The sequence below is a fragment of the Cololabis saira genome, chromosome 19 (assembly GCF_033807715.1).
Source record: "Cololabis saira isolate AMF1-May2022 chromosome 19, fColSai1.1, whole genome shotgun sequence".
Lineage (NCBI taxonomy): Eukaryota > Metazoa > Chordata > Actinopteri > Beloniformes > Belonidae > Cololabis > Cololabis saira.
The window spans coordinates 37,428,698-37,564,702 of record NC_084605.1 but is presented as its reverse complement, the minus strand read 5'-3'; the positions used below and the strand labels follow the sequence as shown (position 1 = coordinate 37,564,702).

The window sequence follows — 136,005 nt, the reverse complement described above, 5'->3', positions numbered from 1 at the left end:
TGAACTTATCATCTGAGAGAAGTAATGTATTGAACCTCCAAGATGTTGAGTAGCGTGGCTGTGAAGAGAACTGAATATCCAAAGAAAGAGGAGCGTGGTCGGAGATCACAATAGGATGATAATCAACAGACAGTACTTTGGGAATTAGTTTAGCATCAATAAAATAATAATCAATCCGAGAGAAAGATTGATGCATCTGAGAAAAGAAGGAATATTTTTTGGTACAAGGGTTATAAAATCTCCAAGGATCGGTGCAACCGTTCTTGGACACAAAATCTGAAAGAGACCTCGACATTGAAGAAGGAGTCAGATTTCGTGGGCTGGAGCGGTCTAGTTTGGGGTCGATTACGCAGTTCATATCCCCGCCAATTATAAGAAGACTGTCGTTCAATGAGGGGAGACATTCAAAAAGCTTGTTCATAAAGTGTGGGTTGTCAAAATTGGGGGCATATATATTAACTAATAATATGGGAATATGAAATAGCGTACCCGCCACAATTAAGTATCTGCCGTTTTTGTCTGAAATCACCTTAGATGCTGAAAACTGCATTGACTTACCAATTAATATAGCAACCCCCCTGGCCTTAGAGTTGAAATCAGAGTGAAACACCTCAGAAACCCAGGGACATTTAAGTCTGACCTGGTCTTTGGTGCGCATGTGGGTTTCCTGAAGGAACACTAAGTCAGCTTTAAGACGTCTCAGGTGAGCAAATATTCTCGATCTCTTAATTGGACTCCCCATGCCTTTAATATTCCAGCTCAACAACCTCACAGAAGTACCAGTATTAGTGGCCATATGTTAAATTCCTAAAGATAGAGATGTACCGAATGCGGATCCCCAAGGAAGGAAAGGAAAGAAAGGGATGGAGGGAGGAAAGAAAGAAAGAAAGAAAGAAAGAAAGAGGAAAGAAGAAGAAAAAAAAAAAAAAAAAAAAAAAAAAAAAGGGGGAGAAAAAAAATAAATAAATAAATAAATAAAAAAAAAGGGGGAAAATTGAAAACAACAACAAACTTAACCTACTGAACCCCCCACCCCCCACCCCCCACCCCCCAATTGCACTTACAACGACCCCATCCCCAAACGATGGAGAACCCAGTGCAAACTCCAGAAGGAGTCAGATCCCTGAAAAGAACACTTACGGCTTTAAGCATAACTAACAAGATAATAACTAACAAGCTTCGTGTTGAGCTCCTGCAAGCCCAGCAACATTAACAGAGAGGTACAACCAATCACGACCAAGTTAAACTGAAAACCACATACCGTGTATATATGGGAGAGAAAAAAAAAAAAAAAAAAACCGACACTGATGAACTGAAAAAAGTTCAACTAGACTTTGAGCGACGTGATGAAAGCGCTGGCCTCCTCTGCCGACCTGAACTCCCTTTCTGCGCCGTTGTGAGTGATGCGGAGGCGGGCGGGGTACAGCAGACCGTAGCGGATCCCCGGGATCTCGCGGAGCCGGCGGCGGACGTCATTAAAGGCGGCTCGGGCACGGGCCGTCTTCTGGGTGTGGTCGGGAAAGACAGAAAAAGTCAACTCTCCACACGTAATCCGTTGCTGAGCCCTGGCTCGGCGCAATATATCCACACAGTCTGTATGATAGTGCAGACGGGCGATGATGGGACGAGGGCGCTCTCCGGGCTTCGGCTTCGGCTGGAGGGTGCGGTGCGCCCGGTCCAGGAGAGGCTCCTTCTCCAGGCTGAAAGCCTCCTTGAGCAGAGAGGGAATATCCGTAACAGCAGAAGAGGTGGAAAAATCTTCAGGAATTCCCACGATCCGTATGTTATTGCGCCGGGATCTCGCCTCCAGATCCTCGCATTTACCATCCAGCCTCATCAGTTCAGCTGACAGATGCTCCACTTTAGCCTGTAAGGTTGTGACGTCATCGGTGCAGGATGAAAGAGATGTTTCCATTTCAACCACAGTGTTCTTCAGAGCGCGCACATCAGACTGGATGTTTGTAATGCTTTTTGATAATTCCGACTTCACCGCTTGCAGTTCAGTCTTGATGCTCGACAGGTTTTCATTTAAAGCAGTCTGAAGCTCCGATTTAAAAACAGCCGCCATCTCAACGCGGAGTGATGCGAGCAGCTCGGCCTTAAAGTCGTGTGAAGGAGCGGCCCCGGCGGCCTCGGCCAGGCTGGACGGGGGGTCACCACGAGGCGGGGATGCTGCGTGCGGAGAGGGCCGCGGGGGTGGTGCGGATGGTTTGAGTTTTGGAGGCATTTTGGTCTGCAAAAATACGGGGCCAAAGTAGAATAATGAAGGTCGGGAAAAATAAACCGAAGGAAGATGAAAAAGCTGTACCAAAAATAGATATTTTTAAAGGTTGTTGCAGGAGCTCAAAAAAACACGTCCTAGTCCATTAGTCGCTACACCGGAAGAAGAAATTTACTTTTAAGGAATACTTTAAAAGACTTTTAGTTTAAGGAAAACAAAAGTTTCCTTTGATGACCACAGCGTGGTTTACTGATTATCCAATATGCGTTCCATGATGTCACACAGACTCTCACAATGCTTCTCTAAATCAATCATTTGAATAATAAGATAATAGAATTAGGATCCAAACTGAAGGGGAGCAAAGGTTTTGCTGAAAAGCTTACAGCTTTTTTTTAATGCTTATGACCTGTGTTGCCTCATATGTGTGGGCGCAGAGACACAATTGTGCAGAAACTGGACAGAAATTTAACCACAATCACAGCGAAACACTTTAACACAGAAAGAAAAGTCCTCAAAACAGGCAAATGAAATGATAAAATACATTTTAGCTTTATTTATTTTGTGGAATGGATGCTACATTTTTAGAAATGCACTAGGCCTGTGCAGAAAACTGAACTACAAGTTTCTGAGCTCAAACACTCACACTCTCCAACTCTCTCCGACTCTCTCTGAGACTCCTTGTGGCAGTAAGTTGTCAAAAACAGTGACAGCTTCATTCGATGGACATAAAATCCACCTTCTTACACTGGCGTTGTTGACAGACATTTTCATTAAACCTCCTCCAGAGACCAACAGCACAGAGAAACGTTTTCAACGCACATCAACTCCATGGCTCCTGACACAGTGGACCCCTACAAGTTGGCCCACCGCACCAACAGATCAGTGGACGACGCAATGGCTGCAGCACTTCACTTCACCTTCCAACACCTGGACAGTAAGAACACCGACGCACGGCTTCTGTTCCTGGATTACAGTCCCGCCTTCATCAGGCTGTTGAAGCTAACAGCCAAACCGGCCGACCCATGAGTACCAACACCCACCCGTTACTGGATACGGGACTTCCTCACAGACAGACTACAGGTGGTGATGATGGTGAAAGACCTGAAGTTCTTTAATCTGGGGCACCATAAGAAAAAACAGAGAAAACGACCAAGGGACAAATCAAACTTTATTATATCATGCACACTATTTTCCTATTTGAAACCACAGAGGTAGGAGAGAAACGCACACTCAGCACTACAGTCTTTTATCAGGAGGAGTTGTTGTTTTTCTATGAGTGGGGGTCTCCAGCCCCATCTGTCTGAGCCAGACACCAAGAAAGACACCTACACATGTCAGCTTTAAGTTATCTCTTCCTGTTGAATAAATAATGCTTAAATAATGCTCAACTCTCATTCTGATATGTGTATTTTAATGTACAGTGATGATGCGATGCTGACATCTAGTGTTTCATGTGTACATAACTGATGATTAAAAAAAAATGATAGCAGATATATTACTAATGTATGGTATTATTAGTGCTATTATAGTGTATTAGTATAATGATAGTGTTATTATATTATGATATCATGCATATATAACTGATGTACGTGTGTGTGTGTGTGTGTGTGTGTGTGTGTGTGTGTGTGTGTGTGTGTGTGTGTGTGTGTGTGTGTGTGTGTGTGTGTGTGTGTGTGTGTGTGTGTGTGTGTGTGTGTGTGTGTGTGTGTGTGTGTGTGTGTGTGTGTGTGTGTGTGTGTGTGTGTGTGTGTGTGTGTGTGTGTGTGTGTGTGTATACATGTATGTGTATTATTGTTGTTGTTATTGTTTTTTTTATCATAAGTGTAGTTATGCTAGTAATGTATGACTGTAGCCTATGTATTTATGTCTTAGATGTTATCATTTATGTAATATTTGATGTAGTTTATGGACCCCAGGAAGATTAGTGGTCGCCAAGGCGGTAGCTAAAACTCTAATGGGGATCGAGACCCTTCTTCTCTGTTTCATTGTTCCAAGTTTTGTTCCACTTCTGTTCCAAGTTCCACCAGCCAATCACAGGCCCGTGTTGTTCCAACACCTTGCCTCAATCATGTGGTGAAATTAAACAAACCTGACGTCACATACAGTTGTTACCGGCCAGCCCTGTCCCGTTAAGGCGGTGTGTGTGTGTGTGTGTGTGTGTGTGTGTGTGTGTGTGTGTGTGTGTGTGTGTGTGTGTGTGTGTGTGTGTGTGCAGCGCAGGTATGAGAGAGACGAGAGGGTCTTAACGATTTAACGCAGGACCATAAATCAGCCTTTAGGCTACGCCGTAGGCTCTGCGTCGATTTCACCGGCCCAAACTCGGTCATTTTACAATATAACGTTGGAAAAACACCACGGTTACTGAGGTCATGTTCCACCTGGTTTAACTAGTTATTGGAAAACATTGTATATGTCCTTACTTACCGAATGTGAGACGAGAATGTCGAGACGGGGAAACCCTACAAAAAGTGAACCCAGAAATTCGGGCTCTGATTGGTCGACAAATTGGAACAAATTCGGGCTCTGATTGTGATTGGCTGGTGGAAATTGGAACAAGAAATGGAACAAATGGAACAATTGGAACAAATGGAACAGAGAAGAAGGGTGTCCAGGGGGCGCGATGCCCAATCTTGTAACCTGCTCATCCTGCCATCACTGTCTGATCACTGTACTGATCACTGCACTGATCACTGATCAATACCTGACTGTGACATCACTGTCGTCTGCTCCTTTCCAGTCCAAACTGTATAATGGCAGCAAGAATGATCAGAAGTTGTGTTTTATTGCAGTCATCATTCTCTCTCTCCTTCATTCTTATGTGATTTAAAGGCACCCAGGTCTGAGCCATCGGGTCCAGCCGCCCCTGACTCTCCCAGAGACTCTGGAAACCTCTGGAAACCTCTGGAAACCTCTGGAACCCTCTGGAAACCTCTGGAAACCTCTGGAACCCTCTGGAAACCTCTGGAAACCTCTGGAAACCGGTCTCCTGCTCCGCAGCATCCTCAGATTCTGAGGTAACCACCACACTCACAGCTGACTTAACAGACAAAAAACATTGTACAGTGGTGCAGAAGATCTACACCATTGAGGCAAGGCAAGTTTATTTCAACACAAGGTCATTCAAAGAGCTTTAAAAGCCGCAAGACACAATTAAACAGTAAATAATAAAATGAAATAACATGATAAGAAAAGAGGTAAAATAATAGAAAGCACAAGTTGTTAAGAAGTAAGGACAGTAGAGTACAGCAGGTACATCTCTTTCTCACAATGGCAAGAATTACCTTTTCTATACGGTCAAAAGGTACAAAGACCAGGTCAAATATAGCATCACGAGAAGCAAACAGCATTCTTAATATCGTGTGATTTGTGGCTGCTTCCGCTTTTATTTGTTCACAACCGTCTTTTTCTCATTAATTTCCTCCTCAGGAGGAGGTCCAGCGTCCTGACGTCCAGCCGGGATTTCATCATGTCCTGGTGGAGGCCGTTTGCAGCAGCTCTGCCGTCTCCATCCTGCTGCCACACGCGTGGGAGGATCACGAGGACCCGCTGGTCCCTCATCCAGAGGATCACGAAGACCCGCTGGTCCCTCATCCACGGAGACTACGTGGCCATCGGGGAGACGGTGCTGGCGGCCCGAGGCTGATGCTCAGACCGAGGACTCTGTGGTGAGAGCTGCCGTTGGTGGCGAGTCTGGCCGACTGGAAGGACATGAAAAGACAAAAAAAAACATGAGGTTTTGTATATAAATGTATAGTTTTTTATCATTTGTATATAACGTGTGTGTATTGGTTTTCTTTTTTGTATTAATAAATGTGCCTTGTTTCACTTTCAACCTTGAATCTTTGTCTCATTCCTTGTTAAATTATACATAAATATAGTTTGATTATCCACTTGAAATGATTGTTAATTACATGACTGGAACAGATGAGATCCCATTGGAAAAGAAAACCTCAGGGAATAGAATAGAATAGAATAGAAAGCCTTTATTATCATTGTACAGGTACAGTGAAATTAGGCAGCAGCTCCGTCAAAGTGCACACATGCAAAGACTATGTAAACAAGGAAACATAAGTATATACATATATACACTATAAACAAGAGTGAATGGGAGGATCAAAATGTACATGAATGGGTGGGGGGATATTGCACTTAAATGGATGGAAAAATAATAATATTGCCCTCGAAAGGATGGGAGTATTGCACATAGATAGTAGAATATTGGCATATTGTGGATAGAAGGTAGAAAATATTGCACAGAAAAATATGAGGTAGCTTATAGGTTGAGAAAGAATACCTTTAATTGTTCTTGTTATAAATAACAAACTGGAGTAAGTAGCCAAAACAGGATCTGGTTTATTTATATTATATATATATATATATATATGTATGTATGTATGTATGTATGTATGTATGTATGTATGTATGTATGTATGTATGTATGTATGTATGTATGTATGTATGTATGTATGTATGTATGTATATATATATATATATATATATATATATATATATATATATATATATATACACATACCGGTAGTTTATTTTAGCTTTACTATCCAGAGAGGACAGGTTCTTGGCAGGTACGTCGTCTGGTTGTTCTCCGGGCCCACGGATCTGAAAGAGAAACACATTTAATATCACATATTAACACATAACATGGTTTATATTAACAACGTTATGGTTTTATCCTTATCCTCGGGGCAGGCAGGGCCTTCCCCGCCACCCCCCACAGAGAACATTGGCCAGGGTCCTCTGCGCAGGGGCCAATCAATAAATATATATATCAACAAAGCATATTTTACATAAACATATTTCAAGTAACAAAATAACATATTTGAACCATTTTTCAGATTTTTTCAGTTATTTTATTGTCTGAAAAATGGTTCAAATATGTTATTTTGTTACTTGAAAAAAATAATATTTGTTTTGTTGATGAGAAAATATGTTTCTCTATTTTTCTTATTTTTGTGAGGGGGATATATATTGTTTTTCGGCACTACCTTGTTCTCTATAGCTGATATAACATGAATTACTCCTATGTGGGATCAATAAAGTTCTTATTTTTGCCATCTGAGAAAATTAAATATATTATATTTGGTGCCTAACTGTTTCCCAAGTATATTAGTGCGTGTGTGAATGAATAAATGAGACGTAAAATGTCAGTCTTGAACATCCAATATGGCGGCGACGTTGACGTATGGCAGCAGCTCGATGGGGCATCTACATAGTTTCACCCATAGACATATATATGTATGCGTATACGAATATATGTCTATGGTTTCACCTGCTTGGATAGTACGCTGAGCACGGTTGGTTTACATCGCACACATGTGCAGTGCAACCAGCAAATTATCATAACATTGTTGAAGGAGTGAAGGTAGAGGGAGTGTAGCTCTGGATGAAGGAGTGAAGGTAGAGGGAGTGTAGCTCTGGATGAAGGAGTGAAGGTAGAGGGAGTGTAGCTCTGGATGAAGGAGTGAAGGTAGAGGGAGTGTAGCTCTGGATGAAGGAGTGAAGGTAGAGGGAGTGTAGCTCTGGATGAAGGAGTGAAGGTAGAGGGAGTGTAGCTCTGGATGAAGGAGTGAAGGTAGAGGGAGAGTAGCTCTGGATGAAGGAGTGAAGGTAGAGGGAGTGTAGCTCTGAATGAAGGAGTGAAGGTAGAGGGAGAGTAGCTCTGGATGAAGGAGTGAAGGTAGAGGGGATGTAGCTCTGGATGAAGGAGTGAAGGTAGGGAGGAGCCGTTTGGGTAATTGTTTGGTAAGCCGGAGCTTTGAACTTGGTGCTGCGACTGGAAGCCAGAGCAGGGAGATTAGCAGCGGGTTGGTTGAAGACCAGACGTGCGTCTGCATTCTGGAGGAGGTCCAGGGTCCTGATGGCCAGTCAGGATTTCAGCATGTCCTGAAACTGGCCAGGGCAGATGGAAGATGGTGGAAGCCAGGAGTCTCCAGGGGCTTGGAGAGAGAAGGGTAGACAGACTCATCGTGTCGACAGAGAGTCGTCTACCCATTGATGACTGTATGTGACGTGAGATTTGTTTAATTTCACTGTGATCACATGATTGTAACATGCTCATCCTGCCGTTATTGTCTGATCACTGATAAATACTTGATTGTGACATCACTGTTTTCTGCTCGTTTCCAGTCTAAACTGTATGATGGCAGCCAAAATGATCATAAGTTGTGTGGGCTCAGTGAGATGGCGACAAGCAGCGAGTCGTCTACCCGTCCAGACACCAGAACAGACGATACAGGGTTCAAGGCAGCAAAGGGGAAGAACACTTCCTGTCCTGGGAAGGACAGTCTCCAGCGGTGAGTTTCATTTCAAACAGATCGGTCCTACTTTTGCCCTCTGCGGTATTTTAACAGCATCTCACCTCCACTGTCTTCCAGCTGCCTACTCGGACTCAACTCCTGCAGACGGGCCAGATGCGTAAAGGCTGAAATATGGTTCTGGGTCAAAACGACGCCATGCCTACGGCGTGTGGTTTGGGTCGACGCAGACCACACGCCGTCACCTGCACCATCGGGGCACAGCAGCTCCTCAGCCGGCTCAACCTGCGCTGTCTTCCCGGGGGAGGAGACTGCAGCTTTGTTGGATCTCTGGAAAGCGTCTAGAGACAACATCTGTTGTATTAGACGCTATATAAATAAAATTGAATTGAATTGAATTGAAGACCAGGGCCCCGGCCCCACCCCCACCCATGCAGCCGTTGGACTGGCCATCACAGCCCTGGGAGCACCTGCAGCTTGAAATCTGTGGTGAGCTGCATGGGGTGCCGCATCACCAGAGGTTCCTCGTCGTGGTCTACGACCTCCACTCCAAGTGGCCGGAGGTGGCGCCCGTGGGCTCCGTCACGGCCAAGGTGCTCATTGACATCCTGGAGTCTCTGTTCGCACGTTGGGGTTTGCCAAGGAGGATCACGACTGACAATGGACCCCAAATGATCTCCCATGAACTGGCCTCATACCTGGCGGATTCGCCACATTCGCACGGCGTTCTACAACCCGGCAGCGAACGGGGGGGTGGAACGTTTGAATCAAACGCTGAAAAACGGGATCAGGGCTCACTTGGCACAAGGGTGCACACTCACCACTAGTCTCCTACAGACGCTGCTGCACTATCGGGCCACCCGTCACGCCACCACAGGAGTCTCCCCAGCCTCCCTCATGCTGGGACGGGAGCTCCAGCTACCTCTGGATAGGCTCCGCCCCACACTGGCTCAGGTCCCAGTCCACCCGGTTCAAGCCGCAGTCACTGCCCGTCAACGCCAGATGAAGGACCGCTTCGACAGGGCACGACGGGTTAGACCACCTGCCATCGCTGTCTCGGATTGGGTCAGGATCCGACGACCTCATCGTGGCGACAAGCTCCAGTCGTTCTGGTCAGACCCCGTCCAGGTTACCAAACGGCTTGGCCCAGCTTCCTTCAGGTTAGCCGACGGCACTCCCTGGCATGCTAACCGCCTGCGTAAGGTGCAGGCCCCACCCGGGTCTGGACTGGGTGTGCCAGCCGTTACAGCCCTGCCGGCTGCACAGTTTGATGTGGCAGCCGCCCCAGCTGTCCAAGCACAGGCCGCAGGCGAAGAGCGGCCACCGGACATTGCTGCTGCACCCGAGGGTCGCCCAGCTCGGGCTCGCACCAGGCCTAGACACCTGGGGGACTTTGAGACTGAGTATCACACCTAGGTTGTGTGAAGGGGGGGGAAATGTTATGTCTGGTAGTTCACAGACATACACTGTCACCTTAAGAACTGTTTTCTGTTTACGACACTGCCCGTTCCGGTTGACGGCAGTCAGTGGTTTTTTCATGCATTCATGTTTTGGGTTTGCAAATAAATGGAGTCAAGTCAGCTCCGACTTGAGTTAAGTGTCACGTTATCTTTTTCCACAACGTAACACTGCCCTCATCTGTTAACATGTGATAAGAATGTGACAACCAGCAGTCAGCTTCTCTGAGCTGACCTGATTCTGTTACTTTCATAATGACAACTTAATTCAAAACTTTGATTATTCTCACACTCTCCTGCTCCTAACTTCAAAGAAAAAGTGAACAGTGGCTGGAGCAGCCTCAACAGCTGCCTCGCTGCGCACGGGGAGCCGGTTCCTTCTCTCGGAGCGTCGGCTCGTCCCGTGTGTGTGTCGCCGGGCTACAGGGAGGGCCTCGCGGTCCAAGGCTGGAGCTTTTGGCGGGTTCTGGCTCCCGGAGCGGTCGTCCTGAGTATAGGACAGGGCTCGGAGAAAAAAGAAAGGAGTTAGACAGGGAGAGAGAGTCCAGAGCGCAGCGCTCTGGTATCGGATCTTACGCCCGGCTCTTAGTGCGGGCCCCCGACGGCTCCTCCAACCCCCCACAGCTCTTAAGAAGCTGCTGGACCGCAAAACGTGCCCGTCCCGGCTCGCTGGCTGAAAGAAGAGAGGGTCCTTTTTGGGCGGAGCCAGATTCGCACTCCGCGGGTTGGGTGATGTCATCAGCCCCTGGCCCGTGATTGGGTGCGCACCGCTTTTAGGCGCCGCCCCCCCACGCAAAGCACGCTGGGCCTTGTAGTTTTCAACAAGGCGGCCATTTTAGGAGGCTGGTTCAAGCTGATTTCAGCCTCAGAGTTTCAAAGTTTGAATATACATTCACAAAATGTTCATAAACATTTATAACAGTCAACCTGATCACTGGATGTGGTCCAACATTTGTAAAAATAAATAGTCTTACACTTATGGGTTGTAATGTTAAACTCAATCAATGTCCTGCATGTTTTGTTTTTCTGTTTCAACACACCCGATTCTAATGAATGGATCTAGGGCTAGGCCTGGGTCTTGGCGTGGGGCTTGGCAGGCTTGGCAGGCGTGACGGGGACTCTTGGCGTGACGGGGACTCTTGGTTTGGCTCGGGGACTTGACTTGGCTCGGGGACTTGACTTGGCTCGGGAACTTGACTTGGCTGCTTGTCCGGGGCGCTGGCTGCGGGGGTACCCAGGTCCGTAGCGCTGGCTGCGGGGGATCCGGGACCATCACCGGAGCAGGGGCTGATGAGTCCGGGACCACCACCGACGACGCGCCCGAGCCGGAACAGCGGCTAGCTGGGGCTAACGTCGACGCCGTCGCTCCAGAGCCTGGATAGCCTTGCCATTGGCCTCCAGCAACCTCCTGTTGCCCCAGAGGGAAGTCCAGAGGGACACCCACTCTCTCGCTGGTTCCATATTTGGGTCGGACTGTTCTGTCACGTCTTGGGGTAAGGTGTGGACCCAAACGCAAGAGAGCAGGAGGCGGGAGGCAGGAGTCGGCAAAAAAGGGTTTATTTAACAAAAAGACCAAACTAAAAGCGTTGCATGGCAGGATAAAAACAAACTAAACAAGGATCAAAAAACTTGAATCCTGATTGATACTGCAATACCCCTAGCACCCAATAATTTAATAATTTTCAAGAAAATGTAATACTGTGTGAAAATGTAATTTTGAATCTCAAGAATTTAGTAGTTTTATATACATTGGATTTGCAAGGAAACAATGACCAATAGCTTAAATTGCAGACTTTCAGCAGCACACTGCCACACACATTAAGAGAAACTCAGGGACGTAATTATAAGTTAAGTTGCATGTCCCCCAAGTTTCTGTCCACGTACATATAGCTGTATGGCGCTTAGTCAGCAATTTAACCCAATAGTTATTCTTTCATATCAAATGAAAAGTATACACCATTAAATTCTCAAAACAGTAAACATTACATTCTCAGGAAATTGTTAAAATCTTGAGCTACAGGTATTACATTATTAGTAAAATTAAATCAAAGATGTTATCTTAGTGGGCAGCACGGTGGCTTAGTGGTTAGCACTGTTGCCTCACAGCAAGAAGGTCCCCCGGTTCGACTCCCAGTTCGACTTCTGTGTGGAGTTTGCATGTTCTCCCCGTGCTTGCATGGGTTTTCTCCGGTTACTCCGGCTTCCTCCCACAGTCCAAAAACATGCATGCTAGGTTAATTGGTGATTCTAAATTGCCCGTAGGCGTGAGTGTGGTTGTGAGCATGGTTTGTGTGTTTATATGTGACCTATCCAGGGTGTAACCCCTGCCTCTCACCTGAAATGAGCTGGGATAGGGTCCAGCAGACCCCCATGACTCCGCAAGGGATAAAGCGGGTATAGATGATGGATGTTATCTTAGTGCACACTATTCTACTATTCGCCTGAACTCTGCACGTAGCTGAAACAGATGACAAAATAGCAGAAATGGAGCACCTCAGAAATGGAGAAGAATTGCCTTAGTTTGTGCCTTAAGGCTGAAATATGCTTCTGTGTCACACCAACGCAGTGCACACGCCGCAGCCGTGACGCCGTGCTGAACCCTTCAGACTTCTCCGTCTCTTCATTTGGTCGCGGTGCAGTACCCCCCGCGGCCACTAGTTAGCGATCTTTTTCTGAATGGTTTATCCGACTTTTTCCGGTCACAGTAAATCAAAGAGATAAGGACAACTATTGTGCAAAAAACAAAAACAAAAAAAATCACATATAAACGAAGAAAAGAGCCCTGGAAGTTCACTACTGATTCAAACCGGAAACCGGAAATGCTTCGCTTTCAAACGAACCAATCACAGCCCTCTCGGTCTGCGTGTGGACGGCGTCTCCTCAACGCGTAGTTACAATTTTCGGGAGGTACACGTCAGAGACGGCGCAGGTGACGGCGTGTCCTCTGCGTCGATCCAAACCACACGCCGTAGGCACGGCGCCATTTTGACGCAGAAGCATAATTCAGCCTTTAGGCAGTTACCATCTACCTCCTCAGGAATAAAAATTGTTCAATTTGATACCTTATCGAAAAGGAGGCTAGAAAATAGTGGATTTTTGGTAACGATTTTTTGTAACAATTTTTTCTAATCACTGGAAAATAATTGTTTAAAAAAATCGTGAAAAATTGTAATTGTGAACTAAAAAACGTGAATCGAATCGTGACCTGAGTGAATTGGTACATCCGCAATGACAACTATAAGATGGCTGAATTAGTTTCATTACAGACACAATTCCATGAATTTTCCAAAGCTTTTGATTTTACATAACTTTTTAAGGCCTGGAACATCTCCAGGTTTCCATGACCATTGAAACACTGATCATGTTCAAACACAAAATACAGGATTGCTATATTGTAGTCTTGGTAAAGGATTTACCTCTCTCTCAATAAACAACGCAGGCCATCTGTCCATGACTGCCGAGATGAGGGGCTCATCACCAACCATCTCTTGTCTTCGCTGTGAGAATGTTGCAGCCATCAAATCACCCAGGAGCTGTAAATCTGGATCTCTCTTCTGCACTTCTAGAAGCATGGTCTCACGACCCTTGTCTGATTTAAAAGCAGTTTGTCCTTCAGGTGGCCCTGGAAAATAGTGGATCTCCCCCTTTCTTGACTTCTTTATTGGCAAGCTATGTCTCTTTCCTGTTTTTCTTTTGTTTACAACAACTTCAGGACATCCAGCTGCTATCATCCTCCGACGATAATTGCCCATCTTGAATATCAAGCTGAATTTCCAGCAATACCATCCTTCACCAGAACCTGGCTCCCTGAGGCAAGGGTGTTGGGCAACAAGAGCTTTGGCTACATTTTCTAAGTTGTCTTTAGTTGGATAGTGATTGATTTTGCTTATGCGATCAGCCAGTCTGTCCAGTATTTCAATCTTCAAGCTCTTTGAGACCATCATCAAAGCTCCATCTTTGGCATGGGCATCATTTGCTACCCTCAGCTCAAACTCAACATCGTGGGAGAAATCTGGAATAACAAATGGATTGGGCCATTCTTTTGAATCACCACTGCTGGAGGAACCAGGGCTAATAGTACTCTCTGAACTAAGGCTAGCAGTATCTAATGTCGAGTCAGAAAGTGGTTCAGAGAAGGTGAAGAAAACTTTCAGTGTGGCTCGTTCAGTCGGTAGATCCTTGATGTCTGTCAAATTGCACAGTTCATTCCCAAAGTCTGGATCTTCAAACTGTAAGACAAAGTTCCCTCGGAGGCCCAGAGTGTCACGCAGTACTGTACATAGTTCATCAAGTGATGGGGAACATTCTGTAGGGTGACGCGTCTTATTTCCTGAGGTGAGACCAGGGGCGCCATAGGCCCTTTTTGGGGGGGCTTGAGCCCCCCCCAAAAGAAGTCTCAGCCCCCCCCCCAACAATTTTTTTTTTTTTTTTTCCCCCTCTGGTGGTCATTACTAGCAGTTTCTGATTACACTCAATGCGCTGTGTGTGAGTTCCCCCCTCTATGTTCTTAGGGTGTGCTGACAAACATTTAGGGGGGTTAAGCCCACCAAGGGGGCCCTGACTCAGCCCACCCGAAAAGTTTCTAGAACCGCTACTGCCAGGCGCTCCCTCCTCCATCTATGTGCCTAATCCCTTCACTTCACACAAGTCACACACAAACACACTGCAGCAACGAAGTAGCCCTTCACAGTCAACAATCGTTCTCCCCAGTCCCCACTCATGATGAAACTGTGAGGTGAGTATTGAGCAGTCAGAGTCGTTAGTTACTCAATTAGCGCATATTGATATGCAAATTAGCGCATACCGTTGTAGTAGCTAAACAAAATAACTTGTCACTGTGCCTGCCAGACAGGCAAGGCTACCATGACACACCCAGCCAGCCAGCCATCATGCTAGCTCGCAGTAAAGCGGGTCTAAATGGATGCAATGTCTTTTGAGAAACAATATGGGCATAAGTGAAGAACATATTTTCAAACGGGTCTCTTGTTTTCTGAATGAAATTAAGCCCTTCAGAATCGCAAGTGGCTGCTTTTCAACTAGTTGACTGCAAACTCCTGCTTTAGCTTACAGTATATTATTATCTTGCCGGAATATTATTCCAGACAATAAGTTAGGAAGTTCCATTTGATTTGATTTAATTTTACTTTTGTTTTGCCTACAAAGCAAAATGTTACTTTACTTGAGTCTCCCCTGAAGTGATTTTGGTATTACTTATGCAAGCCCCTGGGTGAGACAACGACTCGGAGAAGCATCATTGATGAGGCGCCAGTGCCTGAAATACAGTGAACAAACAATAAAACACTCCCAGGTAAAAAAGTAATATACTTTAATGTACTAAAAATGTATTTAATTTTCTGAAAGTACATTTCCAGCACATTTGGACTTTATGTGTTAAAATAAAGTAAACCAAAAATATATTATAAATGTATTAATTACAAATGTATTATTCCCTCAGTAGTACTTCAGTTTACTTAGATAAAGTACACTACTTTGTACTAATACTTAAATTCATATTAAGTATATTCATATAAAATATACTAACACTGAAATATATATAAGTGTTTGATTAGTATATTCATTTATTATGTACTTTGAATGCTTTAAATATAAGTAAAATTTTAGTGTATTTGCATCTACTTTTATTAAGTGCACTTTTAGCACCGTATTTATGAGTTTACTTTTATAACACTTTTTCATATCATTGTTAGCATAGCAGTGTTAAGGTGCACTTAAAATAAGTGTATTAATAATTAAAAACTACTTCAGTGGTAAATTAGTGTATTTTTCATAAGTACACTATAAACCAGAACAAATTCATCAGTATTTAGCCATTTCTTTTAGTGTGCTTAGATCAGTTTAAAAGCATGTACAATAACAGTTAATTTCTTTAGCTGACCCTTTCTCTTCAACCTTTTAAAATATTGTATTTTACTAGCAATATGCAACATTGCTGTTATGAAAAAATATCCTTACATTTCTATTTCAATTTTAAAATGTTAGCAATTAGTGTTACAAAGTACATTTGGATTACTTCAACACCAATTGTTTTTATGCAATACTTAAAAATCCATCCATCCATTCTCCAAATGTAATGGTGAATTATGAATAAACATGAACAGCAACAACATAGAGCACCTTTCAATTGACCATATGCTTTTATATAATGCAGTAGTCACCAGTATTTCTAAAAAAAAACCTAAAAAAAACAGTACAACCTTGTGTATTTCTTATCATCACATGGAAAGTACATATTCCAAAGCTTGGATTGTTTCACTTACATTTGACAGCAAACACATAACACTTCGGAACATATTAAACTGTGTAGATAACAGGAAATTTGCTTTGCTGCTTGACTGAAAAATGAATCTTTTGAAAGTCTTTGATTTTGCATGAAAACAGTTTGTTAAAGTTCAACATTTTCAGGTCAGGTACAGTGCCTTGCAAAAGTATTCACCCTTATGATTTTGTTTGTATTTTGTTATACCACAACTGTTAGACTATTACTGTTTAACAGCACTGTCTTTGTGTGTGCTTGTCCATGTATGCTTTATCATTTTTACAGGAGATTTAATACTCTCAAGTTGCCATTTTTGGACGTTGTCCCCTAGTTTTAAGGCACACCAAGAATACACACTGATATGTAATCCCTATTTCTTACAATTTGGCAGTGGTTTTAGCCATTTTTCTCAAACCTCCCCAGTAACAATTTAATCTCTCTCTACATTATTCGGTAGAGGAATAACATACATCTTTGTTTCTTGATTGGATCAAAACACATTTCCTGTGGAACAGTATATGAACACATGAGGGTGATGATGAGCAGGTGAACACAATCAGGAATCAGGAAAGACCGGTGACGCATGGGGAAGGGCAAGTGACCTGAAACGAGAGGAGAGTTACTTCTTTCAAAATAAAACAGGAAATGACAAGACAAAAAAAGCCCAGGAAAAGACAACCCCACCATGGTGTGACAGTACCTAGTGGAAACTACAGAGTGGAAAGAACCGATCCAACACAACGCTCCGGTGGAGCACCGTGATCAGTTCTGGTTTATTCTTAATTATATGAAAACACTGGAATATATCTGATGAATATGATTGACACACACAGACAGATGTGTTGCTAGCTGTCCATTAAAGAAAGAAAAACTCACAATGGTTGCTTACATAACTTGAAACTGACAAAATGAATAATAAATTGTGATTAATGGAAAATGACTTCTGAAAATGAGACATTGCTTTTGAATTGTGGTTCCATTATAAGAAACAAAACACAAAAAAATGAACTAAAGAAAGTGGCATGGAAGAAACTAAAGGGACCCTGAGATGAATGTGTAGTTGTAACTCTCAACGACTCTAGAGTGACGACTTCTCACCCTTTCAACAGGCTGACTGCAAGATTGAAGTGTGATCTTTTTTTCAAACACTCTTTTTATTAGATTTTTGGCACTAATTCAACAAAAGTTTTTCCACTTGTCTGTGTACGGAGGCCCAGAGATGACATGGGGGAAAAATATTTATAATTAATTCCCACAAAATACTAATTTGTGGCCACGAAATACTAATACGGGATTTCCAAGGCCCAGTTCCAATCCCCCCCTAGTCCTACTTTTCAGCACTACCCCTAAATTTTGCGCGTTCCCGTGAGGGTAGTGGTGTCCCAATTCCTCTTTGCATCTAGGGCTAGTGGGGAAAACGAGGGTTAGTGTGTATGAATCTAGCCCTTCACAGAGAGGGTTTTCAGATGCTGACTCGCTGACCTAGGGCTAGAGAAAATTTCCCAGAATGCTTTACGTCATCATTTGCAGACTGAATCAAACGAAAAAACATGGCGGACATTTCTTATTTTTTAGTGAATAAAATCAATATTTTGAGTTCGTTTCTGCATAAAAATGAGTTTTGATTACATTTCTAGCGAGAAATATATATTTTACTTTCATAATATTCACTCAGTGAATGTACATAATCACTACTCAATGAATGTACATAATCACTCGCTTGCCCGTTGTTGCGAAGTCTTTTTCAAATCTCGCCAGAATAAAGGCTGATTTATGGTTCCGCGTTACACAAACGCAGAGCCTAAGGTGTAACCTACGCCGTAGGCTCTGCGTCGATTTAACGCGGAACCATAAATCAGCTCCCGAGTTCTCATCCCGAAAACATCGGATCAAATTTCTTAACAGGCGTTATTTGGATAAACTGAGCCCAGGTTGGGGATCTTAACGGTTACTTTTACGCCTGAAAAAATATTCAAACTTAATAAAGTGGCATATTAACAGCGCTACAGCTGAAATTAAAACAGCTTTTATCTCTGGGCTTCCTGATATGGTGTGACGTATGTGCAAACGTGACCACGCAGTCGCTTAAGTACCCGAACGTAAACCACACAGTGATGTAGCAAGTGGTGCCCAATCCCTAGGGAACATTACAAGGGCCCTACTCATTTTTAGGGCTAGTGGTAGTGAGTGACGGCTAGTGGTAGAAAGTAGGGGGTGTATTGGGATTGGCCCTAAATATGGGGACTTCTAATGAGAAGGTTAACATCAGGGAATAAATGACTGCAGCTAGGGAGGATGGCAGAGTGGAGGCTCCAATAGCTCCACACCAGTACTGGAATATACGGATATTGGCTGCCGAGTAATAAAAAACCAAATTGGGTGGGGCCGACAACTGTGATGTAAACGACATGACACACTTTAGTCCAACATTTCATTGCGGTCAGATTTAAAATCTTTTCTAGGGGTACCAAACAATTTCTCCATGTCAGTTTCGTTAGTTTGCTTCTCTCAATAAGCCTGTTGAAACCGCTGTTCAAATGCAAAGTCTGATTTTCATTTGTCCATTTTCAATAAACTATTGTTAACTATTGTTAAAGTTATTTTAGGGATAATTGTTTTTTTGTTTTTTTTTCTGGACAAATTTGTCCACATTTTATATGGAGCCCATCTGACTAAATTGCATCTGGAAAAAAATACTATCAATATACTGTATACTGAAAAAGCATTTATTTGTTGTCTTTTTGTTTCTTTTTTTCTGCAGTGATGTCATAGGAACATACAGGACTGTCTCAGAAAATTAGATTATTGTGTAAAGGTTCTTTATTTTCTGTAATGCAATTAAAAAAACTAAAATGTCATACATTCTGGATTCATTACAAATCAACTGAAATATTGCAAGCCTTTTATTATTTTAATATTGCTGATCATGGCTTACAGTTTAAGATTAAGATTCCCAGAATATTCAATTTTTTTTAGATAGGATATTTGAGTTTCCTTAAACTGTAAGCCATGATCAGCAATATTAAAATAATAAAAGGCTTGCAATATTTCAGTTGATTTGTAATGAATCCAGAATGTATGACATTTTTGTATTACAGAAAATAAAGGACTTTATCACAATATTCTCATTTTCTGAGACAGTCCTGTACAAAATGAGAATGCCACAATTCACCGCAATCTGATTATGAAATATCAGTTCAGGACGCTTGAACAACTCTAAAATAATCATCAGTGTTTGTAGTTTCATTAGACACCCAGTAAACTCATCACATGATGTTCCCATGGAGGAGAGATACTTATCCAAATGTGATTTTCCACAAAATCCGTTCAGCATGAAACTTCAGCATGTAAGCAGCTGCAGGGCTATTTCTGCCATATTTTATTACAATGCTTTCTGAAGAATTGAGGATTAACGATCATGACTCATTCACTGACTCTTGAAGAAGCTGTTTCTTCACACGGGTCCTCCTCCTCAGGGCCAACCCTCTACCAGCACAGTAGACAACACAACAGAGCTGAAAGTTTCTCCTACACTCCTCTGCAAGTACGCTCATGCCGTCTGGCAGGATTTCACTCTGCAGTGTTAAACATGACCAGGATGAGAAGCTGTATTATTTTTATGTGCATACTGTCAGCCCTGTCAGTAACTAAGGTAGTATGAAGGTTTTTATTCTATCTGTGCTGAAATTTGCCATTTGCTTTTCTTCACAGGTTTTTATTTTTTTGTTTTTTTTTAAAAATATTTTCAGGTCCTGTGTAAGCGCAAAAAAAGACAAGGATTTTCTACTTTGTATTCCTTCTTTGGAGTTTCAGGTAAACAAATCTGCAATCATTTGTTTGTTTGTTTGTTTGTTTGTTTGTTCGTTCGTTCGTTCGTTCGTGCGTGCGTGCGTGCGTGCGTGCGTGCGTGCGTGCGTGCGTGCGTTCGTTCGTTCGTTCGTTCGTTCGTTCGTTCGTTCGTTCGTTCGTTCGTTCGTTCGTTCGTTCGTTCGTTCGTTCGTTCGTTCGTTCGTTCGTTCGTTCGTTCGTTCGTTCGTTCGTTCGTTCGTTCATTCATTTTTATTTATTTCGAGCATGTATAAAAAAAAAAACAAGAAAAAAAGATAAGAGAAACAAATCCAGGTGGGCATTCCACCACATAAAGAAAAAAAAACCCCATCAATCAAAACACATATTTCAGTTACATGTTCGAAAAGGAGTGGGAGGAAGTATAAACTTATTTAATCCCACCTCCTTTCCACAACTAAACATAAATTATATGCCTGTATTTACGTTTTATACTATACACTAATTTGTATAAATAAATATATATAATTTTTTACAAAAATAACCTGTTTAATACCAAATGTAAGCTCTATCATAAATATAATATAACTATGATATAAATATAATATGACTATGATATAAATATAATACGTATATCTATACAAACATAAAAAGACAACATGACAGAATAGCAGAACACACACAGCTGCTGATCGTTAAACACAGTCTTCACTTTCATACCTCAAATAAACTATGTCTTTATATTTCTTCTTAAATTGTTTTATGTTTGAACCATTGTATCATTGAAGTTCCAGAGGGCAAACCCAGCATGACATGGTGTTATTTCCTCTTGCAGATGAGCTCTGTCTCAACGGAGGAACCTCCATCCCTTCACTGTTCACTGGTAATCACATGTTCTGTCTTTGTCCCGGAGGATTCAGCGGGACACACTGTGAAACGGGTGAGAAGCTCATCCCAAACCAAACTTCATTTCTGTTTTTCCTATTCTGACTGGCTGTCTGGGTTTGTGCGGTGTGTTTAGTGAACAGGGAGAGATGCTACGAGGGCGTTGGACTGTACTACAGAGGCACGGTGTCTAAATCCATCAGTCAAAGAACATGTGAGAGCTGGGATCCAGACACCCGGACGCGTTTCCTGTCTGCAGACCTCTACTCAGGACGGCACAACTACTGCAGGTAAGCTGCACTCAATCTGATTTGATTTGAAGATTTGATTTCGAACATGCATGATAAAAAAGCGTACAAAAAAGTGAAAAAACAGAATACAAATATATATATATATATATATATATATATATATATATATATATATATATATATATATATATATATATATATATATATATATGTACAGCATTTCATATAATAATAGTTCACGGATCCACCAACATGTTCCAAACGGAGTAGGAATGAAGTAACCACTTATCCAGTCCTACCCCTGAATCTGACATACATTCTTACATATAACATTCTTACATATAAAAAGACGAGTTTCAATAACTATTCAATACTGTGATATTATATGCAATTATATGTATATATAAATATAGTCAAAATCAAAGCAAATCAAGGCAAACAAAAGAAAGCAAAACAAATGGCCAATATTTAGTTGTGCTACTATGTATGTATGTACTAATAAAATATATTATAATGCATAGTATTACATTATCATTACTTTACTATAATACTACAATATAATAGATAGCAATAGACAGCAATGGTATAACAATATAGTTGAATAACTGTCTAGTCTATCTAGTCAATACAAGGAGGTTGTGTTAAATCTAAATAAAAGGAACGGTGCAAAACAATGAAAAGATGTGAATGAAAAGGTCTGTGCTGGTCCAGCACTGACACACTTTAGTCTGCTCATAGTCATCATGACATCCTGGCCTGCAGTCCTCAACGTTTCCTCCCTCCTAAAGGGGACTTTTTACCTGCCACTGTTTACGTAATAATTGCTCAGGGGTCATGGTCTATCCTAGAGACAACTTCTGTTGTAATAGACGCCATATAAATAAAACTGAATTGAAAATTGAATTGAATTGAATAGTCAAGTACTTGGAGGCATAAACTCATTAAAGTTATTTCAATTAATATTTTGACTATTTGCTTGCTATGTTTCTATTCAAGAGCATCAAAATAAGTTATCATCCCCCTAGAAATGGCAGTATAAAGACTTTAAGCACTATGAGCCACAAACAAGATGCTAAAGGTCATATGGTTATACAGGACCGTCTCAGAAAATTAGAATATTGTGATAAAGTTCTTTATTTCCTGTAATGCAATTAAAAAAACAAAAATGTCATACATTTTGGATTCATTACAAATCAACTGAAATATTGCAAGCCTTTTATTATTTTAATATTGCTGATTATGGCTTGCAGTTTAAGATTAAGATTCCCAGAATATACAAATTTTTTGAGATAGGATATTTGAGTTTTCTTAAGCTGTAAGCCATGATCAGCAATATTAAAATAATAAAAGGCTTGCAATATTTCAGTTGATTTGTAATGAATCCAGAATGTATGACATTTTTGTTTTTGTAATTGCATTACAGAAAATCACAATATTCTAATTTTCTGAGACAGTACTGTAATGTTTTTAACTGCGGTTTTTAACAGCCTCATCCAGCAGTGGCACTGTTGCTAGGCTTTGATTGAATGATCATTTTTTGGGCATTAGTTAGTGAGAAATTGATTTTACTTTCATTTGGACTGTTGTGCAAACATTTGACTTATTCTGTGTGTTGATTTTACAACTAAATGCCTTTAATAAGAAACTGATGGACCCAAATAGGTTTTCAGGGCATTTACAGCAAACCTCTTTCATTTATAGTACAATAGTTTTGAAACTATTTTATTTGAATCCCAATTCGTTGGAATGCAATATAGTTTACGGATGTCGTACTGTTTTCCTTCAGAAACCTTGACTACAAACTGCAACCATGGTGTTATGTTTGGAAAGACCAGCAGCTGGTGTGGGAATACTGTGATATTCCTCACTGCGGCTTTGTGTCCTGTAAGTAGTTTTTTTTAAATCCTCATTCTATTTGGGATTAAAACGTGTTAAAAGGGTGCGGCTTTGTTTCTGTTGCGTCAGATATATGTGGAATTTCTGCTGAGAAAGAACAAGTTCAATCAGAACTCACCAGGAGCTCAGACAAGTATTTATCTTTACTCTCAAACTTTACAGAGAACTGAGGTTGCTCAGTTTTGTTTGTCAGTTGAGCTGTTCTTTACTGAATTTTGGGATGCTTTTTCAAAGGTGGATGTCAATGATATCTACTCACTTTAAGGTTTAAATGCTCCAAGAGATATAAGTCCAAGGTGCATGTTTCATCAGGGTAAATAAATCAACTTTCATCTTGCAGTTCCAGCTGCGCCTTCACCTGCACCTACCCAACCCCAAACAGGTAACTCCATATTGAATGTTTTATTTCCCACATTCATCTTTTGTCATTGCCATTGCCACAATTTGTATTCACTTCCTGTTTGCAGAGCTGACATGTGGCCAGCGGACCAGAAGAGAGCAGATGAGGATTGTGGGGGGAACGGTGGCCACCGTGGAATCCCACCCGTGGGTTGCTGCCATATTCCAGCGTGGCAGATCCAGGGAGAAGGTTTTCCAGTGCGGGGGCAGTCTGATCTCCCCCTGCTGGGTCCTCACCGCCGCCCACTGCTTCCCTTCCGGGTAGGACATCAGATCACTGAGATAGAGCTTACATATGCCTTTATAAGTGCCTCTTACTAGGGGTGTAACAATACACTGATCTCATGATACGGTACGATACACGATATTGAGGTCACGATAACGATACGATATTATAGCAGTATTTTTTTAACAACCTTGAATGAGGAACATATGACTGGAAAAAAATGTCTTTTATTTGAAAGACACAAAATACAAAACAATGCTGTGCGTTTGCCCTATTGTTACAGTTTGTAATGCTTTATAACTGTTTAAGTTTTAAAGAGAAAGCCAGGCCAACCATTTTCCACAAACTGAACTAAAAGTAAATGTCAGGTTTGCATTATGCATCTTCAGTTTCATACAAGTACAAATATTTAGCCACAAACTGAATAGTTTCTCTCATGTATGATATGACTTTTTTCTTTTCCAGAAATGTAACACCTAAAATTAAATAAATAAATAAAAGTAAATAAATAAACTATGAAAAGTCCCAAACTCCAAATACAACATGACTGTTATTGATCTTGTACCGGAGCTCAGAGCTTCACCTGCTCCAGCCTGAGGCCGTAAGGGGAACCTGGTATCGTTTCATCCTCCCACCTTTGGGAACGACACAATCTTTACATCATAAAAAACATTAATTCATGCTCACCTTATGAGTAAAAGTTCAGAGCTCAAAACCCTGCAAGAGTCCCGTGATCGGGACCAAAACGGTACTAGTTTCTTCTGAGCGGAGGAAGATTTTGGTCCGCGGGTCGAGATCGTCACGTGATCCCGCTGCACCAATAGGATGTTACTAGTAAACACGATATATTAATGTTAATAACCCAATATCGCGATACAGTTTGTCACCTCCACGACACGTATCGTGACGTTTTTGTATCGGGAAATTTCGTGGCACGATATATTGTTACACCCCTACCTCTTACATACAGGAACTGTGACTGGCAAATGTTCCACAAAGAAATGCCATATGTATGCGGCCTATGTAAGAGCCGCTTACTGGAAACGCTTAAATTCTGATTCTTTTGACAGTCTGCCATATTTTATTGATCCCGAGAAAAAAAGAAAAAGAATAAAAAATTCTTGCGAAAGAGATCACCGAAGGTGGAATGTGAAAAAGCAGGAAAGAAAACACAAGACAGTGATGGGTGCAGTTTGGTTGTGTGATGTTTTGTAGTGTGTGTGTGTGTGTGTGTGAATGAGTTGCTTGTTGTGTTGGAATAAAAGGAAGCCTTTAAAGGACAACCAGCTATTTACAAAAAGAAAAGGACAGGGAGAAGGGGAGGAGCATTCCCTTTTCACTTGTTTAATTTTAATGTGTGGTGTTTGTGTGTAGATGTGTGGAATGTGTTTGGGAAAGCTGTAGGCCTGTGATTACATTTAATTATACTGTACTGATTTTGTACATGCAGCTGGAATGCCGGTTTTGTGTATGTACTGTAAGGACACACGGTTGCTGGATTCTCCTCTCTTCCTTGGGCCAGTATGTAAAGGCCAATGTAGTGAAATTAGTGGCCCACTTTTACAGAAATGTTACAGAACACCAGTATGCAAGGCAAGGCAAGGCAAGTTTATTTATATAGCACAATTCAACACAAGGTGATTCATGGTGCTTTACATCGACATTAAAAGCGGCAAGACAGTAATGTTTTTAGTCCTAATTTAAAGGATCTACAGTTGCAGCAGATCTCAGGTCTACAGGAAGTTTGTTCCACCGGTGAGGAGCAGAATAACTGAACGCTGATGAACCTTGCTTGGTTCTGGTTCTGGAACCACAACAAACCAGATCCAGATGAACCTCAGGGGTCTGGGAGCTTCATAGGAACTAACAGATCCACATGAACCTCAGGGGTCTGGGAGCTTCATAGGAACTAACAGATCCAGATGAACCTCAGGGGTCTGAGAGCTTCATAGGAACTAACAGATCCAGATGAACCTCAGGGGTCTGAGAGCTTCATAGGAACTAACAGATCCAGATGAAGCTCAGGGGTCTGGGAGCTTCATAGGAACTAACAGATCAACCATGTATTTTGGTCCAAGACCATTCAGGTCTTTGTAGACCAGCAGGAATATTTTAAACTCTGGAAGCCAGTGTAGTGATTTCATGACCGGTGTAACGTGGTCCAGTTTCCTGACGTAACGTGGTCCAGTTTCCTGGTGTAATATGGTCCAGTTTCCTGGTGTAATATGGTCCAGTTTCCTGGTGTAATGTGGTCCAGTTTCCTGGTGTAATGTGGTCCAGTTTCCTGGTGTAACATGGTCCAGTTTCCTGGTGTAATATGGTCCAGTTTCCTGGTGTAATGTGGTCCAGTTTCCTGGTGTAATGTGGTCCAGTTTCCTGGTGTAATATGGTCCAGTTTCCTGGTGTAATATGGTCCAGTTTCCTGGTGTAATGTGGTCCAGTTTCCTGGTGTAATATGGTCCAGTTTCCTGGTGTAATGTGGTCCAGTTTCCTGGTGTAACGTGGTCCAGTTTCCTGGTGTAATATGGTCCAGTTTCCTGGTGTAATATGGTCCAGTTTCCTGGTGTAATGTGGTCCAGTTTCCTGGTGTAATATGGTCCAGTTTCCTGGTGTAATATGGTCCAGTTTCCTGGTGTAATATGGTCCAGTTTCCTGGTGTAATGTGGTCCAGTTTCCTGGTGTAATATGGTCCAGTTTCCTGGTGTAATGTGGTCCAGTTTCCTGGTGTAATATGGTCCAGTTTCCTGGTGTAATGTGGTCCAGTTTCCTGGTGTAATATATTCCAGTTTCCTGGTGTAATATGGTCCAGTTTCCTGGTGTAATGTGGTCCAGTTTCCTGGTGTAATATGGTCCAGTTTCCTGGTGTAATGTGGTCCAGTTTCCTGGTGTAATATGGTCCAGTTTCCTGGTGTAATATGGTCCAGTTTCCTGGTGTAATGTGGTCCAGTTTCCTGGTGTAATATGGTCCAGTTTCCTGGTGTAACGTGGTCCAGTTTCCTGGTGTAATATGGTCCAGTTTCCTGGTGTAACGTGGTCCAGTTTCCTGGTGTAATGTGGTCCAGTTTCCTGGTGTAATGTGGTCCAGTTTCCTGGTGTAATGTGGTCCAGTTTCCTGGTGTAACGTGGTCCAGTTTCCTGGTGTAATATGGTCCAGTTTCCTGGTGTAATATGGTCCAGTTTCCTGGTGTAATGTGGTCCAGTTTCCTGGTGTAATATGGTCCAGTTTCCTGGTGTAACATGGTCCAGTTTCCTGGTGTAATATGGTCCAGTTTCCTGGTGTAATGTGGTCCAGTTTCCTGGTGTAATGTGGTCCAGTTTCCTGGTGTAATGTGGTCCAGTTTCCTGGTGTAATATGGTCCAGTTTCCTGGTGTAATATGGTCCAGTTTCCTGGTGTAATATGGTCCAGTTTCCTGGTGTAATATGGTCCAGTTTCCTGGTGTAATGTGGTCCAGTTTCCTGGTGTAATATGGTCCAGTTTCCTGGTGTAATGTGGTCCAGTTTCCTGGTGTAATATGGTCCAGTTTCCTGGTGTAATGTGGTCCAGTTTCCTGGTGTAATATGGTCCAGTTTCCTGGTGTAATGTGGTCCAGTTTCCTGGTGTAATATATTCCAGTTTCCTGGTGTAATATGGTCCAGTTTCCTGGTGTAATATGGTCCAGTTTCCTGGTGTAATGTGGTCCAGTTTCCTGGTGTAATATGGTCCAGTTTCCTGGTGTAATATGGTCCCGTTTCCTGGTGTAATATGGTCCAGTTTCCTGGTGTAATATGGTCCAGTTTCCTGGTGTAATGTGGTCCAGTTTCCTGGTGTAATATGGTCCAGTTTCCTGGTGTAACGTGGTCCAGTTTCCTGGTGTAATATGGTCCAGTTTCCTGGTGTAATATGGTCCAGTTTCCTGGTGTAATGTGGTCCAGTTTCCTGGTGTAACGTGGTCCAGTTTCCTGGTGTAATGTGGTCCAGTTTCCTGGTGTAATGTGGTCCAGTTTCCTGGTGTAATGTGGTCCAGTTTCCTGGTGTAACGTGGTCCAGTTTCCTGGTGTAATATGGTCCAGTTTCCTGGTGTAATATGGTCCAGTTTCCTGGTGTAATGTGGTCCAGTTTCCTGGTGTAATATGGTCCAGTTTCCTGGTGTAACGTGGTCCAGTTTCCTGGTGTAATATGGTCCAGTTTCCTGGTGTAATATGGTCCAGTTTCCTGGTGTAATGTGGTCCAGTTTCCTGGTGTAATATGGTCCAGTTTCCTGGTGTAATGTGGTCCAGTTTCCTGGTGTAATGTGGTCCAGTTTCCTGGTGTAATATGGTCCAGTTTCCTGGTGTAATGTGGTCCAGTTTCCTGGTGTAATATGGTCCAGTTTCCTGGTGTAATATGGTCCAGTTTCCTGGTGTAATATGGTCCAGTTTCCTGGTGTAATATGGTCCAGTTTCCTGGTGTAATATGGTCCAGTTTCCTGGTGTAATATGGTCCAGTTTCCTGGTGTAATGTGGTCCAGTTTCCTGGTGTAATATGGTCCAGTTTCCTGGTGTAATGTGGTCCAGTTTCCTGGTGTAATGTGGTCCAGTTTCCTGGTGTAATATGGTCCAGTTTCCTGGTGTAATGTGGTCCAGTTTCCTGGTGTAACGTGGTCCAGTTTCCTGGTGTAATGTGGTCCAGTTTCCTGGTGTAATGTGGTCCAGTTTCCTGGTGTAATGTGGTCCAGTTTCCTGGTGTAACGTGGTCCAGTTTCCTGGTGTAATATGGTCCAGTTTCCTGGTGTAATATGGTCCAGTTTCCTGGTGTAATGTGGTCCAGTTTCCTGGTGTAATATGGTCCAGTTTCCTGGTGTAACGTGGTCCAGTTTCCTGGTGTAATATGGTCCAGTTTCCTGGTGTAATATGGTCCAGTTTCCTGGTGTAATGTGGTCCAGTTTCCTGGTGTAATATGGTCCAGTTTCCTGGTGTAATGTGGTCCAGTTTCCTGGTGTAATGTGGTCCAGTTTCCTGGTGTAATATGGTCCAGTTTCCTGGTGTAATGTGGTCCAGTTTCCTGGTGTAATATGGTCCAGTTTCCTGGTGTAATATGGTCCAGTTTCCTGGTGTAATATGGTCCAGTTTCCTGGTGTAATATGGTCCAGTTTCCTGGTGTAATATGGTCCAGTTTCCTGGTGTAATATGGTCCAGTTTCCTGGTGTAATGTGGTCCAGTTTCCTGGTGTAATATGGTCCAGTTTCCTGGTGTAATGTGGTCCAGTTTCCTGGTGTAATGTGGTCCAGTTTCCTGGTGTAATGTGGTCCAGTTTCCTGGTGTAATATGGTCCAGTTTCCTGGTGTAACGTGGTCCAGTTTCCTGGTGTAATATGGTCCAGTTTCCTGGTGTAATATGGTCCAGTTTCCTGGTGTAATGTGGTCCAGTTTCCTGGTGTAATATGGTCCAGTTTCCTGGTGTAATATGGTCCAGTTTCCTGGTGTAATGTGGTCCAGTTTCCTGGTGTAATGTGGTCCAGTTTCCTAGTGTAACGTGGTCCAGTTTCCTGGTGTAATATGGTCCAGTTTCCTGGTGTAATGTGGTCCAGTTTCCTGGTGTAATATGGTCCAGTTTCCTGGTGTAATATGGTCCAGTTTCCTGGTGTAATATGGTCCAGTTTCCTGGTGTAACGTGGTCCAGTTTCCTGGTGTAATATGGTCCAGTTTCCTGGTGTAATGTGGTCCAGTTTCCTGGTGTAATATGGTCCAGTTTCCTGGTGTAACGGGGTCCAGTTTCCTGGTGTAATATGGTCCAGTTTCCTGGTGTAACATGGCCCAGTTTCCTGGTGTAATATGGTCCAGTTTCCTGGTGTAATATGGTCCAGTTTCCTGGTGTAATGTGGTCCAGTTTCCTGGTGTAATATGGTCCAGTTTCCTGGTGTAATGTGGTCCAGTTTCCTTGTGTAATGTGGTCCAGTTTCCTGGTGTAATGTGGTCCAGTTTCCTGGTGTAATTTGGTCCAGTTTCCTGGTGTAATGTGGTCCAGTTTCCTGGTGTAATATGGTCCAGTTTCCTGGTGTAATGTGGTCCAGTTTCCTTGTGTAATGTGGTCCAGTTTCCTGGTGTAATGTGGTCCAGTTTCCTGGTGTAATATGGTCCAGTTTCCTGGTGTAATGTGGTCCAGTTTCCTTGTGTAATGTGGTCCAGTTTCCTGGTGTAATTTGGTCCAGTTTCCTGGTGTAATATGGTCCAGTTTCCTGGTGTAATATGCTCCAGTTTCCTGGTGTAATATGGTCCAGTTTCCTGGTGTAATGTGGTCCAGTTTCCTTGTGTAATGTGGTCCAGTTTCCTGGTGTAATTTGGTCCAGTTTCCTGGTGTAATGTGGTCCAGTTTCCTGGTGTAATTTGGTCCAGTGTCCTGGTGTAATATGCTCCAGTTTCCTGGTGTAATATGGTCCAGTTTCCTGGTGTAATGTGGTCCAGTTTCCTGGTGTAATACGGTCCAGTTTCCTGGTGTAATGTGGTCCAGTTTCCTGGTGTATTATGGTCCAGTTTCCTGGTGTAATGTGGTCCAGTTTCCTGGTGTAATACGGTCCAGTTTCCTGGTGGAATGTGGTCCAGTTTCCTGGTGTAATATGGTCCAGTTTCCTGGTGTAATGTGGTCCAGTTTCCTGGTGTATTATGGTCCAGTTTCCTGGTGTAATGTGGTCCAGTTTCCTGGTGTAATGTGGTCCAGTTTCCTGGTGTAATGTGGTCCAGTTTCCTGGTGTAATGTGGTCCAGTTTCCTGGTGTAATGTGGTCCAGTTTCCTGGTGTATTATGGTCCAGTTTCCTGGTGTAATATGGTCCAGTTTCCTGGTGTAATATGGTCCAGTTTCCTGGTGTAATATGGTCCAGTTTCCTGGTGTAATATGGTCCAGTTTCCTGGTGTAATGTGGTCCAGTTTCCTGGTGTAATATGGTCCAGTTTCCTGGTGTAATGTGGTCCAGTTTCCTGGTGTAATATGGTCCAGTTTCCTGGTGTAATATGGTCCAGTTTCCTGGTGTAATATGGTCCAGTTTCCTGGTGTAATGTGGTCCAGTTTCCTGGTGTAATATGGTCCAGTTTCCTGGTGTAATGTGGTCCACTTTCCTGGTGTAATGTGGTCCAGTTTCCTGGTGTAATATGGTCCAGTTTCCTGGTGTAACGTGGTCCAGTTTCCTGTTGTAATATGGTCCAGTTTCCTGGTGTAATGTGGTCCAGTTTCCTGGTGTAATATGGTCCAGTTTCCTGGTGTAATATGATCCAGTTTCCTGGTGTAATGTGGTCCAGTTTCCTGGTGTAATATGGTCCAGTTTCCTGGTGTAATATGGTCCAGTTTCCTGGTGTAATGTGGTCCAGTTTCCTGTTGTAATATGGTCCAGTTTCCTGGTGTAATGTGGTCCAGTTTCCTGGTGTAATATGGTCCAGTTTCCTGGTGTAATATGATCCAGTTTCCTGGTGTAATGTGGTCCAGTTTCCTGGTGTAATATGGTCCAGTTTCCTGGTGTAATATGGTCCAGTTTCCTGGTGTAATGTGGTCCAGTTTCCTGGTGTAATATGGTCCAGTTTCCTGGTGTAATATGGTCCAGTTTCCTGGTGTAATGTGGTCCAGTTTCCTGGTGTAATGTGGTCCAGTTTCCTGGTGTAATATGGTCCAGTTTCCTGGTGTAATGTGGTCCAGTTTCCTGGTGTAATACGGTCCAGTTTCCTGGTGTAATGTGGTCCAGTTTCCTGGTGTAATATGGTCCAGTTTCCTGGTGTAATATGGTCCAGTTTCCTGGTGTAATATGGTCCAGTTTCCTGGTGTAATATGGTCCAGTTTCCTGGTGTAATGTGGTCCAGTTTCCTGGTGTAATACGGTCCAGTTTCCTGGTGTAATGTGGTCCAGTTTCCTGGTGTAATATGGTCCAGTTTCCTGGTGTAATGTGGTCCAGTTTCCTGGTGTAATATGGTCCAGTTTCCTGGTGTAATGTGGTCCAGTTTCCTGGTGTAATATGGTCCAGTTTCCTGGTGTAATGTGGTCCAGTTTCCTGGTGTATTATGGTCCAGTTTCCTGGTGTAATGTGGTCCAGTTTCCTGGTGTAATGTGGTCCAGTTTCCTGGTGTAATATGGTCCAGTTTCCTGGTGTAATATGGTCCAGTTTCCTGGTGTAATATGGTCCAGTTACCTGGTGTAATGTGGTCCAGTTTCCTGGTGTAATATGGTCCAGTTTCCTGGTGTAACGTGGTCCAGTTTCCTGTTGTAATATGGTCCAGTTTCCTGGTGTAATGTGGTCCAGTTTCCTGGTGTAATATGGTCCAGTTTCCTGGTGTAATATGATCCAGTTTCCTGGTGTAATGTGGTCCAGTTTCCTGGTGTAATATGGTCCAGTTTCCTGGTGTAATATGGTCCAGTTTCCTGGTGTAATGTGGTCCAGTTTCCTGTTGTAATATGGTCCAGTTTCCTGGTGTAATATGGTCCAGTTTCCTGGTGTAATATGATCCAGTTTCCTGGTGTAATGTGGTCCAGTTTCCTGGTGTAATATGGTCCAGTTTCCTGGTGTAATATGGTCCAGTTTCCTGGTGTAATGTGGTCCAGTTTCCTGGTGTAATACGGTCCAGTTTCCTGGTGTAATGTGGTCCAGTTTCCTGGTGTAATATGGTCCAGTTTCCTGGTGTAATATGGTCCAGTTTCCTGGTGTAATATGGTCCAGTTTCCTGGTGTAATATGGTCCAGTTTCCTGGTGTAATGTGGTCCAGTTTCCTGGTGTAATACGGTCCAGTTTCCTGGTGTAATGTGGTCCAGTTTCCTGGTGTAATATGGTCCAGTTTCCTGGTGTAATGTGGTCCAGTTTCCTGGTGTATTATGGTCCAGTTTCCTGGTGTAATGTGGTCCAGTTTCCTGGTGTAATGTGGTCCAGTTTCCTGGTGTAATATGGTCCAGTTTCCTGGTGTAATATGGTCCAGTTTCCTGGTGTAATATGGTCCAGTTACCTGGTGTAATGTGGTCCAGTTTCCTGGTGTAATATGGTCCAGTTTCCTGGTGTAACGTGGTCCAGTTTCCTGTTGTAATATGGTCCAGTTTCCTGGTGTAATGTGGTCCAGTTTCCTGGTGTAATATGGTCCAGTTTCCTGGTGTAATATGGTCCAGTTTCCTGGTGTAATGTGGTCCAGTTTCCTGGTGTAATGTGGTCCAGTTTCCTGGTGTAATGTGGTCCAGTTTCCTGGTGTAATGTGGTCCAGTTTCCTGGTGTAATATGGTCCAGTTTCCTGGTGTAATATGGTCCAGTTTCCTGGTGTAATGTGGTCCAGTTTCCTGGTGTAATATGGTCTAGTTTCCTGGTGTAATATGGTCCAGTTTCCTGGTGTAATATGGTCCAGTTTCCTGGTGTAATATGGTCCAGTTTCCTGGTGTAATGTGGTCCAGTTTCCTGGTGTAATATGCTCCAGTTTCCTGGTGTAATATGGTCCAGTTTCCTGGTGTAATATGGTCCAGTTTCCTGGTGTAACATGGTCCAGTTTCCTGGTGTAATATGGTCCAGTTTCCTGGTGTAATATGGTCCAGTTTCCTGGTGTAATATGGTCCAGTTTCCTGGTGTAATATGCTCCAGTTTCCTGGTGTAATATGGTCCAGTTTCCTGGTGTAATGTGGTCCAGTTTCCTGGTGTAATGTGGTCCAGTTTCCTGGTGTAATATGGTCCAGTTTCCTGGTGTAATGTGGTCCAGTTTCCTGGTGTAATGTGGTCCAGTTTCCTGGTGTTTGTAAGGACTCTGGCGGCAGCGTTCTGGATCAGCTGCAGCTGCCTGATAGATTTCTTGGTAAGGCCTGTAAAGATGCCATTGCAATAATCCAACCTACTGAAAATGAATGCATGAATAAGTTTTTCCATGTCTTGTTTAGACAGAATTTAGCTGGAGAAAATTCTGGCAGATCCACTCATTGATTTGGTGAATACAGTTACTCAATGAGAGTAGGGGACTGTAGCCATGTGGTGACACTGAAATATAGAGTAAGGACCTAATGATTGAACTTTTTGTTGTGAATTTATGTTCCAGGTCTCAGAGCAAACCGCGGCGCTTCTCAGTCACCCTGGGAAAAAACGCTCTGAATGACAGCAACCCATCTGTGGAGCAAACGTTCAGGGTGGAGAGAATCTTCATCCATGAGAGCTTTGACAACAGCGAAGGAAACTTCAAGAATGACATTGGTGCGAATACAAAGTACATCTACAGCACACAAGACAACACAAAGTACAACGTTACCTCGTGACATTTTAAGCACAAGATTTTCTCAAAAGTATAAAATAAAAAACTTTTATAGATCTGTCAGAGTTAGTATAATGAAGACTAAAACTGAAACTAACAGTCCAAAAATAATCCCCTTAACTGAAATAAAACTAAAAACAAAAGTTTTTTTATGAAACTAAAACTAAATAAAAAACTGAAATTTACAATGCAACTTCTCTTTCATTTTTGTCTCGTGCCTTGATTTATTTTTAATGTTTTCAGATGCATTTTTCTAATTAATTCTTTTTTTCTATTTTCTAATTATTCAAAATAAAGAATAAAAGATTTTTGTACTGCACGGCACTGATGAAAGGATTCCTTCATCCTAGATCTTTTAGACCTCAAAACTAAAAATAAGAATAAAACTAACCTTTTTTTTTTTCAAACTAAAACTTAACTTAAACTACAGATGTGCGTGTTAAACTAATTAAAACTAAACTGAAATAATCAAACAAACTGAAAAATGAAATAAAAATTCAAAACTATTAAACAATTCAAAACTATTATAACTCTGATCTCAGTCTGCTTATGCCTATTCAGGATTATTTCTGACACTTGTGGCTCAATTGCTGCACTAGCAATTATTACGTGGGTTAGATGTGCCCAAAAGTCAAACCACTCCTGTAAAATTTGCATCATTTTGCATAAAACGCCTATCGAAGGCATAGCCAAAGTAAATTGAAAGCTGTTCTTGAACCGTTTGAAGTAGATGGATGGTTTTGGTCTCGTTTGAAAGGTAACACTCTGATGTTCCTCCTCCAACTGTAAGAATCACTGTAAGTGGTAAAATTGATTAATCTAAGTTTGAACACAATGAAATAGAAGGTTTTTTGTCCGTCGGAAATTTGTTTGTAATCAGATGTCTGCAGATGAGTGTGACTTATTATTATTACTTATCTAGTGCAAGTTCAAATTTGATAACAATATCACAAAAAAACGAGTATTTTACACATGTTTTTGTAAGATTGTGTCCAAAAATGGCCATTTGGAGATGCCAAAAAGACACTTGGATAACCATGGGCATGACTCTTGAACCTTTCAACGTACATATACATATCATACTTTTGGCCTCTAATGAAATCTGGCACTTAGAGGAATCCTATCCCATATCCAGATTCACTATAAATATTGCTGAAAAAAAGTTACTGAAAACTTTGCATATAAAAGAGTCAAAACACGGACGCACGTTTCATTTGCTGGAAGTGATTTCACTTTACGCATGGACTTCCTGGTTGTGGGTTTTATTCCCACCCCCTGAAGCGGCACATTGTTGTTTTCAGAATTTCATTGGCTATACAATGTGCCAGTCATCACCACGATTGGTTCCAATTGGCTTATTTTTTTTCATGACAATAGGGGGATATGCGCTTCATTTGCATTCAGGCGCTCATCGGCTATTGTAGTTGGTGAGAAAAAAGTCGAAAAGTCGAAAAAAAAGTCAGAAAGTTGAGATTAATTTTGAAGTAGAATTTCGAGAAAAAAGTCGAAATGTCGAGAAAAAAGTCGAAAAGTCGAGATTAATCAATTTCGAGAATAAAGTCGAAATGTCGAGAAAAAAGTTGAAATGTCGAGAATATTGTTGAAGTATAATTTCTAGAAAAAAGTCGAAATGTCGAGAAAAAAGTCGAAATGTTGAGAAAGAAGGCAAGTATTCGACTTTATTCACGAAATTTCGACTTTTTCTCGAAATTGTATTTCAACATTAATCTCGACATTTCGACTTTTTTCTCAAAGTGCACAATAAAAAAAATCTTCCTCTCTCAAATGTTTTTTCTCTTGCATGGCCCTAATACTCTTCCGTATTACTGTGATCCAGAAAAATTTGTAATTTATGTAATATTTTCTTGCAGCGCTGTTGAAACTGAGGGCCAGAGAAGGGAGATGTGCGGAGGAGAGCAGCTCGGTGAAGACGGTGTGCCTGCCGCCGCCGCAGCACAACCTCCACCCGGGATTCACCTGCGAGATCGCCGGCTATGGGAAAGAGAAACAGGGTGAAGAAGAGAGTCCTCTGACTAGCGCTGTTAGTGTGAAGTAGACGTGAGCCGTGTAATATGCAATACCATAAGTTGTGCAATAATATAAGATGTGCAATATCTGCCAATCTGCCAGTCTACCTCACAACACTCCACCTGCTTTTTTGCACCGTTTCTTTCTTTCAACCAACTGTATATACTGTTCATATTTCTGTGATTATACATATTTTATATATATTTTTTGTATTTTTTATATATTTTTTTTTCTGACTTTTTAGTCTTTTTACCCCTCCCCTGCATGTGTGTGCTAAGTGTACTGCTGACAACAAAAATAAGTTTCCCCACTGAGGGAGAAAATAAAGGATATCTTATCTTATCTTATCTTAAATGTAGAAATGTGACAGATGGGCAAAAACTGTGAGCATTTAGGAGACTTAAATGAAATTGTCCCCCTAAAGTATAGCCCCAGTTTAAAAAAAAAAGTTGGAAGACTGTAAAATGTAAATAAAAACAGAATCCAATGATATACAAATGTCATGAAATTATATCTTATTCCCAATAGAACAAAAACAGTGTAACATCAGATGTTGAAATTAAGATATATTTTGACATTTTATGGAACATTTTGGCTTGTTTTGAATTTGATTGACATTGAACACAACTCAGAGTCTGAACAGGATCTTGGATCATTGGACTGCGTCCACTCTTCTAACAGCTGTCTGGAAACATCTGGGTTTTAGGAGAGACATTTCCCATTCTTGTCTGACGCAGGACTCTAGGTGCTTGGTGTTGAATCCCCGTTTCATGATTCATTAAAGGGGACCTATTATGAAAAACAGGTTTTTTCTTGCTTTAACATATATAAAGTGGTCTCCCCTCAGCCTGCCAACTCAGAGAAGGAGGAAAGAAACCAAATTCTGCAGTGTCTGTACAGCCGCCCGGATGATCCGTCCAGTGTGATGTGACTTGTACAATCCGTTCAGATTTGCGCATTTTCGTTACGTAACCAAAATGCAAACCACGCCCACAACTATAAAACCGTGTAACTGCATGAGCGTCCGACTATCGTAGCACTGCGTGACATCGTCTCTCTGTCCATCTCCCTCCAGCAGCTGCCACTTTATTGAGGTTTTTGTAGTGAAATGAGGAGGAATCATAGAGATAACTTCTCATTTCAACTAACTGGATCAGCCGTTCCTCATCCGTGACTGTTTCCTACAGCGCTTTCAACCGGCTTTCAACGCGAGCGGCAGGAAGTGAATAGAAGCAGGGCATCCGACAAATGTTCAGCTCAAAACGGCGCGCCGTGCAGCGCTGCGTCGCTGCGTCCAGTTAGGACAGTCCAATAGAAAATAAAGCAATGGAATTGATTTTGTCGCTGACTCTCACTCGCATCGCATGCAGTTATGACACGGTGTAAAGGCTGATTTAAATGATTTAAATATGAACCGTAATTCAGGTTTAACTCCGCCGGCCGGAGCTTCCGCCATTTTCGTAGCGGTGTATCGCGTCATTCAGGCAGCCAATCAGCACAGAGCCTCATTATCATAGCCCCGCCCACTCAGAATCCTGCATAGATAATGAGGTTAGAGAATGGGAAGATAAAGACGTGGCTCAGAGGCTGAATTTCTAATTTATTCAGCAAAAACAATCAAAAGCTTGTTTTTAAGACATTCAAGTCCTGTTTACAATAGGGATTAGATTCCATAATAGGTCCCCTTTAAATGATTTCTATTGGTGAAAATGTTGGACTGCAGGCAGGTCAGTTCAGCACCAGTGCTCTTCTTCTGCAAAGCCTTGCTGTTGTGATGGATGTAGCATGTGGTTTAGCATTGGTTTTTGTGTTGTTGTTTTTAAAAAATATATTTTTTATCCTGATTTTTTTCCACCCATGTAATCAGCCAGTGCTCCTACCAGTCAGTCCGGTCATTGCTCTCCCAGATGTTGCTGTAAAACCTCTACGTGCTTTTCAGCGTTGATGGAGCCTTTCCAGATGTGTATAAGCTCGTCTGCATAGGCACTAATGCAGCCTTAGAACATCAGATGCAGACTTTTGAACTAAACGCTGATAAAAAGAAGGATGGCTCCTCTCTGCTGTTGTCTGCAGGACACAGACTACGTTTACATGCAGTCAGTCAAAATTGGGGTTATTGCTAATATTCCGGTTACTGAAACATTGGGAATATTCCGTTTACATGGTAATTAATCATTTGGGATATCTGGATCAAACCAGCGATGCACGGAGAACATCATGACGCAATTCCCATCATTTCTGCTTCTTCTTCCTGTATCCAAATTCAAAACAAATGCTGCTTCGTGCAACTTTCCTCTCACCTTCTTGTAAATCTTCTATCCCGGTACTTTCTACCGTCTACAAATGCAGAAATGTTCATATCCTTCATTACATTTATGAAGTGATTAGTCTCCTCCTGGTCTTGGTTTCTCCGTGTTTATAAGAACTTCCTGGACTCAAAAGACCAGGATTCCTTGTGAACAGAGCATGAGCAGAAAACAACTTCCTGTTCCGTTTGATGGGGATATTCCGTTAGGCGTTTACATGACCCAATATTCAGGTTTTAAAAGGAGTAACCCAGGGGTCATATTCAGGTTTTTAAAAACCTGATTATGAGCAAATTCTGGTTATTCAAAGGGGTTATTGGTGTTTACATGGCCGTGCAAATTCAGGTTATTGCCAATATTCAGGTTTTAAAAGGGTTATTGATGCATGGAAACGTAGTCACAGTGTCCATGGTTTTCCAAAAAGAATTTCAAATGTTTCCATTTAGCCTCATACATTTAGCCTCATAAATGATCTTTGACACTGTGTTTTTGGATGGTGTTCACATTTGGCTTCTTCTTTGCTACATAGAGTCATAAGCTGCATCTTGATAGCACAGCAAGGTTTGTTCACAGACCATGCAGTGATTTCCTGTAGAGAATCTCACCTATTTTTAATGCAGTGCCACCTGATGATCCAATGATCACAATAGTCCAGACCTTCTGCATTGTCCCTTTGCCACTGTGCTTAGAGATTTCTCCTGAAACTCAGAATTTTTGATGATATTATACAGGACTGTCTGAGAAAATTAGAATATTGTGATAAAGTTCTTTATTTTCTGTAATGCAATTAAAAAAACTAAAATGTCATACATTCTGGATTCATTACAAATCAACTGAAATATTACAAGCCTTTTATTATTTTAATATTGCTGATTATGGCTTACAGTTTAAGATTAAGATTCCCAGAATATTCTAATTTTTTGAGATAGGATATTTTGAGTTTTCTTAAGCTGTAAACCATAATCAGCAATATTAAAATAATAAAAGGCTTGCAATATTTCAGTTGATTTGTAATGAATCCAGAATGGATGATATTTTTGCATTACAGAAAATAAAGGACTTTATCACAATATTCTAATTTTCTGAGACAGTCCTGTACAGTGTAGATGATGGGATCTTCAAAGTCTTCACTATTTTTACATTGAACAACATTTTTCTGAAATTGTTAAACAATTCTTTGACCCAGATTGTTGCACCTCTGAGTATTTTTACATCTGTACAGTATTTGAACCATTCCTCTTCTCACCAGGTCTGTGGTATAAGTCTCAATACCTGAGAGAGGCTCAGGTGAACCTCATCGCTGATGAAGTGTGTCGACAAAAGGATCATTATGGAAATATGATCACTGAAAACATGTTCTGTGCTGGCCGTCCAGACTGGAGCCAAGATGCCTGTGAGGTATTTGCACACGCCTGGACTTGACTTCAGATTTGCTCCTGCGTATCAGATGCTAGTTTCATGTTTTCTTCCACAGGGGGACTCGGGAGGTCCGCTGGTGTGCGAGGTGAGCGGAAGGCTCTTCCTGTTCGGCGTCATCAGCTGGGGAGACGGCTGCGCCAGGGAATTGCGCCCTGGTGTTTACACCAGAGTTACAAATTACAACAAATGGATAGAGGAGAAGACGGAGCTGTCCTCCATCGCTGCTGGAGACATGTTTCCTCAGAAATGATTCTGAGCTGAGAGAATTCACTTTTAAAGGAGCTTGAGGCCGGATTGAGGCAGGATTTATGAAAAAAATGTGTATACGTTTTAAGTTTTCTAGTAATAATGTCAGATGAAGCGTTCCAAACCCAAAAGAATGTTTCCTCTAGTGTATCTCTCCGTTGCCTTGAACAGGCTGTGTGCTGCAAAATGTGCTGCAATTCCGGGCCGAAATTTCCCGCGCTGGGCTGTGGATGTGACGTCACATGACGCTGCATGCACGTTCTCCCCGTTCTCCCGTGCCGGCTTCACTGTTGGCTGCAGTACCCCCAACGGCCATCGTGGTGAAGGGTGGCGCTAGAGAGTCTCATTTCTTAAAAGGAGCCTCAAGCTCCTTTAACAGATAAACACTGTCAAAACAAAAAAACAAAAAAACAAAAGGCTAACAGCTGAGAGTAAACCCTGGAATGCTGCAAAGACTTTCATCTTCTATGTCAGTGCCTCCCAACATGGAGTCCTCCATGTTGGGAGGCGCCCCCTGGGGGGGCGCCAGAGATCTCTGGGGGGGCGCGAAACTCTGTCTGCTTTGAAATTATGCAGTTGTAAAAATTATATTTGCAAATGAATCATTCATAAGACATTGTTACTGGTGACAAACACAGGAAATGATTTAATTCCTTATTATTATATCATTACTCAACATTTAATCTACTCCGACAGGTTGTTAAAGGAAACATGTTGGTCTCATATTAAAAGAGACATTTTTCAGAAATATTTTTATGTCCTTTTGTGCGTATTTTATACATTGGTGACATTGGAGAAAAACAAAGTCATATGTATACAGAGTAAACCAAAGAGAAATGTATCAAAAAAACATAATTAATGTTAATTTTTTCAATTAAAGACTATTTTGGTGCTAGTACGTACAGGTCGGGGGGCCCGGCTGGTCTTAGACACAAGTAGGGGGGACAAGGAAAAAAGGTTGGGAACCACTGGTCTATGTAACGGACCTTTATGGATTGATGGACACTAGCGGCGCGTCTGAAATGCCATACTAAACAGTATATACTCAAAAAGTATTCTTAAAAGGGACCTATTATGGCATCTAATACCTATTTTAAACAGGCCTTGAATGTCTTAAATACAAGCTTTTGATTTTTTTTGCTAAATAAATTAGAAATTCAGCCTCTAAAGTCTAAACCATGGGCCTTTCTCAATACAAAGAACGCAAAGTATAGAGTTGTGTTCTTGGGGAGTACGTTCTTGTAAAATGGTTGGTTTTGCGATATGTACACATTAATATACATATACACACACACACACACACATATATTGTGGCAGCCTACATCAGCTGAGCTTAGAGTATTGTATATTGACTGATATATATATATATATATATATATATATATATATATATATATATATATATATATATATATATATATATATATATATATATATATATATATATATATTATATATTATATATATTATATATATATATATATTATATTATATATTATATATATATATATAATATAATATATATAATATATAATATACATATATATATATATATATATATATTTTTTTTTTTTTTTATATATATTATATATATCAGTCAATATACAATACTCTAAGCTCAGCTGATGTAGGCTGCCACAAGTGTATACTAACAATGTAATGCCTATTTTCAATAAAGCAGCAACAATATCATTTCATAGTACATGTTATTTATTGTATTTGGTTTGTTTTGTTTAAGTGCTTTTAAGTCTCACGAGACTTTTCTCTACGTCACGAACCAACGGCGGGAAACAAATGCCCGGGAAAGGCTATTGTTTGTGGATCCCGTTGATTCAGACAGCATATTGAGAGAGGATATTTAGAGACCATAGAGAACTGAATTGTTGGTAAATATGGAGCGGCCAACCGTTGCAGCTATCGTCGCCGTCGGCAGCTTTACTGGCAGGAAGAGGAGGCTGCTGAGCTGAGGAGGAAGAGGAGGAGGAGGAGGAAGAGCCAGGAGGAGGAGGAGGAGGAGGAGGAGGAGGGCGGAGAGACGTCGCGCTTTCCTAGCGTTTTTCTTTGGCCTTGTAAGTTTTCTCACAAAGTTTCCCTAAAGCAGCACTCGGTTTTCCATGATTATTAAAGTTAACGAAATGATTATGATACGGTTTACAAATATTAAGGTATGAAAGGTATGAATTAAGGCGTGATTAACAGGATACTCCCTGATCCCCTTTCATTCATTCATTTCAACCCTCAATCCAACTTGACATGTGACATTAATATGTGATAGTGTTGATGCCCCAGCACCACCTTGTGGTGAAATCGTGGAGGAGACCCTGAATGAATAGGATAAATGACTATAGTTACAGGTAAATACAAGAGCATGGGATTAACAAAGACACAGCTACATAAAATCAGATTGGTTTTATCTGCAAATGTTTTCTGGACTGAAATATTTGTCTTTATACATCTGTACATATTTTTAAAATGAAACATAAATAACCATAGCAGTTGGAACAGACATTTTTATAATAGAAGCAATAGGAATAAATGATACATAACGTTTAATGAGACATCCACATTACATAATATTAAATACATCTAGGTGAAATAATCATGAACACAGTAAACAGTTAGAGACCAATAAATAAATAAATATTGGGATGTTAATTGATAATGAATCAATTAATAAATAAGTGGAATAGATATTAAATATATACATTTCTCTTTTTTTTTTAAACAGGATCATAATCCTCGGAGGTACGTGCAAATTAACAACCATGTGCCGATCCTCTGCACGTTCTTCTCTGAGGCCGAGCTGAGACCAGCCTTCAGGCTCCAGAGACACCAACGTGCTGCTCCAGATGTTGCCTCGGCAACAGCCACACGGATGGAGCCATGACATGGAGGTGGCTGTGTCTCTGTACTGGCTGGAAGGTGGCACATCATACAGAGTGTCAGCAGACGTATTTGCAATACCCAGAGCCACAGTTGGCAGGATAGTCCACAATGTAGTGGAGGAGATGATGGCCATCCTTCACCGCGTCATCCATTTCCCCAAACCAGAAGAGATGGAGGAGGTGGGGGCAGGAGAGATGGAGGAGGTGGGGGCAGGAGAGATGGAGGAGGAGAGATGGAGGAGGTGGGGGCAGGAGAGATGGAGGAGGAGAGATGGAGGAGGTGGGGGCAGGAGAGATGGAGGAGGTGGGGCAGGAGAGATGGAGGAGGTGGGGCAGGAGAGATGGAGGAAGTGGGGGCAGGAGAGATGGAGGAGGTGGGGGCAGGAGAGATGGAGGAGGTGGGGGCAGGAGAGATGGAGGAGGTGGGGGAGGAGAGATGGAGGAGGTGGGGGCAGGAGAGATGGAGGAGGTGGGGCAGGAGAGATGGAGGAGGTGGGGCAGGAGAGATGGAGGAGGTGGGGGCAGGAGAGATGGAGGAGGTGGGGGCAGGAGAGATGGAGGAGGTGGGGGAGGAGAGATGGAGGAGGTGGAGGAGGAGAGATGGAGGAGGTGGGGCAGGAGAGATGGAGGAGGTGGGGGAGGAGAGATGGAGGAGGTGGGGGCAGGAGAGATGGAGGAGGTGGGGGCAGGAGAGATGGAGGAGGAGAGATGGAGGAGGAGAGATGGAGGAGGTGGGGCAGGAGAGATGGAGGAGGTGGGGGAGGAGAGATGGAGGAGGTGGGGGCAGGAGAGATGGAGGAGGTGGGGGCAGGAGAGATGGAGGAGGAGAGATGGAGGAGGTGGGGGCAGGAGAGATGGAGGAGGAGAGATGGAGGAGGTGGGGCAGGAGAGATGGAGGAGGTGGGGGAGGAGAGATGGAGGAGGTGGGGGAGGAGAGATGGAGGAGGTGGGGGCAGGAGAGATGGAGGAGGTGGGGGCAGGAGAGATGGAGGAGGAGAGATGGAGGAGGTGGGGGCAGGAGAGATGGAGGAGGAGAGATGGAGGAAGTGGGGGCAGGAGAGATGGAGGAGGTGGGGGCAGGAGAGATGGAGGAGGTGGGGGAGGAGAGATGGAGGAGGTGGGGGCAGGAGAGATGGAGGAGGTGGGGGCAGGAGAGATGGAGGAGGTGGGGGCAGGAGAGATGGAGGAGGTGGGGGCAGGAGAGATGGAGGAGGTGGGGGCAGGAGAGATGGAGGAGGTGGGGGCAGGAGAGATGGAGGAGGTGGGGGAGGAGAGATGGAGGAGGTGGGGGCAGGAGAGATGGAGGAGGTGGGGGCAGGAGAGATGGAGGAGGTGGGGGCAGGAGAGATGGAGGAGGTGGGGGAGGAGAGATGGAGGAGGTGGGGGAGGAGAGATGGAGGAGGTGGGGCAGGAGAGATGGAGGAGGTGGGGCAGGAGAGATGGAGGAGGTGGGGCAGGCTTTGCTCCCATGGCCGGCCATGAGGCTCCACTGTGCGGCTGGTTCCATAGATGGTGCCATATCCGAATCGTGCCACCTGCCTAACCACAGAAGAAGAGCTACATTAACCACAAGCTCTTCCCATCAGTGTTACTCCAGGGTGTGTGTGACAGCAGGGGTAGATTCTTGGATACTTATATTGGGAACACAGGGTCTGTCCATGATGCCCTTGTCCTCAGGAGATCTCCTATGTACATAAGGAGTCCCTCTACCCACCAGCTGGCTGCTTCCTCCCCCTTGCCTGCAGCACCCTGTGACCCTCATGACCCCATACCGCCTTCCTGTAGCAAGTAAGAAGACACAGAGTAAATAGTTTATTACAGTTGTTACTTTGCATTTGCATTCCTGGATTTCCCTCGGGATCACTGACGTTTCTATCTATCCATTTGAAACACTACATGTATTTTATGTGACCTGTATTTTAATCAACAGGCCAAGTTGAAGCGAGATTCAACAGGCACCATGCCAAGGCCAGGAAGGTGATTGAGCGAACCTTCGGGTGCTCAAAACCCGCTGGAAAGCCGTCTTCCTCCAGGCCTTGGAGATCCGGCCTCTATTTGCCCCTAAGGTGGTTGCTGCATGCTGCATCCTGCATAATCAGTGTCTGCTGACCGGAGACATCGAGGAAGAGGAGGGGGAGCATCATGAGGAGGAGGGTGAGGAAGATAGGGGGAACGTTCCTGGGGCTGCTGAACAGGAGCGGTCAGGGAATAATCTCCGTGCCAGACTTGCCGCGCAGGTTCTGCCCCTGGAGAGCTACCACCATTCTTGAGGGAGCATGACTATTGAAGGTTATAAACCCCATAGTTAGTCTAGTGAACACTGAAATAGTTATTGTTACAATTGTTATTATAATCATTATATTAGTTGAATTGTTATCTGTGATGTTAAATTGTTATAAATATTGGTTTGTTGATTAATTAATAATTATTGTGTATATAGTTACATTTCCAATGAACACTGTTAAATTAGTTATTACAATCATTATTATAATCATTAGCTGAATTATCTGTGATAAAAAGTAATCAATTTGTTGTCTAGTAATTAAAAATTATTATTATATGTCTACTAACTGTTTTATTTTATTCATTTTTTTACACATCTCATACAATGGCAATGAAAATTGAAAAAATGCCTCTATTAATCACCAGCTATTTTAGTTATCAAGAATCATGCCAAATTTAATGTCTGTCTCCAAGTTAAGTCAAAAAGTGTTCTATGTAACAGATGTCATTTTCAGAACAATTCTTTGCTCTGACCACCATTATAAGCTTATGTGCCTCACCTGAAGTCTACATAACATATGCCTTACCTGCATGTTACCACTTCATGCACAACTGTTTAAATACCATACAGACTGACAATCAATTTCTACAATATTTAATTAAAAGAGCAACAACAACCAACAACAAACAACTATAATTAAGCAAATGATATTTTTTACATATAATTCTATATACAGATTATAATAGTACCCAGTAGACATTTTTGTTTTTGTAATTGCATTACAGAAAATCACAATATTCTAATTTTCTGAGACAGTCCTGTATCTGTGCCCTCTGCTCTTTCTGTTATTCATTGTGTCTTTCCTACTTTGATGCTGAAAACCTCAATGTTACAGTAAAAATAAAAAAACAGGACAATGAATATTAAAAATCTTTTAAATGAAATTCCAGACATCAGAACATTTATAAATACAATTGTGTGAGAGCTATTGGAGCACTATTATCCTAAGGAGCTAATTACTTGATTTTGTACCTTTACGTAATGGGCATGATCTTTTAAGCTCTAGTGGATGGACAGGCGAGCCGTCCAATCAAATGCTTTCATGTCCACACGTTTACAGTCCATCCAATCGATGAAGCCCTAAGAGGACCGGTGGAGGGTTGAGGGACGCTGAACACCTCAGGCAAACATGAATACAGGTACTCCGCCAGCCAAAGCTACTTTTATGGGAGTTTGTTCATAATGTCGGATACAGTTCAAATATACACTCGACACTTTTGGATGTCGGGTCGGATTCAGGCAGAAAACTTGAGAAGAAGTGTTTCGCTGTCTGCAGTGTTCAGCCCTTAAACGCAAAATGTGTGGTAAGTTTGTATCTTTAACGGCATTACGTAGACTGCTCAAGACTACCTTAATTCCGTAAGTTTAAGATATTTTAGCTTCATAAATGTCCGTTTTGTTCTTGACAATTTGTTTTTTCATAGTTTATCTATTTATTTTTATTGTTTAATCTTTTGTATGAATAGAAGGGTAACACTCCTCTTGTTCTTTGGTGTCGCTGTCCAGGGTGCTGAGGGAACCCCGGTGTTCTGACAATTTCTGCACCCTGCCGAGAAATGCTACTTTGTGGTTCTGCGCATGCGCACAGTCGATTTTCAAAGTTTGATTGCCACGCTAAATTGATAATATGGGATGTTGAGTATTTGATCCTTCAGAATACACTACCCATGGCATGAATTGCATTACACTTTGTGAACATTATACGATAAAGAGAAAAAAAAAACAACAATTATATGGCTTTATTTGATAGTCATTCAGTCATTGGCTTTTATTTAACCAGGCAGGTCATTAATAACACTTTCTTATTTACAATGACGGCCTGGCAAGCGACAAGGACCACTTGGGGGGAAAGGACGTGGTTTAGGGAGTAAAACACTGTAAAATTGTAGCTCTACAAAGGTAGAAAACCATTAGGGAGCATTTTTTGGCAAAGCAGCAGAAATGGTCAGAACACCGGATCACGACACCTGTCACCGCGGGTTAAGTTCAGGGACACGTCACCATGGAGACGGGTTGTGACGTGGGTCAGGTGTCTACCTGAAATAAACCAATTAAATCCGACTTCTAACCACACTTGGACTCAAATGGCCTGTAGAGTTTTTTAGCTGACATGCAAAGATTTGAGGACATTTTTTGATGGTCTGTCGGGGGGATCAACCTGCAAATAAAACTTTATTTAGATTTTAAATGTCTGTTTCAAGAGAACCCAAGAGAGGGGCTCAGCAAAAGAAAAAGCAACAATAACATTTATTATACACAAAATAATTAATCTATGTACAATCATTGAAAAGTTACTTTCCCCCCTTTGAATCATGTGTTTGTCCCTAGTTCATTTTATATTTATATTCATATGTAAATGTTTCTACCCCTTCTTTCAATACTATATCTTTGTGTGACAATGAGCTGGGATAGGCTCCAGCAGACCCCCGTGACCCTGCAAAGGATAACGGGATGGATGGATGGATGTGTGTGACAACTTAAAAATTATCTTGATAAATGATGGTGTCATTTTTATCAACTTGATTATGATAAAAAATTAAATGATCTTAATGAGTCATAGTATTATGCAAATGCAACCTCAGATAAACAACAAAAATGTATCTATTTATTTTCAATTAGAATTAAGCAAAAAGAAAAAAATATTGTTGGCAATATCCATGATTCAGTAACTTTTCTACACTGCAGGTTCTTTGCAGGTCATTAAGAATGTTGGGCATGTGGTTACCCGTATATGTAGCTCTCTTAAGGTCCTGCCACAGTATTTCAATTGTGTTGAGATCTGCACTTTGACTAGTATGACTTAATCTTGACCAATCTTTACCTGCCAGACAGACCGTCTCATGTTTCTTTCTAGATAAAATATTCAAATATTCATACGCTACATGACTGCAAGATTCCCCGGTCCTGTGGCAACAAACCAATCCGATATTATAACTATTCCACCGCCATGCTTGACAATTGGTAGGAAGTGTTTTGTGGTGTTTCATTTTCACAAAATGTGGAGCTAGGAAATAAGGCTACACAACTCCACTTTGGTCTTATCTGTCATAGGACATTATTGCAGAAGTGTTGTGGTTTGTTCAGATGCACCGCTGCCTATCTTTCCTTCTTGGTATTCTGTTAACCCGTGTGCTGTCTTCGGGTCAAGGAAGGAGGAAGGGAAGAAGGGAGGAAAGAAGGGTGTAAAGAAGGAAGGAAGGAAGGAAGGAAGGAAGGAAGGAAGGAAGGAAGGAAGGAAGGAAGGAAGGAAGGGAGGAAGGAAGGAAGGAAGGAAGGAAGGAAGGAAGGAAGGAAGGAAGGAAGGAAGGAAGGAAGGAAGGGAGGGAGAAAAGAAGGGAGAAAAGAAGGAAGGAAGGAAAGAAGGAAGGAAGGAAGGAAGGAAGGAAGGAAGGAAGGAAGGAAGGAAGGAAGGAAGGAAGGAAGGAAGGAAGGAAGGAAGGAAGGGAGAAAATAAGGGAGAAAAGAAGGAAGGAAGGAAGGGAGAAAATAAGGGAGAAAAGAAGGAAGGAAGGAAAGAAGGAAGGAAGGGAGGAAGGAAGGGAGGGAGGGAGGGAGGGAGGGAGGGAGGGAGGAAGGAAGGAAGGAAGGGAGGGAGGGAGGGAGGAAGGAAGGAAGGAAGGAAGGGAGAAAAGAAGGAAGGAAGGAAGGAAAGAAGGAAGGAAGGGAGAAAAGAAGGAAGGAAGGAAGAAAAGAAGGAACGAAGGAAGGAAGGAAGGGAGAAAGGAAGGAAGGAAAGAAGGAAGGGAGGGAGGAAAGAAGGAAGGAAGGGAGGGAAGGGGGAAGGAAGGAAGGAAGGAAGGAAGGGAGGGAGGAAGGAAGGAAGGAAGGAAGGAAGGGAGAAAAGAAGGAAGGAAGGAAGGAAGGGAGAAAAGAAGGAAGGAATGAAGGGAGGAAAGAAGGAAGGAAGGAAGGAAAGAAGGGAGGAAAGAAGGAAGGAGAATGAGGTGATTTTGACCCAAAGACAGTACAAGGATTAACAGATACCTGAATGCTCTGGTGAACAGATGAGTTGATGATCAGCTCATTAAGGGCTGATGATGATTAACATCTGGCTGAAACATACAGTACCTTCTTCATTCCATGGAAGCTTGAAGGGAGTACTTAGTTTTGCTCACATGAGTTCCTTTTTTTTTTTTTTTTTTACATCATTTGTGTTAAATATGGTGAAAAAATATATGTTGTTGTTCATCTGAGGTTGTATTTATCGGACACTAAGGCCCACTATGATATGATGTGATATGACCAATGCCATAACCAATCAGAGATTGTTTTTTACCATGATTACTCAGAAAAAGGACATAGGATTAATAGAGGGGGTGCTAACCTTTGCTTATGACAGTAAATACCATAGAAGAAACTGTAAAACAAAGCTGTTTGGCATCATTGTGACATAATCTGGTTTCATTGCTGTTTTGTGTTTAATTTGAACAGCAACAGTTGTTTATTTGGGCTCAGACAGGTGAAAGAGATGCAACATGGGCAGGAGCAAGCCAATGTGTGACTTTCTGAAGCCAAAGACTCAGCTGTCATGTCACCAAACAGCCTGCACCAGTGAGTTGGATTTATCCACTAGCAAGGAACTACAAATACCGCCAAACATACACCAGTTGAGAACATGGGTATACTGTAGATGTGATCACTGTTTTTTGCTGTAACCGGCTGTAGACCCCTCCACCTGGAGCTGAGCCCCCAGGGGAGAGTGTGCGAGAGGAGAGCATGGCTCAGGCGTCAGACCCGTCCCGCAGGGAGAAGACCGCTGGGACCCAAGGCTCTCACGCTGCTACACGCAACCTCTTACGAAAGAAAGAGCAGCGTCGGCGAGGAATCCGATCCTGCTCACCCATGGGCCGGGTCATCCTCATCAACTCTCCTGTGGAAGGTAAGTGGCGGTCAGGCGGGATCCGTAAGCAGTGCAAGTGACAGGTTAACGCCTGTCGTCAACGGACTCAACTGAGCTGCAGTTAATTGTGGCTTTATAAGTGTCTTAAATAAATACTAGACTGTCTCAGAAAATTTGAATATTGTGATATAGTTCTTTATTTTCTGTAATGCAAAAATGTCATACATTCTGGATTCATTACAAATCAACTGAAATATTGCAAGCCTTTTATTATTTTAATATTGCTGATTATGGTTTACAGTTTAAGATTAAGATTCCCAGAATATAAATTTTTTGAGATAGGATATTTGAGTTTTCTTAAGCTGTAAGCCATGATCAGCATTATTAAAATAATAAAAGGCTTGCAATATTTCAGTTGATTTGTAATGAATCCAGAATGTATGACATTTTTGCATTACAGAAAATAAAGGACTTTATCACAATATTCTAATTTTCTGAGACAGTCCTGTATGAACAAGAAAAATGAATAAATGAAGATAAAAATGTAAAGATACTTTTGCAGATTTTCGTGGCCTTTTATATCTAGTTACAATAGCTGACAGAAAAGACTGAGGATGAAATCCACCAGACTGCTGTAGTACAAGCACACAGCAAACCCAGTGAACTGCAGAACACCCTGACAGCACAGCATTGTTAAACTAAATCCTCAGCCAGAAACAAAAACTAGTAAACGGGGACAAAATTTAAACCTTTAAACACATTTATGATGAATACAACACATCTTATAAATACATAATACACTGAAAATCCAAATAAAAGGTACTGTAAGTATTTAATAGAATGCATCTGTGTTCAATAATGTTTTATTAATTTCCTTATAATCTGTGGTTTGGTAGTGTTCTTTGGATTTTGTCTTTTGTCTTGTCATTTTCTTTAACTCCTTAACTCCTTATTTTGAAAGTATCTCTCAGGGTTTGACACTTCCCCCCAGTTTTTGAGTTTCAGTTCTGTCCCTCCTGTTTCCCATTTGCCCTGATTGTCTGCACCTGTGTCTCGTCGTGTCTCGTTATCCCCTGTGTATATCTGGTCTTGTCATTCCTTTGTTCCCGGTTGGTCCGTACTGTTTCTTCCTCCATGTCTCCTTGCAGTTTTTCCTGATCCTGGTTTTTGTTAATCCTGCTCTGCAGCGCTTTTAGTTCTTGGTTTTTTGATTAATAAATCCTTGGTTTTTGCAACTCCTGGCTCCTGCTCTCCTGCATTTGGGTCCTCAGCAAACCGAACCACAACAGAACGGACCGACCAGATGGACCCAGCGGGAGAGCGCCTCACGCTGCCGGAGTTTTTGGCGAACATGCGCTGGGCCGAGGAGGGGCAGTATGGGGACCCCTTTTTGGGGACATGCCAGGCTCTGGGTGGGCCCAGGAGCCTGCAGGCTCAGGGGAGGCAACGACGAGGCAACTCCCCTAGGCTCTGACTTGTCTCTAGACTGTTTTGATCCTATAGACCTCCCTGAGCTGACCTCACTCGTTAATAGAGCTAAGTCTACCACATGTATGTTAGACCCCATCCCGACTCGACTATTCAAAAATGTTTTTTCTCTTATTGGTGTGACAATACTGGACCAAATCAACCTATCCCTAAGCTTAGGATATGTACCACAGGTTTTCAAAGTGGCAGTAATTAAACCTTTACTTAAAAAACCTTCCCTTGACCCAGACACCTTAGCTAATTATAGGCCAATTTCTAACCTTCCATTTGTATCTAAAATTCTGGAAAAGGCAGTTTCAAGCCAGTTATGTGACTATTTGTATAGAAATGATCTGTTTGAAGTCTTTCAGTCAGGGTTCAGAATGCATCATAGCACAGAGACAGCACTGGTTCGAGTTACGAATGACCTTCTTATGGCCTCAGATAAGGGATTAGTGTCCATATTGGTTTTACTGGACCTCAGTGCTGCTTTTGACACTATAGATCATGGCATTTTACTGCACAGGTTAGAGCATGTTGTTGGGATTAAAGGGACAGCTCTGCGTTGGTTTAAATCATATCTATCTGACAGGTTCCAGTTTGTTCATGTACATGAGGTTTCTTCAGAACAGTCAAGGGTCTGTTATGGTGTTCCGCAGGGTTCAGTGCTAGGGCCAGTCTTGTTTAGTTTATACATGCAGCCGTTGGGAAGTATAATCCAGAATCACGGCATACACTTTCATTGTTATGCTGATGATACGCAGCTCTACTTGTCTATGAAGCCGGATGAAACAGAACCGTTAGTTAAACTTCAGGCATGTCTTAGGGACATCAAGGACTGGATGTCCAGAAATTTCTTGCTTCTAAATTCAGATAAAACAGAGGTTATCATTCTTGGTCCAGAGCATCTTAGGAAGGGATTAGATGGTGTTGCGATGGCTTCCAGTGCAACTGTGAGAAACCTTGGTGTTGTTTTCGATCAGGATTTGTCGTTTAAACCATATGTTAATCAGGTTTGTAAAATAGCGTTTTTCCATCTCCGTAATATTGCAAAAATTAGGAAAATCCTCTCGCAGAGGGATGCAGAGAAACTAGTTCATGCGTTTGTATCTTCTAGACTGGATTACTGTAATGTGTTGTTAGCAGGATGTCCAAGTAATTTGCTGAATAGGCTCCAGCTGATCCAAAATGCAGCAGCACGAGTACTGACAGGAATTCGCAGGAGAGACCACGTCTCTCCAGTGTTAGCGTCGCTCCATTGGCTACCTGTAAAATTCAGAATTCAATTTAAAATTTTATTACTTGCATATAAAGCCCAAAACGGCTTAGCTCCGCAGTATTTACAAGATTTGATAGTGCCTTATGTTCCTGGCCGAGCTCTCCGCTCCCAGGGTGCAGGTTTACTCGTAGTTCCTAGAGTATCTAAATGTAGATTTGGAGGGCGGGCGTTCTGCTATCAGGCACCATTACTTTGGAACCAACTTCCAATCTGGGTTAAGGAGGCTGACACCACCTCCACCTTTAAAACTAAACTTAAAACCTTTCTGTTTAGTAAAGCTTATAGTTAGTGTTAAGTAAACCTCTAGCTGGTGTTGGTAAATCTCTAGGTAGTGTAAACTTTAGTGTGTTAGAGTCAGTAGTCATTGTCGCAGCTATAGAACAAAACTATAATAGTTAGTCTCAAATATAGCTTCGCGGTAGATATGCTGCTATAGGCTTATGCTGCAGGGGGGCACCGACATGATCCGCTGGGCGGTGCCTCTCACCCTTCTTCTCCTCTCCTTTTCCCTGCCTCTCTTCTCCATTACCATTTTTATTTATTATAAATATCTCATAGCTATCATTTTTGTCCATTGTTCCTGTAGTTTCTTGTGCCGGCCCCCCTTTTTTCTCTTTTGTGTATGTTTGCAGGCCGGAGCCTCAGGAGCTGCGTTCTGGCCTGTGTTCCCGGCCCTCCCCCCCCTCTGGTCATCCCATTGCTTCTTCCACCTGCCTACGTGGATGTCTGCTGTTGCTGCTTCCGCCTGCCTGCACCCCCCCCCCCCCTCTGGTCATCCCGCTGCTGCTTCCACATGACTGTTGTGTGCTGCTGATGCCCCCCCCCCCCTCTGGTCATCCCGCTGCTGCTTCCACATGACTGTTGTGTGCTGCTGACGCCCCCCACCTCTGGTCATCCCGCTGCTGCTTCCACCTGCCTGCTGTGTGCTGTCGACGTCCCTGACTCCCCCAGTCTGGCCTTCGGCAGGAGGGTCCCCCCTTATGAGCCTGGTCCTGCTCAAGGTTTCTTCCCTCCTAAAGGGGAGTTTTTCCTTGCCACTGTTTGGCTTAAGGCTTTTCTCCCACTAAGGGAGTTTTTACCTGCCATTGTTTATATAATAATTGCTCGGGGGTTTATGTTTATGTTTATGTTTATGTTTATGTTCATGTTCTGGATCTCTGGAAAGCGTCTAGAGACAACATCTGTTGTATTAGACGCTATATAAATAAAATTGAATTGAATTGAAAATTGAATTGACGACGGCGTAAGCGCCAGCCCCAGCTTGTTCCAGCTCCAGCTCCTGCACCTGTCCCTGTTCCAGTGGTGGTCCCGGACGCACCTCCCCATGTTCCTGTGGTGGTCCCGAACGCACCTCCCCATGTTCCTGTGGTGGTCCCGGACGCACCTTCCCATGTTCCTGTGGTGGTCCCGGACGCACCTGTCCCTGTTCCGGTGGTGGTCCCGGACGCACCTTCCCATGTTCCTGTGGTGGTCCCGGACGCACCTGTCCCTGTTCCGGTGGTGGTCCCGGACGCACCTTCCCATGTTCCGGTGGTGGTCCCGGACGCACCTTCCCATGTTCCTGTGGTGGTCCCGGACGCACCTCCCCATGTTCCGGTGGTGGTCCCGGACGCACCTCCCCATGTTCCTGTGGTGGTCCCGGAAGCACCCCCCCCTGTTCCAGTGGAGGTCCCGGACGCACCTTCCCATGTTCCAGTGGAGGTCCCGGACGCACCTTCCCATGTTCCGGTGGTGGTCCCGGACGCATCAGCCCCTGCTCCGGTGGTGGTCCCGGACCCCCCCTCAGCCAGCTCCGAGGACCCGTGTTCCCCCCCAGCCAGCTCCGAGGACCCGTGTCCCCCCCCAGCCAGCTCCGAGGACCCGTGTCCCCCCCCAGCCAGCTCCGAGGACCCGTGTCCCCCCCAGCCAGCTCCGAGGACCCGTGTCCCCCCCAGCCAGCTCCGAGGACCCGTGTTCCCCCCCAGCCAGCTCCGAGGACCCGTGTTCCCCCCCAGCCAGCTCCGAGGACCCGTGTCCCCCCCAGCCAGCTCCGAGGACCCGTGTCCCCCCCAGCCAGCTCCGAGGACCCGTGTCCCCCCCCCAGCCAGCTCCGAGGACCCGTGTCCCCCCCAGCCAGCTCTGAGGACCCGTGTTCCCCCCCAGCCAGCTCCGAGGACCCGTGTTCCTTCCCAGCCAGCTCAGAGGACCCGTGTTCCTTCCCAGCCAGCTCCGAGGACCCAGGTCGCCCCTCAGCCAGTCTCCGTTCCTGAGGCGGTCCCGCCGCCAGTCTCCGTTCCTGAGGCGGTCCCGCCGCCAGTCTCAGTTCCTGAGGCGGTCCCGCCGCCAGTCTCAGTTCCTGAGGCGGTCCCGCCGCCAGTCTCTGTTCCTGAGGCGGCCCCGCCCATCTCGGTTCCTCTTCCTGAGGCGGTCCTGGATGGATCTGCCCAGCCCCGAGAACGGCCCTCTGGCCGGTGTGCCTGGTCCCGAGTCTGGTTCCGGGGTTGGCCCCCCAAAATGACTCTCCGGTTGGCCCGGCCCCGTCGGCGTCCTCCGGAACGCTCTCGCTGGTCTGCTCGGTCCCGAGGACGGCCCCCGGAACTTTGGCCGTGTGTGGCCTGGGCCCTCCTCCAGGCCCCCTCCGCCCGCCCTGGGTGTTGACTGTGGGGACATCTGGGATCTGTCCCTTGAGGGGGGGGTACTGTCAGGGTTTGACACTTCCCCCCAGTTTTTGAGTTTCAGTTCTGTCCCTCCTGTTTCCCATTTGCCCTGATTGTCTGCACCTGTGTCTCGTCGTGTCTCGTTATCCCCTGTGTATATCTGGTCTTGTCATTCCTTTGTTCCCTGTCGGTCCGTACTGTTTCTTCCTCCATGTCTCCTTGCAGTTTTTCCTGATCCTGGTTTTGTTAATCCTGCTCTGCAGCGCTTTTAGTTCTTGGTTTTTTGATTAATAAATCCTTGGTTTTTGCAACTCCTGGCTCCTGCTCTCCTGCATTTGGGTCCTCAGCAAACCGAACCGCAACAGAATCTCTTCCCTTGAGCGCTCTGTTAGGCTGTTTAAGAAACCACATACAACTTTGCTAATGAATAGCCTCTTTTTTTCAAGATGTAGAGCACTGGATGCAGGATACACAATCTGCAGTACACAAAAATTACCCAGATTATGTGTTTCTATCAGGAAATGAACCAGTGAGCTGACCAGTATGTCTTGTCTACTAAAAAAGTGCGGGTAGTTTTTTTTTTATTTCTTCTGCCCTGATTATGACTGATATTAAACACCCCAATTTATTTTTTTATATTTAAAAAATGATGCTGTTTGTTAGTTCAGTAATTTTTTTCTCTATAATTCAATATGGTGTCTTTGTACCAGTGGTCATTTATAAATGACTTTATTATTCTATTACAAGAATAGACATTAGCCTTCAAGAATGAAAAATTGGGTCCAATCAGGATTCAAGCTAGGGGTGTGTATTGCCAAGGACCTCATGATACGGTACGATACGATATTGTGATATCCAAATTTTGGGATATATTGCGATGTTGTACATAGTTTGCTGAAAACTGTAAAAGGCATTTTAAAATCTGAGTTGGACGTAAATCAGATTATAGTGATAATTCATGGAGCAAACTGAGTCAAAACAATGTAATTCAAATGTTCTATTTTATTGTAACAACACAAGCTAAATTTGCATGTTTTTCATATTATTTTCATATTTACAATATGAAATTAAGGCTAAAAATATTATTTAAGCCCATGTATACAATTAAGTCGAACTGAATTTACAACCTGTCTGAAACATGATTTGTTATTTGAAAAAGAAAATCAATATTCAAATTGTGAATATCGATATCCAATCGGCCAGCAAAGTATTGCTATATATTGCCATATCTATATTTTTGCCCCCCTCTACTTCAAGCATCATTCTCCATATACCATCATATTATTCCTGGCTCAAAAAAAGACAAAAATAATGATAAAACCAATGAATGGAAAACTCAAAGCAGCTCACAAACCAGCTGGATCAAGGAAACTGATATTTCCAATCAGACCAAAATCAGAGACACTTAATACATTTAATACGTTTATTACAGGAGTTTACGGGGGGGGGGGTTCATGGTTAAAAATGTCAGTGTCACTTTAGTTTGGAGCAATTTTTTATCTTTATTTTTTACGAAGTATCATTTTCTCTCATTGTCTCCTCTCTGTATTATCAGCAAAAACAAGAGAAAATGTTGGAAATGAAATACAAAAACCTCCACACTTATAGAGGGGCCCTCTAAACTGTTCCTTTTAGTCACTTTAAGTCAAGTAAATTTGATTTATATGCCTTTAAGTTACAGTTTCTCTCAAATGATTCTACAGTTTTTACTGCATACGAAACCATCTCGTCTTAAATTCAGACAACATTAATGTACAGGGAAATCCACCAAGATTAGTAACCGTCTTTGTCACATTTACAGGAGGAGATGATAGTGAGGACCTCCACACGGTCACAGTGGATAAGAGTGTGGATGGAAAGCTGGGCTTCAGCGTGCGTGGAGGCTCAGAACACGGTCTCAGCATCTTCGTCAGTAAGGTGGAGGACAACAGCACGGCACGTAAGCGCTGCTCTATAAAACGTGATGGCTCTGGACAACAGGAGCCGTGTTACCTGCTGCTATCTGATGCTGATTGTTACACTGTGTCACACTCCCGTTGGTGTGTTGGTTGACAGAGGAGGCGGGGCTGCAAGTGGGTGATAAGCTGGTGGAGGTGAACGGCATCAGCCTGGAGAGCATCACCATGAGCAGCGCTGTCAAAGTCCTGACGGGCAACAACAGGCTGAGGATGGTGGTGAGGCGGGTTGGGAAAGTCCCCGGCATCCGCTACTCCAAGGAGAAGACCACCTGGTGATGCTTGATATTTACATGAATCTAAAAAGAACTCAATCACTTTCCTCCTTACTTTCCTGTCTGGGTATCAGTGTGCTAATCAGTCGGGTGTGCTGCTACTTTCCCAGGGTGGACCTCATCCACAGGCGTATGGTGGTGGAGGAGAGCGGCCGCACCCCGTCCGAGGCCAGCTCAGGCAGCGCCCTCCGCAGGATCGTCCACCTCTACACCACCTCTGATGACTATTGTCTGGGCTTCAACATCCGGGGAGGGAAGGAGTTTGGCTTGGGAATCTACGTCTCCAAGTAAGCTCTTTGGCTGCGTCTGAAATCGCATACTTCCACCCTAATGAGTATGCAAAATGAGTATGTGAGATTTTTTAGTGCGTCCGAAACATTAGAACGTACTCAATAGTATGTACTATCCATACTCATTCTGTAGAAATTCATTAGTGTGGATTGATGGACACTAGCTGAGCAGAAACTTCCCACAATGCAATGCAGCTGTGTTTGGTTGCTAAGTGATATAAGTATGTGTCATATTATATGTCATAAGTATAATATTAAGTATAATAATATTATTATATAATATTAATATTATAATATTCATATATAATAATATTATATAATGTCATCTTGTTTGGGCCAGGATAAACAGGAAATAGCGTGGTGCTGCTACTGCTTCCTTCCAACGGCAGGAAGTGACGTGTGCGCTCTTAATAGTACGTCCGAATTAATGCACACTACTGATATTTACTCAAAAGTGTGCCGAACTTAAAGGAGCATGAGGCTCCTTTTAAGAAATGAGACTCTCTAGCGCCACCATTCGCCACGACGGCCGTCGGGGGTACTGCAGCCAACAGTGAAGCCGGCACGGGAGAACGGGGAGAACGTGCATGCAGCGTCATGTGACGTCACATCCGCCGCCCAGCGTGGGAAATTCCGGTCACAATTGCAGCACATTTTGCAGCACACAGCCTGTTCAAGGCAACGGAGAGATACACTAGAGCAGGGGTTCTTAACCTTTCTGACCTCGAGGCCCAATTTTTTCAGTACAGAGCGGCCCAGGGCCCAAGTAAAAACCTTGTCAAATAAAATGATCATCACGGACTTTTATGAAACATGTCAATGTTAACATGCACATGTCAAGCTTGATTTATACTAGGACAAATCAATCAGTTCAGGCTTATTAATAAAAAAAGATCAATAATTAGATTTTACTTAAATAAAAAAGGAAGGACTCAGAATAAAAAATATATATACATATAAATCAATCAATGGATGGCAGTAGAGCGGGTCGTCCAATGATCGGAAGGTCGGCAGTTCGAATCCCGCTACATCCCAGTTGGTGTCGTAGTGTCCTTGGGCAAGACACCTTACCCACCTTGCCCCGTGTGAATGTTTTTGAATGTTTGGTGGTGGTCGGAGGGGCCGACTGACGCTTCTGTCAGTCTGCAGGTCAGCTGTGGCTACAAACGTAGCTACCACCACCGGTGAGAATGTGTAGGAATGAATAATGGTCTCTGTAAAAAGCGCTCTGGGTGTCTTGAAGGGCGCTATATAAAACCAAGCCATTATTATTAATAAAAAGTAAAATAGATACATTCAAAATAATGTTAAATTAAATAAACTGTAAATAAAATTGAAATAAAGTGCAAATGAAACTATATTTGTGCATAGCAGAACCAGAAGAATCTTTATTTTCTTTCATATACATATTAAAAAAAATATACAATTTCCTTTTTATCTGCAGCTCTTAATGAGACACTTGGGCCTCTGAGACACAATCAGGTCCAGTCTGGGTGGAATGGGGGAAAGGCTCACTCTCAGAGTAGCATGCAGCGTTGCTCTGAGTCTGTTTCGGGCTTTGGGCTTAGTTGTGGCCACGATGGAGAATATAAAAATAAAGGATCCCGCCGCGCTCGCTCTCCCCGTTGCTGGGCGCAGACTAAGTCAATCAATCCCTGATACTGGCAGATCCAAGCCGACTCTGAGCGCAGACCAAGTAAACGATCCCTTATCCTGGCGGATTTAAACCTATTTTGTGCAAAACAAAGGATTTTCTCCGTAAATACAGGCCTTAATAGTACACGTGCAGCTAGATGAGTGTCCGAGGTAAATAGAAGGTGCCGCGGCATTATTCTCCTTTTTTATAGAGCTCCCCCGCCTCTTCCTCTTGGTTCCCTCCTCCACCGTCTGGCAGTCAGTAACAACTGACTAGCGCATTAGCGCCACCACATGGTCGGGATGCAGTCCTGCGGCCCCCGCGGCCCCCGCGGCCCAAACCTACACAACAGAATTTTTTTCGCGGCCCACTAGGGGGCGGCCCTATGGTTAAGAATCACTGCACTAGAGGACTCATTCCTTTTGGTTTGGAACGCTTCATCTGACATTATTACTAGAAAACTTAAAACGTATACAAATTTTTTTCATAAATCCTGCCTCAATCCTGCCTCGTGCTCCTTTAAGTATACTTTTTAGTATATAATGTTTAGTACGGGATTTCGGACGCACCGATGGAAATGCAGGACTTGCTAAGGAAACCTCAGATGGAATTACAAAACAGGGAAGTGAGTGTGGAGGAATGTCTTTACATCCATTATGTCATAACAGACTACATTTTAACTATTTCCAACATAGATAAATTAAAGGGGACCTATTCTGAAAAACAGGTTTTTTCTTGCTTTAACCTCCTGAGACCCTGCGTTCTCATATGAGGACATTACATTTCTGCTGTTCTGCGTCATGATACTTCATTTGTACGAATATTGACCCATTGTCCTCATCCGGGACTCCCTCCTGCACCATCTAGTGGTCTCATAATGAAATTACACTCATTTGGGAAAAAACAAGATGGCTGGGATCTCAATGAAAGTCGTCTATGGCAGCTCCCGACAGAAATATGGACAAGGTAAAAATCCTAACCTAATTTTATGATTGAAACTAGTATATTTATGCACAATAACGTCTGCAGCTTCACATGGCATGCTTTTTTGATATATTTGAGTAATATTAGCAAGCTTCAACGTCTGTAAACATGAAGTACTCGTTTAAGGACATCAGGTCTATCTTCACTGCAAACACTTAAATTCTTTCCAAGAACATTTGTCTTTATTTCTTGCCCAAATGTCCAATTTCTAGTCAAAATAAGTCTCATTACACTTAAAATACTTGTTTTTAGATTTCCATTTGTTTAAAGCACATTTTCACTAGAAATAAGTAGAATAATCTGCCAGTGGAGCAAGTTTTTATTTCCTTGTAATATGAAAGAAAACAATTGAAAATGAATAATATTAATATAAATGATATAGAGATATAACCTAATACCCATGTTTTTACTCTGTAGCACTTTATTTAATTCAAAATGCTGAGTATATTGCAAATAAAACGTATCATATTGTTATTATTAGAACCTGACCAGGATGTGCAAGGATGCAGGGCACGACCAAGAAAGGGAAATAGAGAAAAATAAACCCATTGTCCTCATGTGAGGCCATTGGATATTACATAGTTCAACAGCACATAGAAAGCAAAAATTTAATTTCAACAAAAATTAGGTCCTACTGATCCCAAATAGTAAGGACACATAAAAAATGCACATCAAACAAAAGCCCGGGTCTCAGGAGGTTAACATATATAAAGTGGTCTCCCCTCAGCAACTCAGAGAAGGAGGAAAGCAACCAGATTCTGCAGGGTCTGTACAGCCGCCCGGTGATCCGTCCAGTGTGATGTGGATCTACGAGCCAATAAGATTCTGCTCCCGTCGTTACTTAACAACAGGAGCGATGCGTGAAACCACACCCACAACTAACTCCGCCGGCCGAAGCTTCCGCCATTTTTTCGTAGCGGTGTATCGCGTCATTCGCAAAGACATGGCTCAGAGGCTGAATTTTGTAATTTATTTAGCAAAAACAATCAAAAGCTTGTTTTTAAGACATTCAAGGCCTGTTTAAAATAGGTATTAGATGCCATAATAGGTCCCCTTTAATATAGTTATAGGTAAAATGTGCTGTGCCAATATAGTTAAATGCACACCCTGCAGCAGAGAGGTTGAGAAGTGGAGCGTCTGACTCTTCACCTACAACCAGCTGCCAGGAACAGAGCTTAAATACTGTGTTTGAAAAAGGGAACTTTTGAATGGTGCATGTGGTATTTTGAACAAAGCCTGTCACAGAATTTCATTAAGACTTCAGGAAATTGTACCATCTTGTAAAAAAAGCAAAGCAGAATATCTCTCTATCTCTAAAGTATCATGGGCTGGACTTAATTTAATTTAGTTTTATTTGATTTAATCTTGTAACTTGTAAACTTGTAACGGGTCATAATGAGTTACTGCTGATGTATAGCCATCATTTCAGGCAGATTAATATTTATCTGCCGAAATGTTGTTTTTAAAACTGCTTTATTGCCCTCACAGTAATGGAAAAGGTTATTTAAATTAATCTCACTTCACCTTTGCTCTTGTGCTGGTTTGCACACGTTGGAAAATAAAACAATCACATCGCTGTTGTGCCTTTGGCTAAGAAAGTTCAGTACCCATGATCGTGTACGTACTGTGGAAATAGTTATGTTGATAAAATAAAGGAAATGCAGGGAGTAGAAGACACTGTCCTGCGGTAGGTCTTTGTTTATCCAGCCGTCTACAACAGAGATAATAAATCAATTAATTAATTAGTGATAAAGCAACAAATCCTAAAGTGTAATAAAAGGGCACAATTTTAAATGTGTTTCTGTCTGTCCATCCATCCATCCATCCATCCATCCATCCATCCATCCATCCATCCATCCATCCATCCATCCATCCATCCATCCATCCATCCATCCATCCATGCATGCATCCATCCATCCATCCATCCATCCATCCATCCATCCATCCATCCATCCATCCATCCATCCATCCATCCATCCATCCATCCATCCATCCATCCATCATATCTATCTGACAGGTTCCAGTTTGTTCATGTACATGAAGTTTCTTCAGAACAGTCAAGGGTCTGTTATGGTGTTCCGCAGGGTTCAGTGCTAGGGCCGATCTTGTTCAGTTTATACATGCAGCCATTGGGAAGTATAATCCAGAATCACGGCATACACTTTCATTGTTATGCTGATGATACGCAGCTCTATTTGTCTATGAAGCCGGATGAAACAGAACCGTTAGTTAAACTTCAGGCATGTCTTAGGGACATCAAGGACTGGATGTCCAGAAACTTCTTGCTTCTAAATTCAGATAAAACAGAGGTTATCATTCTTGGTCCAGAGCATTTTAGGAATGGACTAGATGGTGTTGCGATGGCTTCCAGTGCAACTGTGAGAAACCTTGGTGTTGTTTTTGATCAGGATTTGTTGTTTAAACCATATGTTAATCAGGTTTGTAAAATAGGAAACGGTGCGTGATTGTGTGTCTGTGTCGGTGAGAATGCGGTATGGAAGGGTCCTGCCATGGAGGATTTGGGCCTCCATTGGCAGGACAACAAAACTTAATAATTTATCAATATTATATTATACAAAGATGGGTATTATTATTATTATTATTATTATTATTGCCGGTGGCCTGGGTTCCGGGCTCTTCCGTGTCGGCCTCTGGTCTCGCGGGTGGCGGGGTTGCTCCCCCCCCTCCCCCACTATAGATACACTTCAGGTGAAGAAAAAAAAAAAAAAAAAGGTTTGTAAAATAGCGTTTTTCCATCTCCATAATATTGCAAAGATTAGGAAAATCCTCTCGCAGAGTGATGCAGAAAAACTAGTTCATGCGTTTGTATCTTCTAGACTAGATTACTGTAATGTGTTGTTAGCAGGATGTCCAAGTAATTTGCTGAATAGGCTCCAGCTGATCCAGAATGCAGCAGCACGAGTACTGACAGGAATCAGCAGGAGAGACCACGTCTCTCCAGTGTTAGCGTCGCTCCATTGGCTACCTGTAAAACTCAGAATCCAATTTAAAATTTTATTACTTGCATATAAAGCCCAAAACGGCTTAGCTCCACAGTATTTACAAGATTTGATAGTGCCTTATGTTCCTGGCAGAGCTCTCCGCTCCCAGGGTGCAGGTTTACTCGTAGTTCCTAGAGTATCTAAATGTAGATTTGGAGGGCGGGCGTTCTGCTATCAGGCACCATTACTATGGACCCAACTTCCAATCTGGGTTAAGGAGGCTGACACCACCTCCACCTTTAAAACTAAACTTAAAACCTTTCTGTTTAGTAAAGCCTATAGTTAGTGTTTAGTAAACCTCTAGCTGGTGTTGGTAAATCTCTAGGTAGTGTAAACTCTAGTGTGTTAGAGTCAGTAGTCATAGTTGCAGCTATAGAACAAGACTATAATAGTTAGTCTCAAATATAGCTTGGTGGTAGATATGCTGCTATAGGCTTATGCTGCAGGGGGGCACCGACATGATCCGCTGGGCGGTGCCTCTCACCCTTCTTCTCCTCTCCTTTTCCCTTCCTCTCTTCTCCTTTTCCATTTTTATTTATTATAAGTATCTCATAGCTATCGTTTTTGTCCATTGCTCATGTAGTTTCTTGTGCTGGCCCCCCTTTTTTCTCTTTTGTGCATGTTTGCAGGCCGGAGCCTCAGGAGCTGCGTTCTGGCCTGTGTTCCCCACTAGGGGAGTTTTTACCTGCCATTGTTTATGTAATAACTGCTCGGGGGTTTGTGTTTATGTTTATGTTTATGTTTATGTTCATGTTCTGGATCTCTGGAAAGCGTCTAGAGACAACATCTGTTGTATTAGACACTATATAAATAAAATTGAATTGAATTGAATCCATCATCCATCCATCCATCATCCATCCAACCATCCATCCATCCATCCATCCATCCATCCATCCATCCATCCATCCATCCATCCATCCATCCATCCATCCATCCATCCATCCATCCATCCATCCATCCATCCATCCATCCATCCATCCATCCATCCATCCATCCATCCATCATCCATCCATCTCTCCGTACCTAGATGAGGCTCCAGCAGATACGTGGATGGAGGATGGAGATATGGATACATGGGTGAGTACATGATGAATATTATAATTGAATATCTTGTCTCCTGTCTGCTCGTCTCAGGCTGGATCCGGGAGGCCTGGCCGAGCAGAACGGAATAAAGATGGGCGACCAGATCGTGGCTGCTAACGGAGTGAGTTTTGAGGACATCAGCCACAGCAGTGCGGTGGAGGTGCTGAAGAGCCACACACACATCATGCTCACCATCAAGGTGAGGAGGCTGCACTGGACTCCCCACATGTTGCAGAAAATCATTCAAATGACATGTGCAACGAAGAGCCTAAAGTCTAAAGACTGTAGCAGCTAACTCACTGAGGATGATTTTTTATTTTTATAAATTTACATTAATTCACTGCTTTAAGTAACACTATGTGCAAAACATTTAGCATCTCAATCTAAGTTGTAGAATTTGTTTTCTTTTTTTTTAGCTGTTGTCAGCCATTTAACCATCAACACAAACTAAGAAACTCTCTTCATGGAGGTTAAAGTACCCCGATCTTAAACCTGTAACTGGCATGTACAATGTTGAAGGTTTGTCCTGAACAATTTGTGTAGCATTTGTTGAATTACATATACAGGACTGTCTCAGAAAATTAGAATATTGTGATTTTCTGTAATGCAATTACAAAAACAAAAATGTCATACATTCTGGATTCATTACAAATCAACTGAAATATTGCAAGCCTTTTATTATTTTAATATTGCTGATTATGGCTTACAGTTTAAGATTAAGATTCCCAGAATATTCTAATTTTTTGAGATAGGATATTTGAGTTTTCTTAAGCTGTAAGCCATGATCAGCAATATTAAAATAATAAAAGGCTTGCAATATTTCAGTTGATTTGTAATGAATCCAGAATGTATGACATTTTTGTTTTTTTAATTGCATTACAGAAAATAAAAAACTTTATCACAATATTCTAATTTTCTGAGACAGTCCTGTAGTAAAATGAGGCAGTTGTTTGGTTGAATATGGGAATGTTTGCTTAGTGCAACGTTAGATACGAGTGGAATAGCTCTTTGTTACTGGAAAGCATGCCGGCGCTTTCATCACCGCTTCACCTAAATGAGCTCTAACTGTCTGAGTCTCAGGCTCCCGGGCTGCATGGCTACACGGTGCTCGTGGCGACCGTCTCCGTGGCAGGGCCGACAGCTGGCACGCAGTCGTAATATTCCTTGCTCACTTTACTTGTCGGAGCTTGGGTTTCGCGCTGCGATAAAACAGCCGTGCCGTTTGCATTATTCACCAGGCGGGCCTGGATCAGTTGCTTATCAAACATTAGAGCCTGTGTTTAGTTTTGGATGCAGGGAAACTGAAACACATCCTAGAATTAGAAAGCGCCCCAACTATCAAAGGTTGCTAGAAAGTCAGGAAGGAAAACAGCTTTTTGCTTCAGGAATAAAGACGAGGAGTTATTCTTTATCAAATACAACCAACCTATAAAAGTTTCAGTATCTATACCAGGGGTCAGCAACCCCAAATGTTGAAGGAGCCATATTGGACGTAAAACACACAAAACAAATATGTCTGGAGATGCAAAAAATGAAAAGTCTATGCCTTAGAATGAAGGCTGCGTGCATGCTGCATATATCTATATTAGTTAGAACTGGGGGAAGATTTTTTTTTTCATTATGCACTTCGAGAAAAAAGTCGAAATGTTGAGAAGAAAGTCGAAATGTCGAGGAAATAGTCCAAATTTTGTGAACAAAATCAAAATGTTGAGAAAAAAGTCGAAATGTCGAGAAAAAAGTCGAAATGTTGAGGAAATAGTCAAAATTTTTTGAAAAAAATGGAAATGTCGAGAAAAAAGCAGGGCTCCAGACTGCGACCAAATGCTCGCATTTTGCGACCAAAATTTGAGTATGTGTGACTGAATTTCAAGTCCACTCGCACACGTGCGACCAGTGAATTTGCCAGTGTTTTTTTTTTTTTTTTTTTACACGTTAAACGTGGAAGGGGTGCGTCAATGAACCAGCATATTTGCAGGCCAATGAGTGTGAAAGGGAATGAGTCGGGGGATCTATTTATTTATTTATTTATTTATTTTTTTCGTTTAATTTCCAGCTCAAAGCAGGTATTATGCCCGGACTACATTTAATGCGACACAACGCGCTGCGCCGCGCACATAAAGTTAGAAGAAAGAGATGGCGGGTATGTTTGGTTTTAGTAACATCATGCTCAGGCCATGAGTCTGCAATGGCCCAGACGGGAGACACATGTAGCTCAGTGCTTAACTTTTATTTTCAATCCACTCTATATTCTTCTGGTTGTTCTCCGATATGTTCCCCTAATGCCTGAATTATGGTTCCGCCTTAAATCGACCGTACCCTACGGCGTAGGCTCTGTGTTATTGTAACGCGGAACCATAAATCAGCCTTCACCCGGTACATACATAGGTTTCTCTAAACATCTGTCCCCGCTACAGTTTTAACTAAAAGAAAATGTGCTCCAATACAGCAAGTCTCATAATTTTATTTTGAACACTGCCAAAACTCTAACTTAAAACGTAACTAGAACTTAAAATTTGCTTGACACAAATGAAAGTTAAATTATAACACGTGGGAAAAACACCTAACCTTTTAAGTGATGTGTGATATCAGGTGTAATGGCCTTTTTAGGTTAGAAATAAGAATATTTCTTGGTAAGATCCTTAGTTATTTGAGTGAAGGCAGTGAATTTGGTCAACTGGTGTAAGTTCAGGGTTTTAGTAAAGACACAAGTAGGGAAATGTTATTGGCCAGCCCAGTACCCGCAATATTTGTACATTTGTTAAGTACTGTGTTTAACAGTTAAATTCATGGCTGAAAGGTTACTAAGCACTTTGTTACCAAGCACTTTTTTATCATGTGAATGTATGTTTTCTTATATATATATATATATAATGACAGCAACGGTGCTGTCAGTTTACTTTATGTTGCGGCATCTTTAAAAGTGCACAATAAAATGTAACACTGCATTTGAAACAGCACATTGTGGTAATTCATTAATCTATTATGAAATACGTATTACTAATACACTGAAATGTAGTAGAAATGTAAAAATTTGGTTAGCGTGTCGATAAACGATGTGCGCTCCTAAAATTTCTGATTGTGCCCCTAAAAATTTTCAGTTAGGGGCTACTGTGCTCCTAGTGAAAAAAGTTAGTCTGGAGCCCTGAAAAGTCAAAATTTCGAGAAAAAAGTCGAAATGTCGAGATTAAAAAGGAAAGGAAAAAGGAAGAAAAAAAGAGAAAAAAAGGTAAAAAGAAGGAAAAAAGGAAAAAAGAGAAAAAAAGGAAAAAGAGAAGAAAAAAAGGAAAAAAAGGTGAAACATTTTTGAAAAAGCTCCAGGAGCCACTAGGGCGGCGCTAAAGAGCTCTGGAGCCGCGGGTTGCCGACCCCTGATCTACACTATATCTTATTTGCATATCTGTGGTCATATCTTGTCAGGAAGCAGGACGATACCCTGCCTATAAGGAGATGGTGGCAGAATACAGGTGGCTCAATAAATGTAAGTATTTTTATGGAGTTCTGTCTGGTTTTAGTCTTTGTTTCAGTCTGTGTCAGTACATATGAGTATCATGAACTTTTTCTGTTCTTCCTCAGTGGCCAATGGTGCTGGGAAGTCTTCGTCCCAGGGTTCAGACTCCACCTCTTCAGCCTCCTCTCTGTCGTCGGGGACGCCGGTCAGCTCTCTGAGCGGCCTGTCGCAGGTCATGTTCCCCGCCAGCCTGCCGTTTGGTCTGGACATGGTGGACGTCTGCATCTCCACCGAGGACCAGGGGTCAGTCTGCGCCTTTAGTTTACTTTGCAATACTAAGAAATATTGCTTATTTTTCTTGTTCCAAGCGTTTTAAACTGTACTGATTACACGTCAGACACTCAAAACGTTTCATTATTGTGGTTCCAGGCAGGGGGGGATTGGGGGGTGGGGGATTGGTTGAGGGGGGAAGAGGGGGGGATGGCATCCCCCCCCTGAAATAAAAACGGTCAAAATCATCCCTCCTTTCCATCCCATATGTCATTTCATCAATGAATGTGGTTTTACTGCTATTTCAACATTTAGAGTCATCACCAGAAAAATAACACCAGAAAAATAACTTATTTGACCATTTTCACCTGTTTCAAGGCAAGGCAAGGCAAGGCAAATTTATTTATATAGCACAATTCAACACAAGGTAATTCAAAGTGCTTTACATTGACATTAAAAGCGGCAAGACATAATAACAAATAGGTAAGAATAAGAAAAGAAGTAAAATAATAAAAAGCACAAGCTGTTAAAAAAATAAGGGCAGTAGAATACAGCAGGTTTAATTTAAGAGTACACTTCAGTAAACAGTAATTTTTTTAACCCTGATTTAAAGGATCTACAGTTGGAGCAGACCTCAGGTCTACAGGAAGTTTGTTCCACTGGTGAGGAACAGAATAACTGAACGCTGCCTCACCTTGCTGGTTCTGGTTCTGGAACCACAACAAACCAGATCCAGATGAAGCTCAGGGGTCTGGGAGCTTCATAGGAACTAACAGATCCAGATGAAGCTCAGGGGTCTGGGAGCTTCATAGGAACTAACAGATCCAGATGAACCTCAGGGGTCTGGGAGCTTCATAGGAACTAACAGATCCAGATGAACCTCAGGGGTCTGGGAGCTTCATAGGAACTAACAGATCCAGATGAACCTCAGGGGTCTGGGAGCTTCATAGGAACTAACAGATCAACCATGTATTTTGGTCCAAGACCATTCAGGTCTTTGTAGACCAGCAGTAAGATTTTAAACTCTATCCTTTGACTCACTGGAAGCCAGTGTAGTGATTTCATGACCTGTGTAATGTGGTCCAGTTTCCTGGTGTTTGTAAGGACTCTGGCGGCAGCGTTCTGGATCAGCTCAGTTTCAAGTAAATTTTCACTTGAAATAAGTAGAAAAATCTCCCAGTGGAACAAGATTTATCTTCTTATTACAAGCAAAAAAATCTTGTTCCACTGGCAGATTTTTCTACTTATTTCAAGTGAAAATTTACTTGAAACAGGTGAAAATTGTTGTTTTTTCCAGTGATGAGTCTTGTTTTAAGTGTAATGAGATTTTTTTTACTAAAATGAGACATTTTAACTAGAAATAAGACAAATATTCTTGTTAAGATTGTGAGTTTTTGCAGTGATCCATGTTACTTATCCTGTGAAGGACAGAGTCATATTGATAAGTTCAGAAAAGTGTTTTTTATTGTTGTGTTTTGATGTATTTGATGTAAGCCCAGTGGATATTTAAAGCTTACAGAAGGCTGCATTTAACTGCTGCTATGTCATTCCTGCATTATTTCTGCAGGTGTTTTGGTCAGTGCTATTATTTGTAATATATTATATTATTTGTAATCAGCACAAATTATCTGTCCCCATATGATCAAATCCACCATCCCCCTGATTTTTTTTTACAACTCCAGTAATGGTTCCAGGTCGGAGTCAGAGCGAACTGAAACAGCCATCCAAACAGACTTCCCCTCCCAGAAGATTCCAGCAGACACCACTCGCAGCCTGGGACCAACCACGCTGCTCAAAGACACGGTGATCCGTACGGACGAGTGCAAAGGGAAGAAGGAGTCACCCAAGACAGCCGTGCTGCTGGCGCTCAGCCGGCCGACCCGACCGATCAGCAGGTCGCAGAGCCAGGTCACCGTAGAAGGTGAGCAGGCGTGAGCGTGGCAGGAGGTTTATGCTCAGGTTATGGGACTGCGTGAGTCACTCTCTGTTGCTGCCCTGTCACAGAGATCAAGCAAAAGAAAGAGAAGAAGCAGAAAGGGAAGCACCCCGAGGAGAAAAGCACCCTGCAGCGCTCAAAAACGCTTGTTAACTTGCTGTTCAAGGGAGGACGCAAGAAAGACACAAGCAGAGGGCGCTCCAAGTCCCCGGCCGCCGATGGGAAGGGTAGCTGAATCACATTCTTTGAAGAGTTGGTGACTTTCTGTACAGCTTTGTGAACCCTGGACTGCCCACATTGCAATAGCATCTCATATCGGTCGTCCTAAAGTCAAGGAAAATGTGAAAGTTTGTGTCAGGAAGGGCATCAAACGTAAACCGTACGCCTAATCAATATACCAGACACTCCATGTGTTGTGTAAACCCGTTGAAAGGGAAAGGCCAAAAGAGGTTGCCTCTTCTTCTATTTTTATGTACAGGACTGTCTCAGAAAATTAGAATATTGTGATAAAGTCCTTTATTTTCTGTAATGCAATTAAAAAAACAAAAATGTCATACATTCTGGATTCATTACAAAACAACTGAAATATTGCAAGCCTTTTATTATTTTAATATTGCTGATTATGGCTTACAGTTTAAGATTAAGATTCCCAGAATATTCAAATTTTTTGAGATAGGATATTTGAGTTTTCTTAAGCTGTAAGCCATGATCAGCAATATTAAAATAATAAAAGGCTTGCAATATTTTAGTTGATTTGTAATGAATCCAGAATGTATGACATTTTTGTTTTTGTAATTGCATTACAGAAAATCACAATATTCAAATTTTCTGAGACAGTCCTGTATATTGTCTATCGCTTCCTACTTTAAATTTAACATGAAAATTCTCAAAACGTGGTCACAAATGTAGTTTTTCAGAATATTTCAGTATTTTCTTTAAGATATGGCAAAATGATCAATAAGACATTAAGAAAGTAGTTTTAAAATCAAAAACAGAAGCCGGATTTTACTGTTGTAGATAGTTATTTAGTGTGTAGATGGAGATTGTGTCAAAGTGTGGTTTATTTAGAGGTTGCAGCCTTGGAGAAGGGCTTGGTGGATGAGAAGGGCGTCTTTGACCGGCACCTCTTCCTCTCTGCTGCTTCCAGAGGGACGAGGGCTCGGCGAGATGCCAAATGCAGAGATGCTGGGAGCGGTGGAGGACATGGCCCGCAGGCTGCTGGCCGAGGAGGAGGTGGCTGCAGTGGTGGATACCTGCCGAAGGGTAGGCCATGTTTTTCAGACTGAGACACTGACTGCGTTTACATGCACTCAATAACCCTTTTAAAACCCGAATATTGGCAATAACCCGAATTTTGACTGCATGTAAACTAGACTGGGGATCGATTCAAATGTCAAAAATCGATTCGATTCCGATTCTTAAGATTCAGAATCGATTATCACCATTTGATTCGATCCGATTCGATATTGATTTGGGTTAGTGTTGCCTGGATTATATGACTGTAAAATAACTAGTGAAATAATAATTTCACAATAATTATTGTGAAATAACTAAGAAATAAATAACTCAAATAGGCATTTCAATATCCATTTAAAGTGCAACCAGGCATTTTTCAGGTATTTCATGACAAACCGTGTCCGATAACAGAGAAATCAAACAAGCTCTAGTAAATATAGATAATATGAACTTCATTGAACTAATATAACATTTAGAAATTTAAGCTGAAATGTCCAGCATTTTCTCGAAAGAAAAGTTAATTTAGTTCAGGAGTTTTCAAAACTACTGGGACTACTGGGATTAAAGTTCACCAGGCAAAAATGTAATGATGAAAAAAAAAAAAAAAAAAAAAAAATTGTCAAAAAAAGAAAAAAAATCAATCTTTAGACATACAAATCGATTTTTAGGAATTAATATGAGAATCGATTTAGAATCCGAAAATCGATCAGGCCTAATGTAAACGTAGTCACTGTTTCTGGTTGCCAGTTGTGGTAATGGTTGTGTTGAGCATCTTCACACAGTTCTTGTCTCAGACCTGTGATATTTTATGAATGATGAAGGCAATTTTAAAGTTTTCTTTCTCAAAACACACTAAAGAGTTGATCTGTCCCCCTGTAGTACGTGGCAGAGCGGTCTGTGGAGAACTTCATACGCCACCTGCTGGTGGTTCTGGACCGACCTGAGAAGCTGCTGCTGCTCAGGGAAATCAGGTGAGCAGGACGAGAGAAGGGAAAGATGCTCAGATTACTATCAAGGTAGAGCATTTCCTGTAGTGGCTGATGATTACAAGACCATTATAGAAGGATATTAAAAAGAACCCTGGCTATTAAGACATGTAGGTCTTAAAAGATAAATGTTGGTATCAATTATAACAATGTGATATAAAAAACCTTGTTGATGTCTTCGTTTTTATGAAATTTGAAAATATAATTTAACATGTAGGTCGCCATTTTTGTTTACATTCTGGGTAGTGACGTCAGACGGTGGCTCCTGCTGGCCCCCGTACACTGTTTTGACACCCAGAAACAGATGAAAACACAGCTAAACAGGTGACGGCGCACCAGAAACACAGATCAAAACACAGCTAAACATTAAGGTGACGGCGCACCTACAAGTAAAGTAAAAAAAAAAAAGTAAAAAAAAAATTTAAAAAAAGTACCGCACCATAAAGCATGAACTATAAAAACACCATAAAACTCAGATAGACTAACCGACCACACGTTTCAACTAGCAGATAACCGATGCTACAATAAAAACCCCAGCCAGATCTGGCGACATTAAATTAAATAAAGATGATGGTGCTGGGTCCACCGTTTGATGACAGACCAGGGGCTGAGGGGACTGGCCCGGGACTTTGACGAAACGGGAGGCGCAGACTTCGCGTCAAATAGGCAAGAACATCTTTATTTAATTTAATGACGCCAGATCTGGCTGGGGTTTTTATTGTAGCATCGGCTATCTGCTAGTTGAAACGTGTGGTCGGTTAGTCTATCTGAGTTTTATGGTGTTTTTATAGTTCATGCTTTATGGTGCGGCACTTTTTTTTTTTTTTTTTTTTTAACTTTTTTGTAGGTGCGCCGTCACCTTAATGTTTAGCTGTGTTTTGATCTGTGTTTCTGGTGCGCCGTCACCTGTTTAGCTGTGTTTTCATCTGTTTCTGGGTGTCAAAACAGTGGACGGGGGTTAGCAGGAGCCACCGTCTGACGTCACTACCCAGAATGTAAACAACAATGGCGACCTACATGTTAAATTATATTTTCAAATTTTATAAAAACGAAGACATCAACAAGGTTTTTTATATCACATTGTTATAAGTGATACCAACATTTATCTTTTAAGACCTACATGTCTTAATAGCCAGGGTTCTTTTTAAAGTAGTTTATATCAATTTTAGTTTTCTACCAAAATAATCCACAAAAATACGAATGAATAACAAAGATTTTCTTTATACCTTCAAGTATCAGGCACGTACTCATGTCAATAATTTACATTAGCATTATTTTTCACAACAGACTGAAGAAGTGAGCTGTAATTCAACAGTTGTTATTTCCATGTTTTCATCCAGGATGCTGCTCCCGCCGTCTGACGTGAGGCTGTTCAATGACATGGTGGCTGCGGTGGAGGTGGAAGCCTACGACATCCTCAAACATCGCGCAGGTGCCTGTGATAACTATGCAGATGTGGTTTAAAGGGGACCTATTATGGCATTTAATGTATATTTCAAACAGGCCTTGAATGTCTTAAAAAGAATCTAAAGCTTGTTTATTCTACATAAATCAGAAATTCAGCCTCTGGGCCATGTCTCTAGTTTTACTGTTTCTAACCTCCTTCTCTATGAGGGATTCTGATGGGCGGGGCTATGATAATGAGGCTCTGTGCTGATTGGCTGCCTGAATGACGTGTAGCAGGGGAGGGAACAAAGCCTCTCCGGGGAGAAGAGCAACGGCTCCGTACACAAAACGTGTCCCATGTGAGCGTCAGCGACAAAATCAATTCCATTGCTTTATTTTTTTGTATTGAACTGTCCTAACTGGCCGTGAGTTTAACAGTTTCAGTGTGGACAGAGAGAGTTTAACAGTTTCAGTGTGGACAGAGAGAGTTTAAGGGGTTTCAGTGTGGACAGAGAGAGTTTAATGGTTTCAGTGTGGACAGAGAGAGTTTAATGGTTTCAGTGTGGACAGAGAGAGTTTAACAGTTTCAGTGTGGACAGAGAGAGTTTAAGGGTTTCAGTGTGGACAGAGAGAGTTTAACAGTTTCAGTGTGGACAGAGAGAGTTTAATGGTTTCAGTGTGGACAGAGAGAGTTTAATGGTTTCAGTGTGGACAGAGAGAGTTTAAGGGTTTCAGTGTGGACAGAGAGAGTTTAATGGTTTCAGTGTGGACAGAGAGAGTTTAACGGTTTCAGTGTGGACAGAGAGAGTTTAACAGTTTCAGTGTGGACAGAGAGAGTTTAACAGTTTCAGTGTGGACAGAGAGAGTTTAATGGTTTCAGTGTGGACAGAGAGAGTTTAACAGTTTCAGTGTGGACAGAGAGAGTTTAACAGTTTCAGTGTGGACAGAGAGAGTTTAATGGTTTCAGTGTGGACAGAGAGAGTTTAACAGTTTCAGTGTGGACAGAGAGAGTTTAATGGTTTCAGTGTGGACAGAGAGAGTTTAATGGTTTCAGTGTGGACAGAGAGAGTTTAACAGTTTCAGTGTGGACAGAGAGAGTTTAATGGTTTCAGTGTGGACAGAGAGAGTTTAAGGGTTTCAGTGTGGACAGAGAGAGTTTAATGGTTTCAGTGTGGACAGAGAGAGTTTAACGGTTTCAGTGTGGACAGAGAGAGTTTAACAGTTTCAGTGTGGACAGAGAGAGTTTAACAGTTTCAGTGTGGACAGAGAGAGTTTAACAGTTTCAGTGTGGACAGAGAGAGTTTAAGGGTTTCAGTGTGGACAGAGAGCGTCCGATGTCACGCAGCTCAACGCGATAGTCGGACGCTCTCATGCAGTTATGACACGGTGTAAACGGATCTTAAAGCCTGATTTATGGTTCTGCGTTAAATCGACGCGTACCCTACGCCATAGGGACGTGTAACGCAGAACCATAAATCAGCCTTTAGTTCCCTGAAGAGGGAACGGGTCACCTCGTCTTCACACTAATTCACACAGGAAGATTTAATTGAATTCTAAACCGTTACACCACAGTTATTTACTCCGATTCCTCATTTCATTTCTTATGTTACAAGACAAATGAATCATGTTAACTGTAAAGAAATCACAACACTGAATGTTCACAAATGGCAACTTTATTGTTAAAAATAAAAGAACATACATTTATATTTTATATAAATCACATTTATGCACTATTGCTGGCTCAAGGAAGGACCGTGTGTCTTCTGAAGGTGTAGTTGAACAGCTAACGAGTAACAGCGGAGCTCCGGTGAGTGGCTCCGGTGGCTCCGCTGTTATCTGAGCTAAATACTTAGCCCATGCAAAGATCCTACTTGTAGACAAATATAAATAACGTCACTTACCGCTGACTCGTGTGCAGTTGCTGGGTCTGTACTGTTGCTACTGATCCTTTTATGAGGGTAAGTGTCGAAGCAAAACCTAATTTTTACTGTCCCTCGTTATTGAAACAGCCACAAGATTCACGAAACAATGGCGGCGTTCTTGTTCCAGGCAGAGTTAGTTGTGGGCGCGGTTTCAGCAGCGGAGGAGACCTATGGAAATCACTCCCGTCGTGACGTAACGACGGGAGCAGAATCTTATTGTCTCGTAGATCCACATCACACTGGACGGCTCATCCGGGCGGCTGTACAGACACTGCAGAATTTGGTTGTTTCCTCCTTCTCTGAGTTGGCAGGCTGAGGGGAGACCACTTTATATATGTTAAAGAGAGAAAAAACCTGGTTTTCATAATAGGTCCCCTTTAAGTGTCAGAGTCAGCACCATCATGGGATGACGTTAAAATCATTCACATTCACGATGATCTTAAATGAGATGTACCCTGCCCATTTTTCCAAGGTTAAAATGTCTCCGGCATGCTCCGGTCAAAGTTCTACATAGTGTCAGTTTTCAGCTGTGAAACGGCAGCTGATTGTAGGGGGTGGAGCCAGCTATGCAAATCAATTCCACCCCTTTTTCCACACAACACACCTTTTTAGAAACTGGTGCTCCAGGTTTGAATTGTTGAGGCAAACAAGTTCACTATGGTGTCAGAATGGGTGCAGATAAAGACTGTGATGCTGGGTCATTTAGTTCTGGTCTGGGTATTGGATGTCAGACTAAATGTCTCATTTGACAAGACAGTTTCAGACTGAGGCACCTGAAACAGAACACCAGGGTTGACCGGTGTGAGAGTGTGATTTGGTTTACACTTCAGACATGCAAATAATCAATGTCAAACACAATAAATCTGTCCCCTTTGAATAGTTTTTAAAATTGTGTAGATCAGACCTCTTATCTTTTCACTGCAGTTCGAACTCCTCCATTACGCTCTCCCAATTCTGGCCGAGCGCCCAAACGACGGCTCATTACCCCGATTCCAGGTCAGTTCCTCCAGTTTGTTTTAGAATTATTTAGTATTTGTGAGTTGGACTCTAAAAAAATCTAAAGTTCACTTCATCCCCGTAGAAGCCTTTTTATTTGCCAAAATTATGAGATACAAATGCTTAAATTGTGATTTAATTAGTCAAAATGATGAGATTCAGTGAATTGCAATATCTTTCTCTAATGTTTGTGGGGGGTTTAGTTTAGTTTAGTTCAGTTTATTTGCACGTAAAAAAAGTATACAACCTCCAAAAATTCAGACAAACAGTATGTAGAAAAAAAGGAAACAACAACAACAAAAAAGAAATACAATGTAACAGAAAAAAATGTGCAGGAGGAACCAAAAAAACCCATAAGGGCTTGTTGAGTGGTTCCTCCTATAATGAAACAAACAATATCTACAGAGATATGTAAAACATAGGACAACTAGGAGAATAGGCTAAATTACTAGAAAACAGGAATGTGATGAGGATGTGCAGAGAAGTTCTGGAAATTAGTGGTTAAGCTTTGCTAAGCTGGGTTAGCAAAACAGTTGTGATTTGTTTTTTGAAATGATTTGTGCTCGAGCATTCTCTAATATTGAGGTGTTCCAATAAAGAGGAACCTCTGAATCAAACAGAAAATTGAGGAAAAAGTAGTCCTGAAAAAGGTGGGATGGAGATTGTTTGCAGACCTGGTATTAAAGTGATGAATTTAGGAATTGAATTGAAATAAAGAATGAAAACAGGTTGGAAGTAGCTTGTGGATGGATTGATAGACAAAAAGACAAATCTGAAAAACATTTACAGCAGAAATAGGGAGAATACTTAGGGATTGGAACAATGGGATGGATCTAGTAAGTCTATTGGAAAATGTAATCATTTTGATAAAACGTTTTTGCAGGATTAAGATACAGTTGAGGTTGCTCCTGAAGATTCTTGCCCAAATGACATTGCAATATGAAATATAAGGATAAATCATAGTATAATATAAATTAATACAGATTTTTCTTGGTAATAGATGCCGTATACGTCGGATTACTTTCCAATTTCGGGAAATGATGAGATGTTCTTCTACTTTTCCCAGTCTGCACTAAACCCCTCAAACCTGAACACAGCTGCTGTTAATTCACTGTTGGTCCCCCCAGATTTCCGGGGAGGCTTTGAGCTCCACAGCGCTGAGGAGGTGGAGAAGCAGAGCCACCTGCTGGAGGAGCTGGAGAAGCTCAGCCTGACTCCAGGGAGAAAACCCCCCACCTCACGCTCCTTCACGCCCCTGCTGGACATCCCGGTGGACGGATACGACACCGAGTCCAGAGACCTCCGGCCCGTCCCTGCCAGCCCGCTGCTCCCCAACTGGCTGCTGTCCCGCGGCGGGGACTCCCACCCTCCTCTCCGGACAGACATCGGCACCATACGCTCCGTCCACTTCGACGAGGTTTCACTGCACTCTGCCTCAGACACAAACTCAGAGAGGGGACGGACCCTGTTCAGAACCAGCCCCTCTAAAGGCACGAGGGAGAGAAGCAGAGGCAGGAGCGAGGGCTGCGTGTTCACGCTGCAGAGCGCCGCTCGCAGGACTCGGCCTTCGCTGTCGCAGGTTTTTGGTCCCGGCCTTGATCAGCAAGCAGATGAACACATGAACGGTCATCAGGATTCCTCCAAGCACAAACTCAACGGCTCTGAGTCTGAGCAGCAGTACCAGCTCAAAACTGTCAGCATCTCCAAGACCAAACAGTCACTAGGTAATTAGGTCTCAGTCTGAATCAGAACTTACCTGAAATGTATGGTTTGATGCATTTCTTCTCTTTACAGCTGCAAACCATTGCAATAGTTTCCTAATTCCTCCATAAAAACATGTTAACTTTACTTTTCCAAATGATTTTCTACATTTCAACCCCAGAGTTATCATTTTCTGGGACTTAGTAACACAAATCTAAACATGACTCTTGTGATGTTGCAGGCATTAGTATATCGGGTGGGATGGAGTCGAAGGTTCAGCCCGTGGTGAAGATCGAGAAGATCTTTCCTGGAGGAGCTGCCTCCACCTGTGAAGTGCTCAAGGTACCGTGACTACGTCTGCAGGGCGGGAATCACATTCATGGAGAACCAGTATGTGCTTTAGTACCGTATTTTCCGCACTATAAGGCACACCTAAAAGCCTTCAATTTTTTCAAAAGCTGACCATGCGCCTTATAATCCGGTGCCCCTTATATATGGATCAATATTGAGCTGCAACTTCTCTTACTTCTTGAAGTGATTTTTCGTCAGATCAGTCTTCCACATCAGTTCTGAATCAGCTTTTTTTCTCTCTTCTCCCTCTGGATATTTTTCAGCAAAGGCTCTGTGTGTATTGTTGAAATGTCTTGCGACATTTGAGCGTTTATTTTAGACAGTTTTTCTCCACAAATTAGGCCTACTGGTAGATACTGGCAGATACTGGTAGATACTGGTAGATACTGGTAGATACTGGTAGATACTGGTAGATACTGGTAGATACTGGTAGGACACTCTCATCAGAGTTAAATGCTAATGAATCTGCCCAGGCATCAGTGAATGTTCCATTTTCTTCAGATATTTTTCTTTTCTTACATTTCTCCATACTTGGCATTGCTGGGGTTGAAAGTCGCGACGAATGGATGGCGTTTTGGCGGGAATACCGGCTTTATATATATGTGTACCGGCTTTATATATATGTATACCGGCTTTATATATATGTATACCGGCTTTATATATATATATACCGGCTTTGTATATATGTATACCGGCTTTATATATATGAATACCGGCTTTATATATATGTATACCGGCTTTATATATATGTATACCGGCTTTATATATATGTATACCGGCTTTATATATATGTATACCGGCTTTATATATATGTATACCGGCTTTATATATATATATACCGGCTTTATATATATGTATACCGGCTTTATATATATGAATACCGGCTTTATATATATGTATACCGGCTTTATATATATGTATACCGGCTTTATATATATATGTATACCGGCTTTATATATATATATACCGGCTTTATATATATGTATACCGGCTTTCGCGAGTATGACATTTATTTTGAGCGACGAAAAACAATAAAATATATTTATTCTAACATGTCAAGATCACAATAATCTTCCAATTTAGAACTAAAATATTAAAGAACTAACACAAATAAAATACACTTCAATTAAATACTTAGTTGTTTTTTTTTTGTAATTTATTTTCCCAAGCCGCTCAGAGCCGCAGTTTAAGGATGAAAGAGCTGCATGAGGCTCTGGAGCCGCGGGTTAAGACCCTTGGTCTAATGATGCAAAACGTAACCCCAGCTCTACTGTAGCGCCTTAGAATGCACTGCGCCTTATATATGGAAAATGTTTTAAAATTCGTCATTCATTGCAGGTGCGCCTTATAGTGTGGAAAATGCGGTAGTTTGCATGGCATGTTGATGACATGAACCTCCCCCCCGTGTCCCAGGCCGGGTTTGAGCTGGTGTCTGTGGACGGAGTGGGCCTGCAGGGCGTCACCCACCAGCACGCTGTCGACATCATCCGGAGAGCCTTCAGCAACAAGGCCAAAGACCCCATGGTGTTCGCCGTCAAAGTACCAAAGGATCTCTGACACACGAGCCTGTCATGCTCAGGGCGGATATAAACAAGAGCCACACATTGATCGGTCTTCCTCTGGGATTTAACGTGGAGTGGAAAGTGCAGCACTGAGATTAAATGCCATTAATGCTGAGTGGAGAATAAAGACACAGACACTGCAAGCGAATGACTAGGCTGGTAAACACCAGTAACCAGCACGACCACTGGACTTGAACAAACCAGAAATGTGCAGAGAAGATATAGAAGAATAAAATGGGACTGTTGTTACTTTAGAAATGTGCAAACTATAATGTAACATTTGTGCACGCAGATCATGAATTCATGAAACACGGTGCTCCTTGTGCCTTCATCTTTCACCTTATAACCCTCTCTTTTTATGTTCAGCTCATTTCTCTTAGTGTATAAAACTCTCGCCAATGGATCAGTGTGTGTGTTTGTGTGTGTGTGTGTGTGTGTGTGTGTGTGATTCTGAGTTTAAAAATGAGCAAGATGAGATGAGAAACTGATCTGTAATTGATGCTTTGTGTGTGCTCTGTTGCACGGCTGCTGATTTATTGACCAGTAGGGGGCAGAGTTGAGCCATCCGGCCACTTGACTTGGTCGTAAACAGTAACAGAACTTCTGTCAAAGACTTATCCTAAAAGCTTTCTTGAATTCAGGGGCGTCAATTGGGTATGGCAAGGTACGCCACACCTCGGCTTCAAGGGAAAATGTAAATGTTTGTTTTTAAATACATTTATGTAATTACTCTGTGTCTATTTGTATTGATTATTCTATTACTTAATACATATAGAATAACTACAAATGCAAATCAGAACAACATGATTGATTTCACTAGTTATTTTACACTGCAAAAACTCACAATCTTAACAAGAATATTTGTCTTATTTCTAGTTAAAATGTCTAATTTTTAGTCAAAAAGAATCTCATTACATTTAAGACAAGACTCAAAAACAACAACTTTCACCTGTTTCAAGTAGATTTTCACTTAAAATAAGTAGAAAAATCTGCCAGTGGAACAAGATTGTTTTGCTTGTAATGAGAAGATAAATCTTGTCCCACTGGCAGATTTTCTACTTATTTCAAGTGAAGATTTACTTGAAACAGGTGAAAATTGGTTAAATAACAAGTTATTTTTCTGGTAATGACTCTTGTTTTAAGTGTAATGAGATTTTTTGACTAAAAATGAGACATTTTAACTAGAATTAAAACAAATATTCCTGGTAAGATTTGGAGTTTTTGCAGTGAGCGAGACTGCATTTGAAAAAGTTCCAGTTTTCTTGACCACACAGATAAGCTACATAGCAGACTTCTGTGATGAGTATTTGCTGGACGTGTTGATTGATACTCTAGTTCAGTTCTGTGACTCGTAACCTTGCCATACCTTAGATTCGACTGAATTGACGCCACTGCTTGAATTCATTAAAAACAATCAATCAATCTTGTACACAACACAGAACACAGCTGTTAAACTTCATCTTTTTTAATTAAAACCACAGTGGGTTTCTTCAAGAAAATGTACAGCATGAAAATATACATTTAATGTCTTCATACAAATATTGCAGATTATAAAATTATACTGAGGAACCAAAAACGGACATCCACACAAAAAAACGATAATATACAGGCATCGTATCTGTAGGCGCAAAATATGACGTGTGGGATATTGCTTTGGTCTATTCACAGTGGCTATGTGTTTAGTTTTGGAGATGGGCATATGCAGATGAAAATATTATACATGTATGAGATGCTTATTTACAGGAGGTGGGGTCAGATCAGCAGTAACGGAGGAACTAAAAGTGCCTTCTTCTGTCGTACAGGGAACTAAATACACAATGCTGCACTTTAAAGCCAGTGGAAACGAGTGGTGACTCAACTCCAAAACATCACTCAGTGCAGGATCTTCCCACGTCAGCGATGCGATACACAACTCTCAACACACCGTCCACACAGTAATAAACCCTCTGCCACATCTAAGAGAGGGCAGAACATGTTTTCTCTAATTAGTAAGAGATAAAGCGGTCATGCGTGTGATTTAGTGCTGCAACATGTTGGTTTCCTCCGAGTCCCGGTGGGTGATGAGAGGACAGAGGACAGTGAGACGATTACACGTTTATCAGCCATCGCGTTAGTGTTGTGGCTGCCGTGCCTTTAAAGTGTTCTTGAGGCCAGTGTGAACTACGGTGCAAGTGGGTGACTCACTGAGTCGCCCTACCAATGTCTCCCTGCAGATTTCACCAGCAGGAAACATGTTTACTCCTATAAGGCCTCACTGCATGTTCATAGAGTACAAAAAGCCCCACAAGCCTGAACGTTGCCGTGTATAACAATAACAACTTGATTATTAAACTGTTTCTATTAGTATGTAAGCATTTTTGCTAAACTGTTGTACTTTTATTACTTCTGATTTAACCACGTATGTATTTATTTATATAAAACCGCTTCATTTTTCAGCACAAAGGCACATAGAAGAAGAGTACTGTATGAAGAGGGAGTCAAGTTGTTGCTTGAACCGTTTGATGAGAAGGAAAAACGTTGGAGAAGTGGATCATACTTTAGTCACGCAAGAAGAGGCAGCAGTGCATGAATCAACCTTTTTAAGGAAGTAAAAACATTACGATGTGAAGCAATTGGGACAGGATAAAGGTAGAAATGAAAGAGAGGATGTGGGGAGGTTATTGACACAGCTGATGGAGAACTAAGACCTTTCTTGAAATGTCATTTAGCCGACTGATGCAGTAGTGGGTGGAGTGGATCAAATGGTTGACAATTCGGCCGCTAGATGCTTATAATTGTTACACGCTGTTCCTTCATACGTTTGTTCACGTTACATTGAAGAAATATACAAGGACAAAAGTTAACAGGACTGCAAGTCCACAACAGATCTCTTCACTGAGTTCCTTCATGTTCTATACCAGGGGTCGTCAACCCAACATGTTTTAGAGCCATATTGGACCAAAAACACAAAAAACTAATATGTCTGGAGCCGCAAAAAATGAAAAGTCTATGCCTTAAATTTTTTTTTTCATTATGCACTCGAAAAAAGTTGAAATGTCGAGAAAAAAGTCAAAATGTTGAGGAAAAAGTCGAAATGTCAAGAAAAAAGTCGAAATGTCGAGGAAATAGTAAAAATTTTGTGAAAAAAATCGAAACGTCGAGAAAAGAGTCAAAATTTCGAGAAAAAAGTCGAAATGTCGAGAAAAAAGTCGAAATGTCGAGGAAATAGTAAATTTTTTTTGAAAAAAATTTAAATGTCGAGAAAAAAGTCAAAATTTCGAGAAAAAAGTCGAAATTTCGAGAAAAAAGTCAAAATGTCGAGGAAATAGTAAAACTTTTTTGAAAAAAATTGAAATGTCGAGAAAAAAGTCAAAATTTCGAGAAAAAAGTCGAAATGTCAAGATTTAAAAAGGAAAGGAAAAAGGAAGAAAAAAAGAGAAAAAAGAAGAAAAAAAGGAAAAAAGAAAAAAAAAAAAAAAAAAGGTGAAACATTTTTGAAAAAGCTCCAGGAGCCACTAGGGCGGCGCTAAAGAGCCGCATGTGGCTCTGGAGCCGCGGGTTGCCGACCCCTGATCTGGATCATCCAAAAACAGGTGAAACAGTTAAATACTCTCATACTTCAACATGTAAGCAGGAGAAGTACAGTTTCATTAGTGACTGCTAATTTGAAAGCGAGTGCTTTGAGTTGGTGGTGGGGTAGTGGGCTTGATTCCCAGGCCGGCCGAGAGCCAACGTGTCCCACACTGTCCCAGCTGCCCCAAACTGGGATACAAGGGAGGGGCGTCTGAGGTCAACGCTGGTCCAAATCAATATGCGGAACACAATGATCCAGGCTGTTGACGCCTACGAGGGGAAAAGCTGGAAGAAGTAGCTAAAGTTCACGGAGGTGTTTCAGTTTCAGAGTCCTGCAATGATTCTGAATCCACCTGCACACTTGTTCTGTTGACTCCATAGTTCTGCTGGGATGAACTCTGCAGTTCAGTAACGGAGCACTGGTTTCTCTCAAACAGGAAGGGCGTGGTTAATAGCTACTGTTAAAGATACACGCTTGCTGCCGTATCTGAATGAAATAAAGTCATTATCACAATCAGAACCCACTGACTGCAGACTGCAGGGCATTTACCTTCTTAAAGCTGGGACGTTTAAATCACATTACAGGACTGTCTCAGAAAATCTGAATATTGTGATAAAGTCCTTTATTTTCTGTAATGCAAAAATGTAATACATTCTGGATTCATTACAAATCAACTGAAATATTGCAAGCCTTTTATTATTTTAATATTGCTGATCATGGCTTACAGCTTAAGAAAACTCAAATATCCTATCTCAAAAAATTAGAATATTCTGGGAATCTTAATCTTAAACTGTAAACCATAATCAGCAATATTAAAATATTAAAAGGCTTGCAATATTTCAGTTGATTTGTAATGAATCCAGAATGTATGACATTTTTGTTTTTTTTAATTGCATTACAGAAAATAAAGAACTTTATCACAATATTCTAATTTTCTGAGTAAAATGTTGGTATCATGAGTTTCACCCACTTATCAGTAAAGGACCTAGTTCTCTGGGTTGAAAGGTGGTAAACGCGTGTGAAAGAGAAGCATCTGTATTTGATGAAAAGGTGTCACGGTGTTATTTGTTTCAGGTGATGTTGGTGTTTGATTACTGAGCAATAAACCCTACGGATGTTCATGAAATAATCTACGCCCTCGGTTTTGATGAAGGGATGACTATCCAGAACATTACAGCTCATTTAAAAAGAAGGAATGACAGATTTGATTTGGAAAATCTGATCTTCACTTTGGTCCCAAATCCTGTGAACATTAGTAGAGAAACGTGCAGTTTATTGTTTGGTCATGATGCAACTTTAGAGGTTGTAAAACAGCGTTTGCATGACTTTGTCCACATCACCCGAAGCACTGACATTAACACCTCACTCTGATTCACTTACTCTTACCACGACAGGTTCCCCCGCCAGCAGCGTGGGCTCCGGTGGGGGGGGGGGGTGAAACCCAGCAGGGAAGGGGGAGTCATAACCAGCACAGGAGGAGGAAAGTGAACCGTTAAGTGAACTTACTTATCCACAAACTAATGAAAAAAACAACAACTGCTCTCTGATGTTTCATTAGTGCAGCCACCGACACACAGACAGTAATGAGGCTGAAGAAAAGTGATGATTATTAAAGGTTATTGGCTTTCAAGTGCTGAAACAGCCACAGCTCAAGTGTGGCTGATTTTACATGGTAAGTTTTTACAGGACTGTCTCAGAACATTAGAATATTGTGATAAAGTTCTTTATTTTCTGTAATGCAATTAAAAAAACTGAAATGTCATACATTCTGGATTCATTACAAATCAACTGAAATATTGCAAGCATTTTATTATTTTAATATTGCTGATCATGGCTTACAGTTTAAGATTAAGATTCCCAGAATATTCTAATATTTTGAGATAGGATATTTGAGTTTTCTTAAGCTGTAAGTCATGATCAGCAATATTAAAATAATAAAAGGCTTGCAATATTTCAGTTGATTTGTAATGAATCCAGAATGGATGATATTTTTGTTTTTGTAATTGCATTAAGGAAAATCACAATATTCTAATTTTCTGAGACAGTCCTGTACATTTGAAACATTTATCTACAAATGTGTCCCATACACAACATTCCTGGCCACAAAGGACAGGAGCTTCAGATCTGGGAAAAGTATTTATCTGACAGTAGTGCAAATGGAATAACAGAAGACAAAAAAACAACAGAAAAACCGTGCCGACGTGGCGGGTTAGATTTCTGTTGCAGCGATCTCGTCAAAGTTGATCTCGTTGCCGCTGCCCTCGTCCTCCTCCCTGCTCTCCAGTTCCAGGCTCAGCTCCTGCAGGAGCTGCTCCAGCTCTCGGTTCTTGCGATACATTTGCACGTAGTTCTGCTGCAGCTGTTTCTGGTAGCGGATGACTTTGTCCTTCTCCTCCTGCCATATCCTGCGCTCTTCCTCGAACCCCAGCGCTTGCTGCTCCACCCTCTGGCGCTCGTAGGCCAGCTCAGACTTCATCCTGTCCATGTGCGTCCTCATGCTCTGCAGGGCCTCGCTGCTGCTCTGCCTCTGGGCCTTGGCCTCGTCGCTCTCGTAGGCCAGCAGATGCTCCTCGGCCTCCTGGAACACCTGGCACTGCCTGTTCCCGGGGCCCTGGCTGGCCAGGGTGTCCCTGAGGTTCACCAGCTCTCCCTCCAGCCGTCCCACCTTCTCCCTGAGCAGCTCGGCCTCGCTCTTGCGCCGCTGCAGCTCGTTCTCGCACACCTCCAGCTCCAGCATGCGGGTGCGGGTGGAGCCGTTGGCCTCCTGCAGCTGCACCTGGGTGTTGGTCAGCTCCCCGCGGGCCTCTCTCAGCTGACCCCGCAGAGACACGATCTCCCCCACGCGCTGGGACAACTCCCCCTGCACCTCCTTCAGCTGCTGCTTCAGCAGGGAGATCTCTCCAGACTTCTGGCACACCTGAGGACACACACGGTCCAGATGCAAGTTCACTTTGGAGACAGAGGTCGGAATTACAATTTTTCCTTTTTAACGTAAGTAAAAAGAGCTGCAACTAGGGCTGGGCGGTATGGAATAAAAAATGTATCACGATCATTTCTGGCATTTATCCCGATAACGATAAAAATGACGATAAAAAAAATACCAATTCAACTAAACCTTTGTAAATATAAATCTATCATAGGGCTGGGCGATATGGACCAAAAGTCATATCTCGATATTTTCTAACTGAATGGCGATATACTCGATAGATATATATCGATATTTTTTCGGTGCCATAATTGGGGTTTCCCCCAAAGCATTATAGCATAGCATCTCTGTTAGCATCTCTGTTAGCATCTCTGTTAGCTTCATTTTTTTCTGAGGGAAACCCTTAAAAAAACAGTTTTAATACAAAGCCTCGTGCCAAATGTCACACAGGTTCCTTTATTAACAGAGGTCTGCACAATATCAAAATGTATAAAACAAATGAAATAAAAATAAACTGCCTGCATATATAGAATAAAAATGCTTCTTGAATAAAATAAAACAAATATCCCTTTCCTGCATAACAATTAAATTCAAATACACTGTGCAATTAATACAATGTAGACAGTAACAGGCAGACTTTTCCACTGAGGTTGACAGTTGTGCAAATAACAAAACATTTGTGCAAATCTCAAATAAAACATTCAAGTCAATTTGTCAAAAAATAAGCTATATCAAAATCATTAAAAAAAAATAAAAATAAAAAAAATATATATATATATATATTTTTTTTAAATCGATATAAACGATATTGTCTCGTACCATATCGCGTTTGAAAATATATCGATATATATAAAAATCTCGATATATCGCCCAGCCCTAATCTATCACCACATTCAGTCTTTGGAGCCAAATCACTGCTCTAAAAGACTAAATGCTACTAAACTACACCAATAAAATTGAATTGATCTTTCTTTCTTTCTTTCTTTCTTTCTTTCTTTCTTTCTTTCTTTCTTTCTTTCTTTCTTTCTTTCTTTCTTTCTTTCTTTCTTTCTTTCTTTCTTTCTTTCTTTCTTTCTTTCTTTCTTTCTTTCTTTCTTCTTCCTTCCTTCCTTCCTTCCTTCCTTCCTTCCTTCCTTCCTTCCTTCCTTCCTTCCTTCCTTCCTTCCTTCCTTCCTTCCTTCCTTCCTTCCTTCCTTCCTTCCTTCCTTCCTTCCTTCCTTCCTTCTTTTTTTGACGGTTTATTGTGAACGGTAAAATATGGCCCATTCCTAGCTGCAACTAACAACTTTTTACTGTAATCATCAAGCCACAGTGAAGGGCTAAATAAAGAACCCTTATCTTCTGAAGGTCAGATTAAAACTCCTCCTCCCTTTATTAAACAATTATCTTCATGCTGATTCCTCGGTTGCTGAACACAGAGCTTCTCCCATCACTTTGAGTCTCCTGATGTCATGGAAATGATATTACCAGTGCTGCTCTGTTAACCCTGTGACCTCTGGATTTATTAAAATATCAGCTGCAGTGCTTTGTGTGTCAGCAAACCTTTGGCTGAAAGTGTGCAACTCCACTAATGCACAAAACTTTAGGAGCAGCTGAATAATTTAAGAAGCTGTGAGTTAAAAGTCAGTCTCGGGGATCAAAAGCACTATCTACAATCCTTCATCCTGTAGCTCCGTTTCCTGGTAGCACCATTAATCATCTCAGACAGCAGAGAGGATTGATTCCAGTATTGATCCGTGTCTGGTGCTTACAAAGACACATAGGCAGACTGTTCTGTTGGTCTACGGGGCTAACCACAAAGTACGTGTTGTCATCGTCCTCTGATAGCAGCAACAGAAAAATCATCAACAAACCAGGTATGCTGTGAGGTGGTTACCGGTACCAAAGTCCACGTTTGATTAACATTTTTTGCATTTTTTTATAGAAAAACCGATCACCGAACAGAGCTGATAGTAATCTTGTTTAATCCTAACTGGTTTAAGTAAAAGCTGTATCCACATCTGCAGAACAGATGAGTTGCTGCAGCTGGATTGAAGTTCTACGATAAAAGTTAACACAATGCATACAGGACTGTCTCAGAAAATTAGAATATTGTGATTTTCTGTAATGCAATTACAAAAACAAAAATGTCATACATTCTGGATTCATTACAAATCAACTGAAATATTGCAAGCCTTTTATTATTTTAATATTGCGGATCATGGCTTACAGTTTAAGAAAACTCAAATATCCTATCTCAAAAAATTAGAATATTGTGGGAATCTTAATCTTAAACTGTAAACCATAATCAGCAATATTAAAATAATAAAAGGCTTGCAATATTTCAGTGGATTTGTAATGAATCCAGAATGTATGACATTTTTGTTTTTTTTTAATTGCATTACAGAAAATAAAGAACTTTATCACAATATTCTAATTTTCTGAGACAGTCCTGTATAGTAAATGAGGCTGAGTTGATGAATCGATACAGATTGATTGGTTCCCTTCCCTTTCTTTTTTTGATTGTAGTGGCTAAATCAGATCAGCTATCTGTGTTAGACGTGTCAGTAGGTCAAAGGGCGTGTGCTCACCTCCCACTTGGTCTCCTCCAGCCGAGGCCCCAGCTGGATCTTCTCGTGCTCGTAGGAGGAGCAGCGTTCCTCCAGCTGCTCCCGCTCCTTCAGCAGCTGAGCAAAGTCCTCCTGCAGCTTCTTCTTCTCCTGCTGGAGCTGGTAGACCTGCACATGTCAAATACCATGGAAAACCACACAGTTATGATTAGGACAGAGTTGCTGTACCACATATCCCCTCATTTGACTTTGATGGAAAGAAGTTATTCCCAAGCTCTTGTGGGAGTAAAATACACTCCAGTTAAATCAATGCAGCGTTGTTGATTTAGGTCAGCTGGAAATCCACAGTTATCCCATGATTGTGTCATAAGAGTCGGTTAAAAATGACAACGATCAAGTGACATCAAAATATATACATATTTTAGTTTGACCAGTTTCATATAAAAAAAATAATAATTATGTAGTTAAATATGACAAGAAAGTGGTCAAACATTTTGTTGCCAAGATCTTTAAATGTTCTCGTGTTCATTCATCTAGCCCAAGCTCTCCCCTCAGATTTATAGCATTCAAAAAATAAAATCCCCCCAAAACCACAGAGTTACAGAGTAGATTTAAACTAAAGACAAAGGAGGTGATACATTTATAGTGTAAACATCATGAAACTCTCCTCCCTTAAAAAAGAAAATCGGTCTCATGTTTATGTTATGTCATTTCTAGGAGGTTTTTTTTATGCCAAAATATCCGGATTTTCCCATCGAAGGCTTTTTTTTTTGTCATTTGTTACTGGCTCTAGCACCTAAACCAGGGGTCGGCAACCCGTGGCTCTAGAGCGGCTCTTTTTTTTCTTCCTTTTTTCATTTTTTCTCTTTTTTTCTTCCTTTTTCCTTTCCTTTCTATTGTGACTTTTTTCTCGACATTTCGACTTTTGTCTCAAGATTGTACTTCAACATTAATCTTGACATTTCGACTTTTTTCTTGAAATTTCGACTTTTTTCTCGACATTTCGACTTTTTTCTCGACATTTCGACTTTTTTCTTGAAGTGCATAATGAAAAAAAACATCTTCCCCCAGTTATAACTAATATATACTAATATATTTTCATTTTTTGCGGCTCCAGATATATTTTTTTTTTGTGTTTTTGGTCCAATATGGCTCTTTCAACATTTTGGGTTGCCGACCCTTGACCTAGACTGTTTTGCCAGCACTGATACCAGCCTGTAGTGGTTCTGACCTGCAGCTGCAGAACCTGCTGGGAGCGCTGGGCCTTCTGAGAGGCCACCTGCATCCTGGTAGCACAGCCCTGCCGCAGCTCCTCCAGCTCCAGCTCGAAGCGCCGCTGCTTCTCCTCGTACACCTGAGACCACAGGACAGCAAGGAGAAACGAGTGACATCCCAGTATCTCAGGATACACCACATAACTAAGGTCCTTTTAGGGCCAATCCCAACACACCCCCTACTTTCTACCACTACCCCTAAAAAAGAAGCCACAGTTTTTAGGACCCTTGTAATCTTCCCAGGGCCCAGTCTCAATACTCCCACTACCCCTACTTTTCAGCACTACCCCTAAATTTTGCTACGTCACTGCGTGGTTTACGTTCGGGTACGTAAGCGACTGCGTAGTTACGTTTGCACATACGTCACAACATATCAGAAAGCCCAGAGCTAAAAACTGTTTTAATTTCAGCTGTAGCGCTGTTAATATGCCACTTTATTAAGTTTTAATATTTTTTCAGGCGTAAAAGTAACCGTTAAGATCCCCAACCTGATGCCTGCCGGCTCGGGAGCTGATTTATGGTTCCGCGTTAAATCGACGCAGAGCCTACGGCATACGGCGCGCATCGCCCCGTAACCTACGCCGTAGGCTCTGCGTTGGTGTAACGCGGAACCAGGCCAGCTGACAGTCCTGCTGGGGCCCCGGACAAAATAATCTAAGATGGGCCCCCTGCGCCCGGATCTCTCCTTCTCCTTCTTCCTCTCCTCTCCCTCTGTTCTTCAGGTTTTTATACAAGCTAATGGACGTTAACATTAGAGCTAGCCAGTTAGGTTAAGTTACAAGGTTGGTAAACGTTGTAACTGTTTCTTACCTTGCTCTACGCTGACTTTATTAATTCCAGCTTCACCGTCACCCCCTTTTTAAAATATTTGTGTAGAGAATCTATGAGGCCTCTATTTTCTTCTTCTCTTCTTCTCTTTTCTCTTCTTTTCTGAGCACCGGACTTGTGCTGACCGGACATTTTGACCATTCTTATGGCTGAATTAAATGATAACATCAAATTTTGATCAGCGGCCAAACCATTTTAGTGTTGGGGGTTCTTGACCACAAGGACAATTAGGAAGAAAACAAATAACAAGCTTTTATGTAACTCAAATACTACATATTTTTTCCACAAATAGGCATATTTTGAAACATTTTGAAAAATGATTCCATAATTTAATGAGAATAATTATTTTTTTTTTTTTTCAGTTCTGGGCACCCCCCCACCCTGGGCCCGGGACAACAGACCCGTTTGTCTCCCCCCTATCGGCGGGCGTGCGTGGAACCATAAAGCAGCCTTTATTCTGGCGTGATCTTTGCAACAACGGGCAAGCGATTGATTATATACATTCACTGATTGAATATTATAAAAGTAAAATATATATTTCTCGCCAGAAATGTAATCAAAACGCATTTTTATGCAGTAACTAACTCAAAATATTGATTTTATTCACTAAAAAATAAGAAATGTCCGCCATGTTTTTTCTTTGATTCAGTCTGCAAATGATGACGAAAAGCATTCTGGGACATTTTTCTGGCCCTCGGTCGGCGAGTCAGCATCTGAAATCCCTCGCTCCGTAAGGACAGATTCATATCCACTACCCCTCGTTTAAGCCACTCCCCCTAGATGCAAACAGGAATTGGGACACCACTACCCTCACAGGAATGTACAAAATTTAGGGGTAGTGCTGAAAACTAGGACTAGGGGGGGATTGGGACTGGGCCTTAGTGAAGGAAGATTGAAGGCTTCCACATACCTGACAAATGGCAGCTTCATTGTCATCCAGGTTATCTCGGAGCTGCTGCAGCTCCAGCTCTCTCTCCCTCAGCTTGTCCTCCAGGTCCCTCACCACCCCCTCGTAGCCCTCCATGGGCCCGGGCGAGCGCCCGCTGGACCCGCTGTCGGACAGCGGCTGCCCCCGCCCGCTGATGGAGCCCGAGCCCGTGCTCTTGCTGGACGAGGAGCGCCCGCTGTCGGAGTTGGAGTGTCCGTGAGCCCCGGCCGGCGGGATGCCCTTGGTGGGCTCCAGCTGGCCGGCGGGGATCTCTCCCGGGGCCAGGCTGTAGCTGCCGCCGCCGTACGGGGGCAGGCTGGACAGGGAGTTGCGGCCCGAGTCGGACAGGGAGCAGGACTGGCTGCTGCCGCCGCTGGCGTTGCGTCCTCCGCTGTAGGAGCTGCGTTTCTCCGAGCAGGAGGGGGACGCCTCCCTCTGGGCCGGGCCCGGCAGGTTCAGGTTGTTCTGGCTGTCCGTTACGTTGGCACAGTGACGGGGAGAGAGGTACTGCATGGAGGAGCGGCTCTTGGGAATGACGGGTTTGAAGGCCGTGGGCCGCAGCACCGTCTTCTCCATGTTCTAGGAACACAAAACAGGACTAGCGTCAAGCGAGAACGGACAATATATTTAAGGTAAAGTAACAGGGGGTGCAAGCATTACCGTTTGTTTTGGTTTTTTATGACACAAAATGAAAATATGAGCCCTCAAAACTACTCTGCTTCTACTGAAATGACTTAAACATGGGGGACTGAACTTGGATGTATCAGGATGTGGAGATGGAAGACTGTGAAACTGATATTATGTTTACATTTTATATATTTAAACTTAGGGCAATTGATAAATATAAACTATGACCAAGAGCAGCTTCTCCTGTAAATCCTCTATATCCGTGATTCCCAACCCCCGGTCCCCGGACCGGTACCGGGCCGTAGAGCCGTTACTACTGCCGTGAAATGGCTTGTGTTCCGATCATAATTAGGGCTGCAACGATTCGCCGACGTTGTCGACAAAAATCGATAATCAAAATTGTCGACAATTGTCACCAGACGTTTTTTTCCAATGGAGTGAGGCATCACACTTCACTTCACCTCATACATTCCCTGCCGAGAGCCGCGCTGCACGACAGCGTCTCAGCGCAGCTGCAGGTAACAAAACTTCAAAAGTTCGGGAGCGTTTTAGCCTGGATACGGCGAATAAAAAGATTACTTGCAAGGTTTGCAAAGGAGACTTTGCTTATCACGGGAGCACGTCGGTAATGCACGAGCATTTGAAAGCACCTCGGACAGTTCAACGAAACGGACTCGCCTTGGTCAGATATTAAGCGTATTTTGGCTTTAAAAGAGAGCTTTAACGTTATGCCTGACTGTGCCTGACACAAGTATTTTAAATTAAATGCATGCAGACCGATGAAGAGCCACAATGGACCCCTTTCTGAAAAAGAAGCTCCTGTTCCTGCAACAGGAGACTGCCCTCACTGATCAATACTGCAGCTGATCAGTGATATGAGCAGCTCTCCATGGTTGATGGTGACGGGTTTCAACAAATGATACACCAGTTCAACCCAGAGAACCTCCTGCCATCCAGAACCCATTTACCCACTTGATGGAGAAAAAATACGAGACGTTTTATTTATTTTTTGTCATTTATTTTTTATATAACACAATTGCCTGTATAATAATGGACAGAGGTTTATTTATTTATGGATTTATGTCTATACTGACTGATCACTATGCCTGTCCTTGGTTTTTTATTTACTTTTTGTATGAACAGCAGCAAAGTTGAATAAAATATCTATTTTTCATTGAAGTACCCATCTTTCACGTGTTTATCATTTGCCACATAATTAAAACAACCTCATGCTAAATTTAAGAAAACATTACTAATTATCCGATTAGTCGACTAATCGTTTCAATAATCGGTGACTAGTTGACTATTAAAATAGTCGTTAGTTGCAGCCCTATTTAAAATGCGTTGTTTTTTTCTAAAATGTTTATTAATATTGACATAAATTGTCAACCGGTCCATGAGCTTTTTGTTCATACTTCTGCTGGTCCTTGGCACAAGAAAGGTTGGGAACCCCTGCTCTATATCACATGCTTTTGTAATTGATCTCTGTAATACTTTTTATTTTGATTTGTTGTGATGTGATGTATTGTAAAAAAGGGTAGGCATTATATAAGCTACGGCTTCAGTCTACACCTTTTTTGGTTCATTTATTTATATATCCAGCTTTACTGTGGTGCATGTTTTGATTGACTAATGGACCAAATTAAAACGAACTAAAAAAAAACAAAAAAACTAACTATTATTTAATGTTATCCATTAACATTACATTTATGAAACACAAAAGGAAGAAGGAAAGTAGTGTACCCAGTCAGTCAGTCAATAGCATAGCAATTAAAAACATGAGGTGGTCCAGTAAGTGCATTAAAACATAATGTACATAGAAGTACTTTGGTTTCTATGACGTTAGATGGAATAAAGACCTGGACTAAAGCCACACTATATGCAAGTTTCACGTCCTGCATGAGAAACTATGTGTACAGTGTTCCATAATTAAACACCCAGGTACGGTTGCTGCCAACAAGGAATATCAAACCTTCCACCCGACTCAGAAAGGCTCAGGGTAAATGTAAAAACACTATCAAACTTTGCAAGCATATTTATATTCTTGCATTCATAATGAGCTGCACGTCACACCTTTGAGTTAAGTTACAACATCCAAACTAAAAAATGCTTTCCTGACGCAGCAAACCAGCATCTTCAACAAGACCTGGAAATCATGGGGGACTGAGAGCTCCAATGCATGTGGACACCCATGACAACTGAAAATAACTTCACTATTTCTGGATGAAAGCTGTTTGCAAGTGGATACAGAAAAATCTTTTGCTTATGTTCTAAAGTAGAAAACTTTTAGCACACCAGATATGCAGAAAGGTGCGTTGGAGGAGGAAAGCTGCAGCCAATTTAAAAAGAGCTTATGTTCTAAAATTTTTTTTTTTTTTAATCTGGAGTTCAGATTGTGTTGATATCTGTAATTATGACAATATGCTGCAACATGAACAGTTTTATTGCTGTATGCTGGGATTTACAGGACTGTCTCAGAAAATTAGAATATTGTGATAAAGTTCTTTATTTTCTGTAATGCAATTAAAAAAACAAAAATGTCATACATTCTGGATTCATTACAAATCAACTGAAATATTGCAAGCTTTTTATTATTTTAATATTGCTGATTATGGCTTACAGTTTAAGATTAAGATTCCCAGAATATTCTAATTTTTTGAGATAGGATATTTGAGTTTTCTTAAGCTGTACGCCATGATCAGCAATATTAAAAAAAATAAAAGGCTTGTAATATTTCAGTTGATTTGTAATGAATCCAGAATGGATGACATTTTTGCATTACAGAAAATAAAGGACTTTATCACAATATTCTAATTTCCCTAGACAGTCCTGTATGTTGGCAAATGTTATGTTTCACTGACACATATTCCAATTGTTCTATTAATTACAAGATACCGGAAATATTTTGAAATTATGATGTTGCTACAAATTGAAAAGAAAGAAATGAAGAAATGAGATACATCAATTATTGTGTTTTCTCTCCATCAAAGTCCACTGAATCCTAACTAATGGGATCATGACTGATGACTGTAATAGACGTGTTAACCATGAAGACTCACCTTCTCCAGTTTTCCAGACACTGGGATCAGTTTTGGAGGCGGTCCACCCATATTTCCAAGTAAACCTAATTCATCCTTAGTCTCATCTGCATCTCTCCCCAGACGGACAGGAGGAACACGGTTCTCATGCCAGTCATCCACGTAGTCCTCGTGTATGTAGGTATAGTTCACACTCCCGCTGTGTTTGTCCAGCCCTCTGCTGGACGCCCCGGAGCTCTGTTTCTTAAGAGGTGGGATGTTCTGCAGCGGTGGGTCGTGGGGGGATTCAGAGCCCAGACGAGATGCTCCGGGCGTGGGCCGCCGGACTCTGGCCCCCGGCTCCACGCAGAGGTGGTGGTCCGTGTAGGGGCCCGGGCGGGCCGAGACCAGGCTGCTCACAGAGCCCAGGGGGTCCAGCGCTGGCGGGGGGTTGATGGGGGGTGAAGGGCCGGAGGCGTGCCGTCTACGGGCTCCGCCGTGGACCGGGGTGTGGGGCTCGGCAGACATGGGCAGAGCCTGAACCAGGGCCATGACGGCGGCTTAGTGGGGTCACTGGTGCTGGGAGAGGGGAGAGCAACAGTCAGTACGTTTACAGGCAGCAGTTCAACAGGTTTCTGATCGTATAAGATAGGGCTGGGCGATATGGACCAAAAGTCATATCTCAATATTTTTCTAGCTGAATGGCGATACTCGATATATATTTTTTTTCGTGACGTAATTGGGGTTTCCCCCAAAGCATTATAGCATAGCATCTCCGTTAGCTTCATTTTTTCTGAGGCAAACCCTTAAAAAAACAGTCAGTTTTAATACAAAGCCTCGTGCCAAATGTCACACAGGTTCCTTTATTAACAGAGGTCTGCACAATATCAAAATGTATAAAACAAATGAAATAAAAATAAACTGCCTGCATATATAGAATAAAAATGCTTCTTGAATAAAATAAAACAAATAATATCCCTTTCCTGCATAACAAAAATACACACAACAATTAATTTAAAATACACTGCAATTAACACAATGTAGGCAGACTTTGACAGAGGTTGACAGTTGTGCAAATAACAAAACATTTGTGCAAATCTCAAATAACTACGTGCCAGGAAAATTAAACTGTCAACACTGTTTCAGCGATGCCCTGTGGCAAGTTACAATGTTCCCACTGCAACTGAAACCCCTCTCAGAAGGTGAGCTAGCGGCACACAAAGGTACTTTTTTGCCAGCGCGAGGAGTCAGCGTTGATGTACAGTCAATATGTCGCAAAATAAGTTATATCGATATAAACGATATTGTCTCGTGCCATATCTCGTTTGAAAATATATCGATATATATTAAAATCTCGATATATCGCCCAGCCCTGGTATAAGACATCGTTCAGACTTTTAAACTGCAGGTAAACACCTGAACCCGATCTACTTCAGACCTATATCGGACATTTAGTAATCAGGTTGCAGCACCTAGATAACCCATTCACAATCGGGTTGTTAATGCCATGTATACGGGGGATCGGATATTGCAGTCTGAGCATGCTGGAGAATTTCCTCTGGGGGGGTCACCTGGAAGTGAAAGGAGGACGGAGTCATCGGACACCCGAGCAGATCAAAATAACGGTGAGTTGCTAACTTATTTGCTAAAACTTGTTGCCTTTGTTCAAAGAATGTTTTGTTCTGTAATGTTATGCACGTGGCTTTGGATAAAAGCGTCTGCTAAATAACGATTTACCTGTACATTTACATTTAGCCCTCAAGCGTGCGGGGCTGACGGGTTATTCAATGTCACTTCTGCTCATGTTATGTCTCACTACCAATAACACATTACATGAATTATAACCTAATTCTCTGTTAAATATGTTATTATCCAACTGCGTTCCAACTTTACAGTACTTTTTTGGGCATTATTGTCTGACTTTAATGAAAATGCGTATATATTATAACACACTGATCAGGTTTAATCAGAATACTGATTTAAAACCAATCACAACCCGGTGTGACTGTTTATAAATCAAAGTACCTAAAACACAGTTTAATGAAAGTAGTCATGATTATATTTGCAAAGAACATAATATGGAACCAATAATGTGATTATTAAGTATCAGTTATTAACACGTTATCCCCAATCTCAGCTCATTCAGGACCAGAACTGCTACAGCGAGTCCTTACCAACAGATCTACCAGAGACTACAGTTCACTGCTGTAATCAGCTATTACAGACTACAACCCCTTTATCACAGTGGGTTTAAAGGGATTGTGACATGAAAAACACATTTCTCTTGATTTTTTGTGTTTTGTTGGGTGTCTTGACATCAATTACACCCAAAAAACAACAAACTTTTAACATTCAGTGTATTGTGTGCTTTCTGGGATTTTCCGCATAACTGTGCAAAAACGGCTCATCTGGTTTGGTGGCGGGCCGTGACGTCAGGGCCCGCTAAATCACCGCCCCCTCCACCCAGCTCCCTGCCTCCGCTCCTCTCCAGCGCACCATAAAGGCTGATTTATGGTTCCGCGTTACACCGACGCAGAGCCTACGGCGTAAGGTTACGCGGCGACGCGCTCCATACGCTGAACCCTACGGCGTAGGCTCTGCGTCGATTTAACGCGGAACCATAAATGAGGCTTAACAAGGAGCTGTTTAGAGCCTCTTTTGTTCTAATCACGGGAGGAAAACTGCTAAGAAGACCCGCGGCCACTGACTGGACTTAAGATAAGGGGACAGTGCTGCTTGCATGCCTTTATTTTTATGAATGTTTGCTGTGGTTCGCCCTCCTGCTTTTCCGTGCATGCTTCGCCTGTCGCTCTCGGCTTAATGCCGCGTTCCATTTACCTCGGAAATCGGAACTGGGAACTGGGAATAGCAGCCATCTTTGAATGGTAACTCGGGGGTGGTGAAGCTTCTCCCACTTTCCCAGTGGGAAATCCCACTTCGAGGGGCGTTTCAGTTGAAAATTCCGACTGGGAACTAGTAAATCCCCACTTCCGAGGACAAATGGAAGGCGGCATAACTCTCCGACGCCGCTGTGAGCGTATGGCTGGAGGAGGAGGAGGTTTGGAGGAGGAGTGGAGCAATGATTGACAGGAAAGGGGGGAAAGGAAGCATTTTTCACGGGGCAAAAAAACACTGTAATAAAAAGCCAGGAAAAGATTACTAGAGTGAAGTTTTTCTTGTTACACTCTTTTAGACACATTTGAGGGATGTTGGCCAAGACTTTTAATAGTGTTAAAAGCATGTTAAAAATGATGTCACGATACCTTTAAAAAATAAAAAAAAGATACTCTGAGCGCAGCATGGAAGAAACAAACTCCCACATGACCATGGCGGCCCACACATGGAGCACCAGGGCACGCCTTTCAATAAATCCAGTCAAGTAGAACAAACAGGGATGGAGGATTGAGGCTTAAAAGGAATGAAGCTGCACAAGGAAGGGGTCTCTCTGGATTTGAGATGCACAATGGTTTGTAGCATGCTGCCATTTCCCTGGACAGCAACAAAAACTCCTGCCTCCACACGTCAGCAGATTAACCACCAACTAGTAGCTCATAACCGGGGACAGAATGTCCAGAGGTACGAAACAGGAGACGTGTGAGAGTGGAATGGGTGATATTTTACCGTTCACGATATACCGTCAAAAAAAATCCCCACGGTAAGAATCTGTCGTCAACGTACGTGAAGGAAGGAAGGAAGGAAGGAAGGAAGGAAGGAAGGAAGGAAGGAAGGAAGGAAGGAAGGAAGGAAGGAAGGAAGGAAGGAAGGAAGGAAGGAAGGAAGGAAATGAGCCAGAAAGAAAGGAAGGAATGAGCCTGAAGAAAGAAAGAAAGAAAGAAAGAAAGAAAGAAAGAAAGAAAGAAAGAAAGAAAGAAAGAAAGAAAGAAAGAAAGAAAGAAAGAAAGAAAGAAAGAAAGAAAGAAAGAAAGAAATGGGCCTGAAGAAAGAAAGAAAGAAAGAAAGAAAGAAAGAAATGAGTCAGAAAGAAAGAAAGAAAGAAAGACATGAGTCTGAAAGAAAGAAAGAAAGAAAGAAAGACATGAGTCTGAAAGAAAGAAAGAAAGAAAGAAAAAAAGAACGAAAGAAAGAAAGAAAGAACGAAAGAAAGAAAGAAAGAAAGAAATGAGCCAGAAAGAAAGAAAGAAAGAAAGAAATGAGCCAGAAAGAAAGAAAGAAAGAAAGAAATGAGCCAGAAAGAAAGAAAGAAAGAAAGAAAGAAAGAAAGAAAGAAAGAAAGAAAGAAAGAAAGAAAGAAAGAAAGAAAGAAAGAAAGAAAGAAAGAAAGAAAGAAAGAAAGAAAGAAAGAAAGAAAGAAAGAAAGAAAGAAAGAAAGAAAGAAAGAAAGAAAGAAAGAAAGAAAGAGTCATTACAGTTTTGCAGTACAGGTGGACTCATTTAATTGGTTTTTATCAATTTTTATTTTTTTTAGAGCAGTGTTTTGGCTCCAGAGACTGAATGTGGTGATAGATTTATAGTTACAAAGGTGGAGTTGAATTGGTATTTTTTTTATCGTCATTTTTATCGTTATCGGGATAAATGCCAGAAATTACCGTGATACATTTTTTAGTCCATATCGCCCATCCCTACTACTAGCTAATAACTGTGGACAGAATCTCCAGAGGTACGAAACAGGAGACGTGTGAGTGTGGTGTGATGCAAATAAATACTTGTGAGAGCCCATAGCTGACAGACTGGTTCCCTTCACTCTCAGGACTGGGGGTAAATATTGACATAACAGGCTCAGAGAAACGGCCAGTGTGTCGCGGCGTCTCAATACTCCAGTCCTAACAATGGCCGACACGGCGCGTGATTATGAGCTCATCTGCACTTAAAACCCCAGCAGGGCCTGTTGTGCTCCCAAAACATCAACACGGTGACTCACAGAATACGAGGATATCCGACTTGCGGGCGTGTGTTGCTCTGAAGTTTCAGTCGAGTGGGCCACAAAGAGATGGATGAAGGATTTCAACAAACAAGCCCCGCAGTTTACTCTACCACAAGCAGAACGCAACGCCACCGGGACTTTTCTCATCTTTTTATCTGCTACGCAAACTTTTTCTAAGTAAATGCACACAAAAGGCTTGATACACACACTTTCTATTTTGGGATTTAGTAAATAAGACAGTCCTTGTTTCACCTTATTAACAGCTGTAACGCCGGCCAGACTCATTTCTAAAGCACAGCAGGCAGAACGGGCCAACGCCAAGTCGATTTCAAAGCTGCCAAGTTTACAGAGAGCCTACAGGGCCACTTGTGCGCTTTGACTGTGATTACCACACGTTAATCAGCACCCTTTAAATCTGGCTGATCCCCGCTTAGACGCGTAAGTGACTAAGACAAATCTGGCAGTGCAGCATGTTGTCATGATGCATGAAAACCGAAAACAAAGAAATTAACCCCCCTCCATCTGTTTATCCGTCCTGTCTTGGCACCGTTCTTTAGTGTGCTCTTAGTTATAGCGGAGGAGTGGAGAAACAGCGCAGTGGTAGCTGCATACATCAGTGTCAGCATACGGGACGTGAGCAGAAATGTGGCGGGAGTTCCCATCACTAGACTCTATAAAGTTTGACATGATTTATTAGTCCACAGAGAAACCCTAATTATTCTATGGATGTGTTTCATTCACATGATCTTGTCTCAACTGCATGTAAAAACAGAGCACCCTCCAACTAAAGCAGCGATGGAATAACTTGACTCTTTTTTTCATTTCTTTTTCATTTCAAGCACTCAGAAAACTTTAATTATGGAAAAAATGACCAAAATGTTCATCAATACATTGTGTTTTCAGATCAACAGAAAGGAATGCACGTCTCAAACTTTTCAAAAACAGAAAAGAGTGTTTAAAAGTTTTGTGTAAAGCACAAACATGTGTTTTGATTTTAAGCTAGCACGTCAGTGGAGTCTCGAAGGCCATACTGTGGCCGTTGCTTTTCTCAGATCATCGTTTCTGAACGTGGGGAGTCCGATTGTTGTTCCCAAAGTCTCTCATGAAACGTGAATGAGCTCTAATCCTTCAGGAAACTGTGCGGGGGCTCTTCTAAGCAAAGCACCGGAGTCCTAAACTGTTTTTAAAGCCTCTGTCATGTTCATGCAGTCCTGCTTTCCCTCTGGTTGTCATAGTGACGAGAGCTTCAAACATTAGAGTAGGATGGGGGAGTGGAGGGCTGACAGGGAGGCCAGGACCCTCCTTAGCATCTTAAAGCCCTCACTCTTCTATAGCCCTGACGGCCTTGCATATCCTCCACGTTGGCCTAATGAAGAATAAATGGATATTAAAACCTAATGGCAATTATTAGGGGAAACTTGACATCTCACATGTACAATTAAAAATATACACAAACCCTCGATTTAATGTAGATAGCATTTCAGACAGCACCACAGTGTCCAGCGTGAGATGATTCTGCAGGCTGTTTGAGTGTGGGAAAGTATGTGAGGGTTTAAACGCTCCTCCGTCAGTCATTCCTCTGGTCTGTGGAATCTGTGGTGCTCCAGCTAACGAGAACCAAGACTTAACATGCTGCGGTCTGCGCCAATTGTTCTCATCATTCGCGAGCAACTATTTGGAAGGAAATAAAAACCCCCAGATACGTGCAGAGAGTGTGTTTTGTTGTTCTACACTGGAAAATTAAAAATTAGTCAAATGGAGCAGAAAAAAAAAAGCGGAGTTGTACAACTGGAAGTCCGCTGGGAAGAAAGTACCTCCTGCGATGTTCAGCGGAGCATTTAACCATTATTAGTACTTTACACAGCGTGGGGACAACTGGAACACACTGCAGAGGGAGAAACGCCACATCTATGATGGAGGGAACGTTGGTGACTGGACACAGATCTGGCTCCACTCCAACATCTCTTTTGGTGTCATTCACTGTGGGGCCTTTGCCCCGGCAGACCACACACTCAAAACGGTGTGCAAGCACTAAAACCACAGCAGCAGAGACACAACGTCTGGACCTTCCAGTAGAGCTGGATCCATCCCTGGTTGCTAACCAAACGCACTTTTTTTGCACTGTTTTTTTTCTCCTTCGCACTATTTTTTATCTCCACCGCAATGTATACAGGACTGTCTCAGAAAATTAGAATATTGTGATAAAGTTCTTTATTTTCTGTAATGCAATTAAAAAAACAAAAATGTCATACATTCTGGATTCATTACAAATCAACTGAAATATTGCAAGCCTTTTATTATTTTAATATTGCTGATTATGGTTTACAGTTTCAGATTAAGATTCCCAGAATATTCTAATTTTTTGAGATAGGATATTTGAGTTTTCTTAAGCTGTAAGCCATGATCAGCAATATTAATAATAATAAAGGCTTGCAATATTTCAGTTGATTTGTAATGAATCCAGAATGGATGACATTTTTGCATTATAGAAAATAAAGGACTTTATCACAATATTCTAATTTTCTGAGACAGTCCTGTATATTATCCATATCTTGTAATTATATATATATTTTACTTTGCATGTGTGTGTGTGTGTGAGTTTCCCCATTGAGGGAGTAATAAAGGACTATCTTATCTTATCTTATCTTATCTTCCCACTGTTGTATGCTCAGCCTTGTGTGATCTTTACCTTCTCAATACATTTACAGTATGTATGCAACACACACACACACACGCACGCACGCACGCACGCACGCACGCACGCACGCACGCACGCACGCACGCACGCACGCACGCACGCACGCACGCACGCACGCACGCACGCACGCACGCACGCACGCACGCACACACACACACACACACACACACACACACACACACACACACACACACACACACACACACACACACACACACACACACACACACATGTTGTTTAATCGTTCAGTCTCAACAGTCAGCCGGTAAGAAACTGATAAAAACTCACAATTTACGATCTAAAATGCAAAAGACTAATATGCTGAATAACTTTTATTACATTAAAAGCTTAAGATACCTGAAACTTTATAAATGACGTTATGCTGTTGCAGTGGTGAAACGAGAAACTGACAAAGATGACAAGTCGATAAGGAGAGATCAATACATTCAGACGTCGGCCTCCAGGGCCACCAGTATCAAATGTGAACCAGAATCTGCAGTCCGCTCTAAAAAACAACACTAAAACGTCTGAGCTCACAGTCTGACAGTCTGCTCATTTCAATCACGGCTCCATATTTTCTTACACAGAATAAGTCTTGATACATTTCAGTGGCGTTCACCAGGCTAACCGCTCGTCCGACTGCATCCAAGACTGGCAGTGGGAAAAAAACGTCGGGATTAAAGACTTTTCACAGAAGCAGTTTACAGCGTTCACAGTTCGTTGACCCTGCCCCGTAGACGCAGCAGCGCAACACAAACCTGCTTTCATTCACACTGAGGGAGCCTGTGCTGCAGCCTTCTTGCCACACCATTAACACACAGAGACGAGGCTAAAATTATACCCCAGCCCAGGCAAAGTGTTGGACTTGGCAAACTAAATTAGAAAATAATAAAGAAGAACCCTGTGTGATCCCAGCTCCACCTGTGACTCAAAGATGGATGTATATGGAAATAAAGCAGAATGAAAGGAGAAAAGAAAGGGCTTGAATTTTGAGTTGGGTGCATCTGCACAAAAGGAAGAAACAAACGAGTCCAGAGATCCCCTCCTCCACCCTTCATCTTCCTCCTCCCAAACTTCTGAATGCCACTCTGTTAACCCCCTCCCATTTCCTTATTCTTGCCCCTCTCTTTGGAAACTGGAACACACACAAAAAGTGTGACAAAGCTATTTTGGTTTTGAAGACGATGTACCTTTCTCTCTACAGCCAGACACCTGACGGACCTGGAAAAACTACATCCCAATCCAAGTCAATACTCCAAACTATGGCTGCAAGTCATCACTGCTGGTTAAACGTCAACAAGCTTGTCACAAACAGACCCTTTATTTAAAACAGAATTAAAAGGCAATTATTTCATTACTTAAATAACAGTGACAGTTTAATTTGACTGATGAACAGCTGTGGCTGAAAGATATTCAGTTTACAGTCATGTGTAAAACACTTTGAGGAGATGGAAAAGTTCATGCGTTTGTATCTTCTAGACTAGATTACTGTAATGTGTTATTAGCAGGAGGATGTCCAAGTAATTTGCTGAATAGGCTCCAGCTGATCCAGAATGCAGCAGCACGAGTGCTGACAGGAATCAGCAGGAGAGACCACGTCTCTCCAGTGTTAGCGTCGCTCCATTGGCTACCTGTAAAATTCAGAATCCAATTTAAAATTGTATTACTTGCGTATAAAGCCCAAAACGGCTTAGCTCCGCATTATTTGCAAGACCTGATAGTGCCTTATGTTCCTGTCAGAGCTCTCCGTTCTCAGAGTGCAGGTTTACTCGTAGTTCCTAGAGTATCTAAATGTAGATTTGAAGGGCGGGCGTTCTGCTATCAGGCACCACTACTATGGAACCAACTTCCAATCTGCGTTAAGGAGGCTGACACCACCTCCACCTTTAAAACTAAACTTAAAACCTTTCTGTTTAGTAAAGCCTACAGTTAGTGTTTAGTAAACCTCTAGCTGGTGTTGGTAAATCTCTAGGTAGTGTAAACTCTAGTGTGTTAGAGTCAGTAGTCATAGTTGCAGCAATAGAACAAGACTCTAATAGTTAGTCTCAAATATAGCTTGGTGGTAGATATGCTGCTATAGGCCTATGCTGCAGGGGGGGCACCGACATGATCCGCTGGGCGGTGCCTCTCACCCTTCTTCTCCTCTCCTCTTCCCTTCCTCTCTTCTCCATTTCCATTTTTATTTATTATAAGTATCTCATAGCTATCGTTTTTGTCCATCGCTCCTGTAGTTTCTTGTGCCGGCCCCCCTTTTTTCTCTTTTTTCTCTTTTGTTCATGGTGCAGCATCCTTTGCCGGTGGCGAAGAGCATCTCTGAATGCACAACACCGGAACCTGCAGTGTGGGAGTGAGAGGGGCAGGGTAACGGCCCGGGCAGGCGGGGGGAGAGATTTGTCCTTCAAGACTCCTCTCCCTGGCCCTGCCCCTTCTCAACCTTTCCCCGACCCTGAACCTAACCTGGGGCTTGCTGATTGGGCCGGAGCTTTGGGAGCTGCATGCTGGCCTGCGGTCCCCACCCCCGGTCATCCCGCTGCTGCTTCCACCTGCCTGCTATGTGCTGCTGATGTCCCCGACCCCCCAGTCTGGCCCTTCGCAGGAGGGTCCCCCCTTATGATCCAGGTCCTGGTCCAGGTTTCTTCCCTCCTAAAGGGGAGTTTTTCTTGCCACTGTTTGGCTTAAGGTTTTTCTCCCACTAGGGGAGTTTTTACCTGCCATTGGTTATATAATTGCTCGGGGGTTTATGTTCTGGGTCTCTGGAAAGCGTCTAGAGACAACATCTGTTGTATTAGACGCTATATAAATAAAATTGAAATTGAAAAAATTGAAATTGAACTGATTATTAGTGTCTGTGTTTTTGACTTTTTCACTTTTTTCTAAACTAACATGCAAAACATAATTTTTATAGGCGGACTTTAAAAGTAAACTAAAGTAATTAAAGCAACTTCTCTTTTCGCCCGTGGTCTTAGCCACTCTAGCTTTCTTACCCCAGATTCCTCTCTGCCCTGCTGCTCTGGTGCTGGACCAGCTCATGGTGATCCTCCAGCCTCAACTCCAACGGGTCTCACTTCTAAGTCGGCTCAAGCGTTCACTATGTTCCCTTTTTGACCGCCCCTCTTGAGGGCCGACGTCTCTAAATCCCCATCAGAAAAAAAATACAAAAATTCTGAGGCCAAATGCCACCAGTGTGAATGAGAGCACAGCCCCCTCCCCTTCCTCTGCTTTCATGCTCTCCTTCTCCTTCTCCTCCTCCTCCTCCTCCTCCTCCTCCTCCTCCTCCTCCTCCTCCTCCTCCTCCTCCTCCAGCCCTGCTCCACTCCTCTGCACAAACGATCTATACTTTTCTCTGCAAAGTCCTCATCTGTCTTTGTTGGGCAGTAAAGCTGAGAAGAAAGGTAGGGTAAGGATGTCAAAGATGTCAATTAAGGTCATTGGCACCGCTTGTCCACGTTAATCAAAAGACACATGAAAAGAACTGTCCTTATATTTCCTGATTCTGAAAAACATTTCACTTGTCATTGATAAGCCATCCTCGCACTGGACAGATTCAGAGAATATCTTGAAAGAATGACACGTATTTGGATGTTTTTTGAGGTAGATGTCGATATACAGGACTGTCTCAGAAAATTAGAATATTGTGATAAAGTTCTTTATTTTCTGTAATGCAATTATAAAAACAAAAATGTCATAAATTGTGGATTCATTACAAATCAAATGAAATATTGCAAGCCTTTTATTATTTTAATATTGCTGATCATGGCTTACAGTGTAAGATTAAGATTCCCAGAATATTCTAATTTTTTTAGATAGGATATTTGAGTTTTCTTAAACTGTAAGCCATGATCAGCAATATTAAAATAATAAAAGGCTTGCAATATTTCAGTTGATTTGTAATGAATCCAGAATGTATGACATTTTTGCATTACAGAAAATAAAGGACTTTATCACAATATTCTAATTTTCTGAGACAGCCCTGTACAGTACAATATAATCCAATGACACTTTTATTATTGTCATTCTCCATTAGGTGCCACATCTTTCAAACTCACTTCAACTCCACTTCCCTGGGCAGTAGCTACTGATGCCTGCCATTGCTGCGTTCACCATACGTATACAATGTAGGCTGGAACACGGTGCCACCCACACCCTGCAACAGATGGAGGACTGATTCCTGTGCCACTGATTTATGTTATGGAAAGCCGCAGGGTAGAAGATTACAATCAAGCCTGTCCTTGTTGAAATTGTTGACTCCAGTAGCCAGCTGCAAGGAGCTGCCACCAACAGAGGAACTTTGTATATTTATGAATGTTGCACAAAACATCAGCACTGTTTAAAGAGGAGGTTGGCTGTGAAGAGGAAGGACTATATTTTTAGACTTCATGGTAACTCAAGTCTCATGATTAAATGTTCATCCTCGTTCAACTGGTTCAACTTGTACATCAACCACAAAACATCATTAGCATCTATTTCAAGTGTAAAAACCTCCAACTAATATTAAGATTTGACTTGAGCCTCATACTAAACAATATTGTATCGGGACTGAAAACATTCACACTGTTTTGTCAGCCATTGTCAAACTTTAGTCTGGTGGAGCAGTCCACATAACTGGCCAACACCGATCTTTGTTTGAGCACTTGCTACGTTATTTGTGACAGTTTCAAATACCCGTAGGCTCACATGTGCATGCTGGAAGCATCAATAGTGTTACTGTCCGCTCAGTTGGAATGGAGTGACGTCAACCATTGCTGAAGTGTGTTGCAACTGTGTTGCATTGCTTTGGAAGGCTTGCTCACAACCCACGTTGGGAAAATTAAAAAGTGCATTTTTCAGTACTGAACTACTACACACTTTGTAACAACATATGTATGTGACCTTCTCATGTGAGACTGAGTTATAAAACCATCAACGACCAAAAATGATTCAGAAATCTATTCCATATTGATAAGCCATCAATATGGAATACATTTCATATAAAAGGTATGAAAAGGAGACGTGTCTCCATTACTGGAGTTAAATTCTGGAATAATGACAACATATATTTAAAAACATGTCATTCTCTTTTGGTTTTTAAGAAAATGGTTTGTAAAGCTATTTTTGAAGCTTATAAGTGCGATTGACTATCTATTAATGTTTCTTTGCTTTTCTGTTGTTTCTTTGCTTTTCTATTTTCTTTTTGGTTTTCTGGAAGTTGGTAGCCAAAAAAAAGAAAGTTGATAATAATAGGATAGGCTTTTATAATCAGTTTGCTTCAGCCTATGCCTTTTCAGTCATTGTTAAACACATGATTATTGGTTTTGTGTGAAATGTTAATGCTGTGCACAATGTTTTTTGGTGTTGTGTTGTCATGACTGAATAAACTTTATTCATTCATTCATATTTGTGCTGTAAAAAACTTGCCCAAAGGACATTTGAGCTTTAGCAGCTCAAATGTCCTCGATAAGATACTGACAATTATCAAATTATGGTGAATAAACACTGTAACCTCCAAAGTAAGCACGCAATCATCGTCCAGATGTGCGTTACTCAGTGACAGTGGCAGAATCAGACCTCTACCTTGTTAAAGAGCAGGGGAAACAGCTGGGAGAGATGAAGCTGAGCTGCTCAGCTCCTACGTAAAGAGGTAAAGTAGGGTGCGAGAAGTAGGCTATGCCCTGCCACAGCCTTAGACACACACAAACACAAATCTGCCCCTCATTTCAACTCCCTCTCTCCCTGCTCCAGGAACTGGGTCATAATGGGCGGCACAAAGTTTGTCCTTGAGACGTTACACCGAGCAGGGAGTTGGGAGTCATCCTTACGGACGTCTCGCTGGGAGGTCAGGAGAGCACTGAATGTGCCACAAGTAGAGCCCCGTCAGACTGCAGCTGAAGCAATAGAAAGCACTCTCAGTTAGAGGACAATATCAAACAACAAACGCCATCAATCAGTCGGCTCAAAGCCACCACTGTTGGCATAAGACACGGCTGCAAATCTCCACCATGAAAGCCACCATTTACACCGCCACTATTGGCTGGAGAGGGTGGTTAACGTGACCGAACCCCCTCCCAGCCGAGGGAGCTGATTTACAGGCGGAAGAGGCAAAGTAAAACAGTATGTGGCTCCTTTGTCTTTCTGCAGGTTAGCAGAGCAAACGCCTGGAGGGAAATCTGGGTAGAAACCCAGATAAAACAAAACAACATTTCAACATGGCTTTGCAGGAATATATTGAGTACTTCCATCTGGCAGTCTCCAGTTTATCCTGTTTGGTCACATCAAATGTATAATCCTAGAAAAACACAGATGAACTATACAGGAATGCAGTTAGTGGGCACACTTCCAGTGAACACAGCGTGGATCCTCCGAGGCTACAACTCTAGTTTGTCTGCACCTCTAGCGGGTACAAACCGTTGGCCATCCATCACAGGCTGAGCTGCCATCTCTCTGCGGCCCGCCAGCCACCCCCAAAATAATCCACCACTACAAGAAGCCGTCCAAGAACAACGCAGAAATTATAAAACCTGGGGCCGGATTCACAAAACATTCTTAAGAAAAAAATCTTCTTAAGTGCCATTTTTATCTTAAGTTCAGTCTTAAGAAGAAAAAAAGAGAAGAAGTCATATTCTCCAAAAAAGTTCTTAAGTATTTTCTCAACTTTCTGCTTAAGTTTCTTCTAAAGAAAAAACTTAAGAATAAATGGTATTCTTGAAATAAAAGTTCTCAAATTTGTTCTTGACTTTTTTCTTAACTTTAAGACAACCTTGACCTGTCTTTATTTCTTCTGTGAAAAGGTAAGACTCTAATATCACCTTTTTCAACACATTTTAGACAAGTTTAGACTAGTAGGTCATAGTTTGAGGATATACTTTGTAATTAATTACACAAAGAGCCTGTTAACTGTTTGTTAGCATGTTAGTTAGCGTGGTAGTTAATTATTATTAATTTCCCAAATAGTATTTTGCTTTGCACATTAATCTCATCCACCATAACCTTGAAAAGTTCCTGCATCTCTTTTTCTCCTTCTCCATGTTTAGTGAGTGACTGACGGTTAAGACCAAACTACCTATAAATGTTGTTTGTTGGCGCGTGCAATGCAATGACATATTTTAAGAAGTTCTTAAGTAGGAAAAATAAGAAATTCGTTAGAAATGACAGTTCTTAAGACGGTTCATAAGAAAATATTGAGGAATTTCACTTAAGAACTTTCTTATGAACTTCTTAATTTTAGATCTTGACATTTCTTAAGATCGTTCTTAAGAACATATTGGTGAATCCGGCCCCAGGATGCTTGGCCCTTGTCGTGATTTGGTTCATGCGGTTTCAGATCTTAATTTGAAAAAAGAAAAAGAAAGTGAGGGGAGAAAAAGGACTTCTATGGTTTTATGACTAGTCTTGCCACAGGTGATTATTAAAATATACACAAATATTGAGTTGGCAAGGACTCGACTTCACCACACTCCCATTTTCTGTATAACGTGCCAAAGAGATTCGGGCTCTGGAATTACAGAAAAAGTTGTAAACTCGCTCACAGCAGGAATCTGTCACCCGCACAGGATGCAGCCTTTCACTTCTACGTGAAAAGCCATTTCCATTACGTTTTAATCAGACAGATTATAAGTGCCTAATGAAAAAAAAGAAAGGCAACACCTGTTTCACATAGAGAGCAATCAAAAAGTTTGGGGTTATTTCTCCTTTTTTTTTTGGTTTAAATTGAAACCCACACTTTACACAAAAGCCCAGTCTTACCTGTTAATGACGCCCTTTCTTCAGCTTCTGGAGGCGTTAGAGAAGCACATCCAGGTCTATTGAGCATTGCAGAAACTCACACTGTCGAGTAAAACGTCCTCTCTCGCTCCTGCCGTCCTCCTCAACTGATGGGATACAAGAATTAAAAAGAAGAAAGAAATGAACATGGTTGAATCAGCAGAAGCGACACAGAGAGACTTACACAGTTGAGGAGAGCTGGAAAGCCTGAAATGTGACATGTGTTTGTAAAAGTCAGCAAGAAAGAGGAAAATCTGAGTCACACTGGCAAGAAAAAGCTTCATATAGAGGTAGGCTGAGACTGAGGGGGATTTTCCACATTTGCAAGAGTGAAGACTAATCCTGAGACCAGCAACCTGTTCACAAATAATTACATTCAATTTAAAATGTTAATCTCTGCCAGCGCCTCTCATGGTAGTGAACCTCCATAAAAAGCTTCGGTTTTCATTTTTTACTTTTTATTTTGCGTCATCCCAGTTTGCACTATGAAGTGGTGAGTTGACAGGGGGCCTTGAATTTTATGTCTCTGCGAGGGGCATAAATACTGCGTTCCCGATATTCCAACTACATCCTTGTCCATGATTTAAGCATCTGTGCATCTCTCTTCTTCAGTGAGACCAGGGACGTTTGCCAGAACAAATGTGGTCAACTGCCTACAGAGCTACTGTAACTTAATACTGAGCAAACCATGAGCTGCTCTAGCTGGACTTAAGGCACTACTTAAGTTTAATAAAAGCAGATGGAAGTGCTGAGGACACTGTGGCTTCCCACACTCACGTAGCTCAGTCCAAAACATGTTCCTAAGTGTTGTGGTGCAGGGACAACCATCGCATAAACATAGGGCCCCATGTAGTGTTTCCTTTCTTTTTAAAGGCCAACAATAACACCAACAGGTGTTTCGCTTGAGCTGTAGCTGCAACCATCACCTACTTTTCTCACAAAGAGTGGGATTATCCTTATTAAATGGAAGCGCAAACAGGAAGATTTGAGCTTCTGAAACGTCCTCATGATGTTATTTATTTAAAAGTCAGCAAGGAGTCACCTTCCAGTAGCATTTAATAGCAGTGAAAAACAATGTTACCTGTAACTTGACCTAAAAGTGTCTTTAAACAATAAACAGAAGACGTGTTGCAGAGTAATACTTCCCCTCTATGGGGGGGAGTTTTATTTAGAAGTAAGAGCAGCCTTGTGCAATTTAACCCTGTGTGCAAAAATTACCCTTGGCGCCCTTAAATCTAATTCATTACAATTCAAAACACCTTTTCTCAACAGAGGCTCATGTCATTAAAAAAGGCTAATGAAATATCACGAGAGTTTATAAAACTTTCCCCCCTACGTGTTTGTAAATGGCCTTACATGTACTTGTGAGGCCATTTAAATGGTCTTTTAAAACGCATAACATGTTAACAAATAACATATGGCATTTTGTCATATGTTATTTGACAAATAAAACCCATTAAAATCAACATTAATCAGTGCGCTGATGAAATGAGGAGGAATCTCTGAGGACAAATCCGAAGACTCCTGTCCTGATTAAGAGTGTCAGATGACAGATGAAGACAAACAGGATACAGGTTAGAGTTTAATCTCATGCAACGAAAAGGATTAGCAGCATTTCAGGAGGCTTTCTAGCAATGGTGAATGTTAGAGGTATTCAGTCGCTTGCAACCAGCAGTTTCACCATGAGATGTTACTAAAACCTCAACAGGCTTTTAAACTGTATCGATCGATTGGCGCGAACATACTGTACTGGCATTTCTTTGTGGGACATTTCTCCCTTTTGCCGGTCATGATACCTGCGTTAGATCACCTCTTTTTTCCACCACCGGAGGTAGACCAGAAGGCATGAAAAATGAGAGACCGGTCGTGTATGGAAGAGCTACCCGACCATTCTGTAACCCAGTGAGAAGTGTGAGAAGACCCGGACACTTCCAGCTGGTGAGGAAGACCCGGACACTTCCAGCTGGTGAGGAAGACCCGGACACTTCCAGCTGGTGAGGAACACCCGGATACTTCCAGCTGGTGAGGAAGTCCCTGATACTTCCAGCTGGTGAGGAATACCCGGATACCTCCAGCTGGTGAGGAACACCCGGATACTTCCAGCTGGTGAGGAAGTCCCTGATACTTCCAGCTGGTGAGGAAGACCAGGACACTTCCAGCTGGTGAGGAAGACCCGGACACTTCCAGCTGGTGAGGAAGACCCGGACACTTCCAGCTGGTGAGGAACACCCGGATACTTCCAGCTGGTGAGGAAGTCCCTGATACTTCCAGCTGGTGAGGAAGACCAGGACACTTCCAACTTGTGAGGAAGACCCTGATACTTCCAACTGGTGAGGAAGACCCGGACACTTCCAACTGGTGGGGAAGGCCCGGACACTTCCAACTGGTGGGGAAGGCCCGGACACTTCCAGCTAGCGAGGAAGGCCCGGAAAGTGGGGGGGACATGTTCCCAGTGGAAATTGCACCCTTGCGTCTCACAGCGTTTTATTTTCACTCGCTTTATTTTATACTATTTATATACTATTTATACTTTTACTGTGACCACCAAATAATGTAGTTTTCCTGTCCTCCACCTCATCCTCAAAATTTCGATCTCAGTCTCAGTGAAATTCAGTGGCACGGTGGCTGGACACCTCTCATTCATTCTGAAGCCAAACAGGCTGCAGGAAGCCACTGCACATGCTCAGCAGGCTCATCCATATGCAAATACTACTTTCCATTGCCCTTTTAAGGTATGAAGTGGGCGTGTAGAGGGCGGGATATGAGACGGATTCAGCTGCGCAACCTTCCAGCTGGACTGTGATTTATAAAGCGAACATTGCGTGCAAATGTGCGTGCACACGGTTTTATAGATCCAGATTTTTTTTTGCGCCCGCCATTTTCGACTTTTGGGTGTACGTGCACTTTTAGTATGAATCCTACGCACTCCATTTTAAATGAGGCCCCAGGACATTTCCAGCTGGTGAGGAAGACCCTGATACTTCCAGCTGGTGAGGAAGACCCGGACACTTCCAGCTGGTGAGGAAGACCCGGACACTTCCAGCTGGTGAGGAAGACCAGGATACTTCCAGCTGGTGAGGAAGACCCGGACACTTCCAGCTGGTGAGGAAGACCAGGACACTTCCAGCTGATGAGGAAGACCAGGACACTTCCAGCTAGTGAGGAAGACCCGGACACTTCCAGCTGGTGAGGAAGACCCGGACACTTCCAGCTGATGAGGAAGACCCGGACACTTCCAGCTGGTGAGGAAGACCCGGACACTTCCAGCTGGTGAGGAAGACCCGGACACTTCCAGCTGGTGAGGAAGACCAGGACACTTCCAGCTGGTGAGGAAGACCCGGACACTTCCAGCTGGTGAGGAAGAACAGGACACTTCCAGCTGGTGAGGAAGTCCCTGATACTTCCAGCTGGTGAGGAAGACCAGGACACTTCCAGCTGGTGAGGAAGACCCGGACACTTCCAGCTGGTGAGGAAGAACAGGACACTTCCAGCTGGTGAGGAAGTCCCTGATACTTCCAGCTGGTGAGGAAGACCAGGACACTTCCAGCTGGTGAGGAAGAACAGGACACTTCCAGCTGGTGAGGAAGTCCCTGATACTTCCAGCTGGTGAGGAAGACCAGTACACTTCCAGCTGGTGAGGAAGACCAGGACACTTCCAGCTGGTGAGGAAGTCCCTGATACTTCCAGCTGGTGAGGAAGACCAGGACACTTCCAACTGGTGAGGAAGTCCCTGATACTTCCAGCTGGTGAGGAAGACCAGTACACTTCCAGCTGGTGAGGAAGACCAGGACACTTCCAGCTGGTGAGGAAGTCCCTGATACTTCCAGCTGGTGAGGAAGACCAGTACACTTCCAGCTGGTGAGGAAGTCCCTGATACTTCCAGCTGGTGAGGAAGACCCGGATACTTCCAGCTGGTGAGGAAGACCAGGACACTTCCAACTTGTGAGGAAGACCCTGATACTTCCAGCTGGTGAGGAACACCCGGATACTTCCAACTGGTGGGGAAGGCCCGGAGACTTCAAGCTAGTGAGGAAGGCCCGGAAAGTGGGGGGGACATGTCCCCCCTGTTCCCAGTGGAAAATGCACCCTTGCGTCTCACAGCGTTTTATTTTCACTCGCTTTATTTTATACTATTTATATACTATTTATACTTTTACTGTGACCACCAAATAATGTAGTTTTCCTGTCCTCCACCTCATCCTCAAAATTTCGATCTCAGTCTCCGTGAAATTCAGTGGCACGGTGGCTGGACACGTCTCATTCATTCTGACGCCAAACAGGCTGCAGGAAGCCACTGCACATGCTCAGCAGCCTCATTCATATGCAAATGCTACTTTCCATTGCCCTTTTAAGGTATGAAGTGGGCGTGTAGTGGGCGGGATATGAGGCGGATTCAGCTGCGCAACCTTCCAGCTGGACTGTGATTTATAAAGCGAACATTGCGTGCAAATGTGCGTGCACACGGTTTTATAGATCCCAATTTTTTTTTGCGCCCGCCATTTTCGGCTTTTGGGTGTACGTGCACTTTTAGTATGAATCCTACGCACTCCATTTTAAATGAGGCCCCAGGACACTTCCAGCTGGTGAGGAAGACCCGGACACTTCCAGCTGGTGAGGAAGACCCGGATACTTCCAGCTAGTGAGGAAGACCCGGACACTTCCAGCTGGTGAGGAAGACCCGGATACTTCCAGCTAGTGAGGAAGACCCGGACAGTTCCAGCCGGCGGAGTCGCAGCATTTTTTTCTTTACTGTGCTGATGCTGTACGTGTAGCTGAATCTGTCTTACACTGTCAAACCTTCACGGTCGACTTCATATTTTGTGTCCTTGAAATGTTTTAATTACACTAACTTCAAAGGATCCTTTACAAAAAGAAGTTGAAAGACAGAAATAGAAAGAATGCAGGCAAACTGAGGTTTAATACACCGAAAAAAAGTGTAAAAAACAATATTACTATTTAAAATTTAAAAAACTTTGGGCATGACTGCATACAGTGAGCTCACGGAGACCCTGTGCAGTGGTCTACAGCTACAGGTTACATAAAACAACATTGGCTGCAAGGAAATACATCTATTCTAGGAAGGACAACATTAAAAAAAAAGAAAGAAAGAAGCAAAGACAAGGTGTCGTATATTCCAGGCTTACCCTCACACACAAACGTGCCGGAAAACACAGTCATCAAACAAAACACCACAAGGTCACTGGGCCATTAAGGGTGGTGTCTAATTTCTTCCCTATCCAAACACTGCCGTCCCACCGCCCTTATGTGCATTACTGTAAACGTTGGTTGTGAAAGGTTCCAGACAAGATAAATACAATAACAAACACGAGGCCATTCACACCCTGATCAAAGGCCGTTCAGAAAACAGAAGTAGTGCAACCACGGCGGCCATGTTGACACTGTTCTTTGTGTACAGGAGTAGGTGAGGCAAAGATATGAAGGTCGAGGAAAAGCAAAAAAAGACTAGAACTCAGAAAGTCTATATCATACAGATGTTAAACACTGTGTGCAGTGGGGGGGAAGCAAATTTACAACACGCCTGCCTCGTTTGTAAAAAAGCCCACATGGAAAGCATTACTGTACATTCCATCAACAGCTCAAAATCAGTGTATTTTCCTCAGACATCCTCATTAAGTTTCACTCAAGCCAAACCTCAAACATCCTCCACCGTTTCAGAAACCTACTCAGAAAAGTTTGTCCTTTTATTTTATACAATGACCACATTAAAGATAAAAATTTGATATTTTCTTGATTTCGTGATTATTTCATGTTTATTCGTTTGCTTTATTTATACAAGGGGTCCTGCGCAGGAAGTAAATAACTTATCAGTTGCCCCACAGAGTTATGAGGGTCATCCTGCTCAGTCAGGCACAGATGGAAGTAGCAAACAGTTTACAGAAACATACAAACAAACAAAAACTATCTATGGTCCCATCAGTGAGCACAGCGGCTCTGCCCTGATGACTTCACATCCACTTCCACTCTGCCCGAATAAGCTCTTATGCAACGCTGTGAACCAGCTACTGCACATCCCACCACCCACACAGCTCCGGGTTCACACTAGGCCTGTGTTGAAAAAATCCATTTCCCAATTCTAAATCGATTCTCATATTAATTCCTAAAAATCGATTCATATGTCTAAAGATCGATTTTTTTTTTTTAATTTATGTATCTTTTTTTCATCATTACATTACAACTTTTGGTTATTTTTTTGTTTATCCCCAAAAAAGGAATGTTTTGTTGGACACGAGAATAACTGGTTCCATGTTTTTGCCTTTAAATATGTTTAAAGGTATGAAAACATTAAAGTGTTCAGTTATAATTGCATAAGTTGTCTATATTTCATTACTTTATACATTGTCTTGGGGTTACATTTGCAAAAAATGCTAAAAACCAAATTCTCAAAAATTAAAAACCAAAATAGACCAAAAATGGAACAAATAAAAACGGAATGTGGAAAAAAATAAAACCAATTTCATCCGTCTCGTTTCCTCCCTGGATCTGTTTGGTAATTCTGCCCCACGATGTTTCTGAAAGCAGTTCTATCAGCATTCTGGGAGCTGATTGGTCCTTACAGCATCATTAGCTGCAATACTTGCTGTTGAATCTCAATATAATACTAGTATTAATATTTTGCATAACTACAGTCATATAATTCATGCAACAGCTGAAAAAACAGTTTTATTAACACTAACCCAAATCAATATCGGAATCGAATGGGATCGAATCAAATCTTAATAATCGATTCTGAATCTTAACAATCGGAATCGAATCGATTCTTGACATTTGAATGGATCCCCAGCCCTAGTTCACACCCTTGCTCTCCCCAACCACCTTCCCCCCTTTCACTCCGTCACCCACGATACGGTCAGTCTCCCCCACTCAGCAACCTTTCCTGAGGTCTATGTTGTTTAGTGAACTGCATAAATGACCAGTATTACCTGCTGGTTCTTCACTGTCCTTTGTTCCCCTTCAATATAATCAACATACACGTCAGAGTATTTGTATTTTGTCTTACGTCCTTTCAGCTGGAGAAAAAGCAGGCTAGAAATCACTCAGGCACCAAGGAGAAACCCATCCAACCCACTAAGAAAGGGCTCGTCCCAGCTGACACACCTGTTGAATAATGTTTAAAGAATGGGACCGAGCAACATTTCTTTAACCTTGAACGAGAGCAAAGACCACATTTCTTAAGAAATGCTTAATTCAAGAACAGTATCCCTTAAACTTTGGAAGCAAAGGACACGGGATTAAATTTCATGAACAGTTATAATTTGTGGTTTCAAACTGAAGTTTTATGCATAACTACATCTTATTGAGTGACAGTAAATCAGGGAGGAAATAAAGGGGGGAAAAGAGGGAACATGTAAGCTTACAGTTCCTGAGTATGTTAACAATTAATTTTACATTGGGATTGGCAGACATCAGTTTAGAGAGGTGCCAGAAATACTTAAAAGAAAACTGGCAGGGATCAACCCTCTTCTATATGAAATGTGTATGTTTGCAGGCCAGAGCTTCAGGAGCTGCTGACCTGCAGCCCCCCCTCTGATCATCCCACTGCTGCTTCCACCTGCCTGTGTGGATGTCTGCTAGATGCCTGCTGACAACCTGACCTGCAGTCTCACCCTTTGACCACCTGAGTGTCTGCTGTCTACATCTGTTTATATAGTTATCTCTATAGTGCACCAGTTAATCATTGTGTCTGTGTCTCTCCTTATGATCCAGGTCCCACTCAAAGGTTTCTTCCCTCCTAAAGGGGAGTTTATCCATAGGTTTTTCTACCACTAGGGGAGTTTTTACCTGCCATTCTTTATGTTAATGTAATAATTGCTCGGGGTTTATGTTTTGGGTCTCTAAAAAGCGCCTAGAGACAACTTATTTTGTAATGGACGCTATATAAATAAAATTGAATTGATTTTATCAGAATTCATCAGCACCCCCTTAAAGCGACACTACGTAACTTTTCCAACTTAATATCATATTTCCAGAGTCATTGTGATGGTACATCAACTTCCAACAGGTTTAATGAACCTCTGTCATGGTCTGAGGGGTCTGTATCACCTACACTGGCACTATGTAACTTTGAGGAGCATGGTAGGAACCCTGCCACACTAAAAAACTACAAAATGTTACGACTTTGACTGCTTTACGGCATACGTCACTTCCCCCTCCTTCCCGATTCGCAGTCGAGACGAAAATGGGCGGGGCGTGGAGCTCAGAGCTCAGGAGAAGCTGGTAACCCGTTGCTGCGTTGTGGCTGCAGCAGCTCCACACAACAGACGTGGGGAAAAGACCCTAATGGTTTAACTTTTCAACGGTGTCCTGCTCGGAGGCAGAACCACGCAGGCCAAGTATCTGATATAACAAAGTAAAAGAGTGAAAGAGCCGTCGGCTCGCTTTGGATCGCAGCTGTAACGACCAAACACACAGTAAAGCATGATTTATGGTTCTGCGTTAAATCGACGCAGACCCACGGCGTAGGGTACGTGGCGACGCGCAACGTACGGTGCATGTCGCCGCGTACCCTACGCCGTAGGCTCTGCGTCGATTTAACGCAGAACCATAAACAGCCTTAAACCACAAACACTCACACAGACGGGCGTCGGATCAAAACACGGGTTTTATTCCCCACTTCGCCAGCTAAACGCAGTTGCTGGCCAGCTCTCTGCGGAGCAATTAACCCCAATCTTCAGATAAAACTAGTTTGTTGAGGAAAAAATATTAACTCTATTTGTAGCTGCAGAGGAAAAAAATAATCTCACGAGGAAAACAAAAATATTGCTCACGCCTCTTCAACATAATATAGCAGTCAAAAAAAAAGAAAAGAGAAGTTACAAAACATGTACTGTATGTTGTACTATTATACAAATTTATTGAAACACATGGCTCTTCAGGGATTCAGGGATCTCTTAGGGATTTCATATGGATCCAGACCGTTAATAATCATTATTTTCTCCATATACCGCTCCCTGGCTTCCTTGTTTAAGGTATCCCGGTAAATTCCAGTTCCTTTCCAGCAGTTTAACATCTTTTTTTGCGTTCCTTCTGTTCACTTGGTGAAACAGAAAAGCGTCCCGTGTTCTCTCATCAAAACAAATGCAGCGACGGGACAGGAGTTTTCCGGCAGTACGCGCTGGTGCTCATGGGAAACGTAGTGTTCTTTCTGGTAAAACACTACCGATTTTGTCCACAAGATGCCGCCAAACTCAGAAAAGCTGAAAGTTACGTTGTGCTGCTTTAAGGTTATTTCTGTGACTTCTGTCGTCTGTAAATGTTTAACTGGCAGTAAGATGCACAGACTGACATTATAAGTCATCCACATGCAGCCAAAACTAAACGGATCTATCGACATGGACCTCTGCTGGTGTCCTTTGGTATCTGGCCGAAGATACCCACAGTGAATAATAATAAAAGCGGCATTTGATTTGAAGTCCTATGGGATGCAGGGTGGACCTCTGGCAGATGAAAAACTCAATCCTTCAAGTGAACACGCTTGAGCTGAGAAGTCTGAACTTTTAGGATTAAAAATATTTACAGTTCTCTTACTAATCTTATTTTTCGCTAAAGTGTTCCCCCCTTTCAGATAAGGTTATTAATGTGTTATTTTTGAAAGCAACTCTTGAAACACCCACATCATCACATTTCTCAGAAATCCACTTAGTTTTTGTGGTCATTTTCATATCCTGTGACACTGTGCTTGTAAACATAAAACATAGCTTGAAATTAATATTAGTTTGCTAATCAAATTACCGACCCCCATTTTTGTGCTGCAGTTGGATCTTTTGAGACTTCTTTGCCAAGCAGACACCGTGAAGAGTGAGCGATAACTGGTAGCGGGGGAGGAGGACGCGTGTGAGAAAAATGAGTGGAAAATAAAAAGTAAGGAATGTAGCTGGAGTGAGAGTTGCTTTAAGCCTGCTTGGTACATCAGCACATATGAGCCTCCTGCAGCAGCTGTCAGTGTCGTGATCACATCAACTAGTGCTGCCATCACAGCTGCTCATGTCACACCCATCCTCTATCTTATTTTTAGAGCTTGTAATCAAACATGTACACTCTGGAATACCAACATGTATTATTTCCTTCAACCGCTACTGTGGGTCCTGCAGCAGTTATCTTTCTGAAATGTACGGTGGCCGAGACCCGCCATTGCTGAAAATAAAAGTAACGCTGCAAACAGAAACAATGCTGCAAATTAAATAAACGCTTAGGAAACAAAATAAATGCTGCAAACAAAAAGAAACGCCGCTGCAAATACAAGAAACGCTGAAAATATAAAGAAACCCCGCTGCAAATAAAATAAAAAACGACGCAAATAAAAAAGCCACAACGGAAGTGAATTACCGGGGACTGTTTTTGCCGATGCACCGGTGTTTTTATGTGAGAGGACACCGGTGTTGTTGTTTTTATCATTAATAATGCCAAGAATAATCTAAAGCGTGGGTAACAATAGTTATTTGGATGAATGTGAAGTTGAAGCTGTGTGTGGTGCTCAGGGACTTCTCCTCTCACATAAAAACACAGGTGCATCAGCAAAAACAGTCCCCGGTAATTCACTTCCGTTGTGGTTTTTTTATTTGCGTCGTTTTCTTTTTTATTTGCAGCAGATTTTCTTTATATTTGCAGCATTTCTTTTATTTGCAGCGGCGTTTCTTTTTATTTGCAGCGTTTCTTTAATTTGCAGCGGCGTTTGTTTCTGTTTGCAGCGTTTCTTTAATTTGCAGCTGCGTTTGTTTCTGTTTGCAGCGTTTCTTTTATTTGCAGCGGCGTTTGTTTCTGTTTGCAGCGTTACTTTTATTTGCAGCAGCGTTTGTTTCTGTTTGCAGCGTTTCTTTTATTTGCAGCGGCGTTTGTTTCTGTTTGCAGCGTTACTTTTATTTGCAGCAGCGTTTGTTTCTGTTTGCAGCGTTTCTTTAATTTGCAGCTGCGTTTGTTTCTGTTTGCAGCGTTTCTTTTATTTGCAGCGGCGTTTGTTTCTGTTTGCAGCGTTACTTTTATTTGCAGCAGCGTTTGTTTCTGTTTGCAGCGTTTCTTTAATTTGCAGCAGCGTTTGTTTCTGTTTGCAGCGTTACTTTTATTTTCAGCAATGGCGGGTCTCGGCCACCGTAGAAATGAGCATTACAGGAAAACAACCCTCTGTGATCCGTACCTGGCTCATGACAATCCTGCATCCCACAACTGCTTCAAAGGCTCAGGGGACTTTTGCATTCAGCGGTGCAGAGATTAGATCCAATGGTACCTGCTCTGTAAATCCCACCAAGCCCACGCGCTCAAATTTTAAACCAACAAGGCTCTGCAAAGTCGCCCCGACTGGCTCATTTCTAAGCAACAGAATGTTCGCCCTTTGAAAAGTCATTGTGCCGCTTGAGAAAAATATAATGCTTGTCCACAAATGTGTCTCTTCCACTGGGTTTGGCTTAATAAAAAGTCAAAAGTTTACAGGTTAACAACTAAACTAAAGATGCCCATCAATACAGTGTCAACTGGAACAATGTTCCATGTGTGGACTTTACTGAGGAGCAGCTGTTCTTCCCAGTCCTTTAAGCCCAAACGTCTTTACAGTTCCACAGGGCTGTAAACCCGGCGGGTGATTTAATGATGGCTTTTTCATTCTGGTGTGCACCATGCACATCTGCTTTTCCTTTCAGAGCTGAATCACGGGCGGTAATTTCCTCGGCCAAGCCACGGGAGAGACAATTCTGTCAAATCTAATGTCATAATAATTAAGCTTTCACAAGATAACTAAGAATTTACAACATTTCCCATTTCAGACACAACTTGGCAGCAAAATACTGCAGGGTGATAAATGAAGGTCAACGGCCATGTCTGCGGTGTTTACTATCAACTCTTTTTCCACATCATGAAAAGCTCCCACATTACTTTTATCTGGATGTGGGTAAAGTGTCCCAAATCACAGCAGTAACACATTAAGCTCATCCCATTTGTCCGATTCTGTCCTCCTGCCGCTGATTTAAAAATCAATTTCTGCAAAATACTCAGCAGGATGTCTTAATTCCTCTAATGCATCTAAAGAATGAGGAAGCTAGTTGAAGGAACTTTTAACGCACATTAGGGCTGGGCGATTTTGGACAAAAATAAAATCCAGATTATTTTCTCTGAAAACCCGATTTTCGATTTCGATTTTTTTTGGTAAAACTACAAAAGACAATGGAATAAATTGTTTCAAATATTTTATCTTTATTTTTAAAGAAAAATAGCAAACAAATTTCCCTATTGGGAATGAAGTGCAATTGAAAGATACTGTAAATCCTCCTTGAGTTTAGTAAAGTGACAACATTTACAATTTTCTTGACCAAACAAAGATGACTAGACGAGCTCTGTCTGTAATGCAGCCAGCTGCAAAAAAGGAAAATCCATTTTCCGATTTTCCTTTTTTTAACAATCGATTGTGATTAATAAATCCGATTTAGATTTAAAATCGATTAATCGCACAGCCCTAACGCACATTATATTCTACTGGTCATTTAATGCTCATCTTAAACTACCGGAAACTACCGGAGTCAAATTCCTTGTTGGACACTGTTCAAACCTGGCCAATAAAGCTGATTCTGATTTTGATTCTGATTCTTACAGAGAAAGAACAAGCTGTTGTAGTGGCTCCAGTCACACTGCACCTCTCTTTGCAACTTCTACTGTTTCTCCCTCTGATTCACACCGCTATAAATCTAGCCACACATGTGGCAACTTTCCAGGACCTACTCAGAAAGTTACTACAGGAAAAGAGGCAGCAGCATGGGTAACGTCTGAGGAATAGTGGGGTGCAAACATTTGGAAGTGATTAGGAAGTCTGAATGGATGGAGGAGTAAATCGAGGCAGCAGAGGTTTAACCTCCACTTCCCTTTAAAGGATATTAAACATTTACAGGAGGGAGAAATGTTTTATTTAATTACAGTCATCAGCAGCACTGGTGGGATTATTAAAGTACTGATACTGAATTTAAGAAACTAAAAAACAGATAAAAGCACATCAGTATCAGGGTCATGTCCATCTGTAAAGACTTTTCTAGATGCAGTAATCAGTGAGTTTTAGAAGTCAAACCCAGTCCTGACAGGGAAGGTGGATGAATAAATTCTCATGTTTCATTTAGGTTTCCAAGGATCTGTCTTCACACTAAATCAATTTTGTATAACTGTTGGAAAATAAGTTTTACTTCCTCTGTATGTCGATTTAATGGAAGCGTTTGGAACCAAAATACTAGCACCTTATGAGTAAGGTCGTTTTTTTAGAAGTGACCTTTTTCCCCAAAGAGATTCCAAGACGGCTAATTGATTGAAGAAGTTTAAAAATATAGTGGTATGGTCCACTTGCACTGAAATAGGGCCATTAATCATAGCACCAGGAAAAGAGGTGACAGAACATGCAATATAGGAGGTAAACGATGTCCACATGGCCATTGTGCTCTGCTCCTGAAAACTGGGACAAAGGAGAGGGAAAAAATGAATATATTAAATCACATGATGTGAGAAATGTGGGAAATGTGTACTCCATTTATTGCTAAATCCTCTGAATGGCTCTGGGTTGTGACAGATGCCACCTGCTCTGTTTAGGACAGACACTAGATTAAACAGAAAAGGGAGGGGGAATGATGATAATAATAAAAAATAGGTAACCCATTACCAGGCTCAGGAGCGGGACATCTCTGAACTCAACTCCTGCCTCGCTTTGACCTCAAACAGCTGCACCGTCCAGCTGTGCAGCAAACTCACAGCTAGCTAAGAATATCACCCACATCCTGGGGAGGGGTTACAAGCATGTCACTGGATGAGGACAGTTTAAAATCGATACTATTTCAATCAAGCTGCAGGACGTCCTCAGTTCCTGCACAGTAAAGGAAGTTACTGATACTAGGGATGGGCGGTATGGACTAAAAAATGTATCACGATCATTTCTGGCATTTATCCAGATAACGATAAAAATGACGATAAAAAAAATACCAATTCAACTCCACCTTTGTAACTATAAATCTATCACCACATTCAGTCTTTGGAGCCCCCAAATCATGTTTTCTTAGCTTATAAAATCACAAAGTAGAAAAAAATACAACTTGATAAATAAAAAACAGGACAAATTAATAAAAGTTCACTGAAAATAAAATCCTATCAGTGATGACGTCTTCTAATATAAATAAAATGTCCAAATTAACCTGTGGTTGGAACATGCCACAAATTAGATACTATTGCAATTTTTTTTCGTAATAGTCAAACGTTATATCAAAATGTAACAACCATTTCCTTCTGTTTTTGCAGACTCTGCACATAATAGATGATGTTTGCTCCTCGTGTCTCTTTTTAAATCCAAACCAGTTCCAGAGCTGGAGCCTCGTTTAACAACGAGCTCCTCGCTCTCAGATCCGCCTCCCGCCATGTTTGTTACACAAAAACATCATCAACGGGATTTTATCCTTTTTACCGCGAGATGACAAATTCTTACCGTGGGGAATTTTTTTGACGGTATATCATGAACGGTAAAATATCACCCATTCCTAACTGATACATTTGTTTATGATAACTCACTTGCTCTATAAAATAGTTCCAAAAAAGGCATTTTCAGACATCTTATTTCATCTAAACTGCATTATAAAAACCAAAAGGTATTCAGTTTATGATCATAGAAGACTAATATAACAAAATATTGATCTGCGTTTACTTAAATATGAAATTGGTCTAATAGTTTCCCATATAATTTTGCATCAAGGACATTACGAGACCATTTTTAGAACATTTGGATAAAAGATAATAGTAGTTGAGAGGATTTGTTTTTATTATACATCGTCAAACTTAAGCAGCGCTTTGATGACACGGCACTTATTTTCCTCACATCTTGTAAATCAGTACACGTTGTGATCTACCTGTGGCAGATATGATGCAAATGTTGGCCGTTCCGGTCACATGACCTGCTTCTCTGTTTACAAACCTGCAGAAGTGTTGAAGCAGCAACTAACACGGCAGCACATGGACTAAAACAGTAGCTGCTGGTTCACTTGCTAAGAAGACTTTTCTCTTCAATGGCTCTGTCATTTCCTTCCAAGTTGGATATTACGTTTGTAATTGAAATATTGCCTCATAATTAGTGGTGGGGAAAGAAATGGATATTGCAATATATTGTTGCGCTCTCTGTCGCAATAAATAATCGACAAACTGAAGGCAAATATCGATATTTTATTACAACACACATAATGGATTTACGCGGTTGTCACCGCACTATTGTTCATGCACTTTAATTAGTCCAGCTGTTCAGTGTTTATATTTACCAGCCTAGGAGGCAGTGAGGTTTATATACAAATGCACTTTCTTTGTACATTGTATGAAGTTTTGGCATTGAATAAATGCAGAACTACAGACGTTTTCCTTTTTATGGGTATTTTTTCTTTTTCAGTCACATATATCGTGATATATCGTTGATGAAATTTCTTAAAATATATTGAATATCGTAGATATTGTGTATCGTGATATCATCGTTATCGTGGGCCACATATCGCCACAGTATTGAATCGTGAGTTACTCGAGAGACAGCCCGATAAGAAAAAGCAGCAAGGGTCCAAATAAATGGTCCACGTCCAGGAAATATTTGGTTCCAGTGAACAAATCTGCATTTTGCTGGATGTGAACCTGGTTCTGGACGTTGACTCTTTGCTGGCTGACAGGTGAGGATGAGATTCTGCCATCTTGAATAGATTTGTTGTTATGGACGTCAGAATTCCCAGCATGCACCACTCTAGAATGTAAACAATGCCATTTTGGCAGTAAAGCAGAAGAGAGCGAGGAGGACGTTCCAGCAAACGGTAAAAACGATGCCCGATAGCTGTTGTGCACCGGGATACCAGAATATTAAAAAAAGGGGAACAGATAAAGCTTTTAATTGTACTCGTAAAGAGTCATAGAGGCGAGATAAATGAATTTATGCCATAAAACACGAATAAATAACTCCAGACTTTTGTACTTTTTGAGAGAATCCCCGGAGTAGGACGAAGGAAAGCTGATCAGGTAGTTGTAGATGTCGGGATATTGGAGGTCTGGCAGCTCCGTTGCAGTTTCGATGCTTTTAAAAAGTCCACCCCATTTATATTGAGTTTTTCAAGCTTAGCAACAGTTTTCTTTATCTTTTGGGTTTAACTTAGGGCTGGGTATCGATTAAAATGTCAAGAATCGATTTGATTCCAATTCTTAAGATTCAGAATCGATTATCATGATTCGATCCGATTCAATATTGATTTGGCTTAGTGTTATTTAAAATGTTTTTTGAGCTGTTGCCTGAATTATATGACTGTAAAATAACTAGTGAAATAATAATTTCACAATAATTATTGTGAAATAACTAAGAAATAAATAACTCAAACAGGCCTTTCAATGTCCATTTAAAGTGCAAAAAAGAAAGAAATTGCAACAGTTCATGCAGTAAATCATTTTATCTAATTTATTCTGTCACCACGCACACATATTGCCATGAAGCACCTGGCATTTTTCAGAAGTGTCATGACAAACTGTGTGTCCGACTACTGGGATTAAAGTTCACCGGGCGAAAATGATGAGGAAAAAAATTTAAAAAATCGATCTTTAGACATAAGAATCGATTTTTAGGAATTAATCGATTTAGAATCGGAAAATCAATTTTTTTCAACACAGGCCTAGTTTAACTGCGCTGAAAACTCTGTGGCTCTGAAGTTCATGATTACGCTGTGACTTTATGTGCACGAGCGGTTCTCTTTCCTGGCAAAATGGCGCTGTAAACAGAACAGGTCACGTGGGGTCCGGAGCTCTGTGCCATCCAGCCTCAACGAACCAGCGAGGCAGGGAAAGGTAACGCATCTAATGCCCTTTTCACACGATAAGTTTTGAACATTACTGCAGACCAACTCAGCTGAGGATGACCATGGTCAGATGGTCAAAGGAGGACGGTTTTATGTTTGATTTCCCATTTAAGTCTACAAATGTTGCTGCTACTTCTCTTTACCATCATGAGGTTTTCCAGTGAGAGCAAGCAACGTGCTGGGGAAGAGTGAAGCCTTGGCAAACTCCCAAAGGAGTTGTTAAACCTGCTAAAACTATTTCCTTATACAACAAACTTTATTAAGACAGACACGGGCCTCAAGTTGTTTTGTTTGTTCTTTTAACTGACTTTTACACATTGGAAGAACTTCTTGAAATTTGTTTTGGAGAGAAAATGTCAGCTCTTTAATCCAACATAATGTACATCCCTCAAGTCCTGCGGGCTGAGCCGTTTTGGAGGTTTGAACCTCCTCTAGAAGAACAAAGAACATCAAATAAATACTTGAAATTCTTATTTCAAAAGCATTTTGAGAGTGCCTAAAGCTTTTGGTCTCTGTAATTGTATTTAGATTACCATGTCTTCAACATCAAACTTTCAAAAATTCAGTCTAAACTTTCTTCACAGTCTTTGGTTTTAATGCAAAGATACTGTCGCAGCATAAGCTCCGGGTCAGAAAAAAATAGTTTTACACAACCACCACCTTCCCAATCATAACATGAATCACAATAAATAATCAGATTTGCATAATCTTTCTTAAAATGGATGTTAAAGAGTATACATTTGTGACGTGAGTTTAGAATCTAAATATAATCAGAGTACACTTGTAAAAGCAGAGCTGCTGCAGGTGATCCCTGCAGGAAAGTTGACCCTGCTAATGACCAAAATATAACTGTTGCATCACACGCAATTCACTTTTTTAATAAAGTTTAAAGACACATTAAAAACACACGATAAATACCATTAAAGCAGCACAATGTAACTTTCAGCTTTTGTTGAGTTTGGCGGCTCCTTTGGACAAAAGCGGTAGTGCTTTACCAGAAAGAACTACATTTCCCATGAGCACCAGCACGTACTGCCGGAAAACTCCTGTCCCCGTCACTGCATTTGTTTTGGGAGAAGATGGGACGGACTTTCAAAACTACTTTTCTGTTTCACCAAGTGAACAGACGGAATGCAAAAAAAAAGATTTTAAACTGCTGGAAAGGAACTGGAATTTACCGGGATACCTTAAACAAGGAAGCCAGTCAGCAGTATATGGAGAAAATAATGATTATTAACGGTCTGGATCCATATGAAATCCCTACTAAAGAGTGGAGCTCCACTCCGATAAAACTTTTATTTTCTTGGGTTTATTCGCTGCTTCGGCCATGATACCAGCTTCTGCTGAGCTCTGCGCTCCACGCCCCGCCCATTTTCGTCTCGACTCTCGACTACGAATGGGGAAGGAGGGGGAAGTGACGTATGCCGTAAAGCAGTCAAAGCCGTAAAAATGTGTAGTTTTTTAGTGTGGCAGGGTTCCTACCATGCTCCTCAAAGTTACATAGTACCAGTGAAGGAGATACAGACCCCTCAGACCATGACAGAGGTTCATTAAACCTGTTGGAAGTTGATGTTCCATCACAATGATGATGATGAAATATTAGATTAAGCTGGAAAAGTTACATAGTGCTGCTTTAAAGCCACCAGAGTCCACATTGTTTGGTCAACTTGCTGCATGTACAGACTCCCAGCGACCTGCAGTCCACCCTCTCCATCACTACTCAAGCTCATCTGGCACACACACCACTTTTACTTTTCTTGTATGTATAACTTAAAGACATTTCACGCATAGTTATATGAGATAAGATACATAGATAGCTAAGAGGTCCTGTCCACATGTAGATAATAAAGGTATAAGCTTGCAGCTAAATTTTGTGCCATAGCTCCTTGTAAAAATGCTCCCACGAGTCGCAGCATCAGGCATTTTGAAATACTGTACATCATCACTAATTACAGATAGCAGCTAGCAACAGGAGAGTAAATTTAACACATGACGGCACTTCATACACAAAGGAACCCGATATACACTGGATCAGCATTTCATTTGACGTGATGGGCCCTCGGCAAAACTAAATACAATGCTGTCCTCAGGTCCCTGACAGCTCCCGCTAAGTTTCCATTGTTTTCTTGTCTCCTAAAGTTTCCCTCTTTTTATTTGTTCAAGGAGGCGGTTTATGCAGTGCAGCACAAGGAACACAGGGCCCTGACCCTCACTTCCCACAGCTCAACGACAACACTCACAGCAGCAACACACAGAGGAATCCCTGAAAAATAACTTTCTTCTACCATTTTAGACTTTAAGAAAACATAATCCATGTGTGATTAGTCCTTGAGGCTTAAACCCTGCTTCTCTTACTCAGGAAAGTTCAGGAAAGTTCAGCCAGGAACTCATTAGATGTGTACCTATAAACAGATATAGCACACAACGATGAACTGGACAATGTCCGGTCAACTTTCCTGTCAGAGCACTTTTTCTACTGGTACAGATTGAAGAACGGACCCGAAAAAAGAATCTGATTTAATATTTGCCTCTAAGCAAAGAGAACTTTTCCCACCGCCACCATACTGTAAACATATAGAGCCATCCCAGTCCTGTCAGGGGGCTTGCAAAGCTCCTTGAGATGCTATCAAGCATATACATATATATATATATATATATATATATATATATATATATATATACATATATATATATATACAGACCCCTATATATATATATATATATATATATATATATATATATATATATATATATATACCGTATTTTCTGGACTATAAGCCGCACCTGTATATAAGCCGCATCCGCTCTATTTGTAAAAAAACAATAAAAAAAAGATATACAAGCCGCACCTGTATATAAAAAAAAGATATGCAAGCCGCAAATATTTATGTTGTTAGATTAGATATTTACTACATGTACAGAACCATTTTGAACTGTAAATGATGTACATGTTTTTACCTAAATAGTTCCTTTCCTAACAGTGTCTTTTAACACGGCAGCAACTTTGCTGATTAAAACTGGACGGAACCAAGAGAAAATAACCAGTATTTATTTATCTATTTATCTGTTTGAAATCTGCTTCTACTTCTATCTGCTAAAGAAGAAGTAGTGTATTCTTCTTTGCATTTATTTTGTCTTAGTTTTTATTCTAATTCCGGTTAGAGCGCCCGAGCGGTGGAAGAAAAAAATCCACAGAATAGCTGCACCTTTGTATAAGCCGCATGGTTCAAAACCTATGAAAAAAGTAGCGGCTTATAGTCCAGAAAATACGGTATATATATATGTATGTTGACATCAGAAATGTGCTGAAGATGTAAAGAGAAGCTCACCACTGAGAATACATGTCTAGCAGTCGAGCTCTCACTGACAACGCTCCACGCTGAACCCATTTTAATCCCCTCTGTGGGTTTTTGAGCTGAAGGGAAGCCTTTACTTTGACATGCTCGCATCTTGGACCAAATCTTTATAATAGATTACACGAGGAGCTGAATTCAAACAAAAACAATGCTATTTTTAATCCTATTGATTTAAATTAGCAGTCAAGGGAATTTTTCATGTAAACACATTAAAACGCTGCTGCGTCAGCAAGTGTATGATACTGATCTACAATTACCAACAACTGAATTTGCATAAAAGCCTGACTTTCACTTGCGTTTCCTGGAGTTTCTGGCCTGCACCTGTCAGTGCAACAACGCGGTGAAAGTCCCTCGCTGTGGAGCAAGGAGTGGTTGCACTCGGCATCAGAAGGGGAATGCCATCCATTTCAAGAATTTTCTTGTGTTATTGCTGTGCCCTAGGGCAGGTCAGCAAGAATGCACAAAAAAACAACCTTATACAAGCGTATGTGTTGTCACATGGATGTAATATCTGTCACCGTCACCATATATATTGAATGGGGAGTTGAGTTTGTTACACAAAACTCCTACACTCACAACACAGAGCTAAACCGTCAACTCTGAGTGCATTTTCTACCTGCAACAGAGGAAGCAACCCATTTTGGAGAGCAGAGACAAGGCCTGTGTTGAAAAAATTGATTTTCCGATTCTAAATCGATTCTCATATTAATTCCTAAAAATCGATTCTTATGTCTAAAGATCGATTTTTTATTTTATTTTTTTTTTCTCTCATCATTATATTTTCACCCGGTGAACTTTAATCCCAGTAGTCGGACACACAGTTTGTCATGACACTTCTGAAAAATGCAGGTGCTTCATGGCAATATGTGTGTGTGGTGACAGAATAAATGAGATAAAATGATTTGTTTACTGCATGAACTGTTGCAATTTCTTTAATTTTTTGCACTTTAAATTGATACTGAAAGGCCTGTTTGAGTTATTTGTTTCTTAGTTATTTCACAATAATTATTGTGAAATTATTATTTCACTAGTTATTTTACAGTCATATAATTCATGCAACAGCTCAAAAAACATTTTAAATAGCAATAAGCCAAATCAATATCGAATCAGATCGAATCAAATCGTGATAATCGATTCTGAATCTTAAGAATCGGAATCGAATCGATTCTTGACATTTGAATCGATCCCCAGCCCTAGCAGAGACCCAAGTGATGTTATATCTGTATGATGCTTAAGCCATGAGCTTTAAACTACACACTTTGATGGCTCTGTCCCACATCAGGAAAATCAAATGCCTACAGAATGTGGTGCAAAAGGGATATACATTGTAACACTTTCCCACAATACACATGGCTTACAACAGATTCTTACAGTAGTAATTAGAAGCCTCAGTTCTTAAACCAGACACAGAAAGAAATGAGCAGTGTGTGAGAGCATGAAGGTCCATGATAACAGAAGTGATTTATGAAGTGGAAGGAAGCTGACGTCTGAGCAGGAAATGAGAGAGATTATTCTGCAAGAGGCACTTTGTTATGTCTATAACCCAACAAACCTGCACTATCCGCTTAAACGTCCAATCACTACAGCTAGTACTAACGGGGGCTTTTTACATTCTTGGAAAAACTTCCTATTAATATATTATTGTTTAACCAAAGACAGAAAGCAGATTGAGGAATAAACCTCAGAGGGGGACGTTTCTTTCCAGTACTCATAAACTTGACAAAGTCCTAACAGCATGCACGTATAGATACTTAAACTCCAATTATTGACAGCTATTACTTTAAACAGTAATTAGTTAGAGTGTTTGTTTAGTTACAGATGAATCTGGTGCAGCTTACCTTGTACAGCAAAGTGGATGTTGCTCTTTCTGTAAAGTCTGTTGGGAAAATATGGAAGCGACGGCGTTTTCCTTCCTTTTAAACATTCATATCCGTAAACAAAGTAACTTTATGAGAGTATATGTTGATAAAGCCAGCCAGGTTGGATGTGTTGCTTCAGTGCTCTGACCTGCTGTGGTACTAGATGCGCTGTAGTCGCGGAGACAGAACTGCTCTGAGGACCAGGACACTTCCGGTGGCGGGTTTCAAAATAAAATAACTTCACAAAACATTCAATCTTCTTAACCCTTAAACAGGCAGGAGTGGAAAATGAGTTGTAAAAAATAATTTAATGTCACTACTTATCTCATTTTAAAACATTTCCACAATTATTTTTTTTTTTTTTTGTATATTTTAGATTTTATGAGTTGTATCTCCCAAGATACGTTGTCCTATTAAGGTATAAACGGAGTCAAAATGGTAAACATTTCAATGTTTAATTTGATGAACAGATATTATACATTGTTGTTTTCTCTGGTCATTTACATCATACATACTAATTTTAAAATTGATTTCATCCAGTTTTACCAATGCAACCTCCAGCATGAATGTCTTTCATCACCTTTTGGTCTATAAAAAGTAACGTAAAAACAAAACTGATTTAAAAAGGACAAGGCACATACAAATGAACTACAATGCCTCTCACTTCCTCTCTTTATTCTCTTTTTGTGGAATATTTGGAAGCAGTTGCGTTGGCTTTTCCCAGTGACGATGCACAGACGAACACCACATTTCTGACAGTAGATTGTTGTCTGTCCATCTGAGGAAAACCTGCACCTTCCCTTGTCAATAAAAACCGGGAAGTGATCCACTTGATCATAGCGGACATCAGCCACAGGTCTTGGGGTTGTTGGTCTTTGGATGCATCTGGTGGGACTGTGCACATCCTCCTCCCTTCCCTTGGAGGGCCTTCCCTTCTTCTTTCCACCGTTGATAAGTGCATCTGCAACCTCCAACCTGAATGTCTTCAGCTTTTTGTGCTTTTGCATACCAAGGCTTTTGGCATCTCGGCGATACAGCAGCCATCCATTGTTGATGGCTATATCAGCCATTTGCCAAAAGAGGCACATGTACCACCGGTGTGATTTTGCAGGGGTGCGGTACAAGGCCACCATCATGTCAGCACGGTCAACTCCTCCCACGTGGACATTGTATTTTGACACAATGTTTGGACAAGGAACACCAACTCTTCTTCTCTTTTCTCCCTAGCTGTCACCTGAATCCCTTGGCTTTTTTGGACTTTTGATCCATCTCCTCCTCCTCCTCCTCCTCCTCCTCCTGCTCCTCCTCCTCCTCCTCCTCCTCCTCCTCAGTAGAACTATCCTCACTTGCTGCTATCTCTTGCTGCCTGAAAATGACTTCCTCATCTTCATCACTGACTGAGTCTGAGTCTGAAGAGCTTGCAGGGATCTCCTCAATCACTCTCATCCTCTCTCTCATTTTTGTACCCGCCTTTATTTTGCCATAAAAAGAGCTAACTTTGATGCCCTGCAGGAAAATATATAGAACAAAATATATGGTTATACTGTCATAATGTACATACAGTACATGTACATGATAATATCTGTTTTTGCAGTGAATATTAACACATCTTGCAGTTTTAAAATACATTTTGAATAATACACATTGACCAACTTTCTACCATTTCTACCCCTAATCTGGCAACATATCTTGTGGGATACATACATTTCAAAAGTTGCTAAATAACACTACAAACACAGTTAGAACATGTTTTCTTCATTAGGACATTATGACAACAGTCATAATTAGTTTTTTAGTTTTCAAAACAACTTTGCTAAATGACATATATCTTATCATACAATATCATCTGATTGTATGAAGGGAATAAATATATCAATATATCACTGGTGAAAATTTGTAGACGCCAATAAATTAACCACTTTAAATTATTTTTCAATCCAACTTGATGAAATTCAAGAAAAATGTTCCAATGTAAACATGAAACTGAAGAATTATCATCTATTATCACGCTATTTCTAGTGTCTTTCTCAGTATGATTTTCGTACCCCGATTTAATCACGAGGAATGAGTACATCCGTTTTTTAAAAAGTTTAAAGCATAAAAAACTAAAATGATAAATATGCAGCAGGAATATATGTCTTTGTTGCGACTCTTCAGTCATATCTGTCAAACGTTGACTTGGAAACGACAAAGGCCTTTTAATCACTACTAATTACTGTATTCTAATATGAATTTATATTATATATTTTTTCAAATAAACGGTCAATATAATAATTACACTTTTGTATAATATAACATGCAATACAATTTATACACTTCTCTCCTGTGCCTTACTCTGTTTTATATATCATTCTACACTATATTTATTTAGCTTTTACTATGTCCTTTTATTTTGCATAGGTGACTGTGTCTGCGTGCGTTTGTATGGTATGCAAGAATGAATGTCAATTTTAGGATTACTTTTTACATCCTTGTATAGTTTATTCTTGAAAGCACACTTTGGAGATGTTGTTGTACCTTCTTTGTGCAATGACAACAAAGTATTTTTTTTTTCTCACAACAAAAAGTAACCATAAATTGGCAACTGAATGTGAACTGGATACAAGGATGAAGTAGACATTTCTTCTAATGGAAAATGTAGACATTCACTCAACTGAACT

General features: G+C 41.8%; 3 protein-coding genes across 5 annotated transcripts; 2 read left to right on the top strand and 1 right to left on the bottom strand.

Moving 5' to 3' along the window:
• Positions 1-19,761: 19,761 nt before the first annotated feature.
• Positions 19,762-39,925, top strand: LOC133419466 (urokinase-type plasminogen activator-like). The gene is made up of 11 exons (XM_061708659.1): positions 19,762-19,879; positions 19,977-20,040; positions 20,849-20,953; positions 21,035-21,188; positions 22,936-23,033; positions 23,386-23,427; positions 23,513-23,705; positions 33,664-33,815; positions 35,745-35,885; positions 39,457-39,605; positions 39,682-39,925. Exons 1-11 carry the CDS (start codon positions 19,817-19,819, stop codon positions 39,874-39,876), a joined length of 1,356 nt encoding a protein of 451 aa, XP_061564643.1. The 5' UTR covers positions 19,762-19,816; the 3' UTR covers positions 39,877-39,925.
• A 9,778-nt stretch (positions 39,926-49,703) lies between these two features.
• On the top strand, positions 49,704-80,963 carry LOC133419406 (PDZ domain-containing protein 7-like). Its single transcript, XM_061708567.1, has 16 exons — positions 49,704-49,920; positions 57,065-57,202; positions 57,319-57,493; positions 57,604-57,780; positions 64,540-64,687; positions 67,906-67,966; positions 68,062-68,239; positions 69,901-70,127; positions 70,211-70,369; positions 71,290-71,405; positions 72,258-72,349; positions 73,705-73,796; positions 76,597-76,668; positions 77,796-78,392; positions 78,611-78,711; positions 80,134-80,963. Exons 1-16 carry the CDS (start codon positions 49,758-49,760, stop codon positions 80,275-80,277), a joined length of 2,640 nt encoding a protein of 879 aa, XP_061564551.1. The 5' UTR covers positions 49,704-49,757; the 3' UTR covers positions 80,278-80,963.
• A 4,895-nt stretch (positions 80,964-85,858) lies between these two features.
• On the bottom strand, positions 85,859-133,527 carry LOC133419404 (leucine zipper putative tumor suppressor 2 homolog). Of its 3 annotated transcripts, none has more exons than XM_061708564.1 (7): positions 133,325-133,527; positions 111,284-111,408; positions 96,027-96,563; positions 92,323-92,919; positions 90,542-90,664; positions 89,332-89,478; positions 85,859-86,752 (listed from the first exon to the last, which is right to left on the bottom strand). In XM_061708564.1, the coding sequence occupies exons 3-7, from the start codon at positions 96,534-96,536 to the stop codon at positions 86,045-86,047; spliced, it is 2,085 nt and encodes a 694-aa protein (XP_061564548.1). In that variant the 5' UTR covers positions 96,537-96,563; positions 111,284-111,408; positions 133,325-133,527; the 3' UTR covers positions 85,859-86,044. The 3 variants fall into 3 exon arrangements, with proteins under 3 accessions (XP_061564548.1, XP_061564549.1, XP_061564550.1); XM_061708565.1 differs by having other exon boundaries at positions 90,557-90,664; XM_061708566.1 differs by lacking the exon at positions 90,542-90,664.
• Between the last annotated feature and the right edge of the window lie 2,478 nt (positions 133,528-136,005).

Coding starts and splice junctions, on each gene's coding strand:
- LOC133419466 (XM_061708659.1), top strand. CDS start 19,817: ATGACCAGGATGAGAAGCTGTATTATTTTTATGTGCATACTGTCAGCC. Junction 33,816..35,744: donor AAACTTCAAGAATGACATTG/GTGCGAATACAA, acceptor ATTTTCTTGCAG/CGCTGTTGAAACTGAGGGCC. Junction 39,606..39,681: donor GGAGCCAAGATGCCTGTGAG/GTATTTGCACAC, acceptor TTTCTTCCACAG/GGGGACTCGGGAGGTCCGCT.
- LOC133419404 (XM_061708564.1), bottom strand. CDS start 96,536: ATGGCCCTGGTTCAGGCTCTGCCCATGTCTGCCGAGCCCCACACCCCG. Junction 92,920..96,026: donor TGTCTGGAAAACTGGAGAAG/GTGAGTCTTCAT, acceptor TTGTGTTCCTAG/AACATGGAGAAGACGGTGCT. Junction 89,479..90,541: donor AGCAGGTTCTGCAGCTGCAG/GTCAGAACCACT, acceptor TGACATGTGCAG/GTCTACCAGCTCCAGCAGGA.
- LOC133419406 (XM_061708567.1), top strand. CDS start 49,758: ATGGCTCAGGCGTCAGACCCGTCCCGCAGGGAGAAGACCGCTGGGACC. Junction 57,494..57,603: donor TCCAAGGAGAAGACCACCTG/GTGATGCTTGAT, acceptor CTACTTTCCCAG/GGTGGACCTCATCCACAGGC. Junction 70,128..70,210: donor GAGCCAGGTCACCGTAGAAG/GTGAGCAGGCGT, acceptor GCCCTGTCACAG/AGATCAAGCAAAAGAAAGAG.